General features: G+C 41.8%; 1 protein-coding gene across 1 annotated transcript; it reads right to left on the bottom strand.

The window, feature by feature from the left end:
* Positions 1-38342: 38342 nt before the first annotated feature.
* On the bottom strand, positions 38343-116888 carry LOC145396561 (protein amalgam-like). Its single transcript, XM_080269936.1, has 7 exons — positions 116811-116888; positions 116551-116725; positions 100430-100527; positions 76241-76448; positions 48197-48349; positions 38977-39295; positions 38343-38538 (listed from the first exon to the last, which is right to left on the bottom strand). Exons 1-7 carry the CDS (start codon positions 116886-116888, stop codon positions 38343-38345), a joined length of 1227 nt encoding a protein of 408 aa, XP_080126062.1.
* Positions 116889-144179: the final 27291 nt, after the last annotated feature.

Raw genomic sequence — 144179 nt, 5'->3', positions numbered from 1 at the left:
GTCTGGAAGTCATCAGTATACTTGACTTAGTAATGTGGTTTTAATTGCAGTTTTTATTCTCCTGGCTTGTGGCAATGTCTCTAATCTGTTGCCACCAATATTTGAAATAGGCACCTGGAAATGTAAGTAGGCGATTGCATGTCATTATCTTAATACTGATGTTTGCTGGGTGCCTGGAAGTCTTCATTATACTTGGGATAGTGATATAGTTTTAACTGCAGTTTTTTTTTCAGGCTTTGGGTAAAGTCTCTTTAGTCTGTCGACACCTAGAACTGAAATAGACACCTGTGTAAATCGGCGTTTGAATGTTACTATCTGGGTTAATGTTTGGTGGGTGCTTTCCTTATTAGTTAGAAGTTACGAAGGTGCTAGGTGTAAAGTTTTGGAATACATTTGAATGTTATTATCTGGGGTAATGTTTGGTGGGTGCTTATTAGGAGTTACGAAGGTGCTAGGTGTGAAATTTTGGAATACCTTAATTTAAGTAAAACGCATTTGGTATCTCTAGCTCCTTGAATTAGATTTTTTTTTTTTTTGTCAGTTAATCTTTGCCACCGCCAGATGTCTTTCTTAACTGTGGAGAAACCATTGGAAGTGATGGAGTTTTAAAATTTTACAACCTGATGTGTCTCCTTAACCTGAATAAAGCCGGGAAGTAGTCAGTGTAACACTTGAAATATGCCACTGAATTGAAAGGGCTAAACTCATAAACTTGAACAACACATATCTGCCTATCTATCATCAGTATACTTGAGGTCTCATACAAATGCCTGAGATTTTCACGTTACATATCTGCCTATCTATCATAAGTATACTTAAGGTCTCATACAAATGCCTGATATTTTAACGTTGTTTCTTCATACAGATTTTGGCACGCGTGCACAGTTTGTCATGTCCGAAAGTGAACAAAGAGTTTTAATTTTGTATACTAGCTCACACACATGCATTACTTCACATTTTTTCTGTACTGTGCCACATTTTTGCATAAATCACACCCACGCAGTGTTTCACTCTTGTAATGAAAACATACTTTTTCGAAGATCTATTGTCGTTTGGAATAAGGGATTAAGATGAACTAGAAAGTGAATGCCGATGCGGTGAGAGGATTAGGCTATTGTTATGCCTACTACCAGTCGGATTTATTTAGCGTAAGAGAAAAGATCCCATACTGCTGGATTGATTGAAGGCTATATCTAACCTCGCATTTCGAAAAATGTTCCTTAAGGAAAAAAGAATCAGATAAAATTGGTATGATAGAATTAGAAGGCAACTAACGTTCCCGAGTGAAGATAAAAGGAATGCCTGTAAGATAAGTACTTTCTTTATTGCCCAGGAATCTCTATGGTTCTGTGTACATCAGTAAAGTTCATTAGATCCAGTGCAGGGCTCTAGACCATCACTTAATGACACGTCTATTTATAGCCAGAATCCTTTATCCACTACGTGCTATATTTGATTCTCCCAGCATGATCCCCATTCCTCTCTCTCTCTCTCTCTCTCTCTCTCTCTCTCTCTCTCTCTCTCATCTAACTTAACCTGTCGTAAGTTAGAATGACCTCACTGATACTGATTAATAAACTAATCTAACCTGGTACTAGGAAAGCAAACCCTAACTTCACCTAGGCTTTCATGTGTAAAAAAAAAAGTGCAAAAATGGTACGCAGAAAGGAAATTAGCTTCCGGAGGAGATGACCACAGAAAAATCACTCCTGTGTCAGCCTTTTTACCGCCAACAGGTTGCCTTCCCTTCCAACTCACATCACTCTTATTCATATACCTCTCCTCATCATCCTTCCACCTTATCCTCGGTCTTCCCCTACCCCTCCATCTCGCTTATGTAGCCTACACTCTCGTCGTTAATCTCGAATTCTCAGTTTTTTCCACATCGCCAAATTGTCTCAGTATACTTCTTCAAATACTCTCCAGTAGTTCTACATCGGCACTACAAAGCTCCTTATTTTCCCCATTTGTCTGTAGTTCTATCGGTTGCTCTCAGTTTACTCATTTACTCTTCACTCATTGTAAACATCTGTCCTTGCAACACACTGCAAGCCTCACTTCCCTACGTTGGAATGGAGATGATAATACTGTTGTGCAGCAGCTTTTTCACTTTCATGCTCACTTCCCTGTTCTTTATCACTGCTGCCATTGTACAGTGGATAAGAAAAAATGTATCGCACAGGAAGGATCCGATGTTATCCAGACTAATTAATGTATCTTCTAATGATCCAGGGTAATGAATCTGTTATCTAAATACACGTCTGCTGACAGCACTGACTAGGAAATGTCAAGCAAGCGATATGCCATTGTTAAGAAACCATTGTATCAACGTAGGGTGGAATTACCTGGAATGTTGTTGTAGGCATCATCTGTTATGTCGGATTGTTTCGCGTGAATTGTACACCAATACTTTTTTGATCGAGTTTGCAGCTTCCTCCTCTGATGTACTACTTTCTTGCACTTTATCTCTAGACTCCCAGCCTTGTTAAGCTAAAATTACAGAATTGCAGTGACGCTCATACATACGCATGCACATTAATACAAATTAGCATATACAAACACACGTATATGCAATGTCGGGCGTAGCTCTAACACACACACACACACACACACACACACACACACACACACACACACACACACACACACACACACACACACACACACACACACACACACACACACACACACACACACACACACACACACACACACACATACACATTAGCATACTCATATAATCTCGGACGTACTTCTAACACACACACACACACACACACACACACACACACACACACACACACACAATAAAAATGATAATAGACGGAGGGGAAGGGATGAAAGATTTAATAGAGGAAAGAGTAATGGAGATGATGGCTTGAGGGAGATATTAAAAAGGGAAGAAGAAAGAAAATATGAGACAGCTATGGTCTCTCTCTCTCTCTCTCTCTCTCTCTCTCTCTCTCTCTCTCTCTCTCTCTTTGAAACAGTACCGAAACTACCAGCAACAAATTAAATGCCAATTATAGCTTTACGGTTACACTTGAATTTGAACCTAAGTTGTGAGAATTACCAGCTTAGTACTGTTACCACCCGGCCACACATGCTGTAACGGGGGAGTGAATTTGGGAGTAACTGTAAATACGACTTGGTATAATGATGGCAGTGCGTGTAAGAGGAGAGGAATACAGTGGAAATTTGAGAAGTATTGGAGAGATGAGAGAGATGCCGATGAGAGAATATCCTAATGAGTAATAGCGGTAGGAGAATGCAGGTAAGATTACTGTAAAATATTTAAGAGCATCGACGATGAGATGAGAGGAATACCCGTAAGAAAAATTACAAAATGCCAAATCTGGAATGCTTATTAGATGAGAATATGGGACGACAAAATGAAACGCACGAAAAGAAATGAGCGCAGTGCCGTTATAATGAAGAAGGCATGGAATAAACAGAAATGAGTAAAGGAAAACACGAAGAAGTGGGAAAAAGGGAAGATGTAAGTGACAAAGGGAAACGCGATATGTGGAGTAGGAATGGCGGTATAGATGAAAGGGACGAGGGGGGGAGGAAGGAAAATGTAAGCGTGCTGGTGTGGCTGGACATTTTTATACCAACCTACCCATTGCAGCCTCAGACAATGGGCAGCTGGAGATAGGAGGGGGAGGGGAAGGAAGGGAGGGTGGGTGGGTGGTTGGACGAGTGAGTGGGAGCGAGAGAGGGAGGGAAATAGGAAAGAGGAGGTAAAGAGAGAAATGATGGAAAGACAAAGAATGAAGGATGGTGAGAGGGAAGTAAGGCGGAGGAGAAGGGCGCGGAGGGGAGGGAAAAGAAAGGAAATTGATGGTGAGACGAAAGGTAGGGAAAACTGAAAGAGGAAAATGGAAGGACGGGGACGGAGAGAAAAATGGATAAAGGGAAGGTAGAAAGAGATATAAGTGAATGAGGGGAAAGAACGTGAGTAAATAGAAGGGGAGGGGGTTAAGGAAGGTAGAGAACAGGGAGAAGAGGGTGAAGGAACCGAATGGGAAAAGAGAGAGGTTGGGAAAGGAAGGGAAAAGCGGAAGAGAAGAGGGAGGGAGGGGAAAAGGAAAAGTACAAGGAAAATGAAGGGGTTTGGGAGGGAAATGGTAAATGGGAAGATGAAAGAGATTCGATAATTAAGGAAGGGAAAGATATAGGGGAAACGGGGGCAAAAAGTAGGTGTAAGGGGAGAGGAAGGAAGGAGGATAGGGACGGGAAAGATGGAGATATTAAGGAATTGAATGGGTGGGGAAAGCGAAACGAAGGGGAAGGGAAAGGATATGGAGAGTGGGTGAGGGAAAGAAAAAAAGAGAGTGGTTGCATAGAGGAAAAAGAGAATGGAGAGAGATAAGGAAGGAAAGGGAAAAGGAAAAATAATGGAAAGGTACGAGGATGGCTCGGGAGGTGGAAGGATGATTTAAGGACGCAAAGAGTAAACGAAAAAATAAAAGGGAAAAAGGAAAATAGGAGGAGAGGAATTAAGGGGAAAGAAAAAGAAGGAAAATGGATAAGAAAAGGAAAAAAGTAGAGTGAATGGATAGGGAGGTTGAAGGATGGGGAGAAAACAGGAAGAAAAGGGAAAATGATAAAGGAAAGTGAAAAGGAGAAAATAATGTAAAAAGAAAGGGAAAAGGATAAAATAATGTGAGAGGAAAAGGAGAAAAAAAAAGGCGAGTATGGGAGGGGAAAGGGAAATGGAGAGTGGGGGCGGAAAGGCTGAACAATTTTATCCTGCCCTCCGCACTTCGGGTTCAGACAATGGAAAACACAGGTAGGGGGATAAAAGCATTCCAGTAGCCACATTTCAGCTGTAGTGGGCCTCTTTTCTATTAGGTTTCTAGGTGGAACAGTTTGCAATCCGAGTTTTTATCCTCTTCCTCCTGCGTGGGATTCTGATTTTGTGCTGTGGTGGTTTGTGGTTTTGTTTTGGGAATATGTGGAGGTAGGTGGGTGTTGGGCGGCGTGATGGTCGTGCGTTTGAGACAGTGGGAAATCTGGGGGTATTTGGAGGTAGATGGGTGTTGGGTGGCGTGATGAGTGTGCGTTTGAGAGAGAGAGATTTGGGTTATGTGGAGGTATGTTGGTGTTGCGTGGCGTGATGGATGTTTGTGTGTGTTTGTGTGTGTGTGTGTGTGTGTGTGTGTGTGTGTGTGTGTGAGAGAGAGAGAGAGAGAGAGAGAGAATTTTCTTGAGTGGGTGTGGGGAGGGAAGGGGGGGATGGGGGAAAGGGGAATGGAAGGGGGGATGGAGGAGAGGGAAGGAGAGGGGGAGGAAGAGGAGAGGGGGAGGGGAGGGGAGGGGGAAGATGGGGGATGGGGGAGGAGAGAGAGGGTGGGTGGGAAGGGAGGGGAGTTGGCTCGGGAATTGATGGGTGTGAGTTGGGTGTGCGCAACCTCACTTTTTAGGTCTTGTTCTCGGTGAAATCGACTGTTTTTAACCTTCCCATTACTCATACCGTCCAGTCAACAGTACCCATTTGCACATGCTCTATTACGCCTGTCCTTTCCCCCACCATCACTCCCAGTCCCCACACTCGTTCTGTCCAGTCCCACGCAGTTCCTCTCCCTGTCCTCTCTTTACATCGATTTTCTAAGAGGAGTTCCGTTCCCACCGCAGACACTGGCCTTCATGCAGTATCAGTTTGCGCATGATGTATAAACACAGAAGTAGTATCTTCCCTATGTTTGACGAATACATAGCGGAAAAATCGAACCATCTGAAACACACACCACGAGAAGAGATAGGGTTTTCATTGTATTTCGCCCACTATAAATTTTCCTTAGACGGAAGTGGGGCGATACAAGTAGCTATTTCTTTGTACTGATTCCGACCTTTCCAACCACCCACCATCACTGCAGTCCATCCCGCTCGCTCCTCTCCGCCGATCTTATACATAATTTGCTTCCACATCACATAGTTAGACAGTGACAGCCATCGTACCATCTGATCAACGATGTTCGTCTTCACAATATATGCTTCCTCCGCCATTCCCCACAACGCTCTTTTTACTGCCCACGCCACCCATATCAACGCTGATGTGGTGAATATCATCGGAAAGACTGACATCGCAACCGTCAGTGTACAATGCCAGTGTTTAAAGATACTGTTCTTATCATTTATGTTACTGCCTTACCACATATCCTTCGTCTACCACATATTCTTGTTCGCCTACCGCACATTCCTCTTCGCCTACCACAAATTCTTCTTCTACCACAAATTCTTCTTCTCCTGCCACAAATTCTTCTTCGCCTACCACGTTTTCTTCTTCTCCTACCACGTTTTCTTCTCCAACAACGCATACATTCTTCTTCGCCTACCACATATTCTTCTTTGGCTGCCACATTCCTCATCGCCTGCCTCATATTCCTCATCGCCTGCCACATATTCTTCTTCGCTTACCCAACTCAGTCAAGAAGTGACAGCTGACGGTGCACAATTCTGGGACCGGGCAACGAACTCACCATTTATTAAGGAAGACAGATTACTTGTTCCAGCTAGTGAAGTAAGCGAGAATGAGGGTGTAGAGGGCTATACCACACACAGCACCAAAACATTTTTACCCTTCATCTGTCGAAGTCATAGGAGGGTATTGTTATCACTGGGATCAACAACAGTAGGCCTAGGTGGCGTAGAGATTTCGTTCCTGGGCCAGAACTCAGAGAGTATTCAAAGTAGTCATGAAATTTCTCATGGTTATGCCTTATAGTGAACTGGTGCCTTTTGATAGGTAGAATGTTGTGTCTTAAGTAGTTTTAATAATGAAAAAGTAAAAAAAAAAAAAAAGATTTCAGTGTGGCCTGCGCAAGGAATCTGAAGGGCCCAATGCATTTTTCTATTAAAACTTTACAACTGGTACACCTGGGAGGCAGAAATTTTACATGATAAATGATTGTATGAATATCCAATTATGTATGAAGTTTCATGGCTGTACCTATTATTTAATCATAGAAAATGGCTGCCTAAATGAAAAATGCATAGGCCTAAGTCATAATTTCGTTAGATCTGCTCATAACCAAGAAAAAAAGGGGAAGTGGGTTGCCAGACACCTGATCGCGGTCTCCCAGAATCAGGGTATTAGAGCCAGTACCAACCCTCTGCCGCTCCCCTAGTATCTTCAGGATAGTGACGTCTACTTGTAGTATCGAACTGAACGACAAGTATCATTGTTACCATGGGCAAACTACTTAAATTTTTATGTGTCAATGTGTCTGTGTTATACGAGGGAAGGGGGGCGAGTGGGGGCCGTTAAGCACTTGGTTAGGTGTGAGGGGAGGTGGGGGGTATGTGCTTGCAGGTCAGGTGGAAGGTTGCAACAATGTAGCGTTGCCTGTGTTTATTTTTATTCTATTAAGACCCAGACAGATTTACACACATCGTTGGAAACCTTATGAAGAAGTAAAAGGTGTTACTTATGTGATTTTTCTGATAATTTGCCACTGTAATGCTGAGGAAAAAAAAAAAAATAGGCAACGCTGTGCTGTTGCAAATTTCTGTCTGACCAAGCACATACCTCCCACCTCCCTGCACACCTAACCCAAATGCATAACGGCCCTCAACCCCCCTCCCCCCAGTATAAAAATTTCAGTGGTTTATCCATGGTAATAATGAAGTTATGACCAGAATTTATGTGCCTTTTTAATTTAGGCAGCCATTTTTTATGAATACATAAATGGTACAGTCGTGAAACATCATGCATGATAAGATATGCATTTAATCATTTATCACGTACAATTTCTGTATCCTAGGTGTATTAATTGCAAAGTTTTCATAGAAAACTGCATTAATTTCGTAACATCATACAGTATATTCTCATGGCATTCTAACTACCAAAAGGCACCAGGAGGCATCTCAACACATATTTCTGGCGAGTTTGAAGCCTGTACCTGTACTAGTTTCTAAGTCCTAGCCGGAAACGATTTATTTTTACTTTTTTATAAAAAAAAAAAACTACTTAAGACACAGCATTCTACCTATCAAAAGGCCCAGTTCTCTATAAGACACAAGTATGTGAAATTTCATGACACTATACTCTATAGTGAATACTTTCTAAGTTCTGGCCCGGAGAAGAAATCTCTAAGCCCGGCCAGCCGACCTGCCGCCCAGCCGCCCTGCAGACCAACTCTACGGACAGACATATGTTGATTCCAGTGATTACAACACCCTCTTCTGACTTGTCAAGTGGAGGATAAGAACCCAAAACACAGCACGCATCTTCACCAAACTTGTTATTTCGAGTACCGTACCATTAAAGCTACACCAGGTCTTCTTATATTGCTGGAAGGCTTATGAAAAAGTAACGCGTGTTACTTAAGTTGCTGGACAAGCTACAAAGCAACAATTAAAGCATGACAAGTAGCAGAACTATGTATATTTCCTAGACATGAATAGCTAAAGGGGAATATAAGTATGTTGTTGGAGAACTTAAGAGAAAGTGATTGGTGATACTTAAGTAATTTTTCTCAAACTTTTCCATCATATTTCTGAAGAAAGACCTAAAAGTGCCAAACTGAACACCAGGCAAACCCAAAACAGTAATACTTAAGAGATTATTGAAGCTGCGTCTGATCTATGCACATCATTGGCAAACTGACGAAAAATTAATAGGTTTTGGTGACTTTTCTCAAAAGTCCCCACCATATTGCTAGAAAAACAACAAGTGCATCATACCGAGCACCAGCACTGGGGTATCTCTTAAGCTACTATAGCTCTGGTGGACCTGCGTACATCGCTGGAAAGCTTATGGGAAAATAGTGTATGTTACTTAATTGGCTTTTCTCAAACCTTTCAATGACATTACAACGAAAGCAAAGCACCATATTGTGTAAAAAAAAAAAAAAAAAAAAAATTGGTGTTTATGAAAACTACGGTGGACATAAGCACCTCGATACATGCCTTTAGGAAAAGTAACAGTTCTCACTTTAGTAGCTCTTCATAAAATTTCCAACCTACTTCTGAAAGGAACCCCAAAGCGCCAAACTGAGCACAAAAATCGTGTCATGTGTGTGATCCACCATTCTTTAGCAGGAGCTCCAAAGCCCTTTAAGCTGAAATTATGGACATTATGAAATAAGATGTGCATTAATATCACTCAAGTGGGGTGACCCCCTTGTTTTGGTAAAATAATAATATAAACAATGTTGTTTGCTGGAACACGATCATCATTTCAAGTGTGGACGTCTATAACCTCATGAACATGCTTTTTTTTTTTTTTCTTTTCATATTTGTAAGATTCCTGTTCAATCAACCCTTCAAACTTGAAGTGATTCGTTTTGACTGATGTAGACTAAAATCACAATTTCTGTACCATGTGCTGAACTGCAGCAAGAAATTAACGCTAAAATACGATGCTAGTCACGGTAGTGCAATGGAAAGGATGGATATCCGTAACATTGCTGGATATTGTTATTCAACCTCGGAAAATAAACTGACGTGGGAAGAAAATTTCCTCCAGGTTAAAATGGATGACATCCAGCCTTGTGCTCATGCCAGAGTTATGACAACAAGAAGTCGACTATATGTTTTCGCCGTGTTATTGCCGGAGTAACAAGGAGAGATGTGTGCGGCATGTTTCCAAGGCTTGAATAAATCATGGAGAAATCAAATCCTAGTTCCCAGAGGAAACATTATCATAGGTTATAATTGTTTTCTGCAGGAATATTGGGACTTGGCAGTTGATCGCTTTGATAACCCGCGTGCAGTCAATAGGCTTTAATCCCCCGATATAACGTACGAACTATTTTCTGTCTTGTGAAATGGTTGACATAAAATCCAGTCTGTAATCTGATAAATTACCAATATGCTGGGAATGGAACCAGGGACTCTCAGGTGAAAGCCAGGCAGCATACCACTACACCACGACCAGGTAAAAGTTAACTCACGTTGTCACAATTGTCACAAATCAATTCGCGACATTTTCCTTTTGTGAGAAGCCACGAACTATTAGTGGAAAACTCACTGTGTACTGCTCAGTTAACCGTTTCTCTCTCCATTTCGGAGTATACTTTTCAAAACATTTGTCACTTTCAAAAGTGACCGATTTAATGCACATCACTAAGTGCTCTACTGAGCGATACAATTGTTTCTTTATTGTTCGCCCCTGCTTGCCTCAACCGTTAGCCACGCCTTCTTCCGGTGGCTTGTGCGTCCTGCCTATACATAATTTGAATTCAGTCTAGTTGTGGCTTTGATGGAGAGAGGTCCTGTGCTCCAGAAGTGTGAGAGGTCAGCTAGCACCCAAGCTCCACAGAGTACAGTTAATCCAAGCTCCCACCCCCTGGGTGATACAAAGCATTCATCGACTACAGTATTTCCTTTTTGTATTTTGTAGTCTTAAGAGTTTAGTTAAGGTGTTTTTTCCTAGGCGTAAGTATTTAGCTTTTGTGTGAGTGAGTGAGTGCGTCTCATTGATTTGATTTGAAATGTAATGTTAAATTTATTTTTTTGTAATCAATAAATTTAACAGTTCTTTTCCTTGAGCTTAATGTAAAGTAAAATCTTGTTTCATTTCTCCAAATTAAGCTTATTTCCCACATAGCTCCTAGCTCGCATAGACGTTTTACTATTCATAACTGGTACTTAGACCAGTCTTGTTGTATTAACTTAAAATCCGTTGTGCCAGGAGTTAAGCATCGCCAAGAACCTGATGTTAGTATTAGTTATTTATTGTCAGGGGTGAAGTAACTTTCTCCAGAGGCTAACAGTACTAATTCAGCGATTGTGAGTAATTAGTCTCTGCTGTGTACTGTTGAGAAAGTTTATAAATTCTCGTTCTTAGGGAATCGTGCACAAGCCAGCGTAAAGTAATCGTTGCTTGATGTAGCAAGACAATCATTGTCTCTGCTCTTCAATATTATTGACTATTAATATCAATTAAATAATATTTAAGCATTTATTTTAAACACAGTGATATTATAAAAACCCCGTGACAATTGGCGACCTCATTCCAGGATATTAACTCCTAGCTATAAAGCTATTCACGAGATAGTGCTCACTCGTTCATATTTAGGAATTTATCATTAAAGTTTATAGGCACAAGTTTACTTGTGGTTACCGTTGATTTAGCAAGTGAATTTTTTGCTTTATTAATCAATAGAGTACTTAACTCTAGTTTATTTTTGGTAACGCCAGACGACTTTATTCGCTCCTGGGTAGCCGCCGTACCCATTGTGTTAATTATTGAGAGTTCTTAGTTATTCGCATTTTTGCTTTAATCTTTGCCAGTTAACTAGATAAGACTGGTCACCATTAGCTTGTGTCTGTATTCTTTATTTGTGTTATTAGCGTTTGTTTGCGAAGCAGTCAGTACTCAATTTCGGTTTGCTTAGTAAATTGAGCTAGCATCATGGCAGCCAGTGCTTATGTACAGGAAGCCAAAGATATGGGTCTCACAGACCCAGAGAAAATACAGAGATACGTTCTCTCACGGTTTAATTACGAGTAAGAACGTGAGAAAGATGCTCGTGAACGTGAGCGAGAACAGCGCGAATACGAGCGAGAACAGCGCGAATATGAGCGACAACAGCACGAACACGAGCTAGTACAAGAGCGACAACAGCGCGAATACGAGCGTGAACAGCGAGACAAAGAACGAGAACACGAACGTGCCGAGCGAGAAGCACGCGAGAGACATGAACTTGAAATGATGAAGCTCAAGCGAGATTCCTTGGCTTCAGACACGTCTGGTGCAGTTGGTCCAAGCTCCACAAGCGTTCCCCCTGCACATGTCCTGGCGACCCCACGCATCAAGTTTCCTTCATACAAGGAAAGCGAGCGAATCGAGCCGTACATAGCTCGTTTTGAGGACATGGCAGACATGTATCAACTGGATGAGGCAGCTAAGCGGCTTCAGTTTCTTAGCCTATTTGAGGGACCTGCCCTCGATATTCTCCACAGAATTCGTGGAGACAATCTCACATATGAGATGATGAAAGCTGCACTCATTAAGGCGTATGGTCTCACAGTAGACGACGCCAAAGTTCAGTTCATGCGAGCTCGTCTCCAAGACAAGGAGACAGCTGTTCAGTTCCTTGATCGTCTCACAGCTTACTTAAATGAGTGGATGGAGAAAGATGAAACTCCTTCCACGCGTGAGGGGATAATTGACCTTATGCTGCGTTCACAGCTAGAGAGGTCGTGGCCTGCTGAGCTCATAGCACAGCTTAAGATCTGCCAGGTGAAAGATGCCAGCCAAATGGCAGAAAAGGCTGACGCATTCTTTACTGCATACGGGTATCAAACTCGTAAGCAAAACACCTGGAGCAGAAAAGATACTGCCAAGTCTGGGAAGCTGTCTCAGACTAAATCCCAGCACCAAGGCCGTTCTCAGAGTAATGGTCAAGGTCCAAGCAAACCGCAGAAGGACCAGGGGCAAAATACACAGCAGCCTGCTTGGAAGCGGTACAAGTGCCCTGACCAGCAGCAGTATCAGCCACACAACCGACCGTCGGGACAAACTTTTTCACCACCAGCTCAAAAGAGGCAGGAAGCGAATGCAGCCTTCATTCCTCAGCAGCAGCATGATGGTCACGTCCCTACCAGTATGGGTACTTCCCCACAGTTCACTAGTCCTACAGTGACAGTGAACCCCCCTCCACAGATGGCCAATGTTCCATCTCCTTATAATTCTCAAGGCACAATGTTTGCCGCATCAATTCAGCAGCCTCATGAGTGGCTAGCTGCTTCCTTCACAGGCCCTCCCACAGGTGACAGTACCTTCCTTGTCTGGCCAGGGTTTGTGGGAGGCATTCCTGTGAAGGTCCTGAGAGACAATGGTTCCTCAGGTTGCTCTGTCAAGCAGAGTCTAGTTCGGCCTGAGCAGTACACAGGTCGACAGATCCATGCTAAACTTATTGATGGATCAATGAGATTGTTCCCTGAGGCATGTATCTAGGTGGCATCTCCATTTTATACTGGTACGATACTCGCAGTTGTCATACCAGAACCTTTATTTGAACTCATCATCGGCAATATTTCCGGAGTCAAGGATAGTTGCTCCGATGATGACGCTACTCAGACTTCGGCTGCTGCGGTAACACGAGCCATGGCTGAGGCTCCAGACTGTGTCACCCCAGTGATCATTGAATCGCCGCAAGATCTGATGTGTAGTCAACTTGTTGTACAAGAACAACATTCTGACCCGACACTTGCTGCCGTGCGGAACAAACAAAAGGGTCGAGTGATTAAGTATTCACGGGGAGGTCGAGCCAAGTTCCTTCGCAAACAAGGACGGCTCTACCATGAGTCACGCACACCCGAGGGCGAGGTTCGACTGCAGTTTGTAGTTCCTGCCAAGTACCGCTTAGCAGTGTTACAATGGGGTCATTGTTCAGCCTCAGGAGGTCACATGGGCAAAAGGAAGACCCAGGGCCGTATCCGAGCTGACTTTTTCTGGCCAGGGATGGGACGAGACATAGATAGTTTTGTCCGTTCCTGCAGTGTGTGCCAAAGTATCACCACTAATCAGGGACATGCCCTTCCTGTGCCATTTGTAACCACACCCGTAATCTCTGAGACAGTTGAGAGACAGGGTAGTGGTGAAGTGGGTGCAGACCTGACATCTCGCCCATTGGCCCCACAGGACACATTATGTCCAGGGCCTGTAAATACATATTATGTACCGTAAGTTAAGGGGGAAGTTGAGAGGCGACTTGAGGCTATGGAAGACCCAAGTTTGCACAAGGATTCTCAGCTCCCCGATACTAATATAAGTACTGTAGGTTAAGGGGGAAGTTTGAGAGAAAACTCCGCAGAGGCGACTTGAGGCTATGGAAGACCCAAGTTTGCACAAGGATTCTCAGCTTCCCGATATTAATATAAGTACTGTAGGTTAAGGCACAGGTTGAGGACCAGTGTGCGGTTCGAGGCTATGGAAGACCCGAGTTTGCATAGGGATTCTCAACTTGACACTAATTGTGTGCTGTAATTAATGGCGACCTCGAATGTACGAAGCTTAGGCTGTCACTCATATTTTTTCAGCCAGAGCGTACTTTTCGTACCATGTACTGATTGTTAGGCAGAGAGAGTAATTGTAACTTAATAAGAATTTTGTCTCACTGACACTTTTGATGCTCCACCTTAATTGGTTTTGCAGGTTCAGCAATGGGTGTAGCAGTTTTGCTGTGCGGACCAGCTGATCGTCTGCCGCACGCTGCCGCCTCTTCTCCTCTGCCTTCGTCGTCGCCATATTATTTACTGTGTCATTTTACACGTAGGTACAGTTACACTACAACTGTCACACCTACACCGTGTATTACATACACCACGCTACACAACAATTAGTTGTCAGTGTATATGTAGCGAATTTTCGCTCAGTTTGACCTGAGTATAGGATTTTCACTGTCGTCATGGAGTTTTTCCCTCAAGCTTGCTTCTATTAACGTAAATACGAGGTTTTTTCGCTCACTGGCGACTGCGACTTTCTCCTGTAGCAGGATAGCACACACACCACAGTGTGAATCTTGTGTGAATGACTTAGGATGTGTACATATATATATATATATATATATATATATATATATATATATATATATATATATATATATATATATATATATATCCACAAATTTTTTCCCATAAGGAAAAAATTTAATTTTGTAGGGGTGTAATGTCACGAATCAATTCGCGACATTTTCCTTTTGTGAGAAGCCACGAACTATTAGTGGAAAACTCACTGTGTACCGCTCAGTTAACCGTTTCTCTCTCCATTTCGGAGTATACTTTTCAAAACATTCGTCACTTTCAAAAGTGACCGATTTAATGCACGTCACTAAGTGCTCTACTGAGCGATACAATTGTTTCTTTATTGTTCGCCCCTGCTTGCCTCAACCGTTAGCCACGCCTTCTTCCGGTGGCTTGAGCGTCCTGCCTATACATCATTTGAATTCAGTCTAGTTGTGGCTTTGATGGAGAGAGGTCCTGTGCTCCAGAAGTGTGAGAGGTCAGCTAGCACCCAAGCTCCACAGAGTACAGTTAATCCAAGCTCCCACCCCCTGGGTGATACAAAGCATTCATCGACTACAGTATTTCCTTTTTGTATTTTGTAGTCTTAAGAGTTTAGTTAAGGTGTTTTTTCCTAGGCGTAAGTATTTAGCTTTTGTGTGAGTGAGTGAGTGCGTCTCATTGATTTGATTTGAAATGTAATGTTAAATTTATTTTTTTGTAATCAATAAATTTAACAGTTCTTTTCCTTGAGCTTAATGTAAAGTAAAATCTTGTTTCATTTCTCCAAATTAAGCTTATTTCCCACATAGCTCCTAGCTCGCATAGACGTTTTACTATTCATAACTGGTACTAAGACCAGTCTTGTTGTATTAACTTAAAATCCGTTGTGTCAGGAGTTAAGCATCGGCAAGAACCTGATGTTAGTATTAGTTATTTATTGTCAGGGGTGAAGTAACTTTCTCCAGAGGCTAACAGTACTAATTCAGCGATTGTGAGTAATTAGTCTCTGCTGTGTACTGTTGAGAAAGTTTATAAATTCTCGTTCTCAGATAATCGTGCACAAGCCAGCGTAAAGTAATTGTTGCTTGATGTAGCAAGACAATCATTGTCTCTGCTCTTCAATACTATTGAATATTAATATCAATTAAATAATATTTAAGCATTTATTTTAAACACAGTGATATTATAAAAACCCCGTGACAACAATCTTGTAACCAACGTCCCTCCGCCCCCACTGTGGGCATCAAGAGGATGAGTTAACCCCCTGGCACTCGGGCAAGTAGATGCTTTTAATCTATCCCAAGCACTTACGGCAAGTCAGAATGAAGAGAGAAACCTGTACTGTACACAGGAAAAATCATCTGATAAATTACCAATATGCTGGGAATCGAACCAGGGACCCTCAGGTGAGAGCCAGGCAGCATACCACTACACCACGACCAAGCAAACGTTTACTTACTTTGTCACAATCTTGTAACCAATGTCCCTCAACCCCCACTGTGGGCATGAAGAGGATGCGATAACCCCCTGGTACTTGGGCAAGTAATATATTGGATGATTTTTCCTGTGTACAAAACGGGTTTCTCTCTTCAGTTTCCTGTTATTTCAGAGAGGCTGGTATGATTTTGAATCGGGTAGAGAAATAAAGAAAAACATGGGTCGTGGTGTAGTGGTATGCTGCGTGGCTCTCACCTGAGAGTTCCTGGTTTGATTCCCAGCATATTGGTAATTTATCAGATGATTTTTCCTGTGTACAGTACAGGTTTCTCTCTTCATTCTGACTTGCCGTAAGTGCTTGGGATAGATTAAAAGCATCTACTTGCCCGAGTGCCAGGGGGTTAACTCATCCTCTTGATGCCCACAGTGGGGGCGGAGGGACGTTGGTTACAAGATTGTGACAACGTAAGTTAACTTTTACCTGGTCGTGGTGTTGTGGTATGCTGCCTGGCTCTCACCTGAGAGTCCCTGGTTCGATTCCCAGCATATTGGTAATTTATCAGATGATTTTTCCTGTGTACAGTACAGGTTTCTCTCTTCATCCAGTCTGTAAGATGCTGCTCGAGAGTGCCAATCATGTTAAGCTACCCGGAGCATAGACGGGTCTGCTATACTTCTGTCAGTCTATTCATTCATCTATCTAAGCATATCTGTCTGTCTGTCTTTATTAATCTATCTGTCTGTCTATAACAATCTTTTGCCAGACGCCTTAATCTCTTCCACATCGCGGTGTCCTCCGCCATTTGACTGCCATTCCTCCAACTCGCACACCCCTCTCATATCTCTCCTCTCCACTCATACTTAAATGTTCTAGACTACGGTAGCCTAGCTTCGAACTCCAGCGTAATGAAGAGGGGTAACATGAGCTGCGTTGTGTACATTATCGTTGTTACCGTTTCATCCTTTCCTGTGATTATGGTGCTTTCGTGGCAATTCTTTGTTAGTGATTTAGGCTACTTCGCATATTGCACATTCGTATTCCTTTGTGCGTTGTTTATGCATATAATCTACATAATCTGCATCAGTATCATTTACGAGTATTATTAACCGGGATGTGTCATGTCTCCATGGTTGTTCAATCTGTACATGGATGGGGTAATAAAAGAGGTACAAGGTAGGGTAGTGGATGTTGGAGTGGCCCTGGTGAGAGAGGATAGTGTTTGGAAACTCCCTGTACTGTTGTTTGCAGATGATACTGTGTTGTTGAGTGAAGACGAAGGGGAGCTGCAAGGCTTGATGGATGAGTTTGAGAGTGTGTGTAAGAAACGGAACCTAAAGGTGAATGTAGGGAAGAGTAAAGTGATGGTCTTTGAGAGAGGTGAATGTACAGTGAGGTTAGATGGTGAGGAATTGGAAAATGTGAGTACGTTTAAGTATTTGGGTAGTGTGATGAGTAAGGATGGAGGTTTGGAGGGTGAAGTGCTTGAAAGGATACAGCAGGGAAGAAAGGTTGCTGGTTCCTTGAAAACAGTGATAAGAAACAGGGAAGTGACCATGGAAGTGAAAAAGTTACTACATGACAGTATTGTGATACCAACTCTAACGTATGGAAGTGAAGCTTGGACGTTGTTGGAAGGACACAAGTCAAGAGTGAGAGCAGTGGAAATGAGTTATTTAAGAGGAGCCTGTGGAGTCACATGGAGAGACAGGCTGACGAATGAGGATATAAAGGAGCGTTGTGGTGTTGATGTGGATGTGATAGGAAGCGTTATGAGGAGCACACTGAGGTGGTTTGGCCATGTGGAGAGGATGGAGGATGAAAGACTGACGAAGAGAGTGTATGTGAGTGAGGTGGAGGGGGGAAGAGGGAGGGGGAGGCCGAGGATGAGATGGAGGGGTGGGGTGGAGAGGTATATGAGAGAGGGGGGTGTGAGTTGGGAGCAGGGCAGTGAAATGGCAGGGGACAGGGCGACTTGGAGGCGATTTGTTTGTGGCCACCCCAAACGGGATTGAGGCGTCTGGCAATAGATAGATAGATAGATTAACCGACTGAAGTCGATTACGTGTTTTTATATTTTAGTCAAGCCACCACCAGACGATTTTATTAAACTTGGAAAAGATCTCTGGTAGTAAGGGATTATTGATGACTATATCCAGCCCCTCGAATAGGTTCTCTCAGGTTGAATATAATTGTCTGGAGGCTGAAAATGAACTAAAAAAAATATAGATATTGGAGTGAAGGGGTGATCAGACCTTGCAAATGTGAAGCCCTGTCGGGAACGCTGCGTGCCTGGGATAAGGAATATTTTGCATCCCGCGTTGAAAAGGAAGCCAGGAAAAATATGGATTGCAACCGTAATCAAATCTGCATGGACAGAGATTAAAAATACTGTGGGTCATGCGTCCGTTTGCAATTGCGCTCAAGAAAACAGATTAAAGCGCATTTGCAGTCTCTGGCTTGATTTTCCTTTGTCTTTCCATTTCCTTTCTCTTCCTTTTTCCTTTATTCTCTCCTTTCTTTCATCTCCTTTCTCCTTCCTTTTCCTATCCCGTCTTCATCTCTCCCTTCATCAGTTTTCTTGCTCATCTTTTCCCTTCCTATCCTTTCTCCCTCCATTTCCTTTCTGCTTCCTCTCCTCTCCAACTATATTTTTTTCCTTTCCTCTTCCTTCTCTGTATTTTCCCTTTTTTCTTTTTATTCTCCTTTTTCCTTTCCCTTTTTCATATTCCATCTTTTTCATTCTGTCTTCCATTCCCCTTCACTACTTTTTCCTTTGTCCCTTCCCTCTCATCCTTCTCTATCCTTTTACTCCCCCCCCCAACCCTGCTTCCTCTGTTTCCTCATTTTTTTCTTTTCTTTCTCTCTTTCCTCTTCCTTTCACTACCTCTTCCCTTCCGTCGCTTTCCACTCCCCCTCTTTTCTTAACTTTTATCTTATTTTTCTCTGTCTGCCTTTCATCGTATTTATCCCATCCTTCCTGTCACTTTTATTACTCCTCTTTCCACTTCAACTGGCTCTGCACGAGTGACAAGCCTAATGGTTTCCTGTACCTTAGGAAGCCATTTACAACTCAGGGTGGTAACCATATGACCAGATAACGGGGTAATGTAGAACCCATTATGGTGCCCCCGTTAACAGGGTGGAGACGCAGATGAGATGTCCATCGGGAAACCAAACCTTCAAACTCTTCTCCTCGCCTTGCTGTGGCTACATGTTGTCTGCAGCAAGGAGACATCGGTTGTCTGTACGGAACAGCTCAGCACGGGCGGTTGCTTGCCTGCGGTTGATGGTTCTGCTCGGCCAGACAGATAAGGGTTAACAACAACAAAAACAGCCTCTCCATCGGCCCTCCTAATTACTTCGCCCTACCCATTCCCTCGTCCTCCCCATTGCTCCCTCTCATCTTTCTTCTTTTCTCCCTCATTCCCTTCCAATTCTTTTCTCGCTCCATTTATCTCACTGTTCCCACCTTCCACATTTACTCACCTGCCCCCTTTTCCTGTCTCCTCCTCTTCCCATCCCTTCCTCACCAGCACTCTCTTCCCTCACAACGCAATCTGTAGTCAGGATTTACGAAAAGGAACGCTACTGTCAGAATGTACAATCACGAACGATAGCAAAGAATTTACGGAAGCAAACGAAGCTGTCTGGATTTACGGAGACAGCTCCCCAGTAATCTGTGGAAACAACGATGATTTACGGTAACGAACGAAGCTATCAGGATTTACAGAGCCGAAGAAGGCTGTCAGAATTTACAAAGGCGAACGACAATTTATGGAGATTGTCGATGATTTACAGAGGCTAATGATGTCACAGGATTTACATAAAAGAAAGATAGTTTCTTGGATATGAAAAGCAACAGTTTAGGCCCTTTTCACATTTGAGTTTTTTTGACTTGCGACGCGACACTCGTCACGCGGCTTTGAAATACATGCAGGTGGACCGTTCACACGAGGTTTTAGTGACAAAATTGTCGCTGCGACAGCCATCACCGCACGCCCACCCGGCAAAGCAGCCTCGCGACAGATAAAGGTGTGCGTAATAGCTACATGAGAATATATGGGTCCGTTCACACGAGCGTGTTTTGTCGCGCGACAGTAGTTTCAGCTCTTGGACGGGCAGTACTTGCAGCCAGTTTTTAATCGGTATGTACTGCATTCTCGTTTATATGCATTCATTTTTCATAATTGTGAAGGTGGATGGAATTGTTGGTGATTGGGGTGTCCCTGCAGAAGTGGATGAAAATGGCAGTGATCTAGTGGACATTGTGCAGGGAGGGGGTTGGTGATAGCCAACACCCTCTTAGACACAAAATTATCCACAGGTATACGTGGCGAGTGATAAGAAGCGTGGATGGTGAAGTGAATGAACGGAAGGCGATGATTGATTGCGTGTGTATGATAGAATGAGAAGACGTGTAATGGATGCAAGAGCATACAGAGGTTGGGAGAGTGGACTTTCTGACCACCACTTGGTGGTGGTGAAAGTCAAGGTTCAATTGAAATGAAGGAGTAGAAGAGAAAGACAGGAGGAAATAGTTTATACAAAGAGGGTAGGAAGGTTACAAAAGGATGGGAAAAAGGCAGAATATAAGAGATAAGTGGAGGAGCGATTGGGTAAATCTGATTTGGAGCAGTTTGGGGACGTGGAAGGTGTGTGCAAGATACTCACAGAAAATCTGTGCAGCATGCTATGTGGTGTGCGGTGTGAAGAGAAAATGAAAGGGGGTGCAAGGAACAGCATGGTGGAATAAACAAGTGAGACAGGATGTGACACAAAAGGAGAAAGCATATAGTGAGGGGATGAGTAATAGGGGTGTAGAGGAAGTTGAGAGACAGAAGAGGGAGTTATATGTAGAGAGGAAGAGAGGGGTAAAAATATTAATAAGACAGCGTAAGAAGAGAGTGGATGAGGACTTTGGAAGGAATTTGTAAAGTGGAGGGAATGTAAGAAAATGTTCTAGAAAGAGGTAAAGAGAGTTAGACAGGGCGATAAAGAAGTTAGTCGGGGAATGAAAAATAAAAATGATAGATTGCTAGTGGAGAAGGGAGAAAAAGTGAGAAGATAGAGAGAACACTTCAAGAAATTGTTAAACACAGAATGAAAGTTATGCGAATATAGGTGGCTGGGGAATGGCTGGGAGAAGGAGGGATGTAAGATGAGAGGAAGAAATCAGTAGGATGGAGGTTGTGGAAGCAGTGAAGAAAGTCAAAATAGGGAAAGCCCCAGGAATTGATGGAGTGTGTGATGATTAGCTGAAGGATGGGGGAGAGATAGTAGTAGAATGGATGAGGAAGATGTACATATTGTCCTGGGAGGAAGCTATGTCCCGGAGGATTGGAAGTCAGGTATAATCATTTCCCTGTACAATGGAAAAAGGGAAAAAGAAGTTTTTGGTAATCATAGGGGCATTCGTTTTCTTAGTGTAACAGGAAAAGTGTATGTTAGGATACTTATTGAAAGAGTTTGGGGAATAACGGAGGAATTCCTTGCAGAAGAACAGGGAGGTTTTAGGAAGGGAAGAGGTAGTGTAGATCAGATATTCATTCTTAGGACTTTAGTGGAAAAGTTTCTACAGAAGGGAAAGAAGTTGTATGCAGCCTTCATGGATTTGGAGAAAGCATATGAGAGGGTGGATAGACAAGGAATGTGGAAAGTATTAAGAATATATGGAGTATATGGAAAATTGCTGAATGCCGTGAAGACGAAGGGGAGCTGCAAGGCTTGGTGGATGAGTTCGGGAGAATGTGTCAGAACTGGAATCTAAAGGTGAATGTACGGAAGAGTAAAGTTATGGTCTTGAAGAGAAATTAAGTCAGTGAATGTACAGCGAGGTTGGATGAGGAGGAAATGGAAAATGTTAATTGGTTTAAGTACTTGGTTAGTGTGATGAGTAAGGATGAGAGTTTAGAGGGTGAAGTGCTTCAAAGGGAACAACAAGGAAGAAAGGTTGCTGGTTCTTTGAAAGCAGTGATTAGAAACAGAGAAGTGATCATGGAAGTAAAAAAGTCGCTGCATAACAGAATTGTGATAACTCTAACGTATGGAAGTGAAGCTTGGACATTGTTGGAGGGACACAAGTCAAGAGTAAGAGAAATGGAAATGAGTTATTTGTGGGGACCACGTGGAGTCACATGGAGAGACAGAGTGACAAATGAGGAAGTGAAGGAGCGTTATGGTGTGGATGTGAATGTGATACAACGCGTTTCGAGAAATACATTGAGGTAGTTTGGCCATATGGAGAGGATGGAGAACGAGAGACTGACGAGGAGAGTGTATGTGAGTGAGGTGGAAGGGGGAAGAGGGAGTGGGAGGCCAAGGATGAGATGGAGGGATGGAGTGGAGAGGTAGGGTATATGCTAGAGAGGGGTGTGAGCTGGGAGCAGGACAATGAAATGGCGTGGGACCGGGCGACATGGAGGCGATTTATTTGTGGCCACCCATTACGGGACTAAGGCGTCTGGCAATAGATACATAGTATTATACAGTACATATATATATATATATATATATATATATATATATATATATATATATATATATCTATCTATCTATCTATATATATATATATATATATATATATATATATCAATCATTTCCTGTTGCACCCTCGGGGATGCATAGGGCCTCGATGAACTCACACCACCACATCCTATCTTGTGCTAACTCCTCAAGATCTCCCCAACACTCATCTCCAGCTTCCCGTCTCATTGTCCTCACCCACGTCTCTTTTGGCCTTCCTCTACCACTCCTACCAAGTGCCACCCACCCTGGTGTACCTCGTACTATTCCCTGTCTCCTATACACATGTCCTAGCCACTTCCATCGTGAGAACCTAACATATTCATCGACCGGCTGCACTCCCGTTATTTCTCTAATTCTACTATTTGGTATCCTTTCCCACCACTTAACTCCTAATATTCTTCTAAGTGCTTTGTTTTCAAACACCAAGAATTTATTTTCCATAATCACTGTGCTGTACCAAGACTCGTGTCCATAAATAAAGATACTCCTAACCATTACCTTATAAAGTTTGATTTTTGTATGCACAGAAAATTTTTTATTATTCCAAATATTTTTAAGCATTCCCATTGCCTGATTAGCCTTCTTTAACCTTTCCTCGAATTCAAAGTTCAAAGAACCATCCTTGGCTAAATAAGTACCTAAATATTTAAACCTATCAACTTGCTTTACAACCATACCTCCAATTACACATTCCTGCGCATTTTCCATATTCATATTGATTATTTCAGTTTTTCCACAATTAATAACCAAACACACCTTGCGACCTTCACTCACCAAACAGTCCAACACTCTCTGCATCTCTTCTGGCCCATCACAAATCAAAACTATATCATCTGCATAATCTAAATCCAAAAGTTTCCTGTTCTCTCCCCAAAGTATACCTGCACCGGTTTCTGTTCCAACGCGTTTCATAATGTAATCAATGACCAATATAAATAGTAAAGGCGATAGAACACCACCTTGAATTACTCCGGACTTGACTTCAAACGAATCACTCAGACAACCATCAATCATCACTTTACAAAATGTGTCCTCATGCATGTTCATAATGACCCTCACAAACTCCTCTGGTATTCCATAATGTCTCATGATCTTCCCCATAGTCTCTCTCGAAACACTATCAAAAGCCTTTTCAAAATCAACAAAACAAGGACTTAACGGTACTCTCATTTCATTAACTTGCTGCATCAAATGCCTAACTATAAAGATCTGATCATTGCAACCACGTCCCTTTCTAAAACCAGCCTGTTCATCCCTCAGAATACCCTCAACCACCGGCTCCAACCTATTTAACAACACTCTACTGAAAACTTTCATAGCTATCGGTGACAAAGAGATTCCCCTCCAATTACCACATTCACTCAGGTCTCCCTTCTTCGGAACTTTAACAATTACACCATTCTTCCAAACTGATGGTAGTAACCCCGTCACCCATATCTTATTGAATAGCTTGGTCAAGATCATTATTAATCTATCCCCCTCCACTTTAAACATTTCCGGAAATAAACCATCCTCCCCTGGTGCCTTATTATTCTTTAACTGTTTTACTGCTTTCTCTACTTCTGCAAGCCTCAACTCTCCTGTTTCTATATTTAAATCTTCCTGAGCAGACGGTATATCCTCTTCTGGTGGTATTGGTCTATTAAGAACTGTCTCAAAATGCTCCTTCCATCTATTTTTTAATATCTCCATCTTTGGTCAATAAATTTCCTTCCCTGTCTCTAGCTGGTATTTCCTTGCGTTTACCTGCATTACCACTCAGTTCTCTAATCGTTTCATATGCTATTCTTTGACTCTGTCCATCATTTTTGTTTATTAAGATTTCAGTCTCTGCAACCTTTTCATCCACACATCTTCTTTTATCTCTCCTAGCTAACCTTCTTACTTCTGAATTCAAACTCCAGTACGCAGCTCTTGCTAATTCAATCTCTCGTTCATCAACGCATTGCATCTCACTCCTCAATTTAGCCTCACCTCTCTCTTTTTTATCATATCCCACGTTTCCTCTGATATCCATTTCTTTCTCCTGAATCTATGTCTCCTTCCAATCGTACATTCAGCAGTCTCATGCAAAACTTTGTTCACATCCTCCCACATCTCATCTACACTTCTCTCCCCCTCTTCCAACGTTTCCAACACCAAAAACCTATTTCTGCATATACAAAATTATATATATATATATATATATATATATATATATATATATATATATATATATATATATATATATATATATACTGTATATTGTGTGTGTGTGTGTGTGTGTGTGTGTGTGTGTGTGTGTGTGTGTGTGTGTGTGTGTACACGCGCGCGCATTCGCCAGCGGCAACTCCGTCTCCAAACAGGCCCACATAAAAATCCTTTCTCTCTCTCTCTCTCTCTCTCTCTCTGTATATACATTATCAGTCTGTCTATAAACACAGGTAGCTAGATAACCAATATTGATAAAAGTAGTTCCTTTGTTTACCAGCTTCCTTCTCATTTTTCGTTTTTGATTCACAATCATTGTCTGTCTGTCTGTTTATAGCCAGACACCACAATTCCATAAGCGGTGGCAGTTTGACTTTGAGTTAGTTGTACGGGAAGGGACACGAACCCTCCGCCAACCCACTTGCTGACAAGTAGGGAACACATATCCGTTGGTTATATGGTTACCACCCAACGCTGTAAATGTTTTCCAGGTTTACAGGAAACCATTATGTCTGTCACTCAATGTAAAGCCACCTGAATGGGAAAGAAGAGTAATAGAAAGTGACAGGAAAGATGAGAGAATTAGGAAGAAAGAATAGACACAAACAGAATAATAAATGTGAAAGAAGAAGTAGGCAGCATTACATCGTTAGTAGATGATTGTTGCCACAACCTGACACACTACTATAACCTATGCAGTACAGGTATGTTTGTTTTATATCATCTTCCCGCCTGTGGATACGAATATGAAACTGGGTGAGTTATATAAGGCCTTCATTAGCCTTTGTCAGTATGTGAGCCTTTCTTAAAAAAAAAAAAAAACAGATGGCAGTAAGAATATAGTGTACTGCAAAGACGTGGACGTATTGAAGTGGCTTACTTTTATTCCGTTACTAATTCTTCGTCGTTTTTATATTTTTTATTCATTTGTTTTTCCTTCCTCCGTTGTTATAAAATAAAAAAATTATCTTTATCCACTTTTTCACTTGCGTAGACCATTTATCCCTTGCCTTTTTCCCCGTCACTCTTCCTTTCATCCTCCCTTTTTGTTATTTCTCGCTCGCCAACGCCTCGCATTTGTGCGTTTACCTGTTTGCTTTTCTCCTTTGCTTATGCGATTTTCCCTGCCAGTTTTATTTCGTTTCTTCTATTGCTTCATTAAATTATGAAGCTATTTGTTATTTGTCTATACCTTTACCTTGAACGATAAAGCCCTTCCGTGTTTTATTTGGCATTATATATATATATATATATATATATATATATATATATATATAAGATTGTGTGTGTGTGTGTGTGTGTGTGTGTGTGTGTGAGAGAGAGGGAGAGAGAGAGGGTACTTTATAACCTGGGCAGGCATACAATAAAGTTTGCTTATCTTAGGCACAAAAACATTAATTTAGGTAAGGTGTTAAAAAATCACGATGTATTTTTAATGTTTTACTTTTGTCTGTGCATTCTTTGTGTCTGTTAATTTTCTTTCCTGTCTGTTTTTTACTGCTTAATTTCAATTCTGTGGTTATCTGTTCCCATTCCTGCCTACCTTCATTATCACATCTCACAGTTCATTTGTTTTGGAGATGTTCGTATCATCCCTTCTTCTGTGATTTGTTCAGTATCGTCTTATATGTTACAAACGCAAACTGCATCGATTTTAAAGCGAAAAAGCCAACGTACCAGAGAATATTAAGGTGGCGTATGCTAAGTAAATCACCATTGAAGAGATGCTACTTAGCCTCTTACACCGCGTATAGTGCGGATCCCTTGTCTTTTCATTAACCTCTTCCAGTACGTCGACAACTTTTCTACTCAGTTCTTCCACTGTCAGACGAATTTTCAGCTCAGGAAGGGCCGTTTGTAGTTAGTTGGTTAAACAGGATTGCTTAAAACTTACTCGCTACCAGGCGTGTCCGAAACATTTGTTAGTTCCATCCCATCCATTGCCAGGCACCATAATCCCGTAAAGGGTGGCCATTTGACTTTGAGTTATTTGTTTTACAGGAATGGGCACCAACCCTCCACCAACCCACTTGTTGACACGTAGGGAGCACGTATGGTTTGGTTATATGGTTACCACCCAGCGTTGTAAATGGTTTCTTGGCTTACAGGAGACGTTGTAAGAATAAAAAGAAAAAGAAAAAATGAAGCTGTTAATCGTCCAATGTACTTTTCGTAAATAATTCCTTTCCTCACAGTTTTTTCACCTTTGCGCATGTGGTATGGAATGTGTACTGGATTGCTTGGTACATGTTTGTTTGTTTGCTTGCTTGCACGCTTGTTTGTCTGTCAGTAGTATGGCTCAGGTACCTTGGATCGGATTTTAACCAAACTTAGTGTAAGGGTTGCTGATCAGCTAATGAGTAGATTTTTTTTTTTTTTTTATAACATCAAAGTCATATCACATAAAAAGGTCAACATAAATATCTTTAGCCTAATCTGAATAAAATCAGACTTCGACGAATGACTGAAGGTAAGGCAAAAACAACGGGATTCTATTTCGAGAACATTCTGTCGAAGGTTAAGGTCACAGAACGAGGTTAAGGTTCGATCCAAATGTGTCTGTGTTTGAACAACATAAGTGAAGCAGGTTTGATCTCATTCAGATCACTCGTTGTGGGAGGGTTTAGGGGTTGACTTCTTTTTTTATGAACAATGAGCCAGAGGCTGACGTCACATTGCTAGGTCAACGAAGACTGCTTTTGTCTGATTCAGACAAATTTTGTGAAAGGATTTAGGGTAGGGCTTGGGTGAATTTAGTCGATTCTGAGATAAATTTTATTTAAAATGCCAGGGTCATTGGGAAAGTTAAAATGTCAAGTTACATGACAGTCATCTTAGAGAGTTGTTATCAAAATTAAATGTAGCTTGATGGAAGAGTTCAGGGTAAAACAAGGATGAGGGAATTTGATGTTAAAAACACTCGAATAACGGTCACAGGACAAGAGTAAAGTTTGACATGTGTATATCTTGTGTGGGCAAAATAACTAAAGTAGTTTTATTCGACCAGTGGAAGGGTTGAGGCCCAGCCAGAGGTTTGACTTTTTTCTTTTCTTTCTTTTTTTAAAAGCAATAGGTCTCATGGCAGGGTCAAGTTATACAGGTTCTGTGCAATTTCTATCAATCATTGTGGAATGATTCAGTTTACAACTTGGATAGTGGAATTCAGTTTTGAGAGCAATCCTCGAAAGATCAAGATCACCGGACAAGATCAAATACTTAATCCTGCAGCTTAAACATATGCCCACTCGATTTTGAGAAAACGCGATGGAAAGTGATTCGATATTAAGAACAACATGTCTAAGGTTCGGGTCATAGGGCAAGGAAAGCGTACAATTTTGCTCCAGTTTTCACCAGACATAGTAAAAATGTTGACGGTTAGGCAGTTATGAAGCTATTCAGTTTTAAGAACAATAGGTGGATGATCAAGGTTGTCGGGCTAAGTAAAATATTCTGCATTTATACCATTTGTTTGGTTCCGATGTCGCACTTTCTAATTATCCTTCCTCTGTATATCAGCTCTGGAAGGAATAGTAGTAGTGAAGAGATTTATCAAGACCATATCTAACGCTTTTAGTTGGGAAAGTCTGCCCAAACCTGAATGAAATAGTCTGAAGGTAGCAAGAATAAAATAAATAAAAATCAAAAGAGTGAATCCATTAATATTTCCATCGCTCTGTTCTTTCAAAACTGTTCGCTTGCAAAGGAAATTCATCGTTCGTCGGCGGTATCATTTTTGGTTTTCGCTTCAGTTATTTTTTACTGCTGGTCACATGCTTCGTCGGAGTTTTATCATCCCCTGCTTTGTTTCATTATTTCTCCCTTTATCGTTTGTTGTTTTCATTTCTGCCGCACCCTTGAATCTGGGTATTTGGATGTATAAAGTTTTATCTTTTATGTTTAACCACATCAGGCAACACTGTTCAATAATTTCCGCTGTGCACCAGGCCACACCAGGCCACAGCACGGTACACAACACACCACATCGCACCTCACACCTCACATCGTCTCACCTCACCACACCACATTTTGCACCTCACACCTCAACTCACCTCACCACACCACATTTTGCACCTCACACCTCACCTCACCTCACCACACCACACCACACAACATCGCAGCTCACACCTCACCTCATTTCACCACACCACACCACATCTCACCTCACACCTCACCTCACAACACCACAGCACACCACATCGCACCTCACACCTCAACTCACCACACCACATCACATCGCACCTCACACCTCACCTCGCCTAACCACACCCCACCACACCACACCAAACCACATCATACCTCACACCCCACCACACCTCACCACACCGTACCACACCACACCATACCACACCACACCACACCACACCACACCTCACACCTCACCTTACATCACCACACCACATCACATCGCACCTCACACCTCACCTCACCTCACCTCAGTTCAACTCAGCACCACACAACACCACACCACACCACACCACACTACACCACACCACACCACACAGCCATTCTGGGTGTTTACTTCTGCTTTTGTCTCGTTGTGTGTTTGAGCTTTTCATGCACCGTTGACCTTCGTTGTCATGCTGCCATATAAAAAAGAAAAAAAAGAAAAAAGGAGGGGTTATTTTTTCACCGTTTATTCCCTCCGACAAGGAGAGCGTGTTTTCACTCCTGTTTGTTTGTTTGAATGTTTGTCTGTTAGCAGTTTAACTCAAAAACTAAAAGAGAGATTTGGACCAAATTTGATGGGTAGATAGCCCATGCCGCAGGGAACAATCGATTAACTTTTGGTACTGATCCGGGCCGTATTATAGATTCTGCATCCAGAAAACACTTTTTGCATGACCATAATCAGTGATGGGAAAACCTAACCCATAATGAAGAGTGGACTGGAAATGACGTTGCCTTGTCGGAGATGCGCTTCAGTGAGTGCCCCTCTAGTTTTTTATCTGACCCTTCCGTGTCCATTTATAAATTTTCTTACACGTATCAAATCATGTATCTTTGTCTTGTGTTTTACTTCGTGTTATAATTATATATTTTTGAAAGGATACTTTTTTTTTTTTTTTTTTTACGAGTGTCAAATCTATCTCGACCCAAGGTACCATAATGTTTTAGGATGAGCAGTATTGCTGCTCGCGTTGTGTGTGTGTGTGTGTGTGTGTGTGTGTGTGTGTGTGTGTGTGTGTGTGTGTGTGTGTGTGTTATTCAGGCTGATGTTTCTTAGTGCAAAATATATTCCTTATGATATTAACTCATTACTTTTGTATTTGTGTAAAGTTCCTTCTTTATGCATGTCTGCAAAAACATCCGCATTCACATACGAGAAAAGTTAGATGAGGGTGTGATCAGACTTTTCATCACAGTATTTGAAAATGTAGGGACGAAAACTCTAAAAGACAGATGCATTTTGGAACAGTTGTATTTTACATGAAATGGAGGTCTTCAGCAGATAAATATATGCTACACCATGAAACAAATGTATACGGCGTGGAGATCTATATCAAATATATAGATACATTTTAAACCAATTGTAGATGGCATGGAGGACTTCAGCAAATATCTCCCCAGCGCGCAAATACACTCACCTCCATCGCCGGACCCTTTCTCACTTACCCACGAAATTATATTCAAATCTGTTTCAGCGGGGCCATTTCTTCAGAGGGACTTCCTTCTTATTCAGCAATTTAAATTCTCGTCACGCGCCTCCCTTGTCCCAGAAGACTAGGCCGTGAGGAGCCAGTGTGGTGTATCTCGCCACACCATCATACCACACCATACCTTATCATGCTGCGCCACACCACGCCACACCTACAATACACACCACAACTCACCACCATATTATGCCATTCCTGTTACCGCATCACCGCATCACGCCACACCTCACCACACCACATTATTCTTATCAACACACCATACATTTTCTTTCACTACACCACACCACACCATCACACCATCGCATACATATCACACCACACCACACTACACAACACCACCCCACACGACATCACACTATTCCATACTGTACCATCCCATACCATGCTACAATGCCCTACAGTACACTCCACCAACCATCACACACACACACACACACACACACGCACACGAGTGGGTAATCAAAAACGGCAAACTATATGCAGCAGGATAAAAAGTTATAGTTAAGATGAAAACGTGAACGAAGTATACGATGTCTGATGATATAATGAGTGAAGGAAATTTATTAAAAAAGAGGTTTATTGCAACAGTAAGGTGTTAATTTAGATTGATTTAGAGAATACGGTAAAGAAAGTAGAAATAACAATGATGCATTCAGAACATATAACAAGCAAGAGAAGAAACAGAAAAGAAAATAACACGGGAAAATGAAGAGAAGAACGCAAACGGTAAAGAGAATGAGAGAAGAAAATATAATGTAAGCGAAGACTAATGATAAAAGTAAAGGAGAGAGAGAGAGAGAGAGAGAGAGAGAGAGAGAGAGAGAGAGAGAGAGAGAGAATGTGGGAGAAGTAAATATTTTGGTTTTAGGGAATGAAAGCACACACACACACACACACACACACACACACACACACACACAGGTATAATTTTTCATGTCCTCTGCAAACAATTTTATTCAGCATAGGCCTATGTGGGATACTTCCAGTTGGGGGAAGGACTAAACAGCTTTCATTAACCGCCTTATCATCAGAGATCCTTCCTAAAACTTGCCGAATATCATCTGACGGCAGCAAGAAATAACCTCAAATGCCTCACCGAGGGAGTAAACATGAGGCCCCTGCTACTTCATCAGCCTCCCCTCCCGTCTCCACGGGCCACTAAACTCTATAAATCTTTAATAACTTTCTCCTTGCCCGTGGGTGGAGACTAAATCTCTACCCTCACCTCCCTAACTTGGTTATAGCCCACCAATGGCCTCCTGCCCCTGCTCCTTAACGTTGCCTTCCCATCGTCGTATTAAGCCTGGCCTAACTTAATCCACAATATTTTAGCCTTGCTTTACGTAACTTGGCATGACGTTATAAAACAAGTATTTACCAATTTGGTGCTATGGATCCACCTATGTATTTTATTTATCTTCAGCTGAATCTATTAAAACAATTCCTGGCGTAATCAAACGTAACTCGAGCTTAGCCTAACTAGTCTGAGTCTTGCCTAAATAAATTAACATACTCTGTTGTTTATTAACCTTACTTGATCAGAATTAAATCTGATTAATTACTCTAACAAAGCGTCACATTGACGGATATAATTTTTTGCGATATCGCTAACTGAACAAACTTTTGTTGTTACGTCTTTGAGTTTCTTTCCTTGAGAACATAGCGGTTGAGTCAAATATTGTGTCATTATCAATAATTCATTTTGATGGTTTCCCTGTCACTTACTCAGTAACTGGAATGTCATATGTAGCTGAATAAGCATAACTAAATCCAGTTTTTTTTTTTTTCACTGTCGGTTTGCATCAAGAGTACAATTAATAGGATTTGTAAGGCTCCATGTAGAAAGTCTGTAAACAACAAAGAGAGGATTTATTGATCTGTAATTTTGTAAAGCCATAATGTCACTGTGTTAGTGAATATATGTGTCCTACACACGTTTTTAATGACTTTTTATTACCTTAATGTCTGATAATTTTTGTATTTGTTCAGTTTGTACCTTGCCATATACAGTAATACCTAAAGCACATGTATCCACAACTCCCTTTTGAACTCTAGGACGTATTGTTTATTGCATTCTTGCTGCCACCATCCGATTTCATTCAAACATTGGAACGATGCCGAAAATGAAAAGAGTTAATTGACATTGCTATTCTCCTCCATTTTCAGAGATCTCCCTCTACAGAAATAAAATGTCCTGTTGTACAAAAATTACTTGTAAAAAACGTCCACGATCTGACTTCGACGGTAAAACTGTCTTAAGTTGTCTTTTACCTCTTTGGTCCGAAGACGCCTTTTTTTTTTTTTTTTTTTTTTTTGTCTTGATGCCTTTAATAGCTGTAGTTGAAGAAGATTAAGCTGGGAAAGGCCCCAGGAATTGATGGAGTGTGTGGTGAAATGCTTAGGTATGGGGGTGAGATTGTTGTGGAGTGGATATGGAAGTTGTGTAGATTGGCTTGGGAAGAGGGAAGGGTTCCAGAGGACTGGAAATCAGGTATAATTGTTCCTCTGTACAAAGGAAAAGGGGAGAGAGAAGTATGTGGTAACCATAGGGGTATTTGCCTTCTTAGTGTGACTGGTAAAATATATGGTAGAATACTCATTGATAGGGTTAGGCATATGACAGAGGAGCTAGTTGGAGAAGAACAAGGGGGATTTAGGAAGGGAAAAGGGTGTGTAGACCAGATATTTGTTCTAAGATGTTTAGTGGAGAAGTATCTAGAGAAGGGAAGGAAAGTGTATGCTGCCTTCATGGACTTGGAGAAAGCTTATGACAGAATAGATAGGCAAGGTATGTGGAAGGTATTAAGAATATATGGAGTGGAGGGGAAATTGTTGAGTGCTGTGAAGAGTATGTATGAGGGAGCCAGGGCTACGGTGCGAGTGGATGGTGAGCTGAGTGAGTTCTTTGATCTCAATGTGGGACTGAAACAGGGGTGTGTAATGTCTCCATGGCTGTTTAATATATATGGATGGGGTTGTAAAGGAGGTTCAAGGTAGGGCAGTGGATGTGGGGGTGGCCCTAATGAATGAGGGTGAGATTTGGAAGCTTCCGGTGTTGCTGTTTGCTGATGATACAGTATTGTTGAGTGAAGATGAATGGGAGTTGCAAGGTTTGGTGAATGAATTTGGGACAGTGTGTAGGAGGAGGAAGCTGAAAGTTAATGTAAACAAAAGTAAAGTTATGGTGTTTGAGAGGAATGAAGTCACAGAGTGTGCAGTGAGGTTGGATGGTGAGGATATGGAGAATGTGAGTGCATTCAAGTACTTGGGTAGTGTGATGAGTAAGGATGGAACTTTGGGGGATGAAGTAAATGAAAGGGTACAGCAGGGAAGGAAGGTTGTTGGTACACTGAAAGCAGTGATGAGAAATAGGGAGGTGAGTATGGAAGTTAAGAAGTCACTGCATGATGGTATTGTGATCCCTACCCTGACGTATGGAAGCGAGGCGTGGACCTTGCAAGAAGGGAACAAGTCAAGAGTGAGAGCAGTGGAAATGAGTTACTTGAGAGGAGCATGTGGAGTGACGTGGAGGGACAGGTTGACGAATGAAGAAGTGAAGGAACGTTGTGGGGTAGATGTGGATGTGGTTGAAAAGATTAGGAGAAATACACTGAGGTGGTTTGGACATGTGGAGAGGATGGAGAATGAAAGACTGACTAAGAGGGTGTATGTAGGTGAGGTGGAGGGAGGGAGAGGGAGGGGTAGACCGAGGATGAGGTGGAGGGATGGAGTTGAGAGGTATATGAGGGAGGGGGGGGTGAGTTGGGGGGAGGGGAGTCAAATGGTGGGTGACAGAGTGACCTGGAGGCGTTTTGTCTGCGGCCACCCTTTGCGGGATTAGGGCGTCGGGCTATAGATAGATAGATAGATAGTTTAATTCTTTGTTTTATTTTGTGTCTTTGATGTTTAATATGGACTGTTTAATTTAAGAGAGCCATTTTTATGTGTGTGTGTTTTTTTTTTATTGTGTATACAGTATATGTATGTGTATATTTTATCTTTGTTCAGCTTTTAGTCTTGCTGGGCAGCGGAAATGACCTCTGTGGCTTCGTTGCCATGATCTCTTTATAATAAGTCAGCCAATCCTGACGGTATTGTTCAGGTTAGGGCAGACTTTTAGAACTGTCGAGTATACCATTCTATGCACGAAGCAGTTTTAAGGGTGAATATGATTATTTGGAGGTTTCAAGAATATAAAACACGTAATAGAACTGAAGAGATTAACTCTTCTGAGGTATTACTGGGAATCTGTGTCCTAATTTCCTTCATCCAAAACTCATACCTCCGGAGATAGCCGCGATCTCAAAGTATAGCATAAACTATACTTCAGTCAGTATATCCCAACTATGCCTTGTATATTTAGCATTACTTCCAATGTATATATACCTCCAGCTTTTCCACCAGTAATAACACTAGTGTCTGTGTATAACTCCAGTTTTCTAGAAATGTCTTATAATATCTCCAATTTCTTATTAAGTCTCCAGTCACCAGTAAAACATTTAGTCTCCATTTGTAAACTCGTCTCCAATTATAGCTTCAACCTCCAATTTTAGGTCGAGCCTGTAGTTAGTCCACCAACCTCCATTTATACCTTTCATTACACATGTCTCCAGTCATAACCTCCAGACTGTAATGATTACATCAATCTCCAGCCATCAACATGCAATAAATACCTCCAGTGATGCCTACGACAATACCCTATTTCCATCACCCAAGTCTGACCAATCGATAGCAGTTGTGGCGGCAGTCGGCAAGGAGAGGACACGTTGCCGCAGTGATAATGGCACTTTTTACGCTGATTACGGTGCTTATTGCGGGAGCCGGGAGCTTCACGTCGTAATGAACGCCTACCCTGCCTGCTGCGATGATACTGTAGGGGGTGGTGGGGGGGATGGGGTAAGGAAAGAGGTTTGAGAATGGAAGAAAGGAGGGAGGTAATATGATATGTGGGAATGGGATGTTTGAACGTGTTGCGTTGTTACATACAGTTGTTGTCGTGAATGAATCAAAATCTAATAGCTAAGGAGACATGGTGGAGGCAGGAGAAAGATGTTAGTGGATGGGTAGACGAGGTGAGTTGTGGGCGGGGTTGGGAGTGGGGACTGGGGAGTATGGAAAGAGGTTTGAGAGTGGGAGAAAGGAGAGAGGTAATGAGATATGCAGGAGTGGGATGTTGTTTCTTACAGTTTACGTCGTGAGTGAGGCAAATTCTGATCTCTAATGAGAGGTGGGGAAGGTAAAAGAAAGGTGTTGGGGGTGGGGAGAAGAGGGGAGGTACAGTATGTAAAGATGGGGAGGGGGGTAGGGGAGAGCTGTCGTAGGTAAGACAACAGGGAGGAAGATGGTATCGGATTGCTTCGTACAGCTGAGGTCCAAAATCCCAAAACCGAACGAAAGATTGGGAAGGAAAGTGAAGGTATTGGGAGTAGAGAAGTGGGGGAGAGGTGTGGGCAGGCTTGGTGGATAGGAGAAGGGTGTTGTAATGGGGTGCATGTAAGCCCATGTTGGTAGCTATGGCCAGTGGTGTACTTTGCCACACCCATTTTCAGCTCATAGAACAAGATAATAGTCTTTTGGCTGTATAGGGTTGGTCGTATGCATGAAATGTACCCCAAGTTGGTCTTCACATGAATAAACTGTACCATTAAACATTACAAAAATTGAGGGTAGACTTTTGTTAGATTGGCAATAAGTCAGCAAAGGAGTTTATTGGCGTCGCCAAATTTCTTACCACTGTAGAATAAAAACAAGTAGAAGACCTTCTTATATGACATTTTAATACCTATAATTAGAAAAAAGAAGAAGCATGCACTTTGTATGTATAGTTGACATGCTAATATCACCACCAGGTACTAAATATTCCATGTATATATAACCATATTTAATATGCAGTGCAACTTATGTACATATATAAGGCACCATCACCCTAAATAAGTAAAAATATCTATTTCTTTCTTTCTTTGGTAACAACATCTGTACATTCAATTTTTCCCTGGCCACTGGAAGTGCATAATCAATATATGAATACATAGAAGACTTACGTATGGCATATTAATAACAATATCTAGCAGAAAAAAAAAAAAAGGACGGACTTCATGTAGCTATGTAGTTCACATGCTAGTATAACATGCAAAGAAGGACGGACTTTATGTAGCTAAGTACTGTAGTTCACATGTTAGTATAACATGCAGGTACTAAATATTCCTTTTATAATCATATTTAACTATAATGTAACCATACCCCCTAAAAAAGAAGGGCAAACTTCAAGATATTTTTATCATAACTAATTTCTCACCTCTTCACCAATTAGGAGGGTGGCACTGTTCAATGAAACTGTCTGGATAATATGTTTCTCCTCTACCAGTGTGGGTTTTATGAACAAAAGTCTCTAACTTCATTGACAGAAGTAACGAATCTCTTTGTAAAGGAAACAATATAATCTTTCATCATACGTGTCTAAGTAAGATCTAAGTTTTACATACACCCCAAAGGATGACTGTAGCTTGTGCCAGAATCAAGCTTTTCCTTTTGACACTTGCCAAACTTACAGCATGGTTTCTCTTTCCATCTACAGGTGCACCTAATATATACGCAATTTAGACAATTGCAACACATAACATACTTTTTCGGTATAGGTCTGAGCCCTACTACTGGCATTAAGAGTTCATCAACCTCCTCTAATCCAAAATTAGTGGGATCTGATGAGTGTGGTTGACAAGACAGAAGAGGGACCATCTGATAAGTTGCATAATATGCCCTCAAAATATGATGTCTTATGGCATTGCCAGTTGGAGGTAGTTCCTCTGTTTTCAGCCCTTTACTGTGATGGTACATATGATTTCTTAGTTGATTCATTGTTATGCATTTGGTCCCATTCTTCAGCACCTGTGAAAGGTATTCCTCATTCATTTCAGTCATCTGTTCAGGTTTGGAATCATTAGTGTTTAGTCCAAAACCCATCAAGTAGTAGTCTGGGTGTGCTGTCATTGCTGAACATTTAGTTCCCACTTTACTTGTGTAATCATGACCTGTTAAAGTGTGAACAGCAGGCAATACTTTACAGAGGTCTACGCCTACAACAAAAGCCAAAACGTGTACAGGAATATAGCTTATTGAGTCACCATGAACCCTCTTTACCCAAAGCTCTGAAAGCCCAGAAGATTTAAACTCATCCCAGTAGTACATTAACATTACAAAAACATCAGTGTCAGGGGACAAAACTATGGCCTTGGAGGTTCCTTTCTGAACAGCATGCAGCACATGAGGAATTAAATGCTGATCAGCTTCTTCAGTGTCAACATTTGGCCCAGGGATAACTGTTGAAGAGCCTTCAAACACACCTTGGCAAAGTACTGCCCTCTCACCTGAAATGTGACTCATTACCAAGCATACAGATGAAAATTTTCCATTACCTGTAGTTACAGCTTGTTCATGAAAGAAACACTGAAGATTTTGTTTGTAATTGGAGCCCCAGAATTTGTCTGTTTTTTAATGGTAATGGCGTCTTTTCTTTGATCTTACTCAGTTCAGTAGAAGAAATGATCTGACGCGTCCTTTCAGAGTCTGATTGACTTATCGGTGTATGAGTCAAAGACTAAATCAATTCTGTTGGCATACTTGGCTGACAGTTTGACATAGTTCAGTGCAGCATCACAGAAGTCTCCAAAAATGCTGAAATGTTTTGTTTTCATCTTCTATACAGTAGCCATCATGTCCACTATATATGTTGTATGGAAGCAATCCTTTGTTTGTGGGGCTTGGATATTCTTCACAGGAAGCTTTTCTTTTAGTTCATTGACAAGAGAACTTTTTTCAGATTTTTTCATCATACCCGCACTGTCAACAAGATAAGAGGATGTTGTTAAGTCATACTGCAATAACTCCTCCATTGGGATACCCCTAGCTCCGGCAGCTTCTATGACACGTTGCTGACAGCACTTATCTTTTGTTTTAGACAACTTTCCGGAACCTTTTCCACATTTCATTAGTTTGTGTATACTCTGGAATGTTCTTAGATTAGTTCTGCGGATAGGGTCACTGATTCTGATCAACTTCTTGACAAGACGCCCTTTTCAATGCTTCACATATGCTGCACGGCCAGTGTCAATCACTTCTAAGAGCTGATTACGGATATCTTCTGGCATGACTTCTTTGGTAATAATATTATGAAGCTTTGGCTCTACAGCTGATGCAAAAGGATTCTCATGTGTTCCAATGAATGTCAGAATAGCCTGGACATTTCTCTCTCCCATTGCTGTTTCTGAATGGCTGAAATCATGGTTAACTGTGATTTCATAGCCATTTGTTTTAAAACCACTTAGTTCTCTTTGTACGTTACAAATTGCCAGCATTTCATGGTAGATCAATTCCCATTTGGCAAAAAAACGAGAGCAACCAATTATTGCAGAGCTACTTTTTTTGGGATGTGATGACTGTTTGTTCCAAAGCCGTGTCTGCTCCAGCAGCTTCAAAATGTCCATTTGTACGTTTGACTGCAAACTTTCCTTTCTCAAAGGCCATATGAATTTGTGGAGCAGATTCACTTAGCTTCCGCATGTCCTTCAGATAAAGTGAACACCAGCAGAGGTAATTTGTTGAATCAAAGGCAGCAAATACAATTCTAGCACTTTTGTGTGATGGCTTTGAGATATAATAGCGAAATATATTAAGCATCTAATTTTTGCGATGATCAGCTTTGTGACTCACGTGTACGGTGGATGGCCGTCCTGAGGAGTAATAGTGAAGTAATCTTGACTGAGGATTTGTGAGCCTAATGAGTTATCCCTCCGCCAAATGACTCTTGGGGGCGGGTGTGCGGCGTACAGGCAGGTGAGGCTGATGGTGGTCCCAGGTAACGCCCACATGGTTGACTTAGGTCCTTTAACCTCTGGGGGAAAGTCCACTTTGACCTTGACCCGTTTACTGACGGAGGGCGGGTGACCGTTGCTGGCGATGCACAGGTACCCACCGGCGCTGGCTGGGCTCACCTCACGCAGTCGTAGGATATCACCCACCACCTGAGGTACTGAAAAGCAAACGGGGGAGGTGGTGGTCAGGTTGTGTGAGAAGTGGGTTAGTGTCTTAAATGAAGGGCGTTCAATCCCGGGTTGAGGCAAGGTACTCGTATATTGCATTCACGGTAGGAATTTCATTAAAGCACACTTTAATGATCTTTCTCAAACTCTCTGACTTGTATTAAACACCCTCCGTTAATATCATTACATTTGTCATGAATGAGACAGCCCTTGCATGTAGTGCATGTATTCAGCACGCACGGTTGATGTTAGTACCGAAGTGGTGGCATGTAAAAGCGAGTTGCACGGAGGCAAACTGCTGGGACTTTTGAGCTTTTCAGAGTCGATGCCCGGAGTACGGTTATGCGTTATTACCGCACGATTTTTCCAGCCTTTCAGTTAGTGTTTACAATGCATGAATGACACTGTCAGTATATCTTCCTAGCATAGAAAATTCTCTCTAAAGATCTATTGAATACTTGGAATCATTACCATATTTTTATTATTATTATTATTATTATTATTATTATTATTATCATTATTAGGGGAATGGTGGCTCAGTGGTAGAGCGTCTGACTCATGACTGCTGAGTCGTGAGTTTGCGCCGCTCCCGGGTAAGTTGCCATGCCGGGAGAGGTAGTGCTCTCCTGTCACCTAGCTGGTTGTAGCAGCCGTGGCTCAGTGGATTAGAGCGCTCTGACCGAAGGGTCGGAGGTTCGAGTCCACCCAAGGGTCATTGGTAGACATCAGGAAGGGCATGCGGTCATAAAGTGTTACACGCACCAAAAACCAAAGTCCCCTACCCAGTGGCAATGCCTTAGTTCTTATCGATGAAAGGGGACACGGCGTAAATCCCTCCCCCCCAAAAAAAAAAAAAATAATAATAATAAAGTGAATATTTTTTTATTATTGTTGTTACTACTACTACTACTACTACAACTGCTACCTACTTCCAGTACTACTACTGCTACTACTACTGCAATTTCTACTACTACTACTACTTCTACTGTACTACTACGAGTACTACTACTACTACCGGTACTACTACTGCTATTGTCACTACTACTATTAATACTACTGCTATCACTAATAATAATAATAATAATAAATAATAATAATAATAATGATAATAATAATTATAATAATGATGATGATGATGATGATGATGATGATGATGATGATGATAACAGAAGCGATACAATTATCCTCGTACTATCCTTGGGTAACGGAAAGGGAGAAAAAAAAAGAACGATCTGTATTATTTCCCGTCTAATCAGCCAGGGAAAAAAAGAAAAAGAACAAAAAACTGAAAATGCAGGCACCGGGAATTTTAGTCCGGGTGGATTTTTAGCAAGAGAGCGAGAGAAGCTGTAAACAACAAACACTGCGACATTATGAGGCCAGAAGCTACCTAATGCCTGGGTTAAAGACGCACCTGCAGTTAACCCATTCTTTACCAGAGAGCCTCACTAAGCTGAATAAAAACGTCTGGCAGAAAGAAAAAATAATAAAGAGAGAGAGAGAGAGAGAGAGAGAGAGAGAGAAACAACCATTATGAGTAGTTAATTCAGTGTAGAAATCATCCTCGTACTGAGGTATTTAATAAGGCTGTGTCTAACCCTCCTAGTATGAAAAGCCACTCCTTGGTTCCATGTATTCATCTGAAGGAAGCAAGAATGAAATATTTAATACGTTACTGATGTGTGGTTATTCACCTTTCAAGCCCAAGGATGTGCCTTTCATTGCATTCTTGTTATCTAACGACTGAATCTGTTGCGGAGAGATGTTTATCCTGTCAGTACGATCAATCTTTCTTAAGCTGCTTATAATTGTCTGGAGGTAGTAAAAATAAAGACGTCATTAATTTGTCTGGAGGTAGCAAAAATAAAGACGTCATTAACGGGAAGAAGTTTACGTTTCGCCCGCCGTTTTTCTAAACGAAGGTAGTTAAATTTGCACCCGTATTTATGAACTTATAAGCCTAACTTTCAAGTAAGATTGCTTGTGTATACTTTTCCCTACAATCACGCAGCTGCCAACAGTTCACAGTCAAATTAACCCCTTAGCTCTCAGAGCTCCTGTGCAAGGGATATTGTTCGAAAGGTGCTAGGCGTACCGCCCTCCGCCTGTCGGCTCGTACTTGCAAAGCTCATGGGTCCCTACCCCGGGGTTCCCTTCTTTATTAAATTTTGAAAATGCCCAGTTCCGTCCCATCCTGGGGACACGAGGCGCAAAGAGGTTAAAGAAGCTGGTAGACTTATCAGTGTTTAACTACTTAACTCCCCGAGTTCCTGTGCGAGGGATTTTGTTGGAAGGGTGCTAGGCGTACCGCTCGCCGCCTGTCGGCTCGTAGTCGCGAAGCTCAGTCCCTACCTCGGGGTTTCCTTCTTTATTAAAATTTTAAATTGCCCAGTTCTGTCCCATACTGAAGACACGGGGCGCGAAAGGGTTAAAATACTGAACTGAACAAATATATATATATATATATATATATATATATATATATATATATATATATATATATATATATATATATATATATAATATCTGTGCTGCTAATTAACTTTTATGAAATATTTCTTTCCCTGGAAATTGTTTAGGACCCATTATAAATACCACCTTTGGCAAGATGTGGGTGGAGACATTTTATGAGCTTCTCACACGGCTACATTTTATTTATTTTTTTTTACATTTTGTTCGAGATCAGGAAGTGGGGCGGGTTGTATTTTTCGATAATATTATCTCATAATCTACCACAACACATTTATATAATGTTCTTCGCTATGGTCACTTACGTTTACATTGTTTTCGTCCTTTCTTTTCATCTTGTACTTAAGGAAGCTTCCACTCTCCGAGTCAGTGACGTAATTTTGATCAGCACAACTGGACACACACCCAGGCTATTAGTCCTGTTATCAGTATGTACGGACTGACACGAGCAAAAGTTCACAGACAATCCCTCCATTTTTCTCATTCCACATTGAATGTCAGAGGGTGTCTTCCCTTCCCATGCTCACTTATTTTTTCCTTTATATTGCTATCCACGAAACACTTCATATAACACGTCTGTCCCCAAAGCCTGGAAGGAAGTGTTAGCGAGTTTTTGTTCACAGCTCTGCCTACGGTATGCCACATATGAACTTGAGACAGATTATTGTGAAGCGTTGTAGTGCCTTCTTCCATCTCGTACACTTTTGTCGTGCGTTTCAAAGTGCTGTCTCAGGAAAAAAAATAACAAGTAACACCTTTCAGCTACTTCGTACATTCATGCATAACAATAACTCTGCCGTTTCAGCTAATAACTAGTGACATCATTCATTAATGTTGTTGGCATTATTATGTCAAGAGTGTGGGGTGTACAGAGTGAACTTCTACTCCTCTGCTACACGTGGATGCTGTCCCTGGTTTAAATGTGGCATACTGTACATTCAGCACGCTACATATCCACAAACATCATTATATAGCATTCTTTCAGTCACTTGAATATCTGGCTGGCGTGACAGTAATAGGAATGTGGAGGCTAAGGCCTGGGTTTAGATATTTAAAAATACGATCTTTTCTCTGTCCCAACCACTATTTGTGGGAAAGACAAGAATGAGAGAATATAGAATATTCCTATGTCTTGTTCTTCCTGCCGTAAGGTATCAAAGTTTGTTACTGAATCTCAACCCTGGCATGACTGCTTTGTTCCAGCTTAGGTGCATTTCATGTTTCGTGTTCTAACTACAGTATTAATTCATAGTTATGACAGAGAACTGATCGTAAAGTGTTTGTAAATTTCAACTCTTGCTTTCTTGCATGTCAACGGCCTTTGGGAACAAGACTGTTTTAGCACAAGTTTACAAGGTAGAACCCGAGAATTCCCGGAACAGATCGATAGTGTGGGAAAAAGAAATGGTTCCCGTTGCGCCGGTAGGCACCTCTAGCTCTCAGGCGGGTGAATCATCATGTCAAATGACTTCGCACTGAGAGGGTCGAGTCCGTAGTTCTGGTGTTTTTTCTTTGTTGATGCTTGTGACTTATGCCATTTTCATCACACCACTATGGATGATTTGATTGAACAATAAGTGTGCATTATTTATTTTCCTCGGGAAAACCGCAGCTGAGGCAGTAACAATGCGTTACCAAGCTTTCCAGGAGCAAGCTGTGGAAAAAAAGGGAAGTCTACGAATGGTACGCACATTTTAGGAAAGGCAACATGTCAGTCCAAGACTCTCGACGTCTTGGTCGTTCTTCGACCTCTCGAACAGATGCAAACATCGAGAAAATTCGACAGGCAATCGTGGAAGATCGTCGTGGCGCTATTGACGAACTACAAAGTGGAGGCCACAGACGTTTCTTGCTTAGGCATCTACGAGAGAACATTAGGCCGAGCGTCCAAAGAATGGCGCACCCAGAAATAGTTCGTGCATCACGACAACGCCCCATCACTCACCGCGTTGTCAGTTAAGCATTCTTTCGCCAAAAACAACATCGTTGTTGCTCCACACCTCCCGCGCTCGCCAGATCTCGCTCCCTGTGATTTTTCCTATTCCCCAGGATTGTGTTAGAGCTCACAGACAGAAGATTTGACAGCACAGAAGAAATCCGGAGTCTCTGGACAGCGTGACAAAAGACGACTACAGGAAGTGTACTGGGACAGGTGTAAAGTGTCCCATGGGGAATACTCTGAAGGGAACTATAATAGATTTGCTGTAAGTTTTGTAATAAAATTTTTGTTATCAATTCCTGTACTGTTTCGTTCCCCTTTCGTATATATTTTGTTCTTGCCACAAAACAAATCATAAGTGCCATCACAATCAAAAGTTCGCCCCACTTTCCCACTCTCTGTGGCGATGGAAGGTGTCACATTTTTTTTCTTTTGAGATAGCAATGTGAAACCCGCAACAAAGAGTACGAGAAGAAAGGAGGCATTGTGAGGCACACAGTTATAATGCAGGAAGGAGTCAATATGAAGCACACATGAAAAGGAGGGTTACTCTTTGTCGTTCAATAAAGAATGAGATGTATTGAAGTCAAGATACAAAGCCGATAGGGAATTTTCGCCGAACTTTTCCTCGTGATTGTTCTCCAAGGAACTGGGTGTCGGGTTGTGAAATTTCAGCCCTGGCTTGCTTACTTGCATTCTTGCTTTCTGACAACCCCTGTGTGCGTAACTATCCTAACTCCAGCAGTGCACTCAGCTCCAGTAACCATAAAGACGGTGTGTAATGTGCCTCCACAAGGTTATGCTGGCGAGACTAAAGCCACACCGCCGTATCACACAGACGGATGATGTTCCTTACGTAGATCCACTCTCGTACTCTCAGCTCGGCATACATACTTTGCCAGTTTTGAGGAAGAGGTAGTAGGTCTTTAAGCACTCTCCTCGAAGTTTAGTCTCCAAAGATTTTTGAAAAATGACTTTGCATATCTAGTTCTGATGCACTTGTATTTTGTCATCATATTTGAACTAGCCCCAGGCGATTTTATTTACCTATAGGAAACCCTCCAGGATCACTTCTGCAACAACCTGAGTAATTTAAGCACCATTTTGAGGTCTGTCTATATATTTATCTATAGCCTAACGCCTGAATCCCGTAAGGGGTGACCACAAATATATCGCCTCCATGTCTCCCTGTTCCCTGGCATTAAGCTGCCCTCCCCCCATTTCACATCCCTCTCATATACCTCTACATTCCATCCCTCTATCTCATCCGCGATCTCCCCCTCCTTCTCCCCCCTTCCACCTCACTCGCATACTCTTTCCTCGTTATTCTCTTACCCTCCATCCTCTCCACATGGCCAGACAACCTCAGTGTTTTTCTTCTAACGTTTTCTGTCACATCTACATCAGCATCACAACTATCCTTCATGTCCTCATTTGTCATTCTTTCTCTCCATGTAACTCCATATGCTCCGCTCAAATAACACATTTCCACTGCTCTCACTCCTGACTTGAGTCCTTCCAACAAGGTCCAAGCTTCGCCTCCATACGTTAGAGTTACTATCACAATACAGCACTATCATGCCGCGACTTTTTTCACATTTCTTATCACTGCTTCGAAGAACCGGCAACCTTTCTTCCTTGTTGGACCTTTTCAAGCACTTCATCTTTTCAACTTCCATCCTTATTCATCACACTACCCAAGTACTTAAATGCACTAACATTTTCCATTTCCTCACCATCCAACCTCACTGTGCATTCAGTGACTTCGTTTCTCTTGAAGACCACAACTTTACTCTTTTCCCTGCATTTACCTTTAGATACCGTTTCTTTATCACTCTCCCAGACACATTCACTACGCCTTGCAGTTCCCCTTCGTCTTCATTGAACAATACAGTATCATCTGCAAACAGCAAAACAGGAAGTTTCCAAACACTGCCCTCTCTCATTACGGCCGCTCCAACATCCACTGCCCCATCTTGCATCTCTTTTATAATTCCATCCATATACAGATTGAACAACCATGGAGACATGACACGCCCTGTTTCAATCCAACATTCAGACAGAAAAATTCTCACTTCACCGTCCACACACACTGTATCCCTAGTGCCCTCATACATACTCTTCACGGCACTCAACAGCTTCCCATTTACTCCATAATTCTTAACATTTTCCACATTTCTCGTCTACCCACTTTGTCATATGTTTTCTACAGATCCATGAAGGACGCACACAGCTACTTTCCCTTCTTTAGAAACTTTCCCATTAAACACCTCACGATGACTACACAACCTTTTCCCTTCCTAAAACCCCCCGATTCTTCTCGAAAATATCCTCTGTTATTTCCCTAACTCTTGTCATAAACTATCCTGCCATATACTTTTCCTGTTACACTAAGAAGTCATATTTCCCTATGATTACCACACTCTTCCCTCTTTTCCTTTGTTCGTGGGAATAATTATACCATTTTGAGGTAAGGGTTTTTAAATGATGTTTTAAGTAATAAATTTTTCATGCATACTAACCCTATAACAACAACCTGAACAATTCACCATATTAACGACAAGTAAGACGTATTTGGTCCTCGGATATATGTAAAGTAATTTCGTCAGTACTTTTAAGCCATGTATGTCGACTGCAGTTAATGCTTCTGTCATCTAAAAATTTCCCTGTTTTTTTTAACATTAGCTACATATATCTGTTACAACTTTGCTTTTGCCAAAGTCTGTTGAAGAGTAGGATGGCAAGAGTGTGTGGCGGTATTTAGAATGGCTTAAGCAGTCATAGTTTCCAGGAATGCAGTGTGGCAGAGTAATTTTGATTTTCTGTCTGGTTCCATGGTAAGAAAGATAGAATGTGGCTTTTTAGCATTGCTAAAATTGTAGTGACAGTGCAAGAATACTAGCTGTGCTATAAATCATCGTAAGCCATTCTCTACTTTTAAGCCGAGCAATGTGTGATGAAGAGGTGCGTAAGACTAGTTACCTCGCCCGGACGGAGTTCGACGAGGTATTGTTTTTGGTCGAGTTTGTATGTTTGTTTGTTTGTGTGTTGCTTTCTTTGTTAGCAACATTACGGAAAAACGGCTGAATGAAATTACATGAAACTCTGCGGATATGTGGGCACTGGTCCCCAAAGAAAGTGATAAAATTTTGGAGGTAATCGAGTGACCATGAAAGGTCAAAATCAAGGTCACGGATTATCAGAGGGCTAAAACTTGAAAACAGTTAAAGATAAAGATATTTACTATTAGGAACATACAGGAACTCGTATAATGGGCTTTCATTTGGCACCAAGACCTTTGATCTTCGATAACCTTGAAGGTCAAACTAAAGGTCACAGATATTCGGGGGGCTATAACTCGAAACTGGTTGAAGATAGAGAGGTATTTACTGTTATCATGATATAGGAAATCCCATGTGGGAAGGTCAGACTCAAGGTCACGGATATTCAGGGGGCTATAACTCGAAATTCGTTGAAGATAGAGATATTTGCTATTACCAGGATATACGAAATCTCATATGGGCTTTCATTTGCACCATGACCTTTGACCTTGAGTTACCATGGAAGGTCAGACGCAAGATCACGGATATTCAGAGGTCGTAACATGAAAACATTTGCGCCATTACCTTGGACTTTAATTAGTATTATCAAGATACAGGAAATCCCATAAGAGATTTTAATTGGTAACTTGACCTTTGACCGTAAGTGACCTTGAAAGGTCAAACTCAAGATCACGGATACTCAGGGGGCTGTAACTCGAAACTCAATGAAGATAGACATTTACTATTACCAAGACATATGGGCTTTCATTTGCTGTCGGGTGAGGTTTGTTGTGCCTGATAACATTTGTTTAAATAATTTAGTTCCCCTAGTGCACGAAGGACAGACTGTCTGTACTTAGTATCGGAATAAGAAAATAACTCTTTAGTGTCAAGCAGACCAGGTGGGAAAGAGATGTTTCAGAGCAACAGTGAGAGAATATGGTTCTTGTTACCAACAGTGTTAGTAATTCGTCAGTATCAAGACAAGAAAGAGAATGTAGCAATGCATAGAATCCGTGTAAGTAATTCTCTAGTGGATGTACTGGAGAGGCACAGAGGATCAGGAAAACAATAGTTCAGTTTCAAGACAATGGTGATAATGTGATTACACTTGGAATCTGTAACTATAAACTTCTTTATTATCAAGGCAGGGACAAGGGTGCATATACATAAAATCAGTGTACACAAGTACAGGTACGTACAGCAGTGAGTGTTACAGGCCCGTATTTTTCTCACATTAGGTTTTCTAACAGTTCTTCATTTTATTTTACCAGTTTTACCGTAGTGTTCTCGAACATGTCTCTTAATTCTTTTTAATCGTGACATGGTAAAAATACAAAAAAAAAATTATAATATTGATATGTCTTAAGCAGAATTAAACTGGTAAAGACGAGGTGTTAGAAATCCAGCTAGATCAACAAGAATACGGGCCAGTGAGTTACCTAGGATCTGACTGGAGAGCCTGATGGGCCTGTAGTCCTCGCGTATCCACCTGATGGTCGGCGTGGGGGTGCCGTGGGCCCGACACGTCAGGTTGGTCGACTCTCCGCTCCTCACCCGCACCTCCTCGTCACCACCGTCCAACACAGGTGGTTCTGGGAGAGAGGGATGGGGGGAGAGGAGGTAGATCAGTATACGTGGTTCTGGGGGAGAGAAGGCAGAGTAGTGCAGGTGGCTTTAGGAGAGAGGAGAAAGGCAGAGGAGGTAGATTAATTCTGGTGGTTCTGGGGGAGGGGAGGTAGATTAGCACAGGTAGTTCTGGGAGAGAGGAGGTAAATTAGTACAGATGGTTCTGGGGGAGAGGAGGTAAAGTAATACAGCTGGTTCTGAGGGAAGAGAGGTAAGTTAGTACAGGTGGTTTAGGAAGAGATGTGGTAAATTAGTACATGTGGTTCTAGGGAAGAAGAGGAAAATTACTATAGGTGTTTCTTGGTGAGAGGAGGTAAATTTGTACAGGTGGTTCTGGGGAACAGGGGGTAGGGCTCAGGAAGTAAATTAGTACAGGTGGCTTTCCCGGAGAGGAGTGGAACAGAGGAGGTTTATTAGTCCAAGTGGTTCTGGGAGAAGAGGTACATTAGTACTGGTGGTTCTGGGGAAGAGGGATAGGGCACAGGAGGTAGATTAGTACAGGTGGTTCTGGGGGAGAGGGATAGGGCACAGGAGGTAGATTAGTACAGGTGGTTCTGGGGGAGAGGAGGTAGATTAGTACAGGTGGTTCTGGGGGAGAGGAGGTAGATTAGTACAGGTGGTTCTGGGGGAGAGGAGGTAGATTAATACAGGTGGTTCTGGAGGAGAGAGGTAGGGCAGAGGTGGAAGGTTAGTACAGATGATTCTTGGGGAGAGGAGGTAGATTAGTACAGGTGTTTCTATGGGAAGAGTCAGATCACTGTAAGAAGTTCTGGGGGAGAGGGGTGGGGGAGATTAGGTAGATTAGTAGAGTTGTTTTGGAGGGACAGGGGTGGGGCAGAGGAAGTAATTTAATACAGCAATTAAGTACAATGTTGATAGCATTAATATAATGGAAGTAGTATGAGTAGGCTACGGACAATGAGTTTGATGGAGGTAAGAGACGTTTAGTGGAGGTGGGGTCACTGAAAATTCATTGGAAGTAAGGTCAATGTGGAGCTGCAGTACACTGGAGGGAAGATACCACAGGGGTTGAGAATAGTGAAAAATGAATGTGCACGGTGGAGGCAAATGAGGTATGGAGGTGGATTGCTCCGCAGACGGGGTGGACAGGTCAATTTGGCTCTTTCCTCGCTTCTCATTCATACTGTCTCGTCACCCACGTCCGACGCAGGGTGTTCTGAGGAGGGTGGGGGGAAGAGTGGTTTGGGTGGAACAAAAAGGGAGAGAAGAGGAAGTTGATTAGTATAGATGCTGAATACAGTATAGATAAGATGAATGCACTAGCGCTAGGCTGGATACAACTGAGATAGGACGTTGATTAATTACATTTTAAAAACTCATGGCAGTGCAACAACAGAGGTAAATGACGGGACGTATACGAGCATGAGAGAGAGAGAGAGAGAGAGAGAGAGAGAGAGAGAGCATGGAGACTGGATTGGTACGAAGTTCGCTTACGTTTCCAATCATCGCTTTTCACTCATGTCTCTTCGTTACGTTCGCCCAACAGCGTACAGACTGTTCTGGGATGGGATGGGCGGGGGGAGATAGATTAGTTAACACTCTTGTGTTGTTATGACATTCTTAGCTGAAGAAAACCATCTGGCGTTTGCCGTGTTACCATACTAGAGGTGTCGCGACCATGAGGGGTTTGTCGATACTTTCAGCCAAAAACTATGGTCTGTCGTTAAATTGAATATAATACTAGAGCTGTTCCGACCCTACTGTTGGAGGGTTGTTGATGGCAGTATACTCGGGATTCTGTGACTCACTCGTAGCTGGAAAAAGACCGCCTGACCCTATCTGGAATAGAATTATAGACTTGTTCTGATCATGAGAGGGTTAAGAACCAAAAATGGATGAAGTACGATAAGTAGAGAGGATGGATGGAGGTAGGATTTTTTGTCATTTAGTCTATTTCCGATTCTGAGTAGACAGTAGACTAGGCATCCATTTCCGATAGGCCAAGAAGTCTTTCATACTCGCATCACATGCCACCACACACCTCTGAAGTCTTTCATACTCGCATCACATGCCACCACACACCTCTGAAGTCTTTCATACTCGCATCACATGCCACCACACACCTCTGAAGTCTTTCATACTCGCATCACATGCCACCACACACCTCTGAAGTCTTTCATACTCGCATCACATGCCACCACACACCTCTGAAGTCTTTCATACTCGCATCACATGCCACCACACACCTCTGAAGTCTTTCATACTTGCATCACATGCCACCACACACCTCTGAAGTCTTTCATACTTGCATCACATGCCACCACACACCTCTGAAGTCTTTCATACTTGCATCACATGCCACCACACACCTCTGAAGTCATTCATACATGCATCACATGCCACCACACACCTCTGAAGTCTTTCATACTCGCATCACATGCCACCACACACCTCTGAAGTCGTTCATACATGCATCACATGCCACCACACACCTCTGAAGTCTTTCATACTCGCACCATGTGGCACCACGCACCTCTCCATGTCATTTATTAAGCGATATCCCAAGTCGCCCATGCCGTCTGAGGGAGGGGGGAGATAACAGAAAATGTAGATACAGTTGGAGCAAAGTAGTAACAAGAAGCTGTGCCAAGGCACAGTAAACCCGTCCCCGGCAGTCATTTTAATGCTGACGTATAAACACAACAGGATATCTAGTCAGAGATGTCACACATCAAATTTGGAGTAAATCGGATGAAAACTGACAGTTATATGTCCATTTGAAATTTTAGGCCCGACCCACCTAACATTGACCCCCCTACCGCTAACTGTGGGGTGACCCCCTAGATGTAATGAGGCATGTTATAGGATGCAGATTTGAAAGATGCACCTTTATGTTTTGGTTTCATGTCGATATGACGAATTTGAAAGGAGTTATGGCGAAAAAAACGATTTTTACTTTTTTTTTTTTTTTAATACATTTTTTGGGCCTACAGCCTGGCCCTTGGCCCAGTTTGGCCCAAAATTTAATCAGGTGATTGGAATGTCATAGCCCATCATCCCTATAATTTTAGTAAAAATCGCACCAGTTGTTTTCGCGTAAAGTTTTTGACAGACAAACATACAAACAAACAAACAGACACACCGAATGAAAACACTACCCATCCCTAAGCCCCTTCGGGGCGGGGAGGGGTAATTCAGTACAGCGAAGGTAGGATAAATAAAGGGAGGTAGTTTTTCAAAGGCAGTAGAGCACAGTGTAGGTTGAATAAGTTGAGATATGTTGGAGGTGAAATAAGATAGAGAACGAGTCAGCTGAGGTGCGATGAGTTCAGAAGATGAAGGCAGTGGAGATGTAATGAGCTCTGAGGCTGAGTGCAATGGAGGGGGAATAAGTAAAGAAGTTGAGTGCAAAGGAGGTGGAATGTGTTTCGAAATTGAGTGCAGTGGAGGAGGAATTAGTATGAAAGCTGAATACCGTGAAGCTTGAATGAGTTCAATGGCTGAGTTCATTGAAGGTGGAATGAGTTCAGAGGTTTCGTGCAGTGGAATTGGAATGGTTTCCGAGGCTGAGTGCAGTGCAATTGCAATGAGTTCAGAAGGTGAGTGCAGAGAAGGTGGAATAAGTTCTGAGGTTAAGTGTAATGGAGATGCTATAAGTTCAGTAGTAGAGTGCAGTGAAAGTCAAGTAAGTTCAGTGTTTGAATGCATGGGAGGAAAGAAGAGTATGGAGGGTCAAGTACAGTGAAAGGTAGGGGTGAGAAGGTAAGTGCATAAGCTGAACGTAATGCAGATTGGAATAGTGCATAAGCTGAACGTAATGGAGATTGGATTAGTGCATAAGCTGAACGTAATGGAGATTGGAATAGTGCATAAGCTGAACGTAATGGAGATTGGAGTAGTGCATAAGCTGAACGTAATGGAGATTGGAATAGTGCATAAGCTGAACGTAATGGAGATTGGAAGGGTACAAAGGTTACTAAGTTGGAGGGTTAAAACTAGAAGTAGGTTGAAAATGACACGAAACTTACTTACAGTACAAGAACAGTAAGCATTCAGGAACAAAGATGTTCAGTTCAAAGGGAGATGAATAAGGTAAAAGTTAAGGTTACTAGGATAAATGGAAAGAAAAGGAGATATGAAGAAAAGATCATTTAAGACATGGATGGGGAAAGAAAGCAAGGATTAATCAGAAGAAAGATGATTAGTTCAGTAAAGAAATGGGAAAACAGAGAGAATAAAAACAAGAGATGATTTGTACATGGAAGTGACAGAAAGAAAACAGAATATTAAAACAAAAGAGACGCTCCGTACAAAGGAGAGAGAGAATGAAAACCAGAGACGATCTGTACAGGGGAATGAAAGAAAATAGAACATGAAAACAAGAGATGATTCGTACAAAGGAGAGTTAGAAAGAGGAGACAGAAAACAACAGAGACGGTTTATAAAAAAGGAGAGATGGAGAGAAAAGAGAAAATGATAACAGTAGACGATCAAAACGATTGAATTCTAGAAAGAAAATAGAGAACAAAAAATGAAAGAAGGTTGTGAAGGGGGACTGATTGAAAGAAGAGATAATTAACACAAAAGAGGTTAATACAGAAGATTGGTAGAAAGACAAGAGAAAATGAAACTCAAGAAAGAATGGGTCACTACATGGAAGGGGTACAAAAAAATTTAGAATAAAAACAAAAACACGATTTAAAAAGAAAGGATGGAAATACTGACGCGAAAAAACAAGAGAGAGAAGATTATTATTAAGGAGGAGGTATGTGGTCTGTAAATTAATATGAAGTAGGGTGGATGACCGTAGAGTAGGTGTGACAAAGAGTGGGGAAGCAGCGTGAATACAGAGCAGAAGGAAGGTGGGAGCGTAAGCGTGTGAAGGAAATAGATTACTGAGAAGGAAGAAAACTGAGAAATTAATGTGTAGAGTAGCTATAATATGGTAGAGTTAGAAAATAAATAACAACTGATAGATTATAGAAGACTTAGAATGTAGAGTCAGATAGTATAACATAAGTTAGACTGCACGGGTGTTCCCCCCAAAAAATCTGTTTGTATCTTTCTGTTTATCTATGTGTATATCTCTGTATCTATATCTATCTTTCTATCCATCTATCTGTCTGTGTACTGTATATCTGTCTGTATATGTATCCATCTATCTATCTATTTATCTATCTATCTATCCATATATGTGTACTGTATGTATGTGTGTGTGTGTGTGTGTGTGTGTGTGTGTGTGTGTGTGTAAAGAGAGAGAGAGAGAGAATTCGGCTGAATATAAGGGGTACTAGCGTGAATACTTGGCTGTCAGAGTGAGTAGTGGTGAAAGCAGTGTGAGGCAGTGTAGAGAGTGAGTGGTGCAACACGGAATGGAAGGAGAGAGAATTTGGTAGGTGGAGAAGCAGAGGATTTGTTCCGTACGAGAATGGAGAAATGGAGGGAGAAAGGTAGGGGAAGAATATCGGAGGTATGAGAGGAGGAAAGGTGAGGGAAGCGTGAGCCAACATAATGAGTTAGGAATAAAGGAAAATTCTGTAGGGGAGTAAGAAGAAGGTATATGGGAAACAGGCAGAAGGAGCAAGGGACAATGAAGGCAGGGTCTGGTAATGGGAGGAAGTGAGGGATTGTTTTGCAGGGGCCCAGGGACTGTTGTGTAGGGATATAGAGGGTGGAGGGTTAAAGAAAGAGACAGAAGGAGATGCCGGGAAGGGAACATGAAGGCAGTGAGAGATTAGATAGTGCTGCTATTACAAGGACTGAAAGGGGAGGGAGTCTGATAGCTGGAAGAAAGGAGGGGATGTTGTGTATTGGACTGTGGGAAGAATATAGGAAAGGAAACCAAAGAGGTGAGGGAAAACAAGGGATAAATGCAGTCAGTTCTTATACTGCTGGGGTTACAAGGAATGGAAGTAAAGGGTCCCATAGTGAAAGGAAAAAGGATGGGAAGATCATTACTGTAGTGGTTGAGAAACTGGAGGGAGAAAAGCAGGGGTAAAGCAGGAGTGAGGGGAAATGAAAGGAGGGACTGGGAGGAAATGAGGAGCTGTTTTCTTAGGCAAGTGACGAAAGAAAAGGAGAGGAAGGTGAATGGAGGGGTAAAGGGAGAAGGGGACATGAAAACTGAGTGAGCCAAGATGGTAAAAAAAAAAAAAAAATGATGCGGAGGAGGGGATAGAGGGACGGAGTAGTGAGGCAATGGAAATGAGGTTGAGGGAAGGAGAGAGAAGAGAGAGGCGCGCGAGAGAGAAGGGGATTTTGTGGAGGTTGAAGGAAGGAAGCCAAAATTGAAGGATGTATATGAGCGAGAGGGAGGGCCTTGGAGCAGGGAAAGTGGGAGGTAAGTGCAAAGTAGTGAGGAGAGAGGGAAGGAGGCTGTGATTGATAGGTGGTGGAAGAAGGGGAAGTGATGGCAGAATGAACGAAGTTGGTATTGATATTACAAGTATGTGAATGGGAGAGAGTTTGTTACAGGGAGGAAAGGAGGGATAGTTTTGTTGGGGAGTGGAAGGGAGAAGGGTTTGGAGAGAGACAGAAGACTTAGGGAAAATGGAGAGGCGAAGGAAGGTTGAACCAAGACAGTGTTAGTGTTATAAGGAGAAAAGGGTGAGATATCGAAGTGATGAGGGGGAAAAAAGGAGGTGGAAGGGGAGGGAGTGAAAGGTACTTTTTATATGTGTTGGGGAAGTAAGGGGAGGGAGTGAAGGGTAGTTTTTGTAAGGGCAAAGGAAGGAAAGGGATAAGGTAGGAATGGTAGACCGGAGGAGGAATATGAATGGGAGGAAACTGGTAACAGAAAATGGAGAAGCAAGTGAGAGCGTCAAGAGAGAACAAGATTAAGGAATTGATGATGGAAGAGAGAGAGAGAGAGAGAGAGAGAGAGAGAGAGAGAGAGAGAGAGAGAGACGAGACGAGACGAGAAGGAATGGAGGGTGTGACCGAGAAAAGGAGAAAGGAAAGGAAGGTGGGAGAGGAGATAAAAAGGAAGAGAATGGAGGGGAAGCTCCGGCAGCAGAAAGTGAGGAAGGGAATGAGAAAGCAGTGGCGGCGTAAATGCATTAGTTGTCCGGGTGAGGGAGTTGTTAATGCAGAGGGAGCCAAGATAGTGACTCGGGTGTACAACAAGGCTTCGTATTCCAGTTAGATTGCAGGGCTTCCCATACTGTCTTCACTAATTTACCCTCTTTCGTCATGGATTCTGAGCAGTAACAAGAGACCAAATCTAGAATATGGTAGTATAGTTCATTCTCTTTAACTAGGAGAAGAATTTCGTCTTTTTGCAACTTATTTCCCGTAGCCCAGTCGTTCTCAGCTGGTGGTCCACGGTGACTTTTTGGGTGGTCCACAGGACGTTCACTATATTTGGCAGTAAACTGAAGATTGGTGCATATACTTTTAAATTTATTGAAATTTCAGTACGAAAAATTTTGTCAAAATAAATAATTGGCCATTCATTTTATTGTATTATTCCTATTGATTATTCAAGTATGATTGGTACTTACCCAAATCTGTCAACCCATGCAGTCAGATGTCTTCTGCCATTTGCATCAATTTCCATGTGTGAGAGCAGATTTTCATGTTTGTTGCACATTAAGTCCAAACAGAGGAATCGGCTTGCAGTGGAAAGCGATATTCATTGTGCATTATCAAGTACCACTCCTAACATTGAAAAGCTTGTCAGTGCGAAGAGAATCCAAAAGTCTGGTTGCAAAGAAAAATGCTAGTTGTATATTTCTACATAATTTCAAAATACTGTTTGTTAGAAATAAATTTCACCGCAAAATGTTAGAGAAGTATTCATGTACTTCCTGGAAATTATGTTTGGAAGAAATATATTTCAGACCAAAATGTCAGCTGTCTACTGTTTTATATCATTTCTCGAAATTCTGTTTGTAAGAAATATACTTCTAACCAAAATGTTTGTTGTCTATGCTTTATTTATCATTACTCAAAAATGAAATGGTCCACGATATCTTTTTTAACTGGGCTGGTGATCCATGGCCTGAAACGAGTTGAGAACCACTGCCGTAGCCCATGTTTTTTTTTTTTTTTTTTTATGTGACCGACTCTGGGCATAGGCTTCACAGCCTGCTTTCAAGGCCCAGTAGTCCTCCTACGTACCGCACACCTCTACATGTCACCACTTCGGCGCTAACACCCACCGTCCATACTGAATACATGCTAGGGCTGTCTCATACAGGACTGGTGTATTGGTATTAGCGGGGGTATTTTTACGACATGTCGGCGGGCCTTCTGGTAGATCAGTAAAGTCTGATTTTATAAAATTCAAATCCTTAAACTGTTCCCAGCCTCAGCGGGATTTGAACCCGGGTCCGTCAGGACTGCAGGCCAACTCTCTACCGATTGAGCCACCGCCTCCCCCATGTGCTGATTAAGGCAGTATCGCAGCTCAGCATCTTCTCCATAGCATTTCCCCATGACTGGCATCATATTCTACTGTTCATCTGTTATTACAGCTCTGTAATCAAGGTGGGAAGATGGGAATTATACACCTAGTTAAAGTGAAAAGAGTGTTGTCTAGGAGGAGTGCTATGGGAAGGATGAAGACCCGTTGCAGTGCGTAGCATTCTCGTATTCTGCCACGGAACTATTTAAAATAAGCTGAAAAGGACGAGAATCTGTGCTAGGTTCAGGTGAAAAGAGTGTAGTAACCTCTTCCCAAACGATTTATTTTGATTATTCTGTTTCCATATTTTCTTATGTAACTTTTAACTTTTTTAGTATTGTGTAGAGGTATCATTCACTTAGAGTAGTATCGTACCGGCATTCGAAGTAAACTGGTACCGTAAGGAACAGGTTCTATAGTTCTTACACCAAAACTTGACACAGATATTCGTCCTTTACAGCTTATTTCACATCGCTCAAAGGCAGAAAAATGATATGGCTCTAGTCACTGCATTCTTCCCGTAAAACTTCGTGACTAGCATCATATTCTATATTTAATCTACTTCTACATCGCTGAGTTAGTAATGGACCGATGGATATTTCAGGCCAAGTAAGAGTAAAAGGAGCATAGCGAGCCTCGTAACCCGACAGGAATACCGTGCTTTAGGTAGAAGGGGAAAGTTTGTGATAGGGACGCGCAGGGTAAAGAAGGGAAGGTTGTGAGGGGAGGTCGAGAGGGAGAGGGAAGAGGAAGACAAGGGGAGAGAGGAGACAGGTAGGGGTAAGAGAAACTTGTAGAGAGGGGGGAGGAGAAGAAAGGAAGGGACTGAGTGAGAGGAGGTGTGAGGTATGGAGGAGAAGGATATGAGGTAGGGAAAAGGAAAAGAGGAAGGGAGGAGCAGCAAAGCAGGTAAGAGGAAGGATAAACAGAGGGAGGGATAGAACTTGGGAGAGAATGAGGGAAGTTAGAGAAGGGAAGAGAAAGAAAGGGAGGGTGGAAGAGGAGAGAGTCAGGGAGAGCACGAGAGGGGTGGAAATATGTAGAAATATGGAGGGAGTGGTTGAATGGGGGGGAAGGGGTAAGGAAAGGAAGGGAGGGATAGGGGAAGCAGAAACGCGAGGAAACGTCAGAGGAAGTAGCAAGGGGAAAGAGAAGGAAAGTAAGTTTGTCAGAAAAGGAAGGGAGGGGACGGGAAGGAGCGAGAGGGAGGGAAGAAGGGGAAGAAGAGAGGAAAAGGTGAGAAATGAGGGAGGAAGTGAGGGGAAAGAGGAACGAAGGGAGGAAGAGATGAAATGAAAGTGAGAGTAAGGAGGGAGAAAGGGAGAGGGAGAGAGAATGAAAGGAGCCAGGAAGTGTGAGTAAGAAGGGGAGACAGAAATAATTGTGACGTAGGACTAAGTAGAGGAACGAGGCGGTGAGGTAATGGAGATGAGGAAGAGGGAAGAGGGGAGAGGAAAAAGTGAGGTGCAGGAGGAAGGAGGGAAGTTAAGGAGGGGAGGAAAGGTGAGGGGAGAAAGGAGGGAGTGAAAGTGGGGGATATGGGGGTGCATGATGGGGGAGACGATGGGGTGTAGTAATGAGATTGTGAAAGTGGGGAAAGGAGGGGAGGGAAGTGCTGAAGCGATGAGGAAGAAGGGGAATGGTGGAGGGGAGAAAAGGAAGGTCTAGGAGTGAGAAGGGGAAAGGAAAAAAAAACAAGGGGGAGAAGAAGAAAATGCTGGAGAGACAGGGAGATAGAGAAGGGGATAATGGGAGGAGAGAAGAAAGGAAGGACGAGTAAGTAAGAGGGAGGAAGGGAAGGAAAGGAAAGTCATGAAGAGATGAGGACGAGAAGGAAGGAGAGGAGGGGTGGAAGGTGTAGGAGTGGGAGGGAGGGAAAGAAAAACAAGGAGGGGAGAGTAAGTAAGGAAGGTGTTAGAGGTCGAAGGCAGGGGAGGAAGGTGTACGTGTAAAGGGGAGGGAAGGGAAGGGGCTGGGTGGGTGGATGGAAGGTATTATGAAGGGAAGCGCGAGTGAAAAAGGGGCGTAATATTTCCCAGAGACGGGTTATAAGGCAGAGAGAGAGAGATGGGAGATAATGTCGGAGGGAGGGAGAAAAGAGGGTAGGGGGGGAGCTAGTCACCAACGTAAGTCAGAAGCGATGCACCAGGACAAGAGCAGATAGTCAGCATATTATGAGAGGGGAAAGACAACGTTAGTTGTGAACACTATAATTTATTAGGAGGGAAACAATATAACGAGGAAAGTTAGCATTTATGTCGGAGAGAGAGAAAGCGGGGCGGGGAGCTTGTCAGCAGTCTAAATTAGGAGGGAAACACCACGACAAAGGAGGGGAGGAAGACAGCATATTATGGGAGGAGAAAGACAATGTTGTATTGAGGGGGGAAGCAGTATGTCGAGGAGAAAAAGTCATTAATGTAAGTCTGGTAGGAAGCTCCACGATGTGAAAGACATGTAAACAGCAAAGTAATAGTGAATAGCGTTATATATAACGACAAGCAGCATTATTAGCAACGGGGTATATTTTAGGAGAAGGTAGCATAATTAGGAGTGAAAGTCATTACTGCAATCCAGGAGAAGGGCAGGATGCCAGGATCTGATACCAAAGATGACAGCATTTTCAGTGTATAGGTAGTGTATAATCGCAGAGTATTAGCAGTAATTAGGTAATACATCAGGAAATAATCAGGAAAGAATCATACCACAGTTGTCAAGAAAACAGAACCATGGAAAGGAAAGTTATCAGCATATTGTGTCTGGAAAAACACAGCATTATTACCCTCCGTCAGGCAACTTTTCCCTCAAACCCTGCCCCTCCTCACCTGCCACGAGTAGAGTGGGTGAGGATGGGCTGGGCCACGACTTCAGGAAGGTGGCGGGCCTTAAGAGACAAGTTGCCTGACGAAGAATATAGCCCAGATCGGTAACATGGTTACATAATAACAGCAACATTTAGGTAGTATGCCAGACTAGATCAAGGAAAAATAATCGTTGTCAAGAAGGAAGCAGCATAAGAAGGTAATGAAATCGGTCAGGTAAGAGAGATACAGCATTATCAGCACACAGGAATGGCATAATGAAGGAACAGCAGCAGCCAGTTGCGTATCATATGAGACAGGGAAAGAATAATAGCAGTGTTGTCAGGAATGAAACAGGATGCAAAGGGAAGTAGGTCAGTATGTTACTGGACATCATTTTGGGGGAGACGGGGCTGAATCGGTCGAGAAGCGGCCTGCAATCTTAATGGACCTAGGTTCGAATCCCGGCAGGGGCAGGGAACAGTTTCAGGGTCTGAATTTCATAAAAGCAGACTTTACTGATCTACCAAAAGACCCTCCGACATGTAGTAAAATTACCCCCGCTAATACCAATACACCAGCCCTAGCATGTATTTATTATGAACGGTGGGTGTTAGCGCTGAAATGGTGACATGTGGCGGTGTGTAGGAGGACTACTGGGCCTTGGGATAGGTCCTAAAGCCTTTGCCCAGAGTCTGAAAATATATATATATATATATATATATATATATATATATATATATATATATATATATATATATATATATATATATAAATAAAACGAGCACAGTTTGGCCATGAGAAGAGAATGTAAAGTGAGACTAAGGTGAAGAATTTATATGAGCGAGACGGAGAGGGAGAGGAGGGGGGGGGGAAGGATGAGATGGAGGGATGGATTGGAGAGAGAATACGAGAGAGGGGGTCTGAGTTGAAGGGAGGGCAACCAAATGGCAGAGGGTAGGGCAACGTTGAGACGGTTTTATTGTGGCCACCCCGTACGGGATTAAGGCAACTGACAACAGATAATGTAGATAGATACTTAATAAGTAAAGAGGCAGCATGATCAGGAGAAAAGTCAGCATTGTAAATCAGATCACCATGGCAGGGGGAAGAGAGATATTTTATGCAGAAGGATGACAGCATTCCAAATTAATAGCATAATAAAAATATAGAGGAGAAAATTAGGTCAAGCAAGAATAACAGTATTGATGTCAGTATAGGAACATCATGAGAAGCGAAGGTTATAAGCAAGTTATACCAGGAGGAAGACAGCAGTATCACCACAAATCTCCAGCATAATCAGTGAACAGTAAGAGAATGTAATGTATCGAGTGAGATCAGAGAAATAACATAGTAATTACATCGGGGAGAAGATCATTATAAGCACATATCTACAGCATAATCAGTGAACAGTAATGGTATGTGAGTATCGAAGAAGATCGGCGAAATAACAAAGCATTGTTGTCAGGAAAGTCGCACCATGAGAAAGGAAGGACGTCAACATATCAGACAGGTACAACATTTTCACTGGAGTTCGCGAGCATAATCACAAAGCAGTTAAACATCACACACACACACACACACACACACACACACACACACACACACACACACACACACACACACACACACACACACACACACACACACACACACACACACACACACACGACGCCAGCGTAAAAGACACTATGATTTAACTCAAAGTGAACTGCGATGAGGAAATTTACATGGAAATGAGCTCCACGTCGATGAATTATAGGAAGTTTTCGGATCTGTCATTATTTTTAGTCCCTGAAATGTAAAGGGAAATTTAACAAGACCGGATCATTTCTTTTGTTAATGAGTCACTTCCTGCTGACACTTTTTTCTGTACAAGAGTTGATTAGAGTTTTGGGGGATATGTCTTAATTTTGATTCGTAATATGTGAAGCGAGATTGTGTGTGTGTGTGTGTGTGTGTGTGTGTGTGTGTGTGTGTGTGTGTGTGTGTGTGTGTGTGTGTGTGTCATAAGGGTCACTTTATTAGGTAAAATTGTAGAAACTGTTATTCATGTGTTCCATGAATTATACCAGAAAATAATATTTAAAAAAAAAAAAAAAACTATACTGTTCGTTGCTTGTTTTACCAGTTAACTTAATCAAGGTCGTTTTTCCCTGCCCCTCCATTAAGTTATTTTTGCAACTGTCATTCATTATTTTGGTTGGTGAAATGTGAAGGGAAATTAAGAAAGACTGGATCATTTCTCTCCAAATGGTTCTTCGACTGGCTTAATCATGCTTATGCATTTTGTCTATCTGTCTGTGCATTGCAGTAAATTTTAGTATTTTTCATCACTGTGGCCAGTAAAAGGTAACGATGATTTTAGCAAGACTGGATCACTTTTTTTTTTTTTCGCCTTTCATCAGTCTATATCCAGTAAATGTTTCACTGTATGCCTGAAACACATATTTTTGTATAAATACAGCATATACCAGTTAAATTTTTTAGTTTATTTTCCCCTCATATATTCAGTGCCAAAGAGTGCTAGGAAATCTAGGAAGACGACCATTGTTCACTATGTTTCAAAAGTCATTCTTCTCAGGTCCTTCACTAGCTGTCTGCCTCATACTTCTCAGATTCTTGACTACCTTTCTGCCTCATACTTCACAGATCCTTCACTAACTATCTGCCTCGTACTTTTTCTCCTGTTCATCTTCTATTAGATCAGTGGTTCTTAACCTTTTTTTCAGTCACGGACCCCTTCGAGAATCTGGTGAAAGCTATGAACCCCTTCCCTACAAAAATCACATACGCACATAAACACAGCATTTTGTATGCAATTAATATACTTTCTTTTACTGAAAACTACCACACACACTGTATGGCATACACAAAGTACAAAACAGTCTTTACAAGAATTATGTTTCTCACTCTTTTTCATACAAAAACTAATGGCCACTCGATGAAAAAGCGAAATACATCCAACTTGTGCAAATTAAACAAAACAAAACTTTAATTCAGCTCAAAAGTTCATTTCAATGAGAGGGTTGTTGTTTGGTTTGAATAAGGAGACGAAATTGTGGAGTGGTCTTTAACAAGACAACACGCACGTCATCGTTGACATCCAGTTGATTTCGACTTTTCGTTTTGATAGAAACAAGCGCTGAAAACCTGACTCACAAAGGTATGTAGTAGCAAACGTAATCAGAACACCCATAGCCCGCTTTGCCAGACAAGGGTAGGCTTGTGTCAATGAACACCAGATTTCTTCAAGACTATTTTTTTTTTTTCCCTCAGCTAATGATGCCAAATGGGATCAAGCAATATCGCTAAATTGTTCTCAGTTATTCTGACCTTCACAGACCCCCTGAAGCCCATCTATGGACCCCCAAGGGGTCCATGGACCCCAGGTTAAGAACCCCTGTATTAGAGGAACATCACGGGACATGTCATTATTGAACCGGGTGAAATGTAACGAGGAATTTTAGAAGACCATGCAAATGTTGTTTTGGTCAGTGAAAGTGACGTTTATCATTTGAGGACTGTACCGTTTCTCTTAATGTTTGACTGGCTATTTGCTCTATAGTTGTGGTTTTTGTATATTTGTCCCATCCTTGACTTAATTTTATCGACTTTTAAGCTCTGCCACTACCATGGTCAGTGAACTGTGACGTGGAAGTTAGGAAATTTGTATTATTCATATAAATTTTTTACTGGCTGTAAGAATCACTCTGATAGTCTGTTGTTTTTGTCCATGTTTGTAAAATTTTCAGGTCGGTCATTATTTTTGCGACAGAAATGAAAGGGAGAATCTAGAAAGAGTGGAACATTCTTCACGAACAGTTTCAATACGGTAGTTATTTTTCTCTAAATATTTCACTAACTGGTGGTGTGAAAAGTACACTTTTTTTTTTTTTTTTTATTCATCAGTGAATTATAAGAATTTCATGATTATTTGGAGTAGTCATGGATCCGAAGCTTCTGTCATCACAGGTACATATTTTGTCTAACTGACTATCGATCTGTCTGTCCATTAGCTGACCTGTGTTTCTGTATTTATCCGTATTAGTCTGTCTGTCTGCCTGTTTATAAATCCATGCATTGCTTGACGTCGCATTTGTGAGGTTTGGTGTCGACAGAAAGTTCCCGGCGATTCTGTTCATAGTCAGCAATGACCTATCCTCGATATTACTCTCTCAAGCGTAGCTGCTATTCGTGTGTTTTCTCTTCATCGTGTTGTCTTTTTCTCAGTCTCTCTATCTGTTTATATGTCTGTCTTCTGCCAGACGCTTTTCTCTCGCAAGAGGTGACCACAAACAAATTCCCTCCACGTCACCCTGCCCTCCGACATTTGGCTGCTCTCCCTCCATAGCTCACCCCGCTCTCTCCTCTCTCTCTCCACTTCATTCCCCCATCTCATCCTTGGTCTCCCCCTCCTCCTGTCTTCCTCCACCTCACTCAAATACACTTTTGTCTTTTTTGTCTAGAACAATGAATATTAGTTACAGCGTCTTAAAACAACATTACTTGGGAACTAGTGAAAGTAAAATTAATCCCAAATTACTGATTCCTTCGAGACCATGATTAATTTGCAGTCGACAATACAACGTCCTTATTCCCCTCCATAAAATTTCTACATAATCATAAGAGTCTCCGTATTGTTTATCGTAAATTATTTATGGACTGCATACCAAAACCTACATAGTTCAAACATACCTCATTATCACCATCCCAACAATTTTTTCCATGCTGTAGTTGCTATGTAATTCTCTACTTTTTTCTAAGCTGCATCGAAGTGACAGTATATCCTACAACATTCCTGGTGGGTCAGTATTTATCGTAAGTTTTATGAAAATCTTCCTAGAATTGCGTGATACTGTTAGGAAAGACTTAGTCTATTACAAAAAAAGAGAAATAAATAAGTAGATAGACAGGCCGAGAGAGAGAGAGAGAGAGAGAGACTAAGGTACGAGAAAATTCCTACCATCCTGGAAGCTTTTGTGTCATAAGTTATGACAAGTGAAAAATTAAGAGAACCACGTGAGTTTTGTCGTTTGTTTTGTGGCCCCCTTCTGATATGGATGTGAACCCGGTGGAGTGCAAGCTGTAATTGTCCCTCTGCAGGCCACCATCCATATTTCAGGAAAAAGGGAGAGAATTAATGGTCGTTTATTTAACCAGGTAGTGGAGCCGGCTGGCCATATATCAATCTGTCTGTCAATCTGTCTATATCAATCTGTTTATTTACCTGCACAGTATGCATTTTATATATATATATATATATATATATATATATATATATATATATATATATATATATATATATATATATATATATATATATATATATATATGTACTGAGTGAAGTGGAGGGAGAGTAAGAAATTGTTATGGAGGGAGGTAAGGAAAGTAAGGCTGTGTGAAAGGGGAAATAGTAGGGGAGTGAAAGATGGGAATAATAAATTGTTGGTGGAAAAGAGAGAGAAATTGAGGAGATGGAAGGAGCACTTTGAGGATTTGTTGAATGTAGAAGAGTGAGAGCAGTGCGAGTATAAGTGGTTGGGGAATGGCTGGGAGAAGGAGAGATGAGAGAAGGGAGGAAGAGATCAGTAGGTCGGAAGTAGTGGAAGCAATGAAGAAGATCAAGATGGGAAAGACCCCAGGAATTGATGGGGTGTGTGGTGAAATGCTGAAGTATGGGGGTGAGATTGTAATGGAGTGGATATGGAAGTCGTGTAGATTGGCATGGGAAGAGGGAAGGGTTCCGGAGGACTGGAAATCAGGTATAATTATTGTTCCTTTATGCAAAGGAAAAAGGGAGAGAGAAGTATGTGGTAACTACAGGGGTATTTGCCTTCGTAGTGTGACTGGAAATATATATGGTAGAATACTCACTGATAGGGTTAGGCATATAACAGAGGAGCTAGTTGGAGAAGAACAAGGGGGATTTAGGAAGGGAAAAGGGTATGTAGATCAGATATTTGTTCTAAGATGTTTAGTGAAGTATCTAGAGAAGGGAAAGAAAGTGTATGCTGCCTTCATGGACTTGGAGAAAGCTTATGACAGAATAGATAGGCAAGGTTTGTGGAAGGTATTAGGAATATATAGAGTGGAGGGGAAATTGTTGAGTGCTGTGAAGAGTATGTACGAGGGAGCTAGGGCTACGGTGCGAGTGGATGGTGAGCTGAGTAAGTTCTTTGATCTCAGTGTGGGACTGAAATAGGGTTGTGTGATGTCTCCATGGCTGTTTAATATATAGTTGGATGGGGTTGTAAAGGAGGTGCAAGGTTGGGCAGTGGATGTGAGGGTGGCCCTAATGAATGAGGGTGAGATTTGGATGATTCCGGTGTTGCTGTTTGCTGATGATACAGTATTGCTGAATGAAGATGAATGGGAGTTGCAAGGTTTGGTGAATGAATTTGGGACATTGTGTAGGAAAGGAAATCTGAAAGTTAATGTAAACTTGAGTAAAGCTATGGTGTTTGAGAGGAATGAAGTCACAGAATGCACAGTGAGATTGGATGGTAAGGATATGGAGAATGTGAGTGCATTCAAGTACTTGGGTAGTGTGATGAGTAAGGATGGAGGTTTGGGGGATGAAGTACTTGAAAGGGTACAGCAGGGAAGGAAGGTTGTTGGTTCACTGAAATCAGTGATGAGAAATAGGGAGGTGGGTATGGAAGTTAAAAAGTCACTGTATGATAGTACTGTGATCCCTACCCTGACGTATGGAAGCGAGGCATGGACCCTGCTAGAGGGGTACAAGTCAAGAGTGAGAGCAGTGGAAATGAGTTACTTGAGAGGAACATGTGGAGTGACGTGGAGGGACAGGTTGACGAATGAAGAAGTGAAGGAAAGTTGTGGGGTGGATGTGGATGTGGTTGAGAAGATTAGGAGAAATACACTGAGGTGGTTTGGACATGTGGAGAGAATGAGGAACAAAAGACTAACCAAGAGGGTGTATGTAGGTGAGGTGTAGGGAGGGGAAGACAGAGGATGAGGTGGAGGGATGGAGTTGAGAGGTATATGAGGGAGGGGGGAGTGAGTTGGGGGAAGGGTAGTCAAATGGTGGGTGACAGAGCGACTTGGAGGCGTTTTGCCTGCGGCCACCTTTTGCGGGATTAGGGCGTCGGGCTATAGATAGATAGATATATATATACTCTCTCTCTCTCTCTCTCTCTCTCTCTCTCTCTCTGTACAAGTATGCATTATATATACAAATATAGGTAGATAGATAGATATAGATAGATAAATACATACATACAGACAGATAGGTAGATAGATAGATACATTCATACAGAGAGACAGACAGATAGATAGATAGATATAGACAGATAGATAGATATAGACAGACAGATAGATGGATAGATAGATTTAGATGTAGATAAAATTGTGTATGTATGTATGTATAAAGAATATACCTGAGGTACGAAACCCGTTCCAACATATCAAACGGCGACACCCCTGGTAGGTCATATTTCAGCGTAACTCCACAGAAATCGTAGGGAAAATTCCTGGGTCTTGGCCCGAGTCTATTCCAACGCCAGAATTTTGACGGCCGCGACAGAGAAGGTGGGATAAAGATTCTGGCTGGGGAAAACATAAATGCAAAAAAGAAAGAAAAGAAAAGAAAGGAAATAAAGAAAAGAAAAAAAAGAAAGCCGGAAATCAGTAATCGAAGGCAGTAGATGGAAGAAGTCACAAGGTTAATGTAATATGGAGGGCTGTACTGTACATATACCGTATAACAAAAAGTAAGTGCAAAAAACAAAAACCTATCCACAAAAAAAGGAATATGGTAAAAAAAATGGAAATTGTGAATGGAAGTAAGGAAGACTATAAAGTCAAGAAAAACAAGAATTTTAGTCCAAAAGAGGGGAACAATGTAAACGCATTAACTGAGGTAAGGGTTATGGAGGGGTGTGAAGACTGTGAGGGTGAGAGAGGAAGGACATTTGGTAAGCGCTAGACGTGATGGAGGGATTAGAGCTAGATTCTCTCTCACTCTGTGTGTGTGTGTGTGTGTGTGTGTGTGTGTGTGTGTGTGTGTGTGTGTGTGTGTGTGTGTGTGTGTGTGTGTGTGTGTGTGTGTGTGTGTGTGTGTGTGTGTTGCTCTTTTACATTTTCTGAGAGAAAGAGAGAGAGCTTTCTCCTCAGATGACGCCTCGTTTTTTCAGAGTGAGTATTACTACTATGGATGCACTTAGGCGAGTACTCTCATAATGTGTGTGTGTGTGTGTGTGTGTGTGTGTGTGTGTGTGTGTGTGTGTGTGTGTGTGTGTGTGTGTGTGTACTTACGGTATATTCTGTTGGTCGGTCTCAGTTTGTGTGCCTGTATGTTTTTATGTGGACATTGTATAAAATCCAGATAGATAGATAGATAGATACTGATATATTTACACAGTATTGTGAAAGTGTGTGTTCCTTGTTGTATTGTCTTGTACGTATGTGTGCATGTTCAGCTGTGTGTGTTTCTGTGTGCACCCGCCTATAGTATATGCCTCACTTAAGTTTGTGCCTTACCCTCTGCGTCATGTGGGAAAAGGAGATAATAAAAGGCATGGAAGAAACTTTAGAAGGAGATCCTCATAATATACTTTTTATATCCCTGGAGGCTGAACCTTCTCTCTCCTGCCATCCTGTACGGTCTGGGTAGAATTTCACTCTCTTTATATATTTCTGTTGTGCTATCTTTTCTCATCATTTCTTCTTCTTTTATCATACTCGTTTTCTTTTCATCTCCACTTCATCCTTTGACATCAGTCTTTCCTTTTTTCACATGCTATTTTTTAAATGTCAGTGTTTCTCTTGGTAGAGATTACTGTAGTATTTTTTTTTTCCAGCTTGCTCCATACGATGAGAGTCAGGAGAGCCAAGGTGGGCATGAGAACCTAAGTGTCAACTCTTTCAACGCGGCTTTTCCTACCCTGAACCTTTTCTCTCTTGCCACTATGTATTCTGGGTTGATATGGCCTTCAGCACATTCATCGAAGTACATCTTCTTCACATCGCTTTTAGATTTTTGTTTCCTTTTTATGTTGTATCAATATTTTTTTCCGATTTGATCCCTGCTATTTCTTCAGTTTTAATCTTTGTTATCCATGGTATTTATTTCAAGTTTCACCTTCAGTTGAACGCGTCTACTATCAGCACCAGTTGATTTTGTTCAGATGTTGGTAAATATGGGAACCTGAGTATTAGTATTGTTTCCAACTACCTTGTCATTGTCGCAATGACTTTAGCATTCTGGGTAACATTAGAGGATTTTGTTCATCTTGGTGAGTTGTTGGAGCTTGAAGAGTGTTAATGGTTGTACCGTTAGCTCCTGATGGTTAGAACAATTCCTGCATTTTATTCCGATTAAATAAGACGACGACTTCATTCGGTTAGAGGTTAGCACAATAGCCTGAGAGTTTTAATACTGACACCATTAATCGTCTCGGGGTTGGGACAAGTGTAGTATACACTTTTTGGGTTATTTCACTGTCCTTTTTTATATTCCTTATCCTGGATTTCTCTTCTTTCTTTTTCTTTTTCTTTTTTTTTATACTTCATTTGCATCCAATCCTCACTTCATTTTTTTTTTTTTTTTAAGCGCTTCAAGTTGCGGTGTGTTTGTCATCTTCCCTGTATATTTTCCAAACCCGACCGTTCATGGTTGGCACAAATTTGGTATTCTGTTCCAGCTAATGCCAGACGATCTCATTCAGTCGCGTGAGCCCTGCGGGGCTGGAAGTATACTGCTGACCCCATTAACCCCTTTAAGCTGGGGACAAGTGTTGTACTGTTTCAGCCAACACCAGACGATTTTTTCAGCTGAGTATAATCTAAGGATCCTAGGATTGTTAATAATGTCAACATATATCCCTTAATAGGGATGACAGCTCTTGTTTTCTATTCCCAATAGCGTTAGATGATTTTTATGCTGCTGAGAATGAGTCAGTAACAGTTGAGCTGTTTAAATCGTCCCGCTGTAGCAAAAATAAAACCCAAGTCGTCACTGTACGCAGAGGCTTAATTATTCAATATATATATATATATATATATATATATATATATATATATATATATAAATTACATTTTTTATCCCTTCGTGCTTTTGTTCAGCGAAGGAGAGAGTGTTAGACTCAGCCTTCATTAACATCTTGGCGATTAGATAGCTCTCCTAAGTTAATAGTGTTCGTTTGGCAGCCGAGGTAATAGCTAATCCTATTTTTGCCTCCTTCAAAGTGTAGGAGATCGAGACTGGACTCCTGTAGGCCAGTACATTTAAGAGCAGATGACCAGCCTACTTGCTTTGGTAGCCTTACATGACCAAAACCTTCCAGTCACATCTTGGGGAGCAAACCTATGCATGCCACTGGAATAAACTTACCATTAGCCCACCAGGTGGCTGGAAGGAAAGCTCTGCAACTAGAAGAATGAAATACCAATAGCGTCCTCGGGCTGAAGAGGTGATAAAGAAATTTCCATCCGTTTTATCTGTTTTTTCATTGCTGGATTTTTAGCATACCAAGACTGAACTTTCCTTTCATTTTCAATATATCCTTGAACTTCACAGCCGCTCAAGTTTGGGAAGCCTACGAAAATGATATTGCTGGAAGTTTGGGCGCAAGTTAAGTATACAGTGTAGTTTATAATGTAGACTTTAGCACGTCATATTAAAGGGTGGGCACCCCCGGTCTTCGTGGGGCTTTCACTTGAAATATCGTTTAATATGTTTATATATCAGATTGTTGTATCAGTGGTTTCATTCTTGGTGAATCACTTTCTTTCTACGGATTTTTTTTTTTCATAACTGTTTAGTGTTGGCTGTTGTATTATTATACACTTAATTAGAATACTATAGCGTGTCAAGCTTAACTTCACTGCGTATTTTTTCCCTTTTGCTGTGTATTTTCTGACTTCACAACCTCTCTGAAACATTTGTTTTATTATTTTTTGTGAACGCGCTCTCTTCCAGTATTAATGTCGTGTTACAGCTCCGCGTTCAAAGTGGAGATATGGCTATGTAAGGTGAAGTTACAGTGCACAGTGCGGGACGATGCCATTCATATCTTATAGGTTGAATATGGGGTAATAATGCAAACCGAAACTCCCTCCTTTGAAGAACGCTTCTCAGTGTTGGTTTTCATCATTATATTCAGTTTGTGTGGTAACCTTACTCATAAAGGTATCATCGTTCACATCATCATAAAATGCGCGTTGAATTAAAAGTTTTCGTTTGCTATGTGGACGCCAGCCAACTTAAAGACACTGTTACTGTAATAATATTGTCCATGTGTTATTGTTGCAAAGGATGATAAGAAGTAATTACCCCTTGCATGGTTGGGACAAGCACTATACTTTATTCCAACTGACGCCAGGTGGTTTTGTGTAGGGGAAAGTGAGTCGCAGGAGCCTCACAATGTAAAGGCAAAATCCTTTCCTTTGACATAAAATACCCGTTATGTGAAAAGTTTTGGTTCTGTCTGCGGGCGCAGGCTTTTGGAAACTTATGGATGTTGTTACTATGGTCATGATGACCATGCCTTTGTTGTTACTGTTGTAGTAGGGGATAAGGAACGGTAATGGAGCTGTTAACCAATACAGTGTGCATACGTCTTTACCAGCTTTGATAGCGAAGATGGTATTGTTTTCAGTTTGTCTGTCTGTCTGTGTGTCTGTTAGCACGATAACTTCGCAAACGCTCAAGATATCATCAAAAAATTTTACAGGTGTGTAGTAGGGATGAAAATCTCGGACGAGTTCGAAATTAGTGAAAGTAGGTCAAGGTCAAGGTCATATTCCGAGCCTCGCTACATATGTATCGGCCTGCGGCTGGTGTGATATCCCTCTTGGGGAGGCCTCTAGTTATATTTCATTTTTCCTATCTTCAGGCGACTTTATTCGTGATGGAACAAGTTGTCGAACAGCGTAGGTCATATCCAGTGATTATTAATCTTCATATACGAGAAACCTTTCCGAATCTGAGTAAAATCGTCTGGGGAAGCTAGGATATAATAACACGCCATTCGAAGAAAGAGATAGTTAATCCGTTCAGCTCAGTGACGCAGATTTTGTTTTATTCTTTATGCCAACAGACGAATTTATTCATTACTACAGAGCGCACTAGTATCTAATCCGTCCAGTCTGAACAATCACTCCTAAGGTTAATATCAAGAATTTATAGAGTCATCGCAGTGAAGAGATGAAAGGCCATGTGTACCACTGTAATCTAACAGACGATGAATAATAAAGTACTTTTCCATACTTCCGCCACTACACTCGCTGTTTCAATTTCGTGCCGAGTTACTGAACGCAATTGATGATACCTGCTTGCCCAGGGTTTCCTCATAATGAACGGATATAGCGCCGGCATTGAGAAACTGATTTGAAAAGTATGGTCGAATAGATCAACTAGTTTTCTAGTTTTGGGTTACCCCCATAGATAATGGCTAAGTATTAACCCCGCTTCGTCCAGGATCACTGCATGCTAGATATTGCGGGAATGTGCATTCCATACCTGCTTTCACTCGCAGTCTCATTGTCACAAAAGCTATAATTCAAACCTTTACGGTCCCGTCCTTATTGCACTTGCGTTCGGGAAGCAAGAGCAGGTGTTATGTTTTGCTTGACATGTAACCTACTCTATGTGGGAGGAGAGGGTAAAAAAAAAAAATCCGATTTTAATAGAATTTCGTAGGACGGGAGGGGGACAGTCAAAAGGGTTGATTTTTGGTTTTGAGATCAAAAGGCCAGAGGTCAAGGTCACAAAGCTAGGTCAAATTATGATTAAGGAAAATCAATTTCTAACCATCTTTAATCCAATTTAGACAAAATTTAGTGGAAACGTTGAGGGAAATGCAAAAACGAAGGGATTCGATTTTGAGATCAGTCAAAAGTAAGAGGCTAGGCCTTAGTTCGACCTGTGTGTGTGTGTGTGTGTGTGTGTGTGTGTGTGAACAAAATTATTACATCGGTGTTGATATGATTTTTAACCAAACTTAATGGTGAGGCGTAGGATCAGCCACAGGGTTGACCTACTCTTTTTTCGAGCAGTATGTCTAAGGTCGAGGTCACATGACGCTCAACTTAAACAGTTTTTATCTGAGTTACTCCAAACAGTGTGGAAGGATTCAGGGTGAGACGGAGATAAAAAGATTTGATTTTGAGAAGATTAGGTCAAGAGACCAGGTAACAGGAAAACATCAAACGTCAAGTTCAGGGGAGAAGGTCAACTCGTACAGTTTTGTTCTGATTCGGACCAAACTTGGTTGAGGAATTAAAGTTCAGGCAAGAATGAAGCAGGTTAATTTTGAGAGTAATCGACTGAAGGTCACGGCTACAGGACAAAGACAAATTTTCTGTCCTTAGGCCCACTGGTGGGCACGGGTGTAGCACTGTGCCACTTTTTGTTTAACCTTGCATTTGTTCCATTTCGTCCAGTGTGTGGCACGCTGGGCACTAAGAGGTTAACAGCATACCGGTACTCGTTAACATAGAGGACAAGTACCATAAATATGATGATACAAAATAAATGTGAGCAGTTACGGCATGAAGCTGTCTACTTCCACAGTATCTCGGAACGTAACTAATAATGAGCGAAGGACCATCATCCATTCATCCATCGTAAAACTCTTACTGTATTTACAGATGGAGTGAAAGTATTTCATATTTTGCGCTATAATGTCTTGTTGGAAAATATGGCTGTGAAGTAAGTTAACGTTTGAACTACACCGTAACACACAATAGTGTGTGTGTGTGTGTGTGTGTGTGTGTGTGTGTGTGTGTGTTTAACCCTTCGTTAGTCCTGTGGGGTATTCAAACGTGGTTAGTCCGGTGGGGTGTTACAACACCCCAATACAAAAATACATGTACTGTTACTAACATGTAAAATATAGTTATATTGCCGCTTAAGCATATCTCTGCAATCACTACTGAAAAGATTGAATGCCTTGTAGGTGGTGTTTATTAATTTTTAATAATAAAACACAGTAAATTATAATATCAGTAAAAAAAAATAACAAATGGACTCATATCTCATTTGTCAGGTAAACACGCACAGGAAAATATATTTTGTGCTTTTAAACTCAATATAATGATAAACAATATGCAAAAAAAAAAAAAAAAAAGTCTATATCACAATGTGATCTAAATGGTTAGTTTGATGGGATGACTGGACACCCCAGGTGGGGGAAAAGTGCCCCTCTCTCTCAGTACAGCAGAAGCATGACTAAACCAATCCACATGCTTCCCCCCCTCACTGAATCAGGAGATTACTGGAACGGACAGAAATTCTCGAATTACCGGCTATGGTGGTACCAATCTTAAGTGGCGGTTTGGGTGGGGCACAAACCTCTGTACAGTGTTGCCACGTGTTCCATACCCGCTATGTGAACGGCTGTGATATATATATGTAATAGGCATCACAATAAGATAAACACATAAGAATATAATGGTAACGTGTGTATTATTATATATGAAAGAACAGTAAACTGATTATGCGTAAAATATTTATACGGCAATACAGAAACGTGGCATAATTGTTTTACAGTGTTGCTTAAAAAAAGAGTAGTCACTTTTATTGGCTGTTACCGTATTTCTGGGGTTGGTAATAATGTCACAATTATGATTATAAGATAATGTGCAGGAATATAAGCAAAAATATGCCAGTTTCTTAGTAAAATAAAATATATACACTAAACCCTCGTGAGCGGCAACACACACACACCCAGTCCGACCTGGTCATCTGTGAGGGATAGAGGAATAAGCCTGTTTGGGGACACCTCTTAAAAAAAACGCGCCAAGACTTTAACCTCCTGGATGGTGTGGAAATAGTCAAATTTACAATATGTACATTATAACGTAAAAGAAAATAACCAAAATGTATCCTAAAATACCACAGACGAGAGAGAGAGAGGGGGGGGGGGAAGGCAGACCAGGGTCAGTGTTGAGTGCAGCTTATAGTGAGAGATGAAGGAAGGGAGGGAAGGAAGGAGGGAGAGAGTGATTGAATGAAAACAAATCATGTCGCCACAATAGTGAGGTCATCTGGCGCCATATGTAAAACAATAATATTTTTAAACATAATTAGATATAATAAAAACAAAATAAAGAAATGAAAGCACAAGTTTATAAGTCACTCATAAAAGAAACAAAATACCCCAGGGTGAAGCACATCTCCCCCAGGAGAGAGAGAGAGAGAGAGAGAGAGAGAGAGAGAAGGCAGGCAAGGGGCAGTGTTGAGTGCATTATCAAGCTGAGGGAAAGATGAAGGGAGGGGAGGAAGGAGGGCGAGAATGATTGAATGAAAAGGCGCCGTAACACCGAGGTCATCTGGCGTCATATTTAAAACAATAATATAATAAAAAACAAAATAAAGAAATGAAAGCACAAGTTTATAAGGCATAAAAGAAACAAAATTCCCTAGGGTGATGCATATCCCCCCAGGAGAGAGAGAGAGAGAGAGAGAGAGAGAGAGAGAGTATGGAAAACGTGGCAACACTGTACAGAGGTTCGTGCCCCACCCAAACCGCCACTTTAGAATGGTACGACCATAGGAAATACGAGCTTTTAAAAAAATTTGGGTTGCCAAAACACTCCACCTGACTAACGAAGGGTTAAGAGAGAGAGAGAGAGAGAGAGAGAGAGACTCGTAACTTTAGCCTCTCCTTCATGTGAAAAATACGAGGGACAAGAGGGAAGAAACTTCAGAAGGAAATCCTCTTACAGTACTTTTTCCCCCTTCCTCAGGAGCAAGGCAGAAAATATGAGACACAGGGCAGCAAACATCGGACTCAACCATAACAGAGAGGTACTCCTTAACCCTTTAATGATTGAAACAGTTCTAGTTTTCTGCTTCAGCTGACACCAGAATATAGTAATGGGTAATAGGAGCCTGGGAGTGTGAACAATAGTACTATTAATTCAGTCTTGATTGTGTAATTCATAGTGGTGTATTCCAGCCAACGCCAGACGATTTTATTGAGACAAGAGTGAGTACTGGATCCCGGGAGTGTTTATTGGCGTGAGTGGCGTAGTGCTGACGTGAGACCATCACCAGCAGTCGTCGATGATGGTGACAGCAGGAAAATAAGTACATCAGCCTAGTGAAAGAAAAATTATCTATAGACATGCCCACAAAAGCTAAGCACCTTTAATGAACCTTGGCGGCATAGTGTTGACTTGACGTTTGTACACGGCTTGACGTTTGTACACGGCCTCCTCTTTTACGGAGGCATCAGGAATAAAACATAAATCGAAGAGGCTGAAACTCACCGACAACAGTAAGGCGCCACGTGATGGATCTGGGTGGCGATGCGTTGACCTGATCGGTACCAGTCCGTTGTCCTTCATGGTGAAGGGAAGAAAAAGGAAAAAAGGAAAGGAAGGAACAAAAGTCAGGCACCGAAATGAAAGGATTTAACAAACTCGCCGAAAATAGTGAAGTACCTGTTGATTGACCTAGGCAACGAAGTATTCACCTGACACCATCCCTTGTCCTTAATAGTGGTTGCGGGAATTAACAGACGTCAGCCTATTGTGTATGCATTGTAGAGATGATTAGGGCTAATACTGTACTCACCCACAACAGCAAGGTACCCTTTGATTGGCCTGGGCGAAACACAGTTAACCAGGCAAAGTACCTCGTCTTTCATGGCGCTGGCGAAAATTGAAATGACGTCATCGTAGTCAGTAGGGCATAATCAGATTAACAACAGACTCACCGACAACAGCGAGGTACCCATTGATGGACCTGGGTGGCGTGGTATTAACCTGGCACCAGTACCACCCCTCGTCCTTCATGGTGATGTCTGTGATGGTGAGGACCCAGGTGGACCGCTGCTCCCGCTGGATGGTGATGCGTCTGTTGTTGGTGATCACCTGGGTGGCCACCGTCAGAACAGCGCCCGTTCCCTTGTAGCCCCACGCAACCTGAAATACAAGCATCAGATTTTTCGTAAGTATTGTCATCGTCAGCTTCACCATTAATAATAATTTCGTCACCGTCATTGTCTTCGCCATTATCATTGTCAGCCTTACCATCATGGACTCCATCGTCAGCGTCGTCATCATTAATATAAGCATGGACATCGACATCGTTATTGTCATCGTCATCTTTAGCAGCAACAGCAACACCACCACCACCACCAACAACAACAACAACAAAATCATCATCATCATCATCATCATCGTCATCGTCATCATCATTATCATCAACGTCATCATCATTATCATCAACGTCATCATCATCATCATCATCAACGTCATCATCATCATCATCATCATCATCTCCTCCTCCTACTTTTCATCATCATCAATAGCATCAACCTCAAATGAGTCAGCATTCCACTACAGGTATGAGAGTAGTTGCGACAACTTTTCCTATCATGGTGTCGAGGAATGCAGTCTGACTGTCATCTGACGGTCCAGAGTTCGATGACCAGAACATCACAGGCTGATTAATGTTTGCTGATATTTCCTGTCACACAACAGGTTTCTTTCATCATACTGATATTATCGAATGTCCGTGTGGTGACATTAACAGCACTACTCGCCCGAGTGCCAGGGGGCTGTTTCTTCCCTTCAGGCCAACAGGCCAACAGCTTGGACGTGATTCATTCATGAGTAGTTTTGTCGATACCTCTCTGCCGGCTGTGATGATAGACAGCGTTATATGAAGTATTGTTGTGAGATAGCTATATGAAGCAAACAACAAAACAGTGTGAGAAGGAAGGTCACTCTCAGTCCCTCAGGGAAGATTTAGATATAATGGAAGGCAGGACACAGTGGTGGCAGAGGACTGTCGCTGAACTTTTTGCGCATGCATGTACTTTGGTATCATGAATGAGACAAGCCTTCCCTGGTTAGGTGTTGTGGAATATTGCTTGACTCATCTGGCTGACTTGAGTTTGGTCTCCGGCAAATCACAGGTGAATTATTATCGCCATCATCATCATCATCATCATTCCTGGTTCATATTAATGATCTCTTATTTGTCACCCACAATTCCATCCATTCATATGCGGATGACTCAGCATTTCACAGTTCGTTCATACTCAGACACCCATTTACAAAGTCTAATACCTTTAACTCACAACTCAGTACAGCCATCTCCATAAATCAAGACTTATCTATGATTAGCGAATGGGGACAAAACAACCTTGTCTCATTTAATGCTAGTAAAACTAAATATATACAATTTACTAATAGAGAGATATTGCCAGATTTGTATATTACTTTCAGTACTACTAATATTCCCATCCCCAAAAGTATTGAAATTCTCGGTGTCTTACTTAACAGTGCCCTCAGCTGGACCTCTCATGTCAGATCGCTTGCTAAAACCTCCTCAAAGAAACTTGGATTGTTGTACAGCATCCGTAACTTCTTCACTGACGAGCAGTTAGCTATTTATAAGACTCAAGTGCGCTCTAAGCTTGAATATTGCTCACCCTTGTGGTATGGATGTGGAGAGGTTGCACTGAAACAACTAGACAAAATTCAGAACAAAGCTGTTGGAATTAATAACTCTGCTATTATAAATAAACTACCTCCCCTACAAGAAAGAGGGAATGTTGCATCCCTTGCATTATTTTGCAGATATTTTTATGGCAAAAGCTCAGTAGAAGTTGCGTCCATGGTGCCACCTTTCCATGCCTTCCCTCGTGCTACACGGGCATCTGGTAACACTCATGACTGGAATGCTACACAGCCATATTGCAGAACTTCTGCCTATCAGAATTCTTTTATTCCCCGAACTGCATCTCTCTGGAACTTGCTTCCCCGGGGTTGTTTCCCCCCAAACTTCAACCTACAGCTGTTCAAGTCCAACTGTTACAGATGTTTTATGAATGGAGGACGCCAGTAGTCTGGCGTATGGATTTTTTTTTTTCATTTGTTTTTCCTTCCTCTGTCCCTTTATTTTAAAAAATCATCATCATCATCACCATGATCATGATCTCATGATCCTGATCATCATAATAACCCTATTTCCCGAGGACGTCAATTTTCTTTCGCTCATGCCATCTCTTTGACTGTTTTCTTCAGCTTGGAATAGGCTTCATGAACTGGGAGGCATTGATGGTCTTCATTATCCCCTTCATTATCGGTAGGTTCTTTTGAATAGAGTGCGATTGTCTGGTAGGAACAGCCTGAGAGAGAGAGAGAGAGAGAGAGAGAGAGAGAGATTCGTCCATCAACGTAATAGTTAATCGAAAACAAAGAATTGTATTTTAGGTGACAAAGGATGCATCTTTACACGTTTTCCTTAGCCATGTAGGTCACATATTGTGCCATCATTTGAATGAGAGAATGATCAGAAGAGTGCTATGTGAGTGAGGAGGAGGAGGAGAAGAGGGTGAGATGAAGGGATGGAGTGGAGAGATATATGAGAGTGGGGTGTGAACCGGAGGAAGGGCAGTCAAATGGCAGGGGACAGGGCAACGTGGAGGCGATTTGCTTGTGGTTACCCTCTACGGGATTAAGACATTTGGCAGTAGATAAATAGATGGATGGATGTTACTTATGTAATTTCAGTGCCGACAGAGTTTGTATTATCAGCACGTATTATGCTACGGAGATGTTATACATAAGGAAGGGATGTTATTGAAATCTCCAAAGCCAATTAGAGTATGCCTTAGGAACAATCTCTCACTATGTAGGCATTTAACACTCAGCGTCGGAAATACAACTCTACTGTTGTATTACAGTTACCTGAACGTATGTTTTCATTAGCACTGCCAGGCTCGGTACAACTCCATCATTCTGTTCCAGTTAACGCCGGACACTTTGTTCAGATGAGAGAGAGAGAGAGAGAGAGAGAGAGAGAGAGAGAGAGAGAGAGAGAGACTAAGACCAGCCATACCCGGAAGGTGATGAGTCCAAGCTCTTTTTTCCAAGTCTCTCTCTTATATTTTTTACTATATTAAGGCGATGTTATTCCACATAAGAAGAAATATATATACCACCTCCGATTCGAAAATTCTCCTAAACAGCGAAAATCATTTGGAACTGGAAAGAAAAAAAAATGAATAGAAAAAATCTCCAAATCTCTGGCTCCTGTGACTTGGCCCGCCATTCCTCCACGACCTGAAATATTCCAGTCCTTTCTTTACTCTTATAAATTTTCCCCTCTCTCTCTCTCTCTCTCTCTCTCTCTCTCTCTCTCTCTCTCACACACACACACACACACACACACACACACACACACACACACGTATCCCTTTCACTGGGTTTATATATAGTTCTTCAGTCTGTACGGGTCTGGAGAGAGAGGAAGTGTCATTTTTAAGGGGGAAGTGCGCTCAAAAGTGTGGTATTCAATTCGTACATGATGGTATAGTCTCTCTCTCTCTCTCTCTCTCTCTCTCTCTCTACTGACCCCCAAGCTTCGAGGAAATCTGGTAAGCCCGATGAGAGAGAGAGAGAGAGAGAGAGAGAGAGAGAGAGAGAGAGAATTTAATAGGACTTGGTTAAGGGGCATACTGATGAAGGAGAAACGAAGATGTAGGTAGTAAGAAAAGGATGGAGAGAGAGAGAGAGAGAGAGAGAGAGAGAGAGATTTAATAGGACTTGGTTAAGGGGCATACTGATGCGAAGATTAGGGTAGTGAGGGAAGGATGATGTGAGAGAGAGAGAGAGAGAGAGAGAATTCTTTCATCCTCGTCCGACCTCACCAGATCGATGCCACTCACTGTGAGCTATTCCCGTTAACCCCTTTCATGACAGAACCCTTCCTTACAATTCTACTCTCAACCTAAATAATTCTCTCTCTCTCTCTCTCTCTCTCTCTCTCCCCATTATTAAGATCTTCATAATTTGGCATGACGTTGAATCACAATACTTACGGGCAGTTCCTAGTCGTAATTAAGGTTTGTTATTGCTGGAAAGATAAGAGAAATGGGGAGTAAAATCTTCTAATATCAGTCGTTTGTGTTGTAAAATAAATTGTAGTTGCAAAAAGAAATATATAATTTTGTCATTTTATCCTTTCATGAACATATATAGCGTCTACTTCGCTGGTGGGAAGGTGTATTGCCCCCCCAAAAGTATTCTCCTTCATGTCAGTTGAATAAATTTGTCTGGCATCTGGCTGGAGTACACTTCTGGAGTTGTCCTGATCATGAGTGGTACCAGTATGAATTCAAAAGATTCCATGACTTACTGACCCCTGACTAAAAACATCTGGAGTATGGTGGAAGTGAACACTAGGGTTTGTTACCATGGGAGAGTTACTAGTGACAAATTATCTCATTTTCCTATGACTCTCTCAGCTGAACAGTATCGTCTGGCGTCAGCTGGAACAAGAGTACGAGTGAAGACGCGACCACCGGAGGATTAATTCATCGGACAGGGTAACTGATGATAACTGTTCTGAGGCTTTGCACTACTTTGCCCAGTTACACAGAAAATTAAAGCAGAATATCACAGTTGTTAGATTACCTCCCTCGTTTGGAGGAGGTATATTTTGTTTTATTTCAGCTATCTACTCGTACTGCTGATTTTATTCACTTTAGGAAAAATGTTTTGAACTATTGAAGCTAGCGGTAGGTTTCATTAACCTCAAGCTGCAGGAGTTGCTTGACCTCAGTGCAATAAATCTTTCAAATGCTATAGGAAAAACATGAAACTTGTCACTGTTGTGTGTTTGCTACTTTTTTTGCACCTTTTTTTTTTTTTTTTCCCCAGTGAGAAGACCAGGGATCGAGCTTATTAAGTATCCTATGTTTATCTTGACTCAGATCTTCATTGTTTTGTAACTTCTTTCACGTAGTTCGGTGGTAGGAAGACCACACTACAGCTTAACATCCTTTAAATAACTCTTCTTCGTGACTGGCACCATATTCTATTGGTAATCTGTTGTTACAACTCAGCTTTCATGATGAAGAGATGGCAGCTTTAGGGTAAGCTTGAGTACAAGCAGTACAATTCACGATAGACAAATCTTCATACAAGCTAATATCATAGGTCGTTTTGTTTTTTGTATATTTGTCACTTCAGTATTCACTCTTTTCACTGTAAAGTGTTTTGTAAGTACACGAGTGAACACAAACACATAAATAAGCAACCATATACAAAATATAAGGTAGGGAAAATTTATGAATATGGACCAAGGACGAGAGCCTGTCAGCTTGGTTGAGCGCCAGGGATGCGTGTAGTGGATGTGACTGCTTATATTTCACCGACATAGCGATCAGTATTCTGGCAGGCATACAACACTTCTGGCCATATACCCGTCGACTAAGGAATTCCTAACACTTTTGCATCACTAATTATTTAATTATTTATTTATCTAGCCCGTTAACCTCCTTTCATTATATTGCATTTTTTCTTGCCATGTTCAGGCGACTTTTACAGTCTCGGAGAGCGTCCGTGTAATGGTTATACCTCAGTTCTCCAGTCTGAAAAGTCCTAAGTTAAATAAAATTTTCGGTAAGTAGTCAGAAGAGAGGGAGAAAATTCATCATGTAAGAGGTTAAGATTCTCCTGAATGTTATTTACCTAAACCATGTCGATGTTAAGAGGATACAATTAACATACAAGGGAAAAATAAGACTCAGATTGCACAATAAATCGAGAAGGAATAGATGTTTCGTTTGCAGCTCATCTCTAGCGGTTTGTTATGCATATTACACCTTAAACTACAGCTCATAGATGATTTCTTTTTCCGTATTAATCCTGCTACAACACCAGATAATTTTTACTCAGTTAAGGAGCTGTAGGAGTGAAGGCATCAGTGAAGGCTGTATCTAACCTCTATAGTTCGAAAATTCTCTTTTAAGCTGATTGTAGTTGTCTGTCTATTGCAATATATATATATATATATATATATATATATATATATATATATATATATATATATATATATATATATATATATTTATATATATATATATATATATATATATATATATATATATATATATATATATATATATTTGTTTATTTATCTATTGCCAGACGTCTCAATCCCGTTTGGGGTGGCCACAAACAAATCGCCTCCAAGTCGCCCTGTCCCCCGCCATTTCACTGCCCTGCTCCCAACTCACCCCCCCTCTCATATACCTCTCCACTCCATCCCTCCATCTCATCCTCGGCCTCCCCCTCCCTCTTCCCCCCTCCATCTCACTCACATACACTCTCTTCGTCAGTCTTTCACCCTCCATCCTCTCCATATGGCCAAACCACCTCAGTGTGTTCCTCATAACGCTTCCTATCACATCCACATCCACGCCACAACGCTCCTTTATATCCTCATTCGTCAGCCTGTCTCTCCACGTGACTCCACAGGCTCCTCTTAAATAACTCATTTCCACTGCTCTCACTCTTGACTTGTGTCCTTCCAACAACATCCAAGCTTCACTTCCATACGTTAGAGTTGGTATCACAATACTGTCATGTAGTAACTTTTTCACTTCCATGCTCACTTCCCTGTTTCTTATCACTGCTTTCAAAGAACCAGCAACCTTTCTTCCCTGCTGTACCCTTTCAAGCACTTCACCCTCCAAACCTCCATCTTTACTCATCACACTACCCAAGTACTTAAACGTACTCACATTTTCCAATTCCTCACCATCCAACCTCGCTGTACATTCACTGACTTCACCTCTCTCAAAGACCATCACTTTACTCTTCCCTATATTCACCTTTAGATTCCGTTTCTTACACAGTCTCTCAAACTCATCCACCAAGCCTTGCAGCTCCCATTCGTCTTCACTCAACAACACAGTATCATCTGCAAACAACAGTACAGGGAGTTTCCAAACACTAACCTCTCTCACCAGGGCCACTCCAACATCCACTACCCTACCTTGTACCTCTTTTATTACCCCATCCATGTACAGATTGAACAAACATGTAGACATGACACATCCCTGTTTCAACCCAACCTTCAAAGAGAAAAATTCACTTAGTTCCCCATCCACACGCACTGCAGCCTTAGCACCATCATGCATACTCTTCACAGCATTCAGCAACTTCCCATCTACTCCATATATTCTTAACACTTTCCAAAATCCTTGTCTATCCACCCTGTCATATGCTTTCTCCAAATCCATGAAAGCCGCATACAATTTCTTTCCCTTCTCTAGAAACTTTTCCACTAAAGATCTAAGAATGAATATCTGATCTACACAACCTCTTCCCTTCCTAAAGCCTCCCTGTTCTTCTCCAACTAATTTCTCTGTTCTTTCTCTAACTCTGTCAATAAGTATCCTATCATACACTTTTCCTATTATACTAAGAAGACAAATGCCTCTATGATTACCACACACTTCTTTTTCCCCTTTTCCTTTGTACAAGGGAATAATTATACCTGACTTCGAATCCTCCGGGACTCTACCTTCCTCCCAGGCCAATCTGCACATCTTCCACATCCATCCTGTTACTATCTCTCCCCCATGCTTCAGCATTTCACCACACACTCCATCAATTCCTGGGGCTTTCCCCGATTTAACTTTCTTCATTGTTTCCACAACTTCTATCCTACTGATTTCTTCCTGTCTTCTCACCACCCTCCTTCTCCCAGCCATTCCCCAGCCACTTATACTCGCATTACTTCCATCCTCTATGTTCAACAATTCCTTAAAATGTTCTCTCCATCTGCTCACTTTTTCTCCCTTCTCCACTAGTAATCTACCATTTTTATCTTTCACTCCCCTGCTAACTTCACTTCCACCCTGTCTTACTCTTTTCACCTCTTTCCAGAACATTTTTTTATAGTCCCTCCACTTTACACTCAAATTCCTTCCAAATTCCTGATCCACTCTCTTCTTACTCTCTCTTTCTAATCATTTCACCTCTCTCTTTCTTTCTACATATAACTCTCTCTTCCACCTCTCAACTTCTTCCACACCACTATTTCTCATCCATTCATTGTATGCTTTCTTCTTTTGTGCCACAGCCTGTCTCACCTCTTCAGTCCACCACGCTGTTCCTTGTACCCTCCTCCGTCTTCTCTTCCTTCCACACACCACATCACATGCTGCACATATTTCTTCTGTAAATATCCTGCACACACCTTCCACGTCTCTCATCTGCTCCGGTTCATATGCCCAATCGTTCCTCCACTTCTCTCATATACTCTGCCTTTTTCTCATCCTCTTGTAACCTTTCCACTCTCCTTGCAACTACTCCTTCCTCTCGTCTTTCCCTTCTTCTATTCCTCCATCTTACTTGAATTCTAATTCTGGCCACCACCAAGTAATGGTCAGAAAGTCCACTCCCCCAACCTCTATATGCCCTTGCATCCATTACACATCTTCGCATCCTTTCATCCACACACACATAATCAATCATTGCCTTCCTTTCATTCAGTTCACCACCCACCCTTCTCATCACTCGCCATGTATACCTGTGGATCATTTTATGGCTGAATAGGGTATTGGCTATCACCAACCTCCTCCCAGGACAAATGTCCACTAACGCACTCCCATTCTTATCTATCTCAGCAGGCACACCCCACTCACTAACTATTCCATCCACCTTCACATTCCCAACTTTACCATTCATCACCAATCCAAAACACTCTCTTATTCCTTCCAAACTTTTCCATGCACACTTCTACATTTGTCCAGAACTCTTCTCTCACTCTTGTAGCACGATCTTGCGTTGGCGCATACACACACACAATCGCCCACATTTGTATTCCAACTTTCAACTTTACCCACGCAACTGATTCATACTGTCTTATGCTCTTCTTCCATCTTTTACTCACAACTATACATACTCCTTCCTTTGCCCTCTCATTCTCACCTACTCCTGCACATATACCCCATCCATACTCCCATTCTCTCACACTTTCTCCTCTCCATTTTGTTTCAGTTATTCCACATACATCCACTTTCGCACCCTCAAGCACCTGGACAATCTCTCTCTCTTTCACCTCATCATTCGCTCCTCTTACATTCCATGTACCCATTACCAAGTCCTTTGTCCGGGCCTGGGTCGTCATCGTTTGGTCAGTCCTTGTCCGAGGCTTCTTGTTTGTTTTTTTAGTTAGTTGTTTTCCGGGGAGAGGCACTAACCCTCCGCCAATCCTTTTAGTCGCCCTTTACGACAAGCAGGGATACTGGGGGAGTATTCTTGAAAACCCCCCCTACCCCCAGGGGGTAGGTAGATAGATAGATAAATAGATAAGTATATATATATATATATATATATATATATATATATATATATATATATATATATATATATATATATTGTTACATAGCCTATGATTTCATCATCCTTTGTGTAATTTTAACGCACAGTATGTTGCATGTTTGATCACGAGCGTGTTCTGCCTCAGTCCCCCCCTTCTACCGTTATAGTAGAGTAAGTCGTCCTTTCTGTTGTTCAGAGCGGGATTGTCAACTCTTTGTCCCCATGGCTTCATTTGCGCGTCCTTGTTACAAGTTGTATCAAGCTCTGGTGGCCCCTATATAATGAGCTCAGTCTCTGCATCATTGCCACTTAGATCTACTCCTCATTTTGCTCTCATCTCTGTCCTCCCCTGTACAGTTATTATTATTGTGAGTGTTCAGGAAGTCTCCAACCATCCAGCAGCTGTGTAATTTGAGGATAACTGTTGTTGCATTTTTTCTTGTGCTGTGTAGCATAGGGTTAATTCTTAGGCCTAGTGAGTTTTTTTTGTGATTTATGTAAAGGTTCTTTTTGTCAGTCATTTTTGATAATATTTTGTATCTGTAATAATTTATCTTGCATTAACTGAGCATTACCCTGTGTATTTTCATTTTATCAGGGCTGACTTAGGTAAATTTACTCATGCTAATTTCGTGTTAATAGAGGCTATTGCAGTTAACCATATATTTAACCTGTTTTTTGCCATTACATTATCCTTATGAGTCCTGAATGTTTTGTTGTTAGTTTGAGCATTAAACTTTAACTTGTAATTTTACCTAACTCTTTTGTTTTGAACCTGGAACTTTACGGGACAGTAGTGATTTTTAGTACTCTCACTTAAAGTGTACATTATCTTTCTCTGTTCCGTAACATAAATTTGGCGACCTCTTATCAGGATATTCAGGATATTATCATAAGGATATTGCTTGATATTTTGTGACTATTACTTATTCATGATGTCTACTATTACTACACTTGATGAAGCCAAAGATTTTTTGTCAAATGTGCAAACAGTGTGTGATGTAGAAAACAGAACAAAGAATGAACTTAAGCTTGTTGCTCAACAATTGGGAATTGCAGTTCACTCTCATCATTCTAAAGATCAAATTGTTGACATGATTAATGAAAGCTTGTTTAATGTAACTCCTCCAAATGAGCAAACGAAGATTGAATTAGCTAAGTTCCAGCTAGCCCTGCACGAGGCAAAAGCTAAGGAGGCTGAATTTCAGGCAAATGCTCGTATTCAGGAGGCACAGATACAGGCACAAATTGAACTTGCCAGGATTCAGGCAGACCATGAGTATCACATGAAACAAGGTGGAACTGGATCATCTAGCTCTGATGATTTTGATGTGGCTAAAAATGTTAAACTTGTCCCTCCTTTTAATGAATCTGATTTAACAAAGTATTTTCAGTTGTTTGAGAGGGTAGCTACAGGTTTTAATTGGCCCAAGGAGTATTGGCCAGTACTCCTTCAAACTGTTCTCACCGGTAAAGCTCAAGTAACTTATGCATCTTTGCCTCAGGATCAATCTGATAATTATGATGTAGTTAAGAGCTTGATTCTTAAGGCCTATGAGCTTGTTCCTGAAGCTTATAGAGTAAAATTTAGGACAACTTACAAGCAAGATAAGCAATCCCATGTTGAGTATGCAAAAATCAAAGAAGATCTGTTAGAGCAGTGGTTAAATTCTAAGAATGTGGATTCTGATTTTGGTAAATTTAAGCAGATGATTTTGCTGGAGGACTTCAAGAGGTGTATTTATAAAGATGTGAGCCTATATCTTGATGAGAGAAGAATAGATAATTTGTCTGATGCTGCAGTTTTAGCTGATGAATATCTTCTCACTCACAAGAGATATTCTAAAGAAAAAGGGAAAGCTGAGAGTAAGTACGTTGCCTCTACTCAGAGTACAGGTAACAGGAAAGAGAATAAGGATGATGTTTCTCAGGAAGTAAATACCAGCTCCACCTCTAGATTTCAGAAAAGTAAATGTACTTATTGTAGTAAGCTTGGTCATACTACGGAGAAATGTTTCAGGAGACAGCGTGATGTGAACAAAAAGGAGTCTTTAAATATTCAGTCAATTGGTCTAGTGTCCACCCTTGAGAGTTTCCAGAATTCTTTAACTGAGTTAACTGAACCTGCTTTGAGGGGTAACTTAAATTCTCATGATGGAGCTCCTCTTTTGAGCAGTAACGTGGGTGACACTCTCAAGAGTTCATGTGCTAATTTCCTGTCTGATGGTTTTGTCAGTCCTCTGGACAGTAATGACAGGAAATCAGTTAAAATATATCGTGACACAGGTGCTTGCCAATCCCTTATGCTGACCAGTGTTCTAGGCTCTAATGTTAATTCCTCTGATGAAACTGTAATCTTACAAGGTGTAGGGAATAATTACTTCTCTGTCCCTCTGTGCAGAGTGAATTTAGAGTCTGGTTTTGTTAATGGTTCCGTTATGGTTGGGTTGGTTGAGACACTTCCAATGTCAGGTGTAACTTTCTTACTTGGAAATGATATTGGTGGAAGTCAAGTGTGTCCAGCTTCTCAGTTGTCTAGTGAGCCAGTGGCTGCGACCCAGGATTGTGATGTCCCTGATGTGTTCCCTGCATGTGCTGTCACTAGGGCTAAGTCTAAAGTTACTGGTGATTTAGAGGATAATGATGATGATGATGTTATCCTAGCTGACACTTTTCTTGCTAATTTGGACCACTCACCAGATGAGGCAGTACCCCGTTGTGTTGATAATTTGTCTCGTCAAGAGTTGGTTGAGTTGCAGGTTGCTGACCCTGAGTTGAAAGGTCTAGCTAACTTTGCTTGCAGTGAGGAAGAGTCAGCCGGTGCTTCTACTTGTTATTATGTAAAGTCAGGAGTACTTATGAGGAAGTGGAGACCCCCAACAGCATCAGCCGACTGTGAATGGGAGGTTATACATCAAGTTGTCATCCCTCGTGTTTGTAGGCAGGATATCGTTAGAGTGGCTCATGATTCCAGTTTGGCAGGACACCTTGGAGTGAGGAAGACTGTGGCACGCATTTTGAAACACTTCTACTGGCCAGGTATCTTCAGGGATGTTTCCTGGTATTGTAAGTCTTGTCACACCTGTCAAGTTGTGGGGAAGTGTAATCAGGCCGAAAAGGTTGCACCTCTAGTTCCCATTCCTCCTTTTGAGGCGCCTTTCACCCGTGTGTTGGTGGATATTGTGGGCCCTCTTCCTAAGACTTCTTCAGGATTTTCTTATGTGTTGACCCTGATTGATATGGCTACTCGTTATCCTGAAGCCATTCCACTTAGAAATATCTCAGCAAAGAACGTGGTTAAGGAAATGCTGGGGTTCTTCACAAAGTTTGGTCTGCCCAAGGAGGTACAGTCAGACCGAGGAAGTAATTTCATGTCAAATGTTTTCAAGCTGTCTCTGAAAGAGTTGGGCATCACCCAGATCACGTCTTCAGCTTACCATCCCCAGACCCAAGGAGCGTTGGAGAGATATCATCAAACACTCAAATCGATGCTCAAGAAATACTGTTTGGAACATCAGAAAGACTGGGATAAAGGTCTTCCATTCGTTGTGTTTGCCGCAAGAGAATCTCCAAATGAATCACTGGGCTTCTCACCTTTTGAACTACTGTTTGGCCATGAAGTAAGAGGACCCCTTAAGTTACTCAAGGAATGCTGGCTGTCGGAGGAAGATGACGTCAACCTGCTGGAGTATGTGATGAAGTTCAAAGAACGGCTGTCCGCTGCTTTACAGCTGGTGAGAGAGAATTTAGGAGAAGATGAAGACTTGGTATGATAAGAAGTCCAGGTTACGCCACTTTCAGCCAGGAGATCAGGTTTTGATTCTGCTACCAGTGCATGGGCAACCTCTTCAAGCCAACTTTAGTGGTCCTTATTTCGTGGAGAAGAAACTCAGTGATGTCAACTATGTCATCACCACACCAGATCGTAGAAAGAACAAGCAACTATGTCACATCAACATGCTAAAGTTATATCACAGGCGGGACGAAAATAACCCAGTCTGCACTGTAGCTGTTCCACCCGAGTCTGCAAGTGAAGCTCTCCCATGCAGTATGAGCCTGAGTGATAGTTTGGGGAAGAATCCTGATATCATGAATGATCTCCAGACTAAGCTTTCTCATCTAGCTCCCGAGGAAAGGCAGGAGTTTTCGGCATTACTGCAGGAGTACCCGCAAGTGTTCCGTGCCACTCCAGGAAGAACTACTGTGTTGATGCATGATGTCGATGTTGGAGACGCAAAGCCAATTAAACTGCCTCCTTACCGTGTGAACCCAGTGAAAGTTCCTCTCATCCAGAAGAAGCTTGGCTACCTGTTGGACCACAAGATGATTGAGCCCTGTCAGAGCGAGTGGAGTTCTCCTGTCACTCTGATCCCTAAGCCGGGTGGGTCACAACGGCTTTGCATTGACTACAGACGTGTTAATCAGATAACCAAAACAGACCCTTACCCTCTCCCTCGCATGGAAGATTGCATAGACAAGATCGGAAAGGCTAGGTACATAAGTAAGTTTGATTTGTTAAAGGGATACTGGCAAGTACCTATGACTTAACGTGCTAGGGAGATCTCATGTTTTGTAACACTAGGATAGACTTTTGCATGTTCGGTAATGCCATATGGTATGAAGAATGCACCAGCCACATTTCAGAAGCTCATGAATGTTGTAACAGAGGGTTTGGCAGGGTGTGTTGTTTATATTGATGATGTATTAATCTTCAGTGACAACTGGAAAGATCACCTATGCCATGTCAGTAAGTTTCTTGAGCGTTTGGTTCATGCTAATCTTGTAGCTAATTTATCAAAGTGTGAGTTTGGTCAAGCTAAAGTTCAGTACCTTGGGTATGTAATTGGTGATGGACATGTTGCACCACCAGGAGCTAAGGTTCAGGTTATAAGTGATCTTCCCAGACCTAAAAGTAGGAAAGAGCTACAAAGATTTTTGGGAATGGTAGGTTATTACAGGAGATTTGTTCTTAACTTTTCTATTCTTGTATCACCACTTACAGACCTACTGAAAAAGGGAGTTAAATTTGTCTGGACCGATAACTGTGAATCCTCTTTCAACAAACTTAAAGCTATCCTATTAAGTCAGCCAGTGCTCGCTACTCCAAATTTTGCTAAGCCTTTTAAGATGGCTGTTGATGCAAGTGATACAGGAGCTGGGGCTGTTTTGCTGCAAGAGGATGATCAGGGTATTGAACACCCTGTATCTTATTACAGTAAGAAGTTCACTCCACCTCATAAGAACTACTCAACTATTGAGAAAGAGCTTTTGGCCTTGATTTTGGGTGTACAGCATTTTTCATTTTTTTTGTGTTCTGGTTTTGACCCCATAGTCATTTATACCGATCATAACCCACTGAAATTCCTTAGTAAGTTTAAAGATAAAAATCAGAGATTGACAAGATGGAGTCTACTTCTTCAGGAGTATTGATTAGACATACAATATGTCAAGGGGAAAGAAAATGTTATTGCAGATTGCTTATCTAGACTTTAGACAGATTATTTTAGAGTAATAAGAAATTTCCTTTGTAAATTTCTTTTTCTTTGTGGGGAGGTGTTACATAGCCTATGATTTCATCATCCTTTGTGTAATTTTAACGCACAGTATGCTGCATGTTTGATCACGAGCGTGTTCTGCCTCAGTCTCCCCCTTCTACCGTTATAGTAGAGTAAGTCGTCCTTTCTGTTGTTCAGAGCGGGATTGTCAACTCTTTGTCCCCATGGCTTCATTTGCGCGTCCTTCTTACAAGTTGTATCAAGCTTTGCTGGCCCCTGTATAATGAGCTCAGTCTCTGCATCATTGCCACTTAGATCTACTCCTCATTTTGCTCTCATCTCTGTCCTCCCCTGTACAGTTATTATTATTGTGAGTGTTCAGGAAGTCTCCAACCATCTAGCAGCTGTGTAATTTGAGTATAACTGTTGTTGCATTTTTTCTTGTGCTGTGTAGCATAGGGTTAATTCTTAGGCCTAGTGATTTATGTAAAGGTTCTTTTTGTCAGTCATTTTTGATAATATTTTGTATCTGTAATAATAAATCTTGCATTAACTGAGCATTACCCAGTGTATTTTCATTTTATCAGGGCTGACTTAGGTAAATTTACTCATGCTAATTTCGTGTTAATAGAGGCTATTGCAGTTAACCATATATTTAACCTGTTTTTTGCCATTACATTATCCTTATGAGTCCTGAATGTTTTGTTGTTAGTTTGAGCATTAAACTTTAACTTGTAATTTTACCTAACTCTTTTGTTTTGAACCTGGAACTTTACGGGACAGTAGTGATTTTTAGTATTCTCATTTAAAGTGTACATTATCTTTCTCTGTTCCGTAACAATATATATATATATATATATATATATATATATATATATATATATATATATATATATATATATATATATATACAGATATATATATAATCATAGTATTGAGCTAATTAGCTTTTGTCATGGGTAATGCCGATTTTTTTTTTTTTTAACATCAACATGTTTGCATTTATAAAGCAGTAGATTCCCAAGGTGTCATTTGCAGAATGTATCGTTAAATGAGAATTGATACGACATCTTTCTTGTCAGGGAAACGGCTCAGCATCAATAGTTGGTAAATCATACTCACTGACAGCGACTTAATGGTATTTACTGACGATATTATTCAGCTTAGGAGGACTTCCCTAACTGGAGGAGTTACAGTAGATTATGTTTATGACTATGTTTGTACCAGCTCTTTTGTATTTCATCCCTTCAGTACAGCAGCTATTTCATGAGGTGATTATTTCTTTCCGAAGGAAGCCAGTTTAAAATATTAACTTCATTTTACTGAAGGGATTAATGATGATGATGATGATGATGATGATGATGATAGGCCTCCTCAAGACCAGCAAGGAATCGGAATTATAGAAAACCAAGAATGAGTGTAGCAGATAAAGCCTAATTATCTTTCATCGACGCATTATCAACATCTGCTTGAAGAACTACTTCCTGTTTCATTCCTTGTTTTTACTGGATTAGCCTTAACCTGCACATTATCCGCACCATCCATAATAAGAGGAGGTAAATGTCTCCTGTTTCTTCGCTTGGTTTTCTACATTAACGATTTACCCACCAATTACCACTTTATGTTAGTCAGAAGAGGCAGGAGATAGGGTTTGTTAAGAAAATTGTCTCCTACCTCCTCCCTTGCATCACTCGCCCTGCTGTGGGCAAAATCCAAGGAGAGGTATTACTGTCTCCTGTGCCAGCAAGGACGCGGGTCGTATTCTAAGTGACTTTAGGGATTTCGTAGCCCCAATTCCTCAGCTGTTTATTACACCCGCGACTCGCGAAGCAAGAGCGGGTGTTATGCTTTGATCGGTGTGTGTGTGTGTGTGTGTGTGTGTGTGTGTGTGTGTGTGTGTGTGTGTGTGTGTGTGTGTGTGTGTGTGTGTGTGCGCATGCGTGTGTGCGTGCGCGTTTGAGTACAAGAGAGAGAGAGAGAGAGAGAGAGAGAGAGAGAGCAGTTTAGGTGCGACTGGAGACAGGTGCTAACCTAATGTACAGTCAACCAGGGTTAAGAGAGTACTACGTAGTACTCTCTTAACCCTGCAGTCAACAGGAGTTCCACCTGGACTACCTAGTCGCGGGATGTGGCTAACGTGGCAACAGTGCGTGTGTGTGTGTTCGTGTGTACATGCCCGAGAACTTATCGAATCATCAAGCTTCATCTTCTTTGTCGTATTATATTATTATGTGGTCATTGTATTATGCTGTGATATTGGCTAATAAATACTGTGTGATTGGTATAATGAGCTGTGCACTATGCTATTTATAAAGTCTGATTTATATAAAATAATTCTTTTATCTTGTAGCGTGAACCACGATACAGGTTGAGCTGTGGTTCAGAAACAGTGAGCAAGTTCACCCATAAATGGAGCGATGTTTCTGAACCACAACTGAACCTGTATCGTGGTTCACGGTACAAGATAAGAGAAGAATTATTATATATAAATCAGACTTTATAAATAGCATAGTGCACAGCTCATTATCCCAATCACACAGTATTTATTAGCCAATATCACAGCATAATACAATGACCACATAATAACATAATACGGCAAAAAGGATGAAGCTTGATTCAAAAAATTCTCGGGCATGTGCACACTCACACACTCACACAGGCACTGTTGCCACGTTAGCCACGTCCCGCGACTAGGTGGTCCACGTGGAACTCTTGTTGACTGTACAACGACCTGCTCTAGTAGGCCACTTTGCAAGCAGTTTCCATTACCATACTCCAACATGTGTTGTTTCAGGTGCCCAATGACAGTGTGAAAAGGCCTTTATGAAGTAGCAGCATGCAACTAATTTGAGCGTGTGAACGAGATTAGCAGAATTGTTCCTGTCCGTAGAATGAAAATATAATTATGTGAAACACTCATTCGTCTTCCTAAGGATGTTTTACATTATCATTTTTTAAACATAGCGTTAAAGCACGGTTACGAATGATAGGTGGATGACTGATCTTGTAGACACGTAACACGAACCACCCTCTTTGCTAGAAGAGGGTTCAGCGAGTTTAATTTGGTGATGCCACCCGCCACACACATGCGCTTCACCACCATGTTTCGAAACATATGAGTGAACCAGTCTTTACTGGTATGGACTCGGGCACTGGGCGGCGTCCTTGCTCTGTCGGTACCTGGCAACGAGACAAGTTTTGCCACTATCTGCCTACTCTCCTCTCGTTATTTTAACTCACTTGCCAGTGATAGTGTTTAGTCTTTTGTGAGAGGTTGGGGTGTGTGGACGTATTGTGAACGATTAGCAGCAGTATTTTCGAAGTAACAAGGCTACTAATATATACACTATAATGATTGATTTCATGAATGTATAGCCATGGGTGACAAGAACTTAAGTAACATTACCAGCATCTGTAATGTTTTATTGACTACCGTATATGCATGACTGACATGAACCGATCTGGCCTTCAGGAAGATTTGCGACTGTGAAGGGGTGTGATAGAAAAGTGATAAATTACGGAAACGAAAAGTACTGAGAATATAACAAGGTAAAGGCTAGATCGGTGCAGAAGTGCATATGGCCGATAGCACGGTGTAAAGCATACGAATAACATGGGCGTGCCTTAACGAAATGAAAAGTTTTGTAGTTCGTGAAAATCTGATGATGAATATTTAGATACAGAGTTGATAAATATGTTCATATTCAGGAGGTGGATGAAATTGGTGATGGAAAAATGAACATAAAGAAGAAAAATAAGAATAGTTTGCGAAATTGTGTGAGATTAAGTGTTTATCAAATGAGGCGATAATGTTGTTAATGTTAGCTGATGTGAGAAGATGCTGATAAACTGTGATTTAGGAGGCAGTAACAAAAACTACATGACATATCCATCAACAAAACGCGGGTTGTGAAGTGAAATTATCACAGCAGAAAAAAAAAAAAAAAAAAAAGTGGTGCTGAGAACAGGATGATGTAAAAATTGACTGGAAATATAAAAGAATAGTATTAAATAACTAAAAATATCAATAACAGTGAGACTTAACAAACATATTAAAGATTTAAAATGGGTGGGTAGATATTTAGGCTTAACATTGTCCCAGTGCTAACCTACGTCTTACTCCAGATCCTGTTCCACTTTCAGCCCCACTGTGACTCCACTACCAGCCTCCCTTCAGTGTGCGATCCCCAGTTTAGCCAAAGTAAGCTGATCGTGAAGGTCTGCCTTTCAAGTTTCCTCATGATCTGCTTGATACGCACACATACACACTGCCCCTACACAGCACACAAGGCACAGTTAAGGGTATGTAATAGGCAAGTGTGTACTGGTCTTCCCCCCCCCTCTCTCTCTCTCTCTCTCTCTCTCTCTCTCTCTCTCTCTCTCGTGTGTGTGTGTGTGTGTGTGTGTGTGTGTGTGTGTGTGTGTCGTTCGTTCGTTCAGGTACATGCCACTAGATGACTACTCACACCCACATGCTGCCACTTACATAATAAGGGTAGGTTGCTCTGGTTTGGTGTAATAGCATTAGCAGGTTTTTAATTAAATTGACGAATGGCCATACAGGGAAGCAGTGAAAATTGTTATAACGAAATGAATGTCCTGAATAAGTGTGGCACCACAGCGAGATAATACACTTTGGTCCATTTGATCAGTTCTTCATTACTGTACTATCACGTCCCAGCAGCTGGTAGGTTAGGCCAGTGGTGTGGTTCATAAGGGTTGAAGAGGAACAGTCTGCTTTCATGAATCCTTCAAGTAGCCTTTATGCACAGCATTTGTTGACTATGAGCTAAAGATATGAAACTGCGGCAGTGATAAGGGTACCTGGAAGTCAGTGTAAAGGAGTCTCTGTATATTTTATATCCTTTAACTTCACCTGAATTTGCCATATCTCAATCTGTAATGCTGAGTCATAGAAGCACAGTACATAAATACTACAATATGATACTGTCCACTATTAGGAATTATGGGGAGCAGTTGCAGCCGTCGTATTTTCATACTGCCATTGAGCTGCATGAAATAAGTTGGAAAAGGACGAAAATATGGGCCAGGTAATGATGAAAAGAGTATAGCGCGTTCAAAAATCTGTGCGTGTGTGTGTGTGTGTGTGTGTGTGTGTGTGTGTGTGTGTGTGTGTGTGTGTGTGTGTGTGTGTGTGTGTGTGTGTGTGTGTGTGTGTGTGTGTGTGTATAGCGCTTGCAGTGTGTCTGTGTGACCTTTAGCATCTGCATATGTCATCAGGCTGTTTCCTCTTTGTGTTGCATGTAGAGTGACTTGACATTAGCCTTTATCAGGCTGCATGTACGACTCTCCATTATACACATTTTGCTTTTCTTTTGCATGGATATGACATTATTTTTCATTAACATTCTTTCTCTTGTTCTTGGAAATCTTTTCACTTTACATTCTTCACTTTTATATCAACACTTCCTTGTTTGCACGTAAATATTCTCTTTTGCATTAAGGCTTCCATTTTGGATTTAAAGACTTTCATTTACATCATTCTTTTTTTCATTATAGCTTTCCAGTTTGCACGCAGAGCCTTTCACTATGTTTACACAGTAAATTTCATTTCAAACATTCCTTTTTGCATTTTTAACCTTTCATTCTGCAATTACAACGTTAGCATTCCATCTTTATGCATTTACCGTTGTCTTTTGTTTTGCTTACATTTTCTGATTTTAAAATCTTCCTATATCCATTTACTTTCCTGTCTTGCAATACCAGTTAACCATTGAGCTGCCACTTTATTTCATTTTGGTTTATTTTATTTAGTCTCCAAATGTCTATTTGCAACTTGGGGAAACGTGTTCCAGCCAAAGGATGAAGGTTCATGTTCCTCTTATGTTAATTCTTTCATTCCGGTGATGAATTTTGTACTCTTACTATTTCCAAACTGTTTTATTCATCTAAGGATAAACGTTTCGAACTAGTGGGGTTAGATGTAGCCTTCCATAATCTCTACCCTACCAGCGGTCCTTCGTAAAAGATGATTGAAATAATTTGTCCGTAATAAGAAATTCGTCATCGTAGAAGAGGAGTAAACTTTTTGTGGCTGTGAATGAAAGTACATATTATATTAAAGTTAACACAAGACAGTTCTGTTCAGCTATGGGAAACATTCAATGGTTTTAAAAGCATTTCAGTTACCTCATATTTTGCCATGGATAAGCACACTTTGTTTTTTTAACCGAAAACAGTTCATATTGCCAGGCTGGGAGAAATCCAAGCAGACAAGCGTTGAATACACTAAAAGAAAGGAGGATCACGAACTTGGAATATAGGGTGGAAATAATCACGGACTGTCGACACTCTTCACATTTTCTGCATTGATCGATTTTATGGGACTACTTATTTTTTATTCTTTTCAGTTTTACCATCATTCAATTTAAGTGCTTTCTGACAATATTATTACCGTTTGTAGTGCTGCTGTTTCAGATGGACTTACCCCTCACCCCGAGACGTATCTTTTGGCTTTTGCTTTTTGTTCTTTCTCTCTCCAAACAATTTTATGCAGCTCAGGAAATGTTATTAGATTTGGATGGCCTTCACCCGTTTACTGTGAGTGTTCTGTTAAGCACCATAAAACTGTCTGGTGTTATCAAAAGTATACTAAAGGAATGTGCCACCGGACTGGAGTGGATAAACTGTGTACGTAAGTCGTAGAGTCAGCCAGCAACATTTCCTATAATCATAGCAGTTAACGAAAGAGAAACACTTTGGATGTAGGATGCAAAAATATTAAGGTCACAAGGCCGTGTGCTTAAAAGTTAACCCTATCGATTCAATGACATTTCTTTTTCTTGGCAGCTAACAATTTTATTCAGCTTCGGAAAGTGCTCTTGTGTTTACGAAGCTAGATCTAACAAAATCATTTTGAAAATCTCTCATAAACTGACGAGAATCACCTGAGGGCTGCTAGCACGAAATGAACAGTCTGTCATCGGAGTCAAGAGGTTACAACTTAAATGGCGAATGTGAAGGCAAGCACCAAAATTTAGACGATAATTTTGAAGTGCATGACAAGGATAGAACATGTCTGGCCACTGCATGTCATTACGGATTGCTCTCTTTTTATGAGGGTGCAGACTAAGCAAATGATAACTGTAGGCCGTCGAAAACTGGGGCTTCCCTGCCTCTTCGTGTATGAAGTGCTGGGCGAGGTAGATTAGGGTGGAGCGTGGAATAATCGAGGGTGCAGGGCGGTGTAGTGGAGGGTGCAGGGTTGAGTAGTTGAGAGTGCAAGGTGGAACAGTTGAGGGTGCAGGATGGAACAGTTGAGGGTGCAGGATGGAACAGTTGAGGGTGCAGGATGGAACAGTTGAGGGTGCAGGATGGAACAGTTGAAGGTGCAGGGTGGAACAGTTGAGAGTGCAGGGTGGAACAGTTGAGGGTGCAGAGTGGAACAGTTGAGGGTGCAGGGTTGAGTAGTTGAGAGTGCAAGGTGAAACAGTTAAGGGTGCAGGGTGGAACAGTTGAGGGCGCAGGATGGAACAGTTGAGGGTGCAGGGTGGAACAGTTGAGGGTGCAGAGTGGAACAAGTAAGGGTGCAGGGTGGAACAGTTGAGGGTGCAGGGTGGAACAGGTAAGGGTGCAGGGTGGAACAGGTAAGGGTGCAGGGTGGAACAGGTAAGGGTGCAGGGTGGAACAGTTGAGGGTGCAGGGTGGAACAGGTAAGGGTGCAGGGTGGAACAGGTAAGGGTGCAGGGTGGAACAGGTAAGGGTGCAGGGTGGAACAGGTAAGGGTGCAGGGTGGAACAGGTAAGGGTGCAGGGTGGAACAGGTAAGGGTGCAGGGTGGAACAGTTGAGGGTGCTGAGTGGAACAAGTAAGGGTGCAGGGTGGAACAGGTAAGGGTGCAGGGTGGAACAAGTAAGGGTGCAGGGTGGAACAGTTGAGGGTGCAGGGTGGAACAGGTAAGGGTGCAGGGTGGAACAGGTAAGGGTGCAGGGTGGAACAGGTAAGGGTGCAGGGTGGAACAGGTAAGGGTGCAGGGTGGAACAGTTGAGGGTGCTGAGTGGAACAAGTAAGGGTGCAGGGTGGAACAGGGAAGGGTGCACGGTGGAACAGGTAAGAGTGCAGTGTGGAACAGGTAAGGGTGCAGAGTGGAACACGTAAGGGTGCAGGGTAGAACAGTGGAGGTTGCACAGTGGAACAAGTAAGGGTGCAGTGTGAAACAGCTGAGGGTGCAGGGTGAAACAGCTGAGGGTGCAGGGTGAAACAGCTGAGGGTGCAGGGTTGAGTAGTTGAGGGCGCAGGATGGAACAGTTGATAGAAGGGCGTGATATATATAATAATGGAACATTGAAATGTTAAACAATTAAGAGTGGAACAAAGTGAAATGGAGCAAGGAACGGTGAAACACACAGAGGTGAAACAGAATAGGGTGAACAAATTTAGCATCTATCTGTGGAGCATTAAGAAGGACGAGGTCTGGCCTGACCCTATAGCGTCTGTAGGTCGTAGAAAACACAGAACGTAATCAGTGGAACGTTTCGAGACGGAACATGAAGAAGGATGAGATTTAACCGTTTAGTGTTCCAAGTTCTCGACAACACAGAACATTTAGCAGTGAAATATTTAGCGGTTGAGCGTTTATCGCTTTAATACAGTGACGTATGTTTAGGAGAGCTACCTGAAGCCAGATGGGTCAGATGTACACACGATCAAAAAAGCCTCTGCCCCTTAGGGTACGATGGTTGTGAAAATGAGCGAGTTCTGCAGACACACATGAATCTATAAATCTGGTGACTCAAAACATATACCACCTAGTATGGGATTTTTTTTTTTTCAATTTCAAGTTCAAATACTTACCAAAGATACTGTTTTCACATAATCACAGAGTGCCCCATATTTCACAATGCTACGTCCATGTTTCAGAATGATACGTGCCGTTAGAGGGCAGAGACTTTTTTGAGCGTGTGTACAGGCGCCTCGACTCGTAAGTACAACAGAGGTGGTGTGTTGTAGGTTAAGTGTGACAGTGGTGTATTTATTTACGTCTTGGTTATAGCTACTATATTGAAACAACCTCATTATGGTAGTCAGACCATGGTAGACGTGAGACATAAACAAATACACTGGTGCCACATGAGACCCCCGACACACCCCTTTGTAGTGTTTACAAATGGAGCCAATTGTACTCGTACCGTACACTTCATTAATCCCTGTTCTACGAGAAATCGCTCCTAAACTGCATACAGTCGTATAAAGGCAGAAAGAATAAAAACAAAAGTACGTTATTGGATTAAAGGAGCTAACAAGAACGAGAACTGACCTTGTAGTGTCCCAGGTTTTCGACAACACAGGTGAGCTTGGCAGTGCGTCCCACCTGAGCAGTCACATTCTGGATGGGCTGCTCGAAGTACGGCGAGTCTGTGGTAAAGATGGAAAACTGATTAGGGAATATTGTTGTGGATTAAAAATAGCAAATTAGTTCAGTTTAGTCAGATAGGAATAATACTTAAAAAAAAGGGTAAATACCATTAAATATCATACCAATATATCATACCAGCTGCTTGAATTCAAAATCTTTGGCAAGGAGAGAGAGAGAGAGAGTTAGAGTGAGTGAGTGAGTGCTTACTACAGAGAGAGTGCTTGACTTGTTGTAGGATACTTGCAAGCTGAAAAATTATTCACATTTGTGTTAATTTATTTGTTTTTTCATATTTTTTGTGACGTACACGATGTATATATTTTTTCTATATATCAGGTGGGTATAAGCACGATATTCACTTGAGAGCTTTAGTATTACAGTATGAGCATGCAGACTGCTTTGGCAGTGCGGTATGAGGCTCACAGGGGTGTGATTATGATGAGTGACATTTTCCTGGTTAAAATAAGTGACTCAGAGACAATGTCGTTCCTAAGTCTACCCCTGAGAGAGCCTGGCAGATATCATAGAGGATTTTGGATGTTAGAGTATTCTGATTTAGGGAATGTGGTAGGCTAGGTTGTTTGTTACATTTGGGGTATTTGTGTGTGGAACAGGAGTTTGTGGGTGATTAGAAATTAATCAGATGAGTCATGGGATTTGGTTGTGGAGAGAGAGAGAGAGAGAGAGAGAGAGAGAGAGAGAGAGAGAGAGAGAGAGTGAGGAGTTATTAGCAGGTTTTATGGATCCTTAAGGAAACTGGAAAACAACGATACACCTCACTTTCTTGAGATATTTCTGAACAGCTGAAAGTTGGGAACGATTTCCAGTAATAAATAAATTTAAAAAAGCAGAAAAGTGAAAGAAACGGTAGTTAATGTCGCTTTTTCAGCTGGATAGGTACCGTAGTGGCTAATTTATCTTTTCACGTAATAGCAAAGATGAAGATATTTGCGGCAGCCTGGGGAAGTGCGGGTGTGTCTTCTTTCCCCCCCCTTTCTCTAACATCTGGCACAGGTTTTATTTTAACCCATTAACTTTCACTCTTCCCACTGTTCTCTCTGTTGTCATTTGGGAACCCATATTAATGTGTTTATCGTTCTGATTAAACTTAACTACAAAGTGATGTCATTAATCATGTTTACAAGATCACCTTGGCCTGGCTATCGTACTGACATTCGTTGGGCTGCCTCTGTCTGTGTCCAGTGATTATTTGAATTTCCTTGAACTTACAAGCGCGAGTGTTCCGTCAGATTGTTGTATTTTTGATATGTACTATTACCTGTATCAGTGAAGTCCGTATACCCAAGAAAGGAAAAATCCATATTCTTTTTTCTTTTATAGTATACGGCCAAAATCCTTTAAAATAAGACTGACTTTGTGATATTATTAAATCAACTAATTTGTTCCAAAATGGGAGCAATGGCAGACTCTACTTGAACGTGAAGGAACCATTGTCAATATGCAGATTAAAAGAAAAAATAGTTTCAGTACTTAGTTTATCTATTGATTACTGAAAAAGGCATATGTTTTATTGTGGTAACAACAATGGCAAACACTGTCAATGAAAGTAAGTGGCATTAGCAAGACGTGAGGATGTGTAGATCATATATTCGTTTTAAGGTGGTTACCGGTAGTGAAATAAGTATTTAGAGGTGGTATAGAAGCTATATGCTGCTTTCATGATAAGGAAACATAAGGCAATGTAAGCAAGCAGGGAATGAGGAAAGTGCTGAATTTCGCGGAGTAGATGGGAAACAGCTAAATACTGTCAGGAGTATGTACAAGGGCTTAAGGGCCGCAGTGCATGGAAAGTGAACTGAGTGAGTTCTTCAATATAAATATTGGACTGAAACAGAGATGTCCCATGTCTCCGCTGTTGTTTACTGTACATGTGGATTGTAAAAAAAAAAAAAAAAAAAAAAAAAAAAAGCAGTGGATGTTGAAATGTCCATAGTCGAGAGAAACTAAGGCTTGGAAGCTGCGCGTGTTGTTTGCTATTGGTTCTGTGTTGTTAAGTAAGATGTAAGGGGAGTTACAAGGCTTGGTGAATGAGTTTGGGAGTGTATGTTAAAACGAAATTTAAAGTTGAATGTAACTAAAAACGAAATTTAAAAGTGAACGTAACTATGAGTAAAGTTATGGTTATTGTGAGGAAGGAAGTAGGGAGTACATAGTCAGGTTGAATGATCAAGTGATGGTGAGTGTGAATGCATTCAAGTATTTCGGTCGTGTGACGAGTAAGAACGGAACTTCAGAGGGTGAAGTGCATGAAACGGTGAAGCAGGGAAGAAAGGTTGCTGCTTCACTGAAGGTGTTGATAAAGAGTAGGTGCGCTTGTTAGAAAAAAAGAAAGAAAGAAAAAAAAAAACACTGCACGACAGGACTGTAATCCCTACTCTGTCACATGGTTGTGCAGCGTGTACCTACTTGAAGGGATAAAAGTCAAGAGTAAGAGCAGTGGAAATGAATTATGTCAGAGGAGCATGGGAAGCTACGTGGAGAGACAGCAGGCAAAAGAGGAAATAAAGAAGAGCCATAATTTTGGTGTCAATGTGTTAGAAAGCATTTAGAATATTACTCTGAGGTGGTTTGGCCGTGTAGAAAGGATGGAGAATGAGAGCCTGACAAGAAGAGTGTATGTGAGTGAGGTAGAGGGATGGGTTGGGAGGGGGAGACCAAGGATGTATGGAGGGATGTTTTGGAGAGGGGGAGACCGAGGATGAATGGAGGGATGTGTTGGAGAGGTATATGAGAGAGTGTGTGAGTGGGAGATAGGGCAGCAAGATGGCGGAGAACATGGTGACATTGAGGCCATTTGTTTATGGTCATCCATTACGGGGCGTCTGCCTATAGATAGACAGGGAGATCTAAAGGGAACAGTGTATTTTCTAAACATAATCATGATGTTCTTTAAATCGTGATTGATACACCGGCTGTAGCCAAATCTGGTATAATAAAATGTATTTTTACATTTTGGGGGGCAAATATTACTTTATTAATACTGCTGTATTTCACCTTGTGCCAGAGAGAAAAGCACATTCTTCAAGTCTAATCATGGTTGGTCTTTAATGGGTTGGTGAAGACATACTACCCAGGCTTATTATGAATAGACAATTACTGTATTCAGCTGGGAAAAATGTCAGTAATTATGATTGGGATAATGGTAGAAAAATATGGGTGCCATATAACCATGGCAGAGCCACTCGAGAAAGTAAAGAAGCTAAGTGATGCTTAAGTATACTCATGTATTTGCTTCGGACAATGTCTCTCCAACGCCAAGTATAAAGTGATTGATAAAAGCATCTAATCAAGGAAACTTAACAGCAGAGATCATTACTCCTGAAGAATCATACAGTAATAATAATAATAATAATAATAATAATAATAATAATAATAGTAATAAAAATAATGATAATAATAATAATAATAATAATAATACAAAGGAAATTGTACCCATCAAGTGATGCATCGGTGATGAGCTTGTTTTATATATATTTGTTCTGAAGAGCCCGGCACATCTCGACTGGCAGTGCGTGAATTAATATTACATTGTTCTAGCGCAGGAATCAAAGGGGAATATTGTGGCATTTATATCCTTTCTAATCACGCTTCATGGCGCTAATTGATATTACTATAGTCGCGGCGCATGACTCTGAGGTTGTCATTATCGTAACCAGGCATCCTACCAGTCAAAAGTGTGTTCGATTTCACATCATATTATACACGCATCATATTATACTTGAATATAATATATACGAATATTATTATACAGGAACATACTGTACACGAATCACACGCGTCTCATGTTATACACGAAATCAGACGCACTGTTAAGGGGTAGGTTGCCAGGTACGATAACAGCAGCCTCAGAGTCGCGCGCCGCAGCTATGTAGTTACAGTACTGTAGTTCTTGCTACGTGTCCCGCCGGTTTCTCAAAGCCTGTGTGTGTGTGTAGTTTGTAGGCTATAGGGTATATCTATCTATCTATCTAAATATATATATATAGTGTTACATAGCCTATGATTTCATCATCCTTTGTGTAATTTTAACGCACAGTATGCTGCATGTTTGATCACGAGCGTGTTCTGCCTCAGTCCCCCCCTTCTACCATTATAGTAGAGTAAGTCGTTCTTTCTGTTGTTCAAAGCGGGATTGTCAACTCTTTGTCCCCATGGCTTCATTTGTGCGTCCTTCTTACAAGTTGTATCAAGCTCTGCTGGCCCCTATATAATGAGCTCAGTCTCTGCATTATTGCCACTTAGATCTGCTCCTCACTTTGTTCACATCTCTGTCCTCCCCTGTACAGTTATTATTGAGTGCTCAGGAAGTCTCCAACTATCTAGCAGCTGTGTAATTTGAGTATAAGTGTTATTGCATTTTGTTCTTGTACTGTATAGCATAAGTTGTTAATTTGTAGGCCTAGTGAGGTTTTTGTAATTCGTGTAGGGTTCTTATTGTCAGCCATCATTAATAATAGTTTGTATCTGTAATAATTTTTCTTGGATTAACTGAGCATTACCCAGTGTATTTTCATTTTATCATGGCTGACTTAGATAAATTTACTCTTGCTGATTTCGTGTTAATAGAGGCTATTGCAGTTAACCATATATTTAACCTGTTTTTTTGCCATTACATTATCCTTATGAGTCCTGAATGATTTGTTGTTGGTTTGAGCATTAAACTTTGACTTGTAATTTTGCCTAACTCTTTTGTTTTGAACCTGGACCTTTACGGGACAGTAGTGATTTTTAGTATTCTCACTTAAAGTGTACATTATCTTTCTCTGTTCCGTAACATAAATTTGGCGACCTCGCCAGGATATTCAGGATATTATCATAAGGATATTGCTTGATATTTTGTGACTGTTACTTATTCATGATGTCTACTATTACTACACTTGATGAAGCCAAAGATTTTTTGTCAAATGTGCAAACAGTGTTGGATGTAGAAAACAGAACAAAGAATGAACTTAAGCTTGTTGCTCAACAATTGGGAATTGCTGTTCGCTCTCATCGTTCTAAAGATCAAATTGTTGATATGATTAATGAAAGCTTGTTTAATGTAACTCCTCCAAATGAGCGAACACAGATTGAATTAGCTAAGTTACAGCTAGCCCTGCAGGAGGCTCAGGCTAAGGAGGCGGAGTCTCGTGCTAAGGAGGCTGAATTTCAAGCAAATGCTAAGGAGGCTGAATCTCAGGCTCGGATTCAGGAGGCACAGATACAGGCACAAGTTGAACTTGCTAGGATTCAGGCAGACCGTGAGTATCGCATGAAACAAGGTGGAACTGGATCATCTAGCTCTGATGATTTTGATGTGGCTAAAAATGTTAAACTTGTCCCTCCTTTTAATGAATCTGATTTAACAAAGTATTTTCAGTTGTTTGAGAGGGTAGCTACAGGTTTTAATTGGCCTAAAAAGTATTGGCCAGTACTCCTTCAAACTGTTCTCACCGGTAAAGCTCAAGTAACTTATACATCTTTGCCTCAGGATCAATGTGATAATTATGATGTAGTTAAGAGCTTGATTCTTAAGGCCTATGAGCTTGGTCCTGAAGCCTATAGAGTAAAATTTAGGACAACTTATAAGCAAGATAAGCAATCCCATGTTGAGTATGCAAAAATCAAAGAAGATCTGTTAGAGCAGTGGTTAAATTCTTAGAATGTGGATTCTGATTTTGGTAAATTTAAGCAGATGATTTTGCTGGAGGACTTCAGGAGGTGTGTTAATAAAGATGTAAGCCTACATCTTGATGAGAAAAGAATAGATAATTTGTCTGATGCTGCAGTTTTAGCTGATGAATATGTTCTCACTCACAAGAGATATTCTAGAGAAAAAGGGAAAGCTGAGAGTAAGTACGTTGCCTCTACTCAGAGTACAGGTAACAGGAAAGAGAATAAAGATGATGTTTCTCAGGAAGTAAATACCAGCTTCACCTCTAGATTTCAGAAAAGTAAATGTACTTATTGTAGTAAGCTTGGTCATACTACAGAGAGATGTTTCAGGAGACAGCTTGATGTGAACAAAAAGGAGTCTTTAAATATTCAGTCAATTGGTCTAGTGTCCACTCTTGAGAGTTCCCAGAATTCTTTAACTGAGTTAACTGAACCTGCTTTGAGGGGTAACTTAAATTCTCATGACGGAGCTCCTCTTTTGAGCAGTAACGTGGGTGACACTCTCAAGAGTTCATGTGCTAATTTCCTGTCTGATGGTTTTGTCAGTCCTCTGGACAGTAATGACAGGAAATCAGTTAAAATGTATCGTGATACAGGTGCTTGCCAATCCCTTATGCTGACCAGTGTTCTAGGCTCTAATGTTAATTCCTCTGATGAAACTGTAATCTTACAAGGTGTAGGGAATAATTACTTCTCTGTCCCTCTGTGCAGAGTGAATTTAGAGTCTGGTTTTGTTAATGGTTCCGTTATGGTTGGGTTGGTTGAGACACTCCCAATGTCAGGTGTAACTTTCTTACTTGGAAATGATATTGGTGGAAGTCAAGTGTGTCCAGCTCCTCAGTTGTCTAGTGAGCCAGTGGCTGCGACCCGGGATTGTGATGTCCCTGATGTGTTCCCTGCATGTGCTGTCACTAGGGCTAAGTCTAAAGTTACTGGTGATTTAGAGGATAATAATGATGATGATGTTATCCTAGCTGACACATTTCTTGCTAATTTGGACCACTCACCAGATGAGGCAGTACTGCGTAGTGTTGATAATTTGTCTCGTCAAGAGTTGGTTGAGTTGCAGGTTGATGACCCTGAGTTGAAAGGTCTAGCTAACTCTGCTTACAGTGAAGAAGAGTCAGCCGGTGCTTCTACTTGTTATTATATAAAGTCAGGAGTACTTATGAGGAAGTGGAGACCCCCAACAGCATCAGCCGAATGTGAATGGGAGGTTGTACATCAAGTTGTCATCCCTCGTGTTTGTAGGCAGGATATCATTAGAGTGGCTTATGATTCCAGTTTTCCAGGACACCTTGGAGTGAGGAAGACTGTGGCACGCATTTTGAAACACTTCTACTGGCCAGGTATCTTTAGGGATGTTTCCTGGTATTGTAAGTCTTGTCACACCTGTCAAGTTGTGGGGAAGTGTAATCAGACCGAAAAGGTTTCACCTCTAGTTCCCATTCCTCCTTTTGAGGCGCCTTTCACCCGTGTGTTGGTGGATATTGTGGGCCCTCTTCCTAAGACTTCTTCAGGATTTTCTTATGTGTTGACCATGATTCATATGGCTACTCGTTATCCTGAAGCCATTCCACTTAGAAATATCTCAGCAAAGAACGTGGTTAAGGAAATGCTAGGGTTCTTCACAAAGTTTGGTCTGCCCAAGGAGGTACAGTCAGACCGGGGAAGTAATTTCATGTCAAACGTTTTCAAGCAGTCTCTGAAAGAGTTGGGCATCACCCAGATCACGTCTTCAGCTTACCATCCCCAGACCCAAGGAGCGTTGGAGAGATATCATCAAACACTCAAATCGATGCTCAAGAAATACTGTTTGGAACATCAGAAAGACTGGGATAAAGGTCTTCCATTCGTTGTGTTTGCCGCAAGAGAATCTCCAAATGAATCACTGGGCTTCTCACCTTTTGAACTACTGTTTGGCCATGAAGTAAGAGGACCCCTTAAGCTACTCAAGGAATGCTGGCTGTCGGAGGAAGATGACGTCAACCTGCTGGTGTATGTGATGAAGTTCAAAGAACGGCTGTCCACTGCTTTACAGCTGGCGAGGGAGAATTCAGGAGCTGCTCAGGAGAAAATGAAGACTTGGTATGATAAGAAGTCCAGGTTACGCCACTTTCAGCCACGAGATCAGGTTTTGATTCTGCTACCAGTTCATGGGGAACCTCTTCAAGCTAAGTTTAGTGGTCCTTATTTCGTGGAGAAGAAACTCAGTGATGTCAACTATGTCATCGTCACACCAGATCGTAGAAAGAACAAGCAACTATGTCACATCAACATGCTAAAGTTATAACACAGGCGGGACGAAAATAATCCAGTCTGCACTGTAGCTGTTCCACCCGAGTCTGCAAGTGAAGCTCTCCCATGCAGTATGAGCCTGAGTGATAGTTTGGGGAAGAATCCTGATATCATGAATGATCTCCAGACTAAGCTTTCTCATCTACCTCCCGAGGAAAGGCAGGAGTTTTCGGCATTACTGCAGGAGTACCCGCAAGTGTTCCGTGACACTCCAGGAAGAACCACTGTGTTGATGCATGATGTCGATGTTGGAGACGCAAAGCCAATTAAATTGCCTCCTTACCGTGTGAACCCAGTGAAAGTTCCTCTCATCCAGAAGGAGCTTGGCTACCTGTTGGACCACAAGATGATTGAGCCCTGTCAGAGCGAGTGGAGTTCTCCTGTCACTCTAGTCCCTAAGCCAGGTGGGTCACAGTGGCTTTGCATCGACTACAGACGTGTTAATCAGATAACCAAAACAGACACTTACCCTCTCCCTCATGTTGAAGATTGCATAGACAAGATCAGAAAGGCTAGGTACATAAGTAAGTTTGATTTGTTAAAGGGATACCGGCAAGTACCTATGACTGAACGTGCTAGGGAGATCTCATGTTTTGTAACCCTAGGAAAGACTTTTTCATGTTCTGTAATGCCATATTGCATGAAGAATGCACCAGCCACATTTCAGAAGCTCATGAATGTTGTAACAGAGGGTTTGGCAGAGTGTGTTGTTTATATTGATGATGTATTAATCTTCAGTGACAACTGGAAAGATCACCTATGCCATGTCAGTAAATTTCTTGAGCCTTTAGTTCAGGCTAATCTTGTAGCTAATTTATCAAAGTGTGAGTTTGGTCAAGCTAAAGTTCAGTACCTTGGGTACGTAATTGGTGATGGACATGTTGCACCACCAGCAGCTAAGGTTCAGGTTATAAGTGATCTTCCCAGACCTAAAAGTAGGAAAGAGCTACAAAAATTTTTGGGAATGGTAGGTTATTACAGGAGATTTGTTCTTAACTTTTCAATTCTTGTATCACCACTTACAGACCTACTGAAAAAGGGAGTTAAATTTGTCTGGACCGATAACTGTGAATCCTCTTTCAACAAACTTAAAGCTATTCTATTAAGTCAGCCAGTGCTCGCTACTCCAAATTTTGCTAAGCCTTTTAAGATGGCTGTTGATGCAAGTGATACAGGAGCTGGGGCTGTTTTGCTGCAAGAGGATGATCAGGGTATTGAACACCCTGTATCTTATTACAGTAAGTTCACTCCACCTCAAAAGAACTACTTAACTATTGAAAAAGAGCTTTTGGCCTTGATTTTGGGTTTACAGCATTTTTCATTTTATTTGTGTTCTGGTTTTGACCCCATAGTCATTTATACCGATCATAACCCAGTGAAATTCCTTAGTAAGTTTAAAGATAAAAATCAGAGATTGACAAGATGGAGTCTACTTCTTCAGGAGTATTCATTAGACATACAACATGTGAAGGGGAAAGAAAATGTTATTGCAGATTGCTTATCTAGACTTTAGACAGATTGTTTTAGAGTAATAAGAAATTTCCTTTGTAAATTTCTTTTTCTTTGTGGGGAGGTTTTACATAGCCTATGATTTCATCATCCTTTGTGTAATTTTAATGCACAGTATGCTGCATGTTTGATCACGAGCGTGTTCTGCCTCAGTCCCCCCCTTCTACTGTTATAGTCGAGTAAGTCGTTCTTTCTGTTGTTCAAAGCGGGATTGTCAACTCTTTGTCCCCATGGCTTCATTTGCGCGTCCTTCTTACAAGTTGTATCAAGCTCTGCTGGCCCCTATATAATGAGCTCAGTCTCTGCATTATGGCCACTTAGATCTGCTCCTCATTTTGTTCACATCTCTGTCCTCCCCTGTACAGTTATTATTGAGTGCTCAGGAAGTCTCCAACCATCTAGCAGCTGTGTAATTTGAGTATAACTGTTATTGCATTTTGTTCTTGTACTGTATAGCATAAGTTGTTAATTTGTAGGCCTAGTGAGGTTTTTGTAATTCGTGTAGGGTTCTTATTGTCAGCCATCATTAATAATAGTTTGTATCTGTAATAAATTATCTTGCATTAACTGAGCATTACCCAGTGTATTTTCATTTTATCAGGGCTGACTTAGATCAATTTACTCTTGCTGATTTCGTGTTAATAGAGGCTATTGCAGTTAGCCATATATTTAACCTGTTTTTTTGCCATTACATTATCCTTATGAGTCCTGAATGTTTTGTTGTTGGTTTGAGCATTAAACTTTGACTTGTAATTTTGCCTAACTCTTTTGTTTTGAACCTGGACCTTTACGGGACAGTAGTGATTTTTAGTATTCTCACTTAAAGTGTACATTATCTTTCTCTGTTCCGTAACAATATATATATATATATATATATATATATATATATATATATATATATATATATATATATATATATATATATATCTCTCTATATATATATATATATATATATATATATATATATATATATATAATGAGAGAGAGAGAGAGAGAGAGAGAGAGAGAGAGAGAGAGAACTCATTACTGTACATTTTAAAATCAGTCGACCAAAGGTCAGTGTCACAGGGCAAGGTCAGAGATTCGACACACTGTGAGTCCTCCTTGTTTTGTCTTATATGTCATTCTTTGTCAAAATAATTTGCATCTGTATGATACAGGAAGACATTAAAGCATAGTAAACAATACCTACGGACGGACATGACCTAAGATTCAACTTCGTGAGAAACGAAGTGGAATAACAAAATACGTAATTGTGGAAGGGGCATCAGGAACTCGCATACACCATCGAAAATTGAACTCTGAAGAGGAAGTCCCTTCCTTAACCCGCGGGTTAACCATGGTGTTTGGTTTTGTTCTGTTCTTGCTACCTTCAGTAGCGTTTAAGTAGCACTGGAAACCTTTCTTGTTTTGAATTGCTATCATCGATGCTTATATTAGGCAAAGGCTAATGCCAGACGATTTTTTTTTTTTGGGGGGAGGAGGGTGTACCCCCTCCACAATATGTCTACCCCCGATGTATATATGTCCCCCCCCAATGCATACATGCCCCCACTAATCTTGCTAGGTCTGCACCCTTTCCCACGCCTGAAGACGGCGTTATTGCATCAGTTCTTAGCAGACAGCCGACACGGGCAGACTATTTTACTGTGAGCTTGTAATAAACTTCTTATCTAGCTGTTTGTACACGGAGTTTCTATCACCAAAGTATTGCAAGTTACAGGGGGGAGGGGAGGGGGAAGTGACATTCTGACATACAACTTCTTTACGGTGACATTCTTTTTAATTTACATAAGAATGCCGGTCAAAAGTATACCAACTATTCCACTGCGTCTGCTTCACACTTTGAGCATGTCTGTCACTTTTTTCATTGATGCATCGTATCAAGGAACGTCATCTGTATACAGAAACACAATAATAAGCCACCCCCCCCCCTCATCCTAGAAAAAATAGCTAATTGAGGAAGTGGAGCGGAAGAAGAGATAACAGAATTATCAAACTTGTGTCCCTGTCTACAACTTTAGTTGATTTAATTTAAATTAGGAATGCCGTCTTATTGCTATGGGGTTAACAAAGGTTTTATGTAGTTCTTCCTGTTCGAAAAGTTTATCCTGAAGTGCATAAAAAGGGCTGAAGCCAGTACCGTAGGAGTAGAAGTGGTTAACTCTTTTAATACGATAATACCATTGAATGTCTTTCATGGTAGTATTAGATGATTTCATTCTGCTTAGGAAAGACTTTTCGAAATTGAGATGGTCGTTTGTAGTCTTCGTTAACCCCTTTAATACAAGAAAAAATTCCCAATATGAACAAAATGTTTTAATCGGTAACAAAAAATGGCGTCGTCATATTCGTATTAAAGAATTTAATGATCAGTATACGCAATATCAAGTCAACATAAGTGAACATGAAGATTTTTTTTATTTGTGAGGGAATAATAAATTAACCTGTTCACTACTAGAGGTCTTCCTTTAAGCTGAAAGAAATCGTCTGGTGATAGCAAGAGTGAAATAAAAAGACGTCATCGTAGTTGAATGATTAGTAATATTTGTTCATAAAACTTCTACCACGACAGACCGTCCAACCGTTTAAAGTTCTCTGGTGGTAGAATGTATACAATGAGGCACCATCGTTTTGAAGAGCTTAAGCTTTTGCCATGAAATTAGTGTAATTATTATTCGCTTCGGCCATGCACAGCGTATCCCGCACTTTCATCGATACTGGTATCCATTATGTTTTATGTGGTGCTGTGTGTTAAAAGTAATGTTACTGAATTCCTATCAGCCCGTGTGCCAAGTTAGCATCTGCGTCGTATTTGGATCTTTCGCAGTAGCATCTTTGTATGAGCATTTGTACTATGTTTGTATCCTGTGTTTGTTAGCATTTGTCGTACTTGCCTCATGTTTTGTTAGCATTTGTCGTTTTAGCATCTGTGTCGTATCGGCATCCTCGCCGTAATGGCATCTGTGTCGTATTTGGATTTCTTGTATTAGCATGTGTCATGTTACACTTGTTTCATGTTAACAGCTGTGTAACATTAGCAGCTGTCTCGTATCAGCATCTGCGTCATATTAGCATCGGTGTGGAAATAGAATCCTTGCCGTATTAGCATCTGTTATGTATTAGCGAGTGTCGTATGCGTGTCTGTATCATGTGTCGTATGAGCACCAGTGTTGTATCAGCACCTGTGTCTTATTAGTATCTTTAACATCTGTGCCATATTAGCACGTGTGTCGTTTTAACAAATGTGTTGTCTCTGTCTTATTAAGATACCTGTATTAGCATCTGTTTTATGTACCTTATTATGATGTCAAGCATTAATGATATCTGTCATATTTTTATGCATTGACATGTGCCGTATTGGCGCGTACTGTATGCCATTTGTGTCTAATTATGATCTGTCATCATTGTCATTCATTCCTTATGTAAATAATTAGTGCCGTTTCCAGACATTATTATTTGGCTTAGCCCAGGATAAATAATGTCAATATTAGAAGCTGTTCCAGACGTTAATAAATCATCAAAAGGCACAGTCCTGCCGAATGGTTTGCCAGTTCTAACCACGTCTCTCTTCACCATCCTGTCTCCGAAACTACAGTATACATCATACTGTCAACCACTCTTGTCACCACCGTTTTTGTTTCCATCAGTCTGCTCGCGATCTAAAAGCGACCCACTCGTTCATAAATCACGACTTTCGGGGCTTGAATCCATGTCACACATGGACGTGAGCGATATTTTCCTCCCACACTTACCCACCACATAACTTCCCCACCACCACCACTGCCATACCCAAACCCTCATGACTGTTGGAGCTCGAACCCTGGTTGTACACGGACATAAGCAACACACCCCCTCTCATACCATCTTCACACCCACACGACCCACTTCCACTCCCTCTACCCCTCGCGCGTACGCACGCGCACACACACACACACACACACACACACACACACACACAGCCGGTACTTCCCACACATCCCCCATCACGCCTCCATCCCACCCACACATCCACAACCCCCCACACCCCCACCTGATTTCCGTGTTGACACTGGCTCGCTACTTCATCATACGAGGTTCAGTGCCCAAGGGTGATCGTGTTTTGAAGTGGCGTTATTTTTACACAGCTAAAAAAAAAAAAAAATGGAACGAAAACAAAGATAGACGGACAGATCTAAGATGCAGTATTTTGTGTGAGAAAGAAAATGGATGTGTGTGTGTGTGTGTGTGTGTGTGTGTGTGTGTGTGTGTGTGTGTGTGTGTGTGTGTGTGTGTGTGTGTGTGTGTGTGTGTGTGTGTGTGTGTGTGTGTGTGTGTGTGTGTGTGTGTGTGTGTGTGTGTGTGTGCGCGCGCGCACCCTACGTGCTTGTTTGTTTATTTGTGTGTGTGTGTGTGTGTGTGTGTGTGTGTGTGTGTGTGTGTGTGTGTGTGTGAGAGCGCCAGCGCGCGCGCGCACCCTACGTGATTGTTTGTTTATTTGTGTGTGTGTGTGTGTGTGTGTGTGTGTGTGTGTGTGCTCCCGCGCGCGCGAGCGCCAATTCGGTTGCGTGCTCCTACCTATATGATGTGTGTGTTCTATATGTTAGAACTTCTCGAATGAATATTAACTAATTTTTTCCAGACATATTTCCTGCAAAATAGTCTTCAACACTCTTGTTCGTAAATTCATTCGCATGGATTATCTTAACAGTCAGCGCTCAAAATGCTTTATCTAAAAGCTTTATATATATATATATATATATATATATATATATATATGGGATAATACTGCTCTACTTCTGCCTAAAAGGCATTACTAAAACACGTAGAGAAGATTACTTCTTTCATTCACGACGTTTCGTACACGGAGTACATTATCAAGTGACTGACAGTCAAGGTACAGTGAGTGGGTACCGTATATATGTGGATCTGGGAATCAGGTATATAGCCATTAGGAAACAAGGTGAAGGGGAGATTATGCGGGGCGGGGGGGGGGTAATCAACCAACGGGAGTCGGGGGAATATGAGGGATGTCATCACTCCGCCTCAGACTTCGTATGGGGATGAACAGGTTGGGATGATGGGATGGTTGCAAGTTCTCTTCTCTGTAGGTACAGTCATAAGAAAAACTATCGTTACCCTTCAGAGCTATACACTATAACAACGACAAAGTGTTGTGGAATGATGGGAGAGGAAAGTTAGTTCCGCAAACCAGTTAATGTCGGTTATGTGAGACACAGATATTAGAATTTGTGCTAGAGGTATTAAAAGCTAATTACATCGTTTGGCCTCTGTGCATAGAGACAATACGGTTTATTATCCGGCACCGAATTCATTAAATAATAATATAACAATGGTGTAAAGTCGGCAACACACATGCAGACGGGCAATGAGTATGTGCCAGACGTATGCTAGTAATTCAGCCGATACAAGCCAAGTTAGTAAATTTCAGTGTAATAATGATATGTATTGCTTTCTACATATAATTAATGCAGAGCGATTATAGCCCTTCGTGCACCCTGTGACGTCTCCATAATGCATAACATGGATATACCACAACCCATCCATATTAACTCTGAAGCATCCATCTGAAGCATTTAACCACCCCTCTAAAGCAAACAAATGAACTCGTGCACCCCTGCTACTGTCATTAAAAAACAAAAAAAACATGTCGATGCCTGGAGATTTAATACCCTTCAAAATAATTTATCTGTTGTATTCTACAGATAATAAGTGTAGGAAAATAATAAACGTGGCGAGTTTCATTATTAATCCCTGGCGGGGCACTCAGGATCACGCAAACACATCTTATATATTTCCCCACCATATGGCTCATTCTTGCTTATTATTCCAACTTGTGTAATGGGATTGTGATGGCAACACTAGATAGGGGAGGTGGCGAACAGCAAGGACCCACTCACATAGCCCAGCTAACGTTCGTTTTGTATCGAATAATGCTGGGGGTAACGATAGTTTTTCTTATGACTCTACATCCTGGCGGACCTATTCATGATGACGAGGGCGTTTAATCTTCCATCATTTGTTTGGTCAGATGGGAATTGAGGCAGTGCCTTGTGTGTGTTTTAGGAATACTATTCTGCAGGTGAAGTGTTATTCATTTGCTAAGCTTGTAGGCGGAATATCCTATGTATGAAGAGGAGAGGGACTCATAGTTCCCTAGTTTGCAAGCATATTCATACATAAGATGACTATTCTACAGGTTCGATGTTTGTTTTGTTGGGTTATTTTTCAAAAGGTTAGAAGTTTTCTTCTTTTTATAACAAATGACAAAGACTAGGGTGTCTCGGGGTCTGCATGGACCGACATATCCTGTGATCAGCTTTTTCACTGCTCTTTCTTCTGTATTATTCAGGATGAATATGGGCATTGTAAAATAATAATTTTATTCGTTGCCCATCCTGGATTGATCAGTTTTTTATTGGTTGGCATCATTTTTCTATTTCACATTTTACCACCCCTTTAACATCTCAGAAAACCAGTTCTGTTGTTCACATGGACCAGAGTGTCTCTTTCTGTCTCTTGGTGAGTGGCACCCCAACTTCTTGAGTGTGTGAGGGCCCTCCTGACATGCCCTGAGGGTGGAGCCCTTGTATCGCTGAGGCCATTCGCATTTTCCATTGAGACACAATCCTGGGTTTGTTTAGTTTTGTATATACGCTTCTGTGGAATCTCCTGGGGCTCTGCTGGACAAGCACGTCCAGAAAGTAGAGCTTGCTGTTGACACTGGATTCATTAGTAAAATTGAGCCCAGAGATCTGCAGTTTCTCCTTAAGGCTTTGTCAGTTTTCTTTGCTGTTACTCTTGAAAAGATGTCGTCGATGTACCTGGCATATATGTCGGGTTTGTTGATGACCCTGAAAACCTCTTTTTCAACCATCCCCATGAAAATCTGGCGAAAAGTACTCCTAAGGGAGAGCCCAAAGCAACACCATCCTTCTGGTTGAACATCTTTCCAGGAGCACAGAAGAAAGGAGCCTCCTATGCACAGGTATCCAGTAAGGTTTTTAGAGCCATTTTCGGTAGGTCAAGTTTGGGGACATCATTTTCGGGGTAAGTCTCATTCAGTATGTATGTAATTGTGCAGTCGATGGGGACGCTCGTGAATAAACTTTCCACATCCAAGAACGCAACCACACCTTTAGGGTTGGAGTTGTTGAGGAGGTCAAGGAAGTAGCAAGGGACAGGTTGTAGTCACCAGGGAGGAAGGGCGCCAGTACCTTTGTGGCGTGTATTACACCACAAAAGGCTGCACCTCATATTTCACCCACACACGTGGCTCACTTTCCTCATGGCTTCTCATTTCACCACACACGTGGTGTCCTTCCCTCATAGTTATTTTCCTCATTTCACCTACACACGTGGTTTCCTTCGTTACTTTTTCCACACCTAGTTCTCGGAATCAGCATCGCTATTGCTGCTGCTACCAATAGAATTGAATTTCTCTTCCCTCCTCACCTGTAGTGGTGCCCAAACCAATCAAATTTGAATACTCAGGTGACCTAGCCCTACCAGTGCTCCACCCCCTCATTAACCCCTTAACCGCGGGGCGTCACTTTCGTGACGATCGGCCACAATGGATCATACTGCGGGATGTCACTTTTGTGATTCTGTGTTATTTTGAATTATCCCGGGCTCTCAAGTGGTGGCTTGTATCATCTATCGGTATTGCCAATGTCCAACACTAGTCAGCACTCCAAATCTCATCTGTACTCCCATCCATTGTTGACAATTTAGGGATTTTACCCCCTTCGTGACTCCCCTCCCTACATGCCCTCCATTACCCTGTCCTCTCACCTCCCACGCCGCGCTGCGCTGTGCAAATTTCCCCCGGATTTTTCCACAAATTTCATCCATTGAAATAAGCCCTATGCCCTATACTTATACAAAATAATATATACCAAAAAAAATAACAGGTAAGTGATAGTGTTATACACCAGAAATTGGCTAATTATCACCTGACAAAACCTCACGTGCATTCATTCGCAACATTACCACGGTAATTTCCCCTTTGATTTATGCCTTGTAATCGATGTCTGTAATAAAGATATATATCAGAAAGGAAGGGAGAATCCTAATTGACATTTACATTCACCTGGAACTACCTATTTCTTTATGTATTGCCGGGATTTTCTACCTATAAATAATTAGCCTGTAAGTTAGCAGCAGTCAGCCTAAAGTGTCATTGTCAACCTTTCCCTTCTCAGATAAGCCGCGGCATTTAGTTCCTTTTCCTCTGCTGTAGAGAAACGATGTCGCACTCGCGCCCCGCCATTCCTGCCGCTTCTGTGCCCATTGCAAAGGGCCCCGTGACCTCTCAAGTAGTGAGGCAAGCAGGAAAGGCCTTAGTGACTCTGCAGTGGCACGTGAACAGGCAGAATTGTCCATGATTATGATGGACAGTGACTATGACGATTCGGGTGAATCTTGTGATGAGCCAGGTGAGGTTATCGTGCCAGAAACAGCAACAACGAGTGCTACAATGTGTGAATCAGTGTCTAGCTCCAAGGGAAAGGAGCCTTTAGTGCAGCAAGGACAGGAATTTGGGAAGGGAGTGAAAAGGCGGCGTGTTAGCCCCAGAACAATGCCCCCACGTGACCCAGCCCGCCATGAGTCACGAGTGCATTCACCTCCCCTTTCCCCAAGCCCCACTTCATCATTTCTTCATCATCGTTGGCTGAGTTATCTCCGGAGTCTTCGTCGTCGGAGTCACCACCAGCATCAACAGTGAAGGCAGGCCGTAGAGGTAGAGGTAAATCAAGGAGAGTGAAAAGTAGTGTAGCTAGTAGGGTAAGGGCTGCTAGTGCTGTACGGCAACCTAGGGTCAGTGCAAGTGACCTTGACCTAGATAAACCTCCCTCACAGCCAACCTCCACCACCACCACCACCACCCGCCCTACACCGCCACGACAGGGAATCCTGGACGCCTTCGCGTTGATGGAAGGGTCAGATTTTGTGCCAGAAAATCTAGTTTTTGATGAGAGCTCCTCAGGAGTTCAGCCTGCCTTCACTATGGACGAAAATGCTGAGTGTGTCGACTACCTTTTGGCCTTCCTAGATGACGAAGTCATGCAGCACATATGTGATGAGACCAACAGGTATGAATCACAACGTGCTGCAAGTGGTACAGGTGCAGCCAAGATGCAACAGTGGTCCATGCTGGAAGTGCAGGAGCTGTATGTGTTCTTTGCCCTCATGTTTCTCATGCCACACTCCAAGAAGCATGAGTTGGAAGAATACTGGTCCATGGACCCCTTACTACCCTCACCCACCTTCAATAAGTACATGGCCAGAGATCGCTTCCAGAACATCATGGGAAACCTGCACTTTGCCGACAACGATGTACCGTCCCAAACTGACCCACTCTGGAAGATCCGGGAGATTCTGAGCAGAATGAAGGATAAGTTTATGTCATTCTTCCACCCCTTTCAGAAGGCTGTCATTGACGAATCCTTGGTTTTGTTCAGAGGACGTCTTTGGTTTGTTCAGTACATTCCAAGCAAACGCCATTGCTTTGGAATTAAGTTCTTTGTACTGTGCGACTGTAAGACGGGGTACATCCTTGACTTCGTCATATATTCAGCCAGCACTGTCGATCTGGATAAAACACACCCCCTTGGCTTCTCAGGCTGTGTAGTGAAAGTGCTCCTAGAAAAGTATTTTGGTGGGAATCATGTGCTGTATACAGACAACTACTATACAGCACCGAAACTTGCCAAATACCTTTCTGAGCACGGCATTGGCTTCTGCGGCACTGTGAAAAGTAATCGTGCCCACTTCCCCAAATTCCCAGAGGCGGGAACCTCGCAGCAAGGAGACGTGCACCTACGCAAGTGTGAGAAGATGCTGGCAATACGGTGGCATGACAAGAGGGTCGTGCACATGCTCACCACCGTACATAAGGGGGAGATGAGAGACAGTGGGAAGGTCGACCGTAGGACAGGCGAACCTGTGATGAAACCTGATGCTGTGTTGGACTATAATATCAACATGCGGCTGGTGGAAAGTCCGACATGATGATTGGTGAGATCGACTGCCTCAGGAAGAATACTAGGTGGTACAGGAAAGTTTTTCTGCATCTGATAGATATGACGATGCTGAACGCCTTCATCCTGTACAAGATGAAGGTCAAGCCACCCAAGTCCTTCTCCCTGAGGTTGTTCGCCAGGACTTGTGTCCAGCAGCTGCTGGAAAGTTATGGTAGGGTGACAGCAGCAACTCCAAGGCGCCATCCAGTAACACTTCCCGACCGACTTGAGCAGAGGGCGTATATGGATCGGCACAGACTTGAGCTTATGCCTGCCACAGGGAAAAGGAAGGCTGCGATTTGCAGGTGTCAGGTATGTGTGCATACCACCCGCCGCACACCTGAGCATAAACGCACCTCTTGGCAGTGCACTGAGTGCCAGGTTCCCCTCTGTGTTACCTGCTTCTTCGATTACCACAGCCAGAAGCAGTTCTAACAGTGCAAGTGTGGAAGCAGAATGATTTAGAAATAATGTGTAAATAATGTGTAAATAGCAGGTGAAAGCAATGGATGTTCAGTTCACATGATTGAACAGTGTATTATAGTTTTATCTTACTGAAAGTGACAGTGAATAACATAGTGTAAGTAAAATAGAGAGGTATATGTGAGCAGGAGAAGGGAGGTTAAGAGACTGGTGAAAGAGAGTAAGAAGAAAGTGGATGAAGAGTTTGGGAGGAATCTGAGTGTGAAATGGAGGGAGAGTAAGAAATTGTTTTGGAAGGAGGTAAAGAAAGTAAGGCAGTGTGAAAGGGGAAATAGTAGGGGAGTGAAAGATAGGAATAATAGATTGTTGGTGGAGAAGAGAGAGAAATTGAGGAGATGGAAGGAGCACTTTGAGGATTTGTTGAATGTAGAGAGTGAGAGCAGTGTGAGTATAAGTGGTTGGGGAATGGCTGGGAGAAGAAGAGATGAGAGGAGGGAGGAAGAGATCAGTAGGTTGGAAGTAGTGGAAGCGATGAAGAAGATTAAGCTGGGAAAGGCCCCAGGAATTGATGGAGTGTGTGGTGAAATGCTTAGGTATGGGGGTGAGATTGTTGTGGAGTGGATATGGAAGTTGTGTAGATTGGCTTGGGAAGAGGGAAGGGTTCCAGAGGACTGGAAATCAGGTATAATTGTTCCTCTGTACAAAGGAAAAGGGGAGAGAGAAGTATGTGGTAACCATAGGGGTATTTGCCTTCTTAGTGTGACTGGTAAAATATATGGTAGAATACTCATTGATAGGGTTAGGCATATGACAGAGGAGCTAGTTGGAGAAGAACAAGGGGGATTTAGGAAGGGAAAAGGGTGTGTAGATCAGATATTTGTTCTAAGATGTTTAGTGGAGAAGTATCCAGAGAAGGGAAGGAAAGTGTATGCTGCCTTCATGGACTTGGAGAAAGCTTATGACAGAATAGATAGGCAAGGTATGTGGAAGGTATTAAGAATATATGGAATGGAGGGGAAATTGTTGAGTGCTGTGAAGAGTATGTACGAGGGAGCTAGGGCTACGGTGCGAGTGGATGGTGAGCTGAGTGAGTTCTTTGATCTCAATGTGGGACTGAAACAGGGGTGTGTAATGTCTCCATGGCTGTTTAATATATATATGGATGGGGTTGTAAAGGAGGTACAAGGTAGGGCAGTGGATGTGGGGGTGGCCTTAATGAATGAGGGTGAGATTTGGAAGCTTCCGGTGTTGCTGTTTGCTGATGATACAGTATTGTTGAGTAAAGATGAATGGGAGTTGCAAGGTTTGGTGAATGAATTTGGGACAGTATGTAGGAGGAGGAAGCTGAAAGTTAATGTAAACAAAAGTAAAGTTATGGTGTTTGAGAGGAATGAAGTCACAGAGTGGCAGTGAGGTTGGATGGTGAGGATATGGAGAATGTGAGTGCCTTCAAGTACTTGGGTAGTGTGATGAGTAAGGATGGAACTTTGGGGGATGAAGTACGTGAAAGGGTACAGCAGGGAAGAAAGGTTGTTGGTACACTGAAAGCAGTGATGAGAAATAGTGAGGTGAGTATGGAAGTTAAGAAGTCACTGCATGATGGTATTGTGATCCCTACCCTGACGTATGGAAGCAAGGCGTGGACATGGCAAGAGGGGAACAAGTCAAGAGTGAGAGCAGTGGAAATGAGTTACTTGAGAGGAGCATGTAGAGTAACGTGGAGGGACAGGTTGACGAATGAAGAAGTGAAGGAACGTTGTGGGGTAGATGTGGATGTGGTTGGAAAGATTAGGAGAAATACACTGAGGTGGTTTGGACATGTGGAGAGAATGGAGAATGAAAGACTGACTAAGAGGGTGTATGTAGGTGAGGTGGAGGGAGGGAGAGGGAGGGGTAGACCGAGGATGAGGTGGAGGGATGGAGTTGAGAGGTATATGAGGGAGGGGGGGGTGAGTTGGGGGGAGGGGAGTCAAATGGTGGGTGACAGAGTGACTTGGAGGCGTTTTGTCTGCGGCCACCCTTTGCGGGATTAGGGCGTCGGGCTATAGATAGATAGATAGAAGTAAAATAGAAGGGTAAATATTGAAAACAGAATAGAAAATGCAAATAGTAATGTAAGTAATTAGTAATATAAGAATATGAGTACAAATAATTTATGTTATAACAGTGAAAGTGAATCCGTGGCTCTCTACGTATTTTACTGAATGAAAAATTGAATGACTTCAGTGACAATAAACTAATACAGCTGAAGGAAACTTATGGAGAAAGACTCCAGATATAGATAAGTGTGATATAGTAATAGAAATATAAAGTGTGAGGGGTTTTATGAATAATAAATGACAGAGTACCTAGAGCGAACTAGCGCAAGTGCGACGATCAGACGCGCTCGTAATTTCCATTGCTTTCACAGTGTTTTTTTTTTTTGGAGTATGGATCCCAAACTACTTGAAAATTATAGAATAGTGTTTATAGTGTTTGTATCTGGCTGTGGTAATCATATTACGGGTTATCGGGAAGTGTAAAGTGGAGACTTCATTACCCTACTTCAGAGGGCTCCACAAGTCCTACGGTAACCGACGAAGGCTCAACAAACATTCCAGGAGAAAGCTGAAGGTATGTGCCATAAGCATATGTAATTTTATTACTCTAGGACTAATAACTGATTTTTGGCAAATATTTTTTGAGAGTCTGTCAGAGCCCAAATAACCCCGCGGGACACGCAAAACATTGGTAAACAAGCCCGCGGTGTAGGGGTTAAGGGGCTTAAAAGCGAGCGGGAGACCTCACTCGCACCACTTTTCTCCACTGTCCTCTTCACCCCGGCTACTACCTGCTCTGCGTCTCTCGTGGTAAATCTGGCCACGCGGTACAACTTTACACATACAATTACACAAACACATCACCCCAGCACTCCCGCTTCTCACTAAAGTCATTACTCACACTTTCATTCTGTAACTATTTATCCATGTAATCGATCTACTCTTGCTGTAATGTAATGGTCTTGTACTATATTGAAATCATGCAGTAACTCTGCATTTATTCCAAGTCAATAATCACTGTCCTAGCTATTTCTTCCCAGCACAATTGCGTTTATCTATCCTTACCATTCGTCTTGGTGTAGTCCCTAGTAAGATATACCCATAACCTAAAAACGATACAGTGGTGACCCCAACCTAATAACAACCACGTCCAATTACATAGAAAAAAGCACCACACCTTGCAAGCCTCTTGGCAAGCTACATGTTGGCGTGGTTATTTAACTTATTTTGGGTCTGAGGGGCTTCCCTGGGTTGTGTGTTTTTACACCGCCATAACAATAGCCCATACCATAATCCTCAACATATTTCGTTAGTTTCAGCCATCCTGCTGTACCGTTGAGGACATCCGCAAATCTATTAACTTTCCGTTTTATTTCCTTCGTCGGATTTCATGTAATACGCCCAAAGTTGGTGTCGTCGTTCAGGATGGCGTCCATCTTCGAAAGATAATCGCCTGTAGGATGCAGGACATTAATTATAGCCTTATCTGTACGGTGGAGGGTGAATGCCGGATCCTTTCTTTCTCTTGACTGCTTTCGTGTGCCTTCTTTTTAGCACCTCGTTTCGAATGTTTTCTCTACTTTTTCTTGCTTCTTTCCCTAGTTCAGCATGGAGGCATTCTTCATTATCCACTTTTCTTTCCTTAGTGTGTTGGTGGATGCCATTAAGGGAGAATCTCAGACTGTAAGCGTTTTTGCCGTGGACGTGAATTAGAGAAGATATGGCAGTTTAAAACTCGAGAAGTTCTAGCGTTTAGGCACACACACACACACACACACACACACACACACACACACACACACACACACACACACACACACACACACACACACACACACACACACACACACACACACACACACACACACACACACACACACACACACACACACACACACACACACACACACACACACACACACACACACACACACACACACACACACACACACACACACACACACACACACACACACACACACACACACACACACACACACACACACACACACACACACACACACACACACACACACACACACACACACACACACACACACACACACACACACTCTCTCTCTCTCTCTCTCTCTCTCTCTCTCTCTCTCTCTCTCTCCAGTTCTGTATTGTCAAAACGCATTCATGATTATCCGAGTATCATACCTCTAATTTCTCCACACAGTACACCTCTAACTCTCATGAACCTCCTTTTGACTGAACCCATGAAGCGTCAAACACGAACATTATAAGATCACAGAAAAGGGTGATTGTCACCGCTTCTTAATACTGAACCAGCAAGATCTAAGAACTACACAAATATTTTCCTCACTTAGGGAATTATTGACCGCATTTTTAACTTTACCAATCAAGCACCAAACAAGAACTTTATGTGGGCACGAGGAAGACCAACCCTTTATCGCATCTTACGACCCAATCTCACTGCCTGCATATTATACCATGGCCAAGTTTCAGGCCCTGACTTAAACTCCAGCCCACATATATTCAAACTCTGTGTCTCTAAATCTTGAATGTAGGTATTGCTTAACTGTCTCCAACATAAATAATATGAGGGCAAATAAAAGAGCAGATCTCACCTCATCAACATAATGATAAAGCTGCTCAAGTATTCCTCACAAATTACATCTTTAGCAAAGACATGTTGTGCTATAATGCTAGATCTCTGATGTGAACATTGTGTTTATAGTCTCTAGAGGCATGTAATAAATAAGGAGTATATTGTTTGCATATCGCAAACTAGAGGGGCACTCAATGGAGGGCATCCCTCCGACAACGGCAGCGTAATTTCCAAACCGCTCTTCATAATGGGTTAGTTGACAAACTGGAGAAAGAAACACCGATGTGGGACTTAGTGTGTTTTGACGTTTCGCCTCGTGGCCTTCTCAGAATACAATTGCTGAATATACACCACATATCCTGTATATATACCAGAAGGCAGTGGGGATGGGAGGGGGGGTGAGATATTGGCTAAGGGTGGTAGGGGGGGGGGCAGGTAGGGAAAGGAAGGTGAGGTCCAGAGGAAAGGGATTACAGATCACGGCACAAGGACGGCGAGAAACAAAGGACAGGTGAAGTGGGAAATCCTCACACCCCCACTGTCTTCTGGTATATGTACAGGAAATGTGGTGCATATTCAGCAATTGTATTCTGAGGAAGCCATGAGGCGAAACGTCAATACACACTAAGTCCCAAATCGGTGTTTCTTTCTCCATAATGGGTTAGGTTTTCTCATCACTGATAAGGGTTTCGTAAGAAGAGTTTTTCGGACCCTGAATCTGTAATACGATCCATTTTGGTCCCCCAAAATTAATCGATTGTACCGTGGGAAAGCTATCAGCCTACCAAATTTGGTCCAAATCTCTCGTTTAGTTTTTGAGTAATCCTGCTAACATACAAACAAACTTAAAAACATCGGTCCCAAAAGCTAATCTATTGTTCCCTGGACATGGGCTATCTACTCACCAAATTTGGTCCAAATCTCTCATTTGGTTTTTGAGTAATCTTGGTAACAGACAAACAAACAGACAGGGATGAAAACATACTCTCCTTGTCGGAGAGAGAGAGAGAGTCTACAATGATAAGTAACGGAACACAACAAATGCGAATAATTATTCAGCTTGTATAGATCTCTCGCATCCCACAAGTCACCGGTACTCTCTCTCTCTCTCTCTCTCTCTGGAGGGGGGGGGTAATGGTTTGTGGGGTGAATGTGAGGCAATAACTGCTCCTCGTCCTCCCTTTCTCCTTCCCCTAATCTGACCTAATAATTTCATGCAGCTGCATGACAATTTTTTCTATGTAGTTTAGTCAAGCCTTTTGGAGGGGCTGACAAAAACAGTGAACACTGTCCTAGAGATCATAGTTATGACCTAGCCAAGTAACCAACGAAGCCCACATAATGTAGGCAACGTACTACTTAATCAGCAGTATCACAAAGCTACACTTATTTCCTCATATATAACGATTTTGAATATACTTTTAGCATAACTAACAAAGCTTCAAACAAGACCATTATGGGGGCAAGAGGAGAGAGCTGCCCTCACCGCATCTTGTAACCCAGTCCCCCTGCCTGCATATTACCATGGCTGAAACTCAGACGTTAGCATATAATCCAGTCCTCACATCTCCACACATATATAATAATTTTTAATGTACGTTTGACTTAACCAACTAAAAGACGAGCATTATAAGGGCAAGAGGGAAGGGCTGCCCTCTCCTATCTTACGACCCAATCTCCCTGCCAGCATATTACCATGGCCGAGATTCAGGCCCTAACTTATAATCCAATGGGCACATCCCTTAACGTGGCGGGCCCCTGATGAAGCAGCGTGCGGCGGCTTCGCTCTGATCCTTGCAGCTTGTCTTGGGGGCGAGAGGGGAAGGGAGAGAGAGCTGGGAATGTTGGCTGAGGAGTTATTCATTTTGCATCAGTATAGTACATCCATCTTTAACGCTTCTTTCATCTACCTAAACCCCTGCCATCCGATGACGCGTTGTGTCAATTTATTTATGCTGCTGGCAGGCGATTTCATTCAGCTTCTAAGAGTCCCGAGTACTGAAAGAGCCAATAAAAGCGAAATCTGATCACTCTAGTTCCAAAAATGTTTCCTTTGGTACCGTACATATAATAGTGTGGAGACAGCAAGAACAAAGCAGCAAAGGACATCCCGGCCTGAAAGTGTTGAATTGGCGGAGATTTTCATGGTTTTGTATCATGTTTCTCGTAGCAACGAGTAAGTGGCAGAATAAGGCAGTACCACAGCTCTACAACCTTTTCATAACAATTCTTCGCATCAAGCGTCATAATTTGGTGTTTATCTCGTTACAGTTCAGCATTCCAGGCAGAGACGGTCATTTTATCCCAGCCTTAAGTGAACGGAGAAGTACAACACCATTATCACGCTATAGCTTATCAAATCCCCTTTAGTGCAAGGTAGAAAATGAAATAAATAAAAACAACTAAACGGTAACCGCCAGCCCCATATGTCCCCTTTCTGGGTGTAGGCACAAGTTTATTCAGCACAAGAAAGATGTCCCATATTATAGAGATTATAATGCCTTGTATCGGAGTCTCTGTGTTCAGTAAATATTTCCTATCCTGTGTGTATATATATATATATATATATATATATATATATATATATATATATATATATATGCTTGAGCAGGTAATATTAAAATTGAACGAAAAACGTCATCACAGAGAAAGTAAAAAATAAAAAATCTATATGAAGAACGTCATCATAGGGAAGTGTTTACAGGTAGAACTTCAGCCTACTTCCGCGGCAGCATTTTACATGATGGAAACACCTCCGTTAACATCTTATGGGCTAGGCTCGTACTGCGTAAGGAACGATCTTGGCTCTACCATTAGTCTACCAGGTGTCTTTCTTGTGGCTTTCCTAAGGTGATTAGAATAGTCAGTCGAGGGCAGATATTGTTCCCCCCACTACCAATTTCATCCGTACTAAATGCTCTCAACTTTCCAATTCGAATTCTTCCCGCTCCTTCTGGCACCTTGCCAAAAACCCTTCTAACAACTTTACCTCATCATCCTTCCCTCTCTTTTCTACTCTCATGGTTCTGTAGCTATTTCCTCTACTGATAAAGCAGATCTCTTCGCTCATACTTTCTCCTCCAATTCCACATTAGACGATTCCGGTGCTGTTCCTCCATCACTTCCCCCCTCTGACTTCCTTATGGCTGACATTAAAAATTTTCTGCTGATGTATTTTCTGCCATCTCATGCCTCAATACTATCAAGGTATATGGGCCTGATGGAGTCCCACCTGTTGCCTCAAGAACTGTGCTTCTGTGCTTACACCCTGCCTAGGTAAATTCTTTCGCCTTTGTCTGTCAACTTGTACCTTTCCTTCTTTGCTGGAAGTTTGCTCTCATTCAACCAGTCCCAAAGAAGGGTGACCATTCCCAACCCTCTAACTATCGTCCAATTGCTTTAACATCCTATATTTCAAAAGTTTTCGAGTCAATTCTTAATAGAAAAATTTTAAAGCATCTTTCCTATTACACCGTTCTTTCTGCTCATCAGTATGGGTTCCGTCAGGAACGCTCCACTGGTGATCTTCTCACCTACCTTTCAGACTCCTGGTCATCCTCCTTTCTGGACCTTGGCAAAAGCTTTGCCATTGCACTTGACATCTCGGAGGCTTTCTATCGAGTCTGGCATAAATCTTTAATTTCCAAACTGCCCTCTTACGGTTTCATATCCTTCTACCTGTGCCTTCATCGCTAGCTTCCTTTCTGGTCGTTCTATAGCCGCTGTTATAGACCGTCATCGTTCTTCTCCTAAATCTATCAACAGTGGTGTTCCTCAGGGCTCTGTCATATCACCAACTCTCTTCCTTTTATTCATCAATGTTCTTCTAAGCTGTACATCTAACCCTTTCCACTCGTACGCAGATGGCTCCACCCTTCACCTTTCCATTCGGTTCCTGCAACGTCCATCTCAGCAGTTACTTGAACAAGCAAAGGATGAGGCTATGGCACACCTAATGTCTGACTTGGCTCGTATCTCTGACTAGGGTAAAAATAATCTTGTTGTTCTTACTTCATCAAAGACTCAGTTCTTACACCTATCAACCCAACAAAATCTTCCACAGTTGTACCCACTAATGTTTAATAATATTCAGCTTAATCATGCATCATCCTTGAACATGCTTGGGGTTTCATTCACTCGGGACTTATCTTGGAAAGATCATAGTGCATCTCTTGTAAAATCTGCTTCCAAGAGTTTAGGTATACTAAGCCGACTCCGTTCCTTCTTTACCCCTGCACAATTGTTGACTCTATACACGGGTTTTATCCGTCCCTGTGTGGAGTACAACTCTCATGTGTGGGAAGGCTCCCCACATACAGCTCTTCTCAATAGGGTGCAATCAAAGGCTTCTCGTCTCATTAACTCTCATCCTCTTACTGGCTCCCTTCAACCTCTGTCTCTTCACCGCACTGTTGATTCTTTATCTCTTTTCTGTCGCTACTTCAATAGTCACTGCTCCTCTGAACTGTCTGCTTGCATCCCCCACCTCTACGTCGGGCACGTAGCACCCGTCTAGCAGCTAACTCTCATCCCTTTTCTGTCCAGCTCTCTAATGCAAGAGTTAACCGTTACTTCCAGTCCTTCATTTATGCAACAGGTCAACCCTGGAACTGTCTCCCTCTGTCTGTATTTCCTGCTAACTATGATCTCCAGTCTTTCAAACGCAGTGTGTCCAGGCATCTCGAAATAATCGGATCTTGAATTTGGCTCTCTTGTATTTTGTTTTTCTCTTGGCAAGAACAGTTATTGCGGGCTCTTGGCCTTTGGGTCTTTCTTCCTGGCATAAAAAAAAAAAAAAATACAAATTACTGTTACTGGCGAGATGGTTCCAGTCCTTTCAGTCCGCAAGGCGTTTCGTAAATTGAATAAAATCGTGCAGAGACAGCAAGAATCAAAAGACGTCATCATACTGAAAACTATAATGATTACACAATCGTAGGTAATTCTACACTATCGCGGTTCTCCCTCCTGTATTCACTGCCACACGATCAAAACCACAGTTCCATACTGATTCTTTGAGGGCATGTCTACACTGCCTCGAAAAAAGTTATTGACAATATGTGTGTGTGTGTGTGTGTGTGTGTGTTTTGCCTATCGACCATGACGACAAATGAAACAAAGGACAGGGTTAGTGCTGCCGCACTGAGTAACCCTGTGTTTGTTTTCTATTGTTGATCGCATGTTTCTTGCAAATGTTGCCGCACCATGACTCTTTCGGGACATGAGACTTTTCAGCTATTCTATTTTTGCTACCAACCGACTGTGTTATTCTTGCCACCGCCAGACGATTTCAAAGTTTACAGTTATCCTCAACTTTTATGGGAGTTAACAGGTTTTCATAACCATAATCTTCACTGCTCCACCGGGAGGCCAACCGATATGCTACAACACAGCTTTCATCTTGCACGGCAAGCTTCATTAATGACGACTCAGTATTAGTACCTAGGTGGTAACGTACGTGTGAGTGTGTGTGTGTGTGTGTGTGTGTGTGTGTGTGTGTGTGTGTGTGTGTGTGTTGTGCATACAGTCGACTGCTGGTCCTCAGGATACGTTGTCTGATATACGATTAAGTCTCAATATTAAGTCTGAAGATCCCTAGGCCGACCACGAAGCCTTTAGTCAGGGTCTGTCTACTCTATACTCATCACCTTACAACTGAAACGAGGACCTTGATCTATAAGTTAATGGTTGCGTTGTTTGGTCTGGAAGAATGTTTCCTGGATGTTTTCCTTGTCAGTCAGTTACACTTCCAGCACACAATTGTATGCTGATAATTCACACCACCACACAATCATTTCTCCCCCGGCACATCTCAGTGTTACCACATTACCGCCTCATGTTTACATTAATCTATTTTCATGATTCCACCACACTGCATTTCAGCCACTCTCCAACTACACTAGCATTTACCACACATCAGCACTGCGAATCCCTGCACTGCTGCACAGTCACTTTGACAGCAGCACACCACATTGCAGTTCTGACATATATACACTCCCTACCACGTTAACATTATACCACCACACCATTACTACAGTGGATTTTTGGATAATTCAACTAGCACACAACGTTCGCACTACCTCACAACAGTTATTTCATATCCAGGGTGGCCCATATATAGCGCTTCTCTTCCACGCTACCGGGCGATATTTCGTGTTATGGGGCTGGCGCAAAGTTACCAGTGTCTACCCAGCACTGTATATTCAATTCCGACTCCCACTGCCACACTAACCCCAGCACCAGCATACTCAACCGTCCCTGCAACACGCAAGATAATGCAAGATGAGTTTCTAGTAGAGAGCTATGTAGGCCCCCCCCCCCCGTGTATTTTTATTGGCTAGCATAATAAGTTTTCCCGTAAAGGTTTCTCGGTCACACGAACATTACACAGGCATACCATTATTATAATGGAATTCTGCCATATGTTTCACCTAGCACACTACCATTATACTAATACACAACGGAACTTTCACATATTTTCAATGTCACACCTTATCTCATCGTTAAGTGGGAAAAGTGCCATGGTGGTGGTGGTGGCGGCGGCGGTGGCGGTGGTTCACTGCCATCGTAACAACACTAAAAGAAGATCCACGTAGAGTCGAAGTAGTTGTATCTTTCCAGTAAACACACAACAGTTGAGTGGTAATAATTCGTTAGTGGAGATTACAGTAGACCACGCTTCCCACACGTAACATTACACCTACACATACAGCCCATACAGCCACCACGCCACCATTTCAACACTAATCACATAACACTTCTAGGGCTTTACCTGACCTCGCTTCGAAATGCTGTATATTCAGCACCACACTACTCTATTTAATTAGTTCCATACTTCACTACACCACAGTGTCGCACTACACCGCAGTGCCAAACTACACCGCAGTGCCAAACTACACCGCAGTGCCAAACTACACCACAGTGCCAAACTACACCACAGTGCCAAACTGCACCAACATATCAAACTACAGCTACTCACACAACATAATACCCAGCATCTGGAAGCATGGCAATATCATCACTATCCCTAAACCCAACAAAGACCCCACGTTACCCTCCTCACATCGCCCCATCACACTCCTCTGCACCCCCTCTAAAGTCACTGAACGACTGGTACTACTATAGGACTACATAATAGATAGATAGATAAATAGATAGATAGAGAGACAGATAGAAGCAGGAAGTCAAATGATGAGAAGGTGTTGTGTCTGCGAGAATCGAGCAGCGCTAAACATGCTTACACGGAGGAAAGCTGACGACAGCGGCCAGTAAAGAGATGATGCAGTTAGCTGTCAGCAGTCCTCTCGTGAGAAAGATCTGGTAACCATGAGGAACCCCTGCTACACCAGATTTTAGGAAAGAGAGTTGAGAAGGAGACAAGCGACCCTAGAGAGAGGTCGAGACGGAGATTAGCCTTAGAACAGAGAGAGAGAGAGATAGTGAGACAGGGAGGTAGCTACCCGGTACTTATACTCTTTCCATGTGAGAAACCTGTTTAATATTTCTAAGACAAATAAAAATAGTCCCATACTATTCTTTACCTCTCCCGTCACTACATGACATCTGGTGGGGAAACTACTACAAGATATAAAAGCCGCTCGACCACAAGTCTAAAATATACTTCTCTACAAGTAACTACAAAGTCTTTATGACATTTGGTGGCAGCGGTGGGATTCTACTACAATTAGAGAACACTAGAGATCATTTCAGGGCACTTATGCAAGGAATTTCGAATGCTGGTGATGGCAAGATCACAAATGACTTACTCCCAGTTCATGAGCTACGTCAGATAGTTAGTCAAGGCATACATAAACATAAATTGAAGCCATTGTTCCGCAGTAGGGAATTTATGCAATATTACCCGTACTTAGAAGCAACACTAACACCAACATCAGTGATAGTTCATGTACCATTCATCACGGAAGACCTGTTCACAGTATACCAAATACACCCCTTCCCCTATAGAAACAACAACACTTTGGTCATCATCAACATCAACACAGACACCGAACTCATCATGGTCTCCAAGAGACGAGACACTGTCACTTTCGCAAGTGAGTCAACGATTGAGCGAAAGTGCTGCACATCCTTACATGCTGTTCATCTTTGTCCTGCGTACATTTTCACGTTTCAGCCTACTGATACGGTCCCTTGTGAAATGGCTATCATCAGCAATAACAATATTCATCATCATTGCAACTTCACTTTTGCTCCAGATAAACTTGTACACCATCAACGCGTTGGACACTCGCAGTTTTTTTATTTCCCTCATAACACATCAGTTTACATAGTCTGTCCAGATATACCACCATCTCATACATCAGCCTCAGGATTATACATAGCACCAGACTACTGTGCGGTATTTACACCATCCATGTCTACTTTTTCCACCATCAATCACTACGCCATTATCAACCATACACACAAACATTTCCACCCACTGCCTGATATGAACTTAAACATGAGCACAAGTATTAAGCTGACTTCACCTAAGTTTGAAACTATGCAGCTGATCAATGAAACAATGAAGCCCTGGGAAGATTTGAGTTTGAGTATGTTCAACCCATATTATGTGTATAGCCAAGCACCTTCTGTCTTTATAATCATCTGCATTGTAGTTGCAGTATTGCTGTTGGCAATGCACAGAATGCATGCAAGAATTGCTAATTTGGAGTCATTGTTTAGTGGGGGGAGAGTTAACATCACAGTTAACCACCCTGAATGAAGTGTATATATTTTGTATATAGTATTAATTATATATATATATATATAAAAAAATAATAATAATAACACAAAGAAGAATGACCCATATATGACAGACCAGTACCATTATCTTTCAATGAAATATTAATAACTCTTACAATAATCTTAATTTTAAACTATTTTTATTCTTGCATGTATGCATTTCACTATAATATCCCAAGTACATACTGTATTACAATTAAATAATTTACTTTAATGCATTTATTCCAATATGTATACAACTTATTTAAAATGTAATATTACTGAATAATCACTATTTACTATGAATAATATATGTATACAATATTCATACAATTATGTTACTTTACAATATTATGTATTTCACTTAATTAGCTTATAAGTTCATTACAATGTGTATGTAGTATGTATTAATATATTATAACTATTAAATGTCGATGGTACGCCATTTTCGCGCGGCCGAGCAAATATAGGACTACATAATAGATAGATAGATAAATAGATAGATAGAGAGACCGATAGAAGCAGGAAGTCAAATGATGAGAAGGTGTTGTGTCTGCGAGAATCGAGCAGCGCTAAACATGCTTACACGGAGGAAAGCTGACGACAGCGGCCAGTAAGGAGATGATGCAGTTAGCTGTCAGCAGTCCTCTCGTGAGAAAGATCTGGTAACCATGAGGAACCCCTGCTACACCAGATTTTAGGAAAGAGAGTTGAGAAGGAGACAAGCGACCCTAGAGAGAGGTCGAGACGGAGATTAGCCTTAGAACAGAGAGAGAGAGATAGCGAGACAGGGAGGTAGCTACCCGGGACTTATACTCTTTCCATGTGAGAAACCTGTTTAATATTTCTAAGACAAATAAAAATAGTCCCATACTATTCTTTACCTCTCCTGTCACTACATGACATCTGGTGGGGAAACTACTACAAGATATAAAAGCCGCTCGACCACAAGTCTAAAATATACTTCTCTACAAGTAACTACAAAGTCTTTATGACACTACAACTAGTCACACCACACATTCCCCTAGCCCAGTCACAACATGGCTTTAGGCCACTACACTCCACAAACACCCTTCTTACAGATCTTACACAGAGTTTATGATGGCATGAATTCAGCTAGGCCACCACACAAAACGCTCATAGTCACACTAGACATTAGCAAAGCTTTTGATGCCATCCCCCTCCACAACCTCACAAACAAAACACTCAACACAAACATGCACAATAACACAAATAGATGGCTGGCAAACTACTTAGCAGGCAGATGTGCACACGTAACATTTGCCGGTCAGTCTTTTAATATCAGAAACTTCACAAACGGCGTCCCCCAAGGATCTGTTTTGTCCCCTACACTCTTTAACCTATACATGCACGACACACCCACACCCCACACACCACAGATACACATAGCTACCTATGCAGATGATATAACACTTACATGTACACACCAAAACGCAAACACAGCTGCACACATCATTCAACCGTACCTCAACACACTACACGAATGGTTCACCACAAACAGGCTCAAAATAGCCCCAGCCAAATCTATAGTGACTCTTCTCACAAACTGGACAGTAGAACACAGTCACATCCCACACCTCACCATAAACAACACCCCACTAACACCCCACTACCACACACACACACACACACACACACACACACACACACACACACACACACACACACACACACACACACACACACACACACACACACACACACACACACACACACACACACACACACACACACACACACACACACACACACACACACACACACACAAAATCCTTGGTGTAACATACAATACATCAATGTCATTTAAACAACACATCACAAACATTAAAAATAAAATAACACCAAGACTCAATGCTTTGAGGTCACTTGCCCATACAACATTTGGACACAAAAAAGAAACCATCACCACAGTAAACAAACAATACATACGTTCTGTGATGAATTATGCAAGACCTGCCTGGGTTTCTAACCTCACCAAAACACACTACAACACTCTACAGACCATACAGAACAAGGCCCTAAAAATAATCACAGGCTGCACAGCTACAGAAACCCGCAGACCACCTACATCAAGAAACGAAAATCCTCAATGTCAAAGATCACCTAGACATGAGAGGCACCCAGTTTCTTGCTGCAGCCTCCACAAACCCACAACATCCACTACAGTACATGGCAGCACATCCATTCACACCAAGGAACATCAAAACAACACCCAGCACACGATACCATACACAAATACTGTCATCTCTCCCCCCTCGCCCACCTCAGACCAGCTTCCAGAAGCATATCCACACTCAGATCACTCGCCGCTTCATTCAGTCACTTAAAGACAACACACAGCTGCATACACGGCCTCCTGACATCCACCCTTCTGAATCCTATCTTCCTCGTGAGGACAGGGTCCACCTGGCCAGGCTGAGATGTGGGCACCATCCAGCCCTCTTAAGCTACCATAAGAGGCTGGATGACTCCGTTGCTGATGCCTGTCCAGGATGCAACACAGCACCCCATACTATTAAGCACATTATGAAAGACTGCATTGCACACAATCACCTACGCCAACAACACAACATACACTCTTTGAGAGCTCTGTGGGAAAGCCCGGTCTCGGCCATGGCCTTCATAAGGGACTCGGGGCTGTTCGGCCAGACTGCCTAGGGAACAACTGCTACTACTACTACTACACCACAGTGCCATACTGCACCACAATGTCACACTACACCACAGTGCCACACTGCACCACAGTGTACCACAGTGCCATATTACACCACAGTGCCATATTACACCACAGTGCCATATTACACCACAGTGCCATATTACACCACAGTGTCACACTACACCACAGTGTCACACTACACCACAGTGTCACACTGCACCACAGTGCCACACTACACCACAGTGCCACACTACGCCACAGTGCCACACTACGCCACAGTGCCACACTACGCCACAGTGCCACACTACGCCACAGTGCCACATGATGCCACAGTGCCACATGACGCCACAGTGCCACATGACGCCACAGTGCCACACTACGCCACAGTGCCACACTACACCACGGTGCCACACTACACCACGGTGCCACACTACACCACAATATCACAGTGCCACACTACACCACAATACCGCACCACACCAGTAACACAACACTAAGCATTTCAAACTCCTCTTTTGCCATTCCACCGCCCATCCTGACTCCCACATTACCTTATACAAGTTCATCAAAGCACCAAGCAATCCCATTACTACCATACTAACCTTTACAACACAACAGAAATATATTACATCCACACATTCACTTTACCACAGGCACATTTACATATACGCCTAATTTATATCCCATGTTTTCTGTCCTCACATTGTCGTTAACACAATCACCGTTACATATGCCCTGCACCTTTCTTGTTATTGATAAAAAATGTTTACTATCTTCATATTGTCGTTAACACAAGCACCACTGCCTATGCACTACACTTCTCTTTTTATTGGTCAGAAATGTTTAGCTTCCACACATTTACGTAACAACAAATACCACTTCATATACACTGCTCTTCTGTTTTATCAGTTGGCAGAATAATCAGACTACCACATTAATATACCTTTTCACACACATATTTGCTGTCATATTACTACACTATCGGAACACCTACGTATCTCTCTTTTACCATGCAGTAGTTGCAGTATATTCGTCACAGTAAAACACATATTCTTTTATATACTCCAGTCATCACACTCACATCATATCATCATCATCATCATCGGCAGCATCTCCATTACTATCACCATAAACAATCATCACCACCATCATCTAATTTCCCACTAACACATGGGGTGGGAGGCATCCAAACATAGGAACAGGAAAGCACATGACAAAGATCAACAGAGTGCCCAGTGAACTGAACTAAGCCCCATCCGCCCGTGCGGTATGCTTCGTTTCGGACGCTGGCATATCATCATCAGACTTTACCTGCATTATGTTTCCCAAGCTGGCTGTGTCTGCGATATTGCCCGCATAACGTTTGGTGGTATTATTATGGATCAACGTAGGAAGAAAGAAACATGCAGATAAATGGATATTGCCAATAACCATGGAAAATCATTTGACGCACTCACGCACGCACGCACGCACACACACACACACACACACACACACACACACACACACACACACACACACACACACACACACACACACACACACACACACACACACACACACACACACACACACACACACACACACACACACACACACACACACACACACACACACACACACACACACACACACACACACACACACACACACACACACACACACACACACACACACGTACGTACGTACGTACGTCAAGCAGCCCGTTTGCCTCCAACATAAACTTTTTTCCTACAAGTAAATATGACACAAACGAGCATTATAAGCACCCCCAAAGGATGGGGAAAAATATTAATAATCCAGCCTTCCTACTACATTGCCATTGCTCGGTTCCTCTGAGATATCTGTGGATATATTTGGTATACCATTTGAGTTCGAGAGCGTTCGTTACATAATATTTATATCTCTCAGGATTAATTTGTTTTGAGTGGATTTTTTATTTATTTATTTATTTTGAACTGCCGGCGTTAGATACACAATCTTCGTCAGCCCCTCAGTACGAGAGGTCTTCCCTAACGAGTTAAATAAACTAGTGGTAATAAAAATATAAAAAAATAAATAAATAAAATCAAACGTTGCCGTAGTGAAGGGGTTAATATATTCCGTTCAATGAAATGTTATAACCATTTCAGCCACGTTCAGATGATTTTACGAATATGTAGATAAGGTGAAAGCCCCGGTAGTAAAAGATGCATTGGAGTCTGCATGTAACTCCTCCAGTTCGAAAAGTCTCCCGTGAGTTAAATGTACGGTGATCATTTGTAACTGTAGAGAATGCAGGACTTCGCTTCCCATTCTCCTTCACCAACGTTATTTCCACATTCTTCCCCGCGCCTCGCTGTGGCGGGGCGCTGTCCACCACAAGGAAACATTGTTTTACCTCACGTGACGGCCCTGCCGGGGCGATTGCATGCCTGTGATTGATGGAGCTGCTCAGCCAGACAGACCGGGGCCATCAGCAACAACAGCGCCCTTCATTCCCACCAACACTGGCGTCAGGTCCACCAGGACCTACATTATTGATATTCTTCTAATATCACACATATCCCATTTACCATCATTTACCTCATTTAACTAACCTGACCTCACCTTACCCAACACAGCCTCATTTTCACCAAAACTGACATTGTATTCACCAACATACCCGCATATTCACCACCATTTCCCTTACAGCACAGCTCCACCAACGCTGACTTTACTGACTTCACTGCTAGCAACATTAACATGACTCTTACCCTAACCTCACCTTCACCATCATTGGCGTTATTTTCAAGAGCACAGATATCACTCTCCTTCGCACTGAACTAATTTTCATCAAAACAGTTCGCTATCACCAGCACTGACCTCACCTTCACCATCCTTTACCTCACATTCACCACCCCTGACCTTACTTTCTGCAAATGCTACTTCATTGGTTTCATCAGTATTAGCATTACTATCAGTTTCACCAATATCATATCACTCACCAAAACTGACCTCATTTTCACAACACTGACCTCATATCCAGAAAACTTTACTTCACTGTTACCAACGGTGACGTCACTTTCGCCAACACTGACATATTTACAAAAAATGACCTTACTCTTACCACAGTTAACATCTCATTTGCCAACACTAATCTCACTTTCATCAACACTAATCTCACTTTCACCAACTCTGACCTCACTTTCACCAACAGTAACCTCAGTCACGACCACTGACCTTTCACCAGCACTGACATCATCACATCGCCAACACTGACCTCACATCCACCAACACTGACCTCATCATCACCAAGACTGACATCACCATCACCAACGTTGACCTCACCATCACCAACACTGACCTCCCTTTCACCAGCACTTGCCGCATCTTCACCTCCATTACATATTTCATCAGGACGCACCAACACCCCCAAGAACCCCAGCAGAATAGAAATAAGGCTTGAGAGCACTGGGCAGGGTGGCGATGGGGTGTATGAGGGAGGGTGGTGTGTTATGGAAGGAGGGGTCGTTGCTGAGTAAGAACAGAAACTCTTGGATGTCATTGTTTTTTCTAGGTCACCCCACACAACATGCGGCGTCAATAGATGGGCAGAGAAACAGGTAGGTAGGTAGATGTGCTAGATAGATAGGTATGTTGATAAGTGGGTTGGTAGTAGAAAGGTAGGCACTGAAGGGAGGTAGGTTGGTATATTGGTAAGTAGGTAGGTCGATATGTAAGTAGGTAGATAGATAGACAGATCGGTATGTATGTATGTATATAGACACAGATATATAGATAGATAAAAATTGATGAAATATATTGGTTTCATGGAATGGATATGAACTTTTGCATACCACCATAAATAACAAACAACTGTGATAACTACTGCCATGGGAACATTTTAAAAACAGGATGGTCTATTTTCCCTGCCTATCCAACACACACACACACACACACACACACACACACACACACACACACACACACACACACACACACACACACACACACACACACACACACACACACACACACACACACACACACACACACACACACACACACACACACACACACACACACACACACACACACACACACACACACACACACACACACACACACACACACACACACACACACACACACACACACACACACACACACACACACACACACACACACACACACACACACACACACACACACACACACACACACACACACACACACACACACACACACACACACACACACACACACACACACACACACACACACACACACACACACACACACACACACACACACACACACACACACACACACACACACACACACACACACACACACACACACACACACACACACACACACACACACACACACACACACACACACACACACACACACACACACACACACACACACACACACACACACACACACACACACACACACACACACACACACACACACACACACACACACACACACACACACACACACACACACACACACACACACACACACACACACACACACACACACCTTCGATATCCCCACGAGAGACTGGTAGTGCTCCTAAGAGTGAAGTGACGTGAGGTGATGGTAAACAAAACTATCCGTCATCCAGCTGGTCTGTCGTAGCTTTCCACACCTTCATGCCTGTACCTTGTCCCTGTCCCGCGTCACAGTATATGGCTTCAGAGTGGAGTGTACAGGTGCCTGTTACATGGATTTTCGATCAGCTGGGCGTGTTGGTGCTCTGGTATTACCCTGCGATATGAGGCTCACACTATATATGATCCTCTGTCCTTGATGACTGAAAACAATGTTTATATGGGTTGTGAAAGCACCATTCAACTAGTTTGTAGTCATGGTAACACTGAGGAGCCGATGGTGTATTGGTTTGCACGTGCAGCTCGCAACTGGAAGAACTTGAATTCGGTTTCCGGCTGGTAATACTCTTGGAGAAAATTTGTTTCCCTCTGTCTCTGTTCACCCAACAGTACAATCTGGGGACCTGGCCATGGCAGGGCGTCATCTGGAAGAATATGGAGATAAATATGATTGCCTGCTTAATGATCCCCATGTAGTCGTTAGGCAGTGTTCGTGATCTTCCAGCATCGCATTTTGGAATCCCCAGTGGGCAAGGGAGAGTTATTTTCGTTGTTTTGTTTTCTCTTATTTATTTACACCCGCGCACGCGAAGCGACAACGGGTAGTGCTTTACTCGTTGTGTGTGTGTGTGTGTGTGTGTGTGTGTGTGTGTGAAACTCTAAAACAGTTTTTATCCGATTTTAACCAGACTTGGTGTAAGAGTTATGGGTAAGCCATTGGGATGACATTTTGAGAATAGGTCAAAGGGTAAACATAGACAGCTAACTCAAAGTTGAAAAACTCAAGGTTAGCTTAGTTTTTTATCATATTTAGACCAAGGTTAGAGGAAGAGTTGAAAGTAAGGCAAGGACAAAGGGGTTTAATTTTGAAAACAAAAGGATCAACATTCGACTCGTAATATTGTGTGGGAACATGACAGCTAAAACAGTTTTGGTATGATGTAACCCAAACTTAATGGTAGAAGTGAGGAGTGCACCTCTTGCTTGTTGCAATTTGTATTTTTTTTTTTTTTATAGCTTAATTACAGTAAGGTCACTAACATCAGGTACAACACCCTAGCTGTTGCTTATTTTCTTCACTCCGGTGGCGTGCTCTGTTTTATTTCTGCAACCATCAGACTATATTATTCTGGTGACAAAAGCAGGTTGTAAAGTAGTTAATAGAGACTGTTTTAAACCGCGTTACTGCAGCTGGTCTCTCCAGTGCATACTATAGTCGGCTGGAGGAATATGAAAAAAAAAAAAAAAAAAAAAATGAAGATCACGTCCTTGAGCTGAAAGGGTTAAGGCTGGAGTGGTTGTTGCTTTTTTTCCTTACCCGCATATTTCTTCCTATTACATCATTACATTGAAGGATATTTCATTTTACTCAGACTACTGCAAGATTATTTTACCTTTGTTGGGAAGAACGTCTTGTAGTTAAGGGTTAATGGAAGGTAATATCAAACTGCTCCAGTCTGAAGCATCTTGCTGAAGTTTAGTAATACGGTATCGTCTGAAGATAGCAGAAGCAAACAAAAATAAAAAGCATAATTGTATTAAAGGGGTTAATATTATTGAGTCTACTATCAATTCAATGGAAGTTCATAAATAGGAGGCTAAGATGATTCTGATTCTGATAATGATGTTAGCGATGGTGGTGGTGGTGATGATGATGATAAAGTCCTTATTACACTAAAAATTTTATAACCCAGCTGGCATAGAATACTAAGAGTTATTCCGACCATGAAATTATTACTGTTGTTAGTTTTAACACTCAAAGACTTCAGTGAAGCATATATGGCTGAGTAAAATTATCTGGCATTTACTAGAATACGTGTTGGAGCAGAGGCGACCATGATAGGGTTAAAAAGATATAAACGACCTAAGAATGCTGCTTTGTTGTTGTTGTTGAGTTACCTGGGTCTGTCTGACCTAGGAGACCATCAAACATAGGCAAGCAAACGTTCCTGCAGGGCCTTCCCGTGCAGTGAATCGATGCCCCCCTGCAGCAGACTGCACCTCAGTGAGGCAAGGGGAAGAGTGTGGAGGTTTGGTTCCTGGATGGACACCACATTCGAGCATCTCCACCCAGATAACAGGGGCACCATTGCAGAATCCACATTAACCCCGTTATCAGGTTATCTGGTTACTGCTCAGCGTTGTAATGATTTCCTGTGTTGCAGGACATCATTAGACTTGTCATGTAGTGTAGAGCTACCTGAAATGGGGAGGAGTAACAATAGTGACAGGACGAAGAGGAGACATACGAAGAAAGGAGGACGGACATATAAAAAGAATGTTAAAGGTGAAGGAAGAAGAAGGCATCACTATATTAAGTTTGAAATTAGCCTTTTGTATCCCCTTAGAGCCGCTTAAGTAGTTAAAATTACTTGGTAGGACCCATTTGAATGATTTCCAGGGAATTCAGTCATATTCAAAAGTATTCATAAGTTCAGAGCTTTTGTAAATCATAATTGACTTATCATATTCATAAAGTGGCCTTCTTGGGATATTTTATGACCCGTATTAATAAATGAGTTATTTTCATAATGATTCTTAATGGATAAATCTCAGAAAGATTCTTTATGGAATAGGCGATTTCTTAAAGTGGTGTCTTTGGAGTCTTTCATATCTCTTTTTGGCCCTTAAGTCCCGCGGGTCCAGCAATAAGCAGCGTATCTGTTCTCTGCGATGACCGTTGTTCTATTTAATTGTTGCTACCTCCATATGATTATATTCAGCAAAGGAAAAGCCTCTCACATCGAAGTGGTACTGAAGGCTATATGTAGTCAGTATAGTTCGAAATACCGTATCTCTCGTAACGTGAACGAAATCGTCTGGTGATAGCAAGAATACTGTACAAAAGACGTCCTTAGAAAGACTGATGTTAATAGTGACAAGCAGCACTGATCGAATGCAAGAAAATGTCTGTGTGCTGTATGGGAAAAAAATAATGATGATGTTGAAGACTCTTGCACAAATGAGAATAAGAGCCTCAGTTTAAGCCTCAGTCCGATTATGTGCATCTTCATATTGTATCTGCTACATCCAGACTAATATGTCCAGTTCTGAATATGGCTCTGTAGCGAAGTAGACAATGGAGACTCTGCTTATCTCATCCAGTTCGAACGGTCTTT

Source organism: Coenobita brevimanus, chromosome 38 (assembly GCF_032717465.1).
Source record: "Coenobita brevimanus isolate Jiangsu-jjx chromosome 38, ASM3271746v2, whole genome shotgun sequence".
NCBI lineage: Eukaryota > Metazoa > Arthropoda > Malacostraca > Decapoda > Coenobitidae > Coenobita > Coenobita brevimanus.
The sequence above is the reverse complement of the archived record's forward strand: the minus strand, read 5'-3'. Positions and strand labels throughout refer to the sequence as shown.

Bases quoted from the DNA above. Each gene is read 5' to 3' on its own strand.
- LOC145396561 (XM_080269936.1), bottom strand. From the start codon at position 116,888: ATGGTTGAAAAAGAGGTTTTCAGGGTCATCAACAAACCCGACATATAT. The intron at 116,726-116,810 runs GTAACAGCAAAG...CAGTGTCAACAG, and splicing joins TCGACGACATCTTTTCAAGA to CAAGCTCTACTTTCTGGACG. The intron at 100,528-116,550 runs GTTGGGGTGCCA...TCTTTACCACAG, and splicing joins GGCCCTCACACACTCAAGAA to ACTCGCCGTACTTCGAGCAG.